General features: G+C 35.4%; 6 protein-coding genes across 6 annotated transcripts; 3 read left to right on the plus strand and 3 right to left on the minus strand.

The window, feature by feature from the left end:
* Nucleotides 1-18596: 18596 nt before the first annotated feature.
* LOC123665168 (BTB/POZ domain-containing protein KCTD9) lies at nt 18597-29633 on the plus strand. Its single transcript, XM_045599510.1, has 6 exons — nt 18597-19253; nt 19635-19834; nt 20614-20749; nt 27108-27182; nt 27461-27579; nt 29430-29633. Exons 1-6 carry the CDS (start codon nt 18686-18688, stop codon nt 29544-29546), a joined length of 1215 nt encoding a protein of 404 aa, XP_045455466.1. The 5' UTR covers nt 18597-18685; the 3' UTR covers nt 29547-29633.
* A 10351-nt stretch (nt 29634-39984) lies between these two features.
* On the plus strand, nt 39985-66889 carry LOC123664985 (methenyltetrahydrofolate synthase domain-containing protein). Its single transcript, XM_045599350.1, has 13 exons — nt 39985-40244; nt 41425-41658; nt 47509-47669; nt 48035-48121; nt 48983-49071; nt 49500-49574; nt 50063-50178; nt 51360-51477; nt 55589-55756; nt 63426-63515; nt 63597-63647; nt 64305-64466; nt 65250-66889. The coding sequence occupies exons 1-13, from the start codon at nt 39985-39987 to the stop codon at nt 65256-65258; spliced, it is 1620 nt and encodes a 539-aa protein (XP_045455306.1). The 3' UTR covers nt 65259-66889.
* Nucleotides 66890-68203: 1314 nt separating this feature from the next.
* On the plus strand, nt 68204-72975 carry LOC123665181. The gene is made up of 4 exons (XM_045599526.1): nt 68204-68330; nt 71836-72009; nt 72386-72541; nt 72757-72975. The coding sequence occupies exons 1-4, from the start codon at nt 68271-68273 to the stop codon at nt 72931-72933; spliced, it is 567 nt and encodes a 188-aa protein (XP_045455482.1). The 5' UTR covers nt 68204-68270; the 3' UTR covers nt 72934-72975.
* Nucleotides 72976-74221: 1246 nt separating this feature from the next.
* Nucleotides 74222-78132, minus strand: LOC123664986. Its single transcript, XM_045599351.1, has 9 exons — nt 78087-78132; nt 77833-78020; nt 76804-77038; nt 75977-76188; nt 75721-75903; nt 75438-75593; nt 74628-74800; nt 74411-74485; nt 74222-74252 (listed from the first exon to the last, which is right to left on the minus strand). Exons 1-9 carry the CDS (start codon nt 78130-78132, stop codon nt 74222-74224), a joined length of 1299 nt encoding a protein of 432 aa, XP_045455307.1.
* Nucleotides 78133-79375: 1243 nt separating this feature from the next.
* On the minus strand, nt 79376-84742 carry LOC123664987. The gene is made up of 10 exons (XM_045599352.1): nt 84739-84742; nt 83303-83421; nt 82866-83017; nt 82668-82750; nt 82181-82398; nt 81307-81474; nt 80727-80894; nt 79973-80145; nt 79733-79810; nt 79376-79538 (listed from the first exon to the last, which is right to left on the minus strand). Exons 1-10 carry the CDS (start codon nt 84740-84742, stop codon nt 79376-79378), a joined length of 1326 nt encoding a protein of 441 aa, XP_045455308.1.
* Nucleotides 84743-85258: 516 nt separating this feature from the next.
* LOC123664989 lies at nt 85259-99116 on the minus strand. Its single transcript, XM_045599353.1, is given in 19 exon segments — nt 85259-85439; nt 85526-85603; nt 85919-86091; nt 86998-87147; nt 87598-87761; nt 88607-88822; nt 89185-89267; nt 89615-89766; nt 90066-90214; nt 91487-91587; nt 92852-92929; nt 93481-93653; nt 94471-94632; nt 95175-95348; nt 95690-95907; nt 96381-96434; nt 97054-97240; nt 97705-97796; nt 99095-99116. Coding segments are annotated over 19 exon segments (2607 nt in total).
* Between the last annotated feature and the right edge of the window lie 8190 nt (nt 99117-107306).

The raw sequence follows: 107306 nt of genomic DNA on the forward strand, positions 1-107306 counted from the left end.
CCCGTGTGTCATCGGCTATCTGTCTGTTATGCCTCAGAATCACTTATTAACTCACAATTAGCGGAAAGCATTAAAGAGGTACTTTTCGCGGTATCGATATTTTCGCGTGTGTTCGTTTTCACTCAGAAAAATCCTATTTATGTATCAAGTACAGTCTTGGAGGAAAGAGACGATACGGTTTTTTTTTTGGAAAATTAAAATATATGAAGATGAAACAACAAGCCATACAATATGTATAATTGTGGGATATGTATATTGGCAATAGTTTGGCTAAGATTAAAATTAAAATTACATTGATCTTGTTTATAAAAGTAGCTCCGGAGTAATAAAAATTAGGTATTCTGACTCGCGTAAATTGAATAAAAGATCGGTTAAACTGAATGTGAAACTCCTCAATCAAATACACACGTCTAGTACTTATTCGAGTTTTATTCCATCTAAATAACGTTATTTTTTTATCTATAGGTAATTCCTAAATTTCTTTTTAACTTCGAAACCGAACTTGGAGAATTATTCTTCTTTAAATAATATTATTATGTATAATTGTGTTTGCTTGCAAAATAATAAAAAAATGGCTTCAAATACGTTGACAAGTAATATATCTTTGTAACCGACTTCCAAAAAAGAGCAGGTTCTCAATTCGACTGTATTTTATTTTCACCATCAATATTATAATTATTGTAAAATAGCCACTAATTTTTAATAATTTAACTCTCTACTACGTCGTAACTCGTAGTTTAGAGAATAAATATTTTATATTTTACTGAAAATTTATCTAAAATAACTGAATTTATTAAATAAAACTAACACAATATTTAACGTATTTTTTTTTAAATAATATACCGAAGATGCGTACAAGGTTCATAATTATTATTAAATGTAATTTTATATCTCAATTTAATTTTCGCCTCCATTCAGAGTCAGAGAGAGATGCGAGTAATTAAAGATGTTTCTCGTGTAACCATATATTTAGAAAGATTAACATAATTGGAGCTAAGCGTATATAATTAACGTGAATATCATTAATTGATTCAGACAAGAAGTCGTAGATAGATAATAGACAGTTTTGAAACACTTAATCTATAATAATAATAATAATAATAATAATAATTCACTTTATTGTACACCAAAAACAGAAATGATACATAGCAAAGAAAGAAAAATATTAACAATATATATAGCCTTATCGCTAAAAAGCGATCTCTTCCAGGCCACCTTAGAGCAAAGGAAATGGTCTAGCGTCAGCATAGGCAGCATTAATCTATATTATAGAACAAAAAGATTTTTATCGTTTAGAAAAGAAATCTATAAATAAAATTGGTGTGTCTGTTTGTAATATTAAAATAACCACTTTTTACTAAATGTATATGGATGTACACACGGTACGTAATATATCAAAATAACATTTTTTTAAATTTTTGTCTGTCTATCTGTACGTCTGTCTGTCTGCTTGTTCCGGCTAATCTCTGAAACAGCTGAACCGATTTTGACAGGACTTTCACTGACAGATAGGTGATGATATATAGAGTAACATAGGCTACTTTTATTTTAGAAATTTATTTATTTAATAACTGCGATTTAGACAATAATTTTTTTGCTAAATTCCACGTGGATGAAGTCGCGTGCACAGCTAGTCTTTCAATATATTTAGTTGTTATTTTGATACTATAAATAAGTAACAAACCTAAGCCAACATTTAACGTTTATTACACCTGAATATACGGATGGGGTTTGGTAACTAATGAAAACGATTATTTGATCTTTTTGAAGTTATTTTTCAATTTTTGTTGAAAAATATTGGCGTTAAATAAAAGAAATCTAGACATTATTATAACACAAAATTTTACAAATATTTCTTCATCCCCTATAATAATATATTGATATTATTGGAGCGCCCGTGGCGTGAAGAGTTGATTTCTGAAAATCGTTACTCAGCGCCTCCTTCGTAAATAATGTTATAATTACAAGTATTACTATGTCAAGTTCCTACTTTCGGATTTATGACGACGAAACCTACTTTTAATAAATATATGGACTATATCTTAAAACTATTTTAAAATAATGTAATGGTATAGTGAAATTCTCACTTTAAATCTTATTATGGCAACAAATTCACAATTACTAAATTAGCAGTAGAACTTTAATTTTATTTTTTACTTTAGGAATATGCATACATTGAATCAAAAGAAATTCAATTTCGTTAAAAAAAGTCTTATGTGTTCCACATTGTCAAATAAACTAATACAATCATTACATACCAAAACATAGACATCAACCTAGTACTAAAATACGCGAGTCTCATTTAGTACCTATAAACATAAATTTATATACGAAATAACCGTCGTAAATATACCACTTCCGAGCGAGATTTTACTTTGACGTATATCTTTCATATTTATTTCGAAAGGGTGAAAATATACCGAGATGACTGTGTGATCATTTGGAGACACTTCTCGTTTATTTTGTGTCGTCATTTCAGCAAAATATCGCATAATCTGGTATTGTATCTTCTGTGGCGCTTGCCTGAGTCAACTCTTATTCATATGTAATTATATGCTGAAGCTGTTTATTGAACCTACGCTTGATAGTCGAGTGATTTATTTTGAGTATTTCTTTATACTTCTATACTACAAAGAGGAAATATTTTATAATAGTAACCACCGTTTAAGAAGTTATACATCTAAACAATGTATGTATGAAGTATGTATGAATGTAAACAGTACCTGGATGACCGAGCTTTGCTTGGTAAAAAATAATGGGACTGGAGAAATCTGGACTCGAACGGGGGATTCACCACCTAAGCTATAATTACCTTGTAGACGGTGGCTAATTTCAACTTCATATTCTAATGATAAAACGATATGATAAAACATGGATAAAACATGGATAACGATATTTTCGAAAAATGAATTCTAGCTAGATCGATTTATCGCCCCTGAAACCGCCCGCATACTAAATTTCATGAAAATCGTTGGAGCCGTTTCCGAGATTAAGATTATATATATATATAAATTGCTCGTTTAAAGGTATTAGATTTATGCGTAAAACGTAAGTAAGTGGAAACAAAAAAGCGAGGGTAATCTAATTCAAAATAAATCTAAATCTATTTGACGACGCTTTGGGGAATTGGATTGGACACAGCAAATGATTAATGTACTAGCGGTCGTGGGTTCTGTAATTCTATTTCTCACACATGACAAATACTTGTATACCCATACGAGTATTTGTCATTCAGATGCAAACTAAACACTCCTATGACGGTTAAAAATCCATTATTTTTCTCTAAAATAAAATGTTGTTTATAATATAACTTACCGTTTCACTATCCTCCATCGGTGACTCCTCATTCGCATTAAAAAATATTTTTACTTACTTTTTTTCTTCTCAATGATATGTAACATGTCTACCATTTACATAGTGAACGATGAATGTACTTCATTATTCTGCATACGTGTGGTTATTATGCATAATGCAAGTTTTTTATAAAATGTTCTATTAAAATTATTAGCTATTACGAGTATCTCTTTCGAAATTAATTTAAAAAAAATTTGAATCTAGTCATTTTATCCAAAGTATCTATTTTAAGAATTTTCATTTTTAATAACTTGTCCAGTCTCATAATTAAATGAAAATTTCTATTTTTTTTATCAATAAACACGCAGACAGATGAAATGATTCGTTAATTACTGATTTCAATAAAAAATATGAATTTAAAAGAGGTTTCCTAAAAAATGCTCGAAAATAATAATAAATTAATAATTAGGAATTAAATATTTATTAAAATTGCCTGGAAAATTAAATATTCAATATTAAAACAACTATAATAAATTTACTGAAATAGTACATACATATCTTTTACAACACGTGATATTGATGAAAATTATGTTACAGGAATAACTCAATTAGGTATTTATTGTCCAAAAATACATAACTTAGATAATTAAAATCCAAAAAAAATACAAGAGAAATTATTTGGATGCATATGCAAAAAAATTGAATAACGAAGAATTTGTTTGTATTATAATTTAATCTAAAATTTAAAAATAGTATTACAAAGCATATGTGACCTGTTTTCTATGCCTGCGTTTCGGCCTTGTATGGAATGTATGAAATGAAAATACATCACGCTTCTGCATTGTGAGTTGGCGAATACATCTTATTGCTTTTTAAATACATTCTACAAGTGTGTTTTCATTGATTAGTAGAAATATTTACACGTTAGTGACCATTTTACAACATCAATACTATCGTAAGGCTATTTCTTTTTTTTTGTTTTCTTTTTTCCACAGAACAAAACGTTACACATTAGGATGAGAAAACTAAAGTCGCCAGTAAGCCTTATGGCTTAAAAGAAAATAAAAAAATTATGAAATATGAGAAAGACCTGTGAATTATATTTATTGAATTTTATTATATAGGTATTTTTTTTACAGTAAGGGCGGAGTTTCTTGCCGACTTTTCTCTGCAGAATCTACACTTTGAGTCGGTGGTAGATTCACTTTTAGGTATAATTAATAAAAATAAATAAAATTTAATTTGTAAAATAACGGTTCAAAAGTGCTTTTGAAGCATACTTGAATAAAAAAAATTGGATTTTATTCTGCTTTTGATATAAAATCAGCGTCGATTTTTGTCGCACATCGTTTATTTTACAGAGTTTGTATTGTTAGAATCCATTGTGTAGAATTTATCGAAAAACGTAGTAAATCTGATATAACGTAGAAAAAAGGACTGCAAGGCCCGTTTCACCAATTTCTGATAAGTTTTGTATCGTAAATCATCTAAAATGTAATATTATCCAACGGATATATCATTGATACTTGGAGTAGCCCATTGGTGCGGTTTGTAGTGGCTCTATTTTCTGCTCCGGCGGTTATGGGTTCGATTTCCACCTGAGTCTGAGTGTAATACGTGTATTTATATATTTATATACGTTATTTATTTATCAGAGGTGGAGGTCAGCATTAAATATATAATATATGTCGGCATTTGCGCTGTCTGGCTTATTCAGTATAATATAATATTTATTTAATTTTGTACCGAATGCTTGTGACATTTGGCTTCATTTAATCCCATGTGATTTTCTTTACACTATTGTGCAAAATTATTCAAATCACTTTGTAATTAGTATGGAATCTTGAATTGTATTAATATTCATGTAAGTCATCCGCATAAAAACTAAATTTGCTATATTTAAAACAAAAAGCTGTATCATCAAAGTACATATCAAATAAAATGGGCCCCAGACAAGTTGTGGAACACCAGATGTTGCCACGAATGTTTGACTCGTTTGACTCAAATCGCCCAAAACTACATTTATTTCTTTATTTTTCTATAATTTTTCGTGATTCTATATATGACTTTTTTACCATAATATGATATTATCATCAACATCTTTATATGTAGGTAATAAACAAATAATTCTTCCCAATTTATTTCTTTAATTATTTTGTTTATCATATCATAATCTGGATTGATATAAACAAATTGCACTATATCGCTAGGTTATACCTAATACTGTTCCAGACTCATCGTCTACTTCGAAATTGATATCCAGTGTTGGATGATATTATTATTACTATATTCATGCATTCAAACTTTATTGCACTATAGTTTGAATTGCAGTTAGAATTAAAAACTTATATTACCTATTACTAGTAATTAATTAAATAAATCAATAGTATATCTATATAAATAAAAATGAATGTTGCTAAGCGCATAACTCGAGAATTTCGGCTTATTTATTTTTTTGTATGTTCCTTAAAGCCCACGAAAGGTATTAATAGAAAAAAAAAATATTTAAAAAATATATGTCGGCACTAGCGCTGTCATACGCAATTAGAAAGGAATTTATAAACAACAGATGCAACGATCACGCCACCTAGCACATTGTTCGATAGCCACCTACCCTCATTCATTATATCACTCGAGTTATTATGAAGAGTATAAAACGAACGGTGCAACCTCGGCTAAAGCAGTCTTGGCTCTGGCTTGGCACGATGCACTTTTTGTATTCTGCTAGTAGCTTAACCTAGACTCTTTTAATAATTAATTTGTGCAAACGAATTAATTGTTACATATTAGGGCGGACAACTCGAGCAGTGAAGGTGAGTGTTGATACGTATCTCAAAGGGGGCTTCCTTAAACCTATACCTAGGTCGCAAGTCCTAGGCTCTGTTCTGAGTTACTTCCTCTGCCACACGATGGACTCGGCACCCGCACGGTGAATCCCGGTGATCGAATGCTAAGAAGTTCGGCCCCCTCCCCGTTAACGTATAACTATCTTTCGTTACCTCATATTGAAATTAACCAGTCTGACCTCCTACTTTCGACATATTTATATAAAAAAATCTATAAAAATCTATTAACTTTTGACAGAATGAAGTCTGTCCAGGTAGCTGATTTAAAATTTAACTACAGCCATGTCCAATTCTGTACATTGTAAACATTTTGAAAATTTTCAGAAGATAGTTAACAATCGCTACGCCTCCGCTCATCTTATATCTGCGTATTTACTTTATGTTATAGGCTATATAAAATTGATGGCAATCATAAATGAAATCGAGAGCACTGATTCGTATCATATTTCCGAAGAATTGTTTGTATTAATTCTCAATCACAGGATCTATTGGCAAGATTTCTAATTTCTTTCTCCTTAGTAAATATTAAAAAAAAACTACGAAATAAGTTAGCAGCTGAAATAGCAATAATATTTCTTTAAGTTCTTCTAATATGTTTATTAGCTGCACTAGCTGCTGCCCGCGACGTCGTCTGCGTGAACGCTATACAGCACCAAAAATATCTACGATTATACCTTTTAAAATCACATTCATTTACCCGTTTCTTCTTTACATTTCATATCTACACAAAAATCTCATAGATGGCGCTGCTTTAAAATTGTCTTGTCTACTTATATTCATATAATTATGTTTATCGGCTTAGTTACATATATTGCGTGATTTATAGTGTATACGTCGTTAGATTACACGTTGTTACAGAATGCGTTGAGGAAATAACGGTTCACTGCTCGTTCCCGGTAGGTGATAGCATAATAATATGTAGCCTATATGTTGACCCGACTTCTCAATAATATTCGTGCCAAATTTGAAGTAAATCCATGCGGTACTTTTTGAGTTTATCCCGGACATACATACAAACAAACAGACAAACAAACAAAAATTCTAAAAACTATATTTTTGGATTTGGTATCGATTGTAGATCACACTCCAAGTAATCTTTTAAAAAAATATTCAATGTACAGTTTTGACTTTCCTACCATTGTATTATATGTATAGATTATAAGTTGATACGAGTTTTTTTCATGATCCCTGCCTTAATTATTGCTGACAAAATGCATATGTAGATTTTCCCATAAAAGTTTATGGAAAAGTGTCCGTTAAAAATTAACTTCAATTTTCAGCCTAATCAGACGCTGAAAAGAGACCGAAAATATACGAACTGAATGAAAAAAAATTTGTCAATTATATAAGCGGATACAATCCATCTAACGGAATATATTAAACCAATATTCCACCATTTCTCACTAAACAATTTCCTTCTAATGCACGTGTCTAAAGTTTTGAAACGAAGCGTCTGCAGATTGCGTAAACTTCTGGTACGTTTATATTAGTTGTGCTGTTGAAAGATCGTTCAAGTTTCTGTCAGCGATGTGCTAAATATCTGCTAAACTTAGAATCTTTGGAAATTGACCATGGATTGATCTTCTTTAGAAATGTAATCTTGAGTTCAGTAAATAAAGTTAGGTTTTTTTTACTATTTCGCATCTCTATTTACTTCTTCGTTAATGAAATTAAGAGAATGATCAAGGTGACTATTTTTGTATTTTTCGTACATTTGTAATTCCATAAGAAAATTTTGTAAATGGATAGATACATTTTTTTATTGAATGATTAGGTTTTTATTTTACTTTAAAGCTAATTCAGTGGTTCAGGTTAGCCGGCGACCCCCCACGGGAGCTCGTGGGGGAGGTCCTTGCCGAGACCTACTCATACGTCTCGGGTAGGAGGGCTCTTGGTGAGAACCCCACGTTGGACGAGATCCTAAAGTTGCGCCAGATGGGGCAAGAAGGGCTAAAGCGCGTCACTACCGAGCGTCATCACCGCGATGCTCGGCGACGACGAGTCTTGGAAGGCGATGGTCTCCTTCTGAGAGACAGTAATGTCCCAGAAGAAGAATAACGAGCGGATGAGAGAGGAGGCCGCCGACGAGGCCTCCGTCCGCAGGCGACGAACGGGGGTGCGTACGAGGCGCTACTTAATGCGCCTCCTATGCCCCTGTGCCGGTGTCGGGCCGGGATGGGAACCCGGTCCTGCTAGACATGGCGTCGTCGGAATTGTTCAGAGGTGAGCCGGACAGTCCCCATGGAGGAGAAGTCTAGCCTTTTCGCCGAGGTCAGCCTGTCGCTGGAGGGATTCTGTTGCCTGCAGATCCGGGACCCTCCAAATAAAGCGGCTGAAGGCTCCCGCAGGGGTTTTGGTCGGTACTTTTTATTTATTTAAGTGATATATCCACAGGCTTATTATGCCCGTGTTTTCGTTATTCCATATATATACATATATATATGTGTGTGTGTGTGTGTATATATATATTTAACATGCATCGGTACTTCACCGCAACTTTAGAATCGTAGAAGCCTTAATAACTAGTCTTAAAATTTCTAAAAGTCGACGCGAGTCCACTGATCAAGACTATTCTACATATTGCTTTTTTATATTTTTATATAGTAATTATTTTTATTATATTTATACTTATTTGCTAACTATATGCTAACTATATGTACACTTATTTTCTAAGTACAATATATGTAAACTTATTTGCTACTTACATTGTACACTTAACCTATGTTATTGTTAGTAGTTAGGTACTTTTTTTGTGTGCTTAGAAATCGTTTTATACATTTAACTTTCTTTTTTTTTAATTTTTATTAATATATTCTATGACTAATCCTATCTTATTAAGTACATACCTAAAGCCTTATCATTATACCGAACCCGTATCCCTTGGTCGGTATTGTACCCCCAAGTGCTGGTGCCGACATACGGTCTAGGAATAGGCATTATATTCCCGGATAGGCACCCGGGCATCCTGGACATCACCCGTAAATGGGCTCTCCTAAGATACCAAAAAAAAACAGTGGTTCAGGTATTAATCAAAACAATTATTACATCACATCAACTCAACTAGGAAAGAATACCAATATTCTACATTTTCATACATTGTCTTTCAAGTACCTTTAAAATAAATTACCAAGCTACCACAATCAAGCAAGCATTACTTGGTCTAATAGTGGTTTATTCTACGGACTACCAAGCATGAGAATTTTTTTTGAGACAAATGTTAACGTCCAAACCATTACGAAAATTATAAAACACGCTTTCGGTTGACGCATCCTAAACGTGAATAGGTAAGTTGTTTACGTCGAAAACTTATGCACTTAAAGTTTGGCACCGTTTTAACATTTGTTTACGTGTTGGAAAGTAAGTTGGATGATAGACTTATAAATCTGTTTTACTTTCATCTTTTATTCAATCTAAGTAGTTATACTTCATTTGTAGCTACACCTATACTCCAACTAGTGTTAGTTAATTTTAATATTTTTTTGTTTAGTTTGTGTTGTTTATAAATTACATCATTAACATTTTTAGCGGCTCAACATTCCCTTGATTTGTTATCCTTGAATATTTTTGCATTTTGATATCGTACTTTGTTTTTATTTAGACGAGTACGTAAACATGTACCAGCGCGTTTCTTTAAAATATTGTTTGATTGGAACTCGGAAACTCGGAACTATGATCTCACTAATATTTTTGAGGTTTAAACATAGCAAAATGAGACAACTTACTTCTTTTTTTTTCTGGATAGCGTCGTAGATTGTTTGGTGTTATATATTACTCCTTTAATTATAAATTTCTGTGCCTTCGTCAAAATCGGATTCGAACACAGCAACACATTATTATTTAAAATATTTACGGACGTAAATAAAACGTCCTATTTTTCAACACTTATATAAAGTTAAATTGCACATAGTCTATTAGTTAGACATGTATGATACCTATTAGTAAAATAATTCATAAGAGCAAAAATAATAAATATGTTTTTACCATAATTATAATATATCACTATAAACCAATTTAGTTATAACTATTTATGATCTTTCAAAGTTTTATCAGCTTAGATAATAAAATATGGAAATGTAGTTTTCATGTCATTGATAATGGCTTGGAGATGTTAAAGCAGATATATTATTGAATCGTAAACGCGCTAATCTGCATTTAGATCGATAAATCACAGATGGCCGCCATAAAATCTGTCGCCTGTGATGTTTTAGTAAACGTTAGTTTACGCCGCTGACATAATTTAAATGGTCTTCTTGTATAGGATATACATTTCCCGTTTGTAAAGTACATGTCCCTTTAAAAAGTAAGTTTAATATCATATCAAAAATCGACCGTTCCAGCGGGGATCGAACCTGCATCTCCGACTGACCGTGCTCTAGCCAATTGAGCTATGGAACGATGTACTCGCTAGATCGAAATTTTTGATATGATGATTTTATATTCGGTCTAAGCGACCGTGGCACCGCGCGCCGTCTATAGTAAAGTTTAAGGACTTTCCTGATTATGTCATTCAACATTTTATCTGAGTTACATTACCTCGTATCGACATCAATAGTACAATAATGAGTGTATTCTTAAGTGCATAAATAAAATATTTATACCTGTTGCTACCGCCCTGCTCGCTACCGATAAAAAAGCTAAGGAAAACGATAGAAAGAATTTTTCAGGATATTAGGAGTGAAACAGCATCTGAAGATGGTCGTAAGAAATATGCAACAGTCAAAAAGAAATCAACGAAGGAAAAGCTGAGAAAGAGGAAATTATAAATTAAGACCATGAAATCTGAAGATGGTTTAATTTCTGATGCTGATAGAAGTGAAGGTGTTGAAATAAAACAAAAAAAGGAAAAGTTACGTTTGAAGGAAATTATTTACTGATCATTACACATCACTCATCACCATTTCAGCCTATCGCAGTCTACTGCTGAACATAGGCCTCCACATGTTTGCGCCAAAATTGGCGTGAACTTATGTGTATTGCCCATAGTCGCCACACTGGGTAGGCGGGTTGGCGACCGCAGGGCTGGCTTTGTCATACTGAAGACGCTACTGCCCATCTTCGGCCTGCAGTTGGATGGTTATCCTGCCATCGGTTGGCTTTATAAGCTCCAAGATGGTAGTGGAACTGTGTTATCCCTTAGTCGCCTCTTACGACACCCACGGAAAGAGAGGGGGTGGCTATATTCTTTACTGCCGATCCACACAGCAGATATTACACCGTATTGTTAAATTAAGTCGCAGGCAACACTATTAGTCCAAAATTCATGATTCATGTCTACCACGGTCTTATACACAGGTCGTGCAACTACAGTAGTGGGATGGGGGTACGTTGGCTAAATGGTTGCACTTTTCTTTTCAATTTACGGCCACCGGTGGCTTGACGATCGATAGGTGTGTTGTACAACGAAGACAAATAACCAATTACAATGAAACGTCACTCAATATGACAAATTACAATGAAGCGTCACTCAACCAGCGTGCGCACTGCGCGCCGTACCACATGACCACATACATCGGTAGCATAGATGTAAAGCGGTATTGACGCGAACGAAAGGTTATGACACTATCGTACTAATCTCTCACCACTGATATTGGGCTTAGTGGCATGACCCGTGTATAAGACCGTGGTAGACATGGATCATGAACTGTTGTTGTTTTAAAATTTATCCCCAATAGGGAAAGGCAAAGGACTATAATCCATACAGCCTAGTCTGAATTTGTAAGTTTCGTTCTGATATATCAAAAGGCCGGAGCCAAGTCTGAAGTAACTTTATTGTTCTTCTGATTCGATGACTGGTAGAGTAAGGCCGAAACCAAGTCTGAAATTTCATATTTTCGTCTACTCTTCTTTGTCTATAAGTGATAGGCGAGGTCGAAACCAAGTCTGTAATAGGCCGAAGCCTGAAATATCAAAATAAAATTTCACATCCGATGAATGAAGGTCCTGATCCTGTTTCAAATATCATTGATAGTATTGCAAATAAATTCAAATATACTAGTATAGTTATCCAAATTAGTCAATAAATCTTGTGTATTGCGCGGGACATTTTTTGGTCCAGAAGTTGATAACAAGTTGGCTATAAATAAGAGGCGTTCCAGATTAAAAGCGGAGCATTCAAAAAATATGTGATCTAAAGACTGTGTAGAGTTGTTGGTGCAATGTGGGCAAACGGGCGATGAGATGATACGCATACGATTCAAATGTGCATTAAATCTGCAATGTCCAAATCTCAAGCGGCATAGTATTGTATAATATTTTCTGCTTCTATGTTGATGCGATTTAGTAAACCAAGGACTTTTTCCAATATCTTGATTTATCTGAGCATACCAAGATCCTTTTCTTAACAAGGTTTGTCGCCAAAGATCACGCCAATCAGATAGGATTTTTGATTTAATAGCAACTAATAGATCAGTGTATGGTACGGCAACATTCTCATCAACAGGGCTGCCGCTGTCACTGTCAACAATTGAACGTGCCAGAAAGTCCACATGTTCATTTCCCCTTACTCCTATATGTGAAGGTGTCCACAATAATTTGATGTTGTAGTTTCTTCTGGATAGTTGATAAAGGAGATGTCTTATTTCTAAAATGATGAAGTTTGTATTAGCACTGAATTGATAATTATCTAAAGCCTTTAGAACGCTCATACTGTCAGTAATGATCAGCCAATATTGATTAGTTTGTTTTTTAATGAATTCTAGGGCAGCAGTAATTGCTAGAGCTTCAGCTGTAAATATTGATATCTCCTTTTTCAATCTGACGCCTTGGCCAAACTTCAGATGAGGTACGTAATAGGCCATGGAAACATTTATATCATTTTTTGATCCATCTGTGTAAACTTGTTTGAACTTATCAGAGTATTGTGCTATGAGGTTGTAAACTTCCTGGCGCTCTTTTAGCTTATGGTCAATAATAATATCGATTTGATTAATAAGACAGTCAAACTCCTTTTCGTAACACATCCAATTGCTAGAACTGTGTATTTTGTGTTGGTTATTTAGATTTAACATGAATGAATATTCGAAGAGAATAAATGGGTTATTAGAAGTTAATGGAGCATTTACAGGATATTTACTATGTAAGTAATTAAGCTTTTTAATTAGAGGATGATTACTAATGGAAAACAGTTTTAGCAAAAAACAGTATTTCAAATATTTAAATCTAAGGTGTAAAGGGGAAATGTTGCACTCGACCTGTAACGAATTAATTGGGGTTGTTTTCATGGCGCCAGTGATAAGTCTCAGGCTGTGATTTTGAATAATATTTAATTTGTTAACCAACTTGTCATTAGCAGAAAAACATAGAAATCCATATTCAAAATGACTGCGTACAAGAGATTTATATAGGGTAAGAAGGATTTTTGGATCAGAACCCCAATATGTTTTTGCAAGAGACTTTAAAATATTAAGAGCCTTAAGAGCTCTATCAACTATGTGGTCTACATATTTGTTCCATGATAAGTTATTCATGAATATAACACCTAAAAATTTAACTTCATTTGTGATAAGAAGAGATATATTATTATAGTTTATTTTAATTCTTTCAGACCCTACTTTATTAAAAACTATGACTTTAGACTTTTCAAAGCTAATGTCCAATGCAAGATAATTAAAATAAGAATTTAATTTAACTAAAGCTTCGTTTAACTTAAGATTTAGGGTAGTTATATTATTACTAGAACAATAGACTACCAAATCATCAGCAAACTGTAAATTGTATATATGAGAGCCTAGAATTAAGTTTAATCTATGTATATAAAGTGTGAAAATCAATGGACTCAAAATGCTACCTTGACATGTACCTTTATGAGAAAGCCTTGGACCAATAAGTCTATTATTATACTTAACAAATACCTTCCTACTGTGCAAAAAATTAAAAATCCATTGTATAACTTTTACAGGTAAACCAATCGCAGCTAATTCCGTGGATAGAATATGATGGTTAACATTATTAAAGGCTCCAACTACATCGAAGAAAACTCCAGCGAGAGCTTGCTTTGATTGTATAGCATTATAAATATCAAGATGTAAGTGAGCAATGCTCTCCCTTGAAGACCTGCCTCTTCTAAAACCAAACTGATTAGAAGGTAAAATATGATTAGACTCTATGAAATGTTCCAATCTTTGTTTTAAAAGTTGTTCAAATATTTTTCCCATGCAAGAAGTCAATGCTATAGGTCTATATGAATCAAAGTTAAACTTGTCCTTGTTGGGTTTTAAGATAGGTACTAAACAATCAACCTTCCAATCCATAGGAATAAGATTATGCTCCCAAAGAAGATTCAGGATATTTAATAAAATTAGTTTAGATTGAGAAGACAGGTGTTTAAGCATTTTATATGAAATGTAGTCAAGGCCAGGTGTAGAGTCTTTTCTGGATGAAATAGCAGAATTTAATTCGACAATGGTAAAAGATTTTATAATAAAATTTTGATTAGGAAGAATATGGCAGAAAGAATTAAGATTAAAGGCTGGCTCTACAGTATCTGGAGTATATTTTTTGAGAAAATCAAAGATCCAAGAATAGTCAGAGTTGTTATGGGAAGGTGGAGAATAGCTTTTGTTAAATTTTCGCATATACGTCCAAATGACTGATATAGGAGTTGATCTGTTAAATTGTTCACAAAGTTTTATCCAACTGTTTCTTCTCTCATTTCTGATAATATATTTTTTGGTGGCTTGTAGTCTTTTAAAATTAATGTAATTAGCCTCAGTGGGATCAGATTTAAAAGTCAAATAAGCGTTTTTGCTATTTAATACGGCTTTGGTGCAATTGAAATTCCACCAAGGAAGAAGTTTTTTTTTTTTATTTAAGTTAGAAGGAGAGCATGAAGATAAAGCTGTATTAACCAAAGAGTGCTTAGAAATAGAAGATGATTTCCACAGTGCTGAGTGTAAAATATCTGTAAATTTTGTGTAGTTATGAAGGGGGTCTTGTGTATCAAGAGAAAATTCAGTGAGCAATAGTTGGACATTTAAATTATAAATGTTCCAATCAACGTTGTTCAGGTTAGGGAAGCAGGGTAGTGAGCTACTATTGGGAATAGGAGTGGCATTGTAATGATTGTTATTAAGTAAAATTTTTGTGATTACAGGAAAGTGGTAGCTGCCTAAGGGATCGTCATGTACTGACCAGTCACACTCTAGAGCCAATGGAGGTGATACTATGGTTAAGTCAAGAGCATTCTGTCTCCATATGTGCGAACCAACAGTGGTCATACTTCCGTCATTAAGTATAACCAAATTATTGTTATTGATAGAGTCTAAAATGTCTTTGCCTCGACAATTAGAAGTAGAACAGCCCCAGGCTGAGTTTAGGCCATTAAAATCTCCTGCTAGGAAGATTGGTTCTGGTAAACTTTTAATTAACCTGTCTAGTTTAGATTTAGAAAAAGCAGGATTGCAATTAGTTGGACTGTAAAAGCTTATGATAGTAAGTTCTTTGTTGCTAGAGTATTTTATACGAACAACAACATTTTGAATGGAGTCATCATAAAAAGTATCAATTTTAGAATAAGAAATAGAGCTATGTATTAATATGGCTACGCCATTGTGGGTGTTTCCTGAATCAAGACGAATTACATTGTAATGACGTATCTTAAATTTTTGACAAGGCTTTAACCAAGTCTCACAAATTAACGCAATGTGAATATTTTTGTCCAAAAGGAAATAATTAAAAATATGTTGATTGTGTAGAATACTCTGAGCATTCCATTGCACAATATTTAAAGTATCCATAAAGTACAAATTATTTATTAGTAACCTTTTTTAATGTATCTTGCAGGACATTTTTAATATTTTGGGAAGAGATAGGTATTTCATTATTTTTGTTTAGTGTTATAAGTTTTACTAAAGCTTCTGTAATAGATTTGAGTATTATTTCGGAATTTAAAAGAGATAAGAACTGATCAGTTTTGTTTAATGATGGAAAGTGAGAGCTGTTTAAAACATCAACAAAGCTTTTTTTCTGAAATTTATCTCTGTTAAGCTGGATTTTTTCTTTTTTAACAGGGCATGCAGGGGATATGGCAATGTGATTGCCAGAGCAGTGACAGCAACTGGCTGCAGTATAAGGAGTCTGACAATCTTTAAAATTGTGACCTTCGCCACAAATGCTGCATCTTTGTGAATTTTTACAGAATTTTGCAATATGACCATATCTTAAACACTTTAGACACTGCTTTACTGGCGGGATGTACTGCCGTACTTCGAACCGCCAGCTGTTGAGGTCCACACTATCTGGTAAATTGGGACAGGAAAAGGTTATAGAAATTGTTTTTGTGGGGATTAATTTTATTTCTCCATTTTCTCTTACACGTCGCATAAATCTACGTATAGATATAATATTTTTCGTGCTAGTTAGAGCTGAATATATTTCTTTATTGGATAATTCTATAGGCACATGAGAAATTACCCCAGTGACCTCTGTAGCGGCAGCCGGAAGGGAAGCTTTAAGTTTGTACCCATCAAGATATTTTTTGTTGCCTAAGACCGCGTTAGCAAAAGCAGGTCTATCAAAGATAACTCCAACTTTACTTTTATTAATGCGTTTTAGTTGTTTCACGCCTTTATTATATTTTTTTATGCTATTAGCGAGTGTCATCATGTCTCTTGTTCCGATTGGCTTGTCAGCCTCTGTACTCTCCAGGAATACAATATAGTCAAAATTACCCCCGTTCTCAGGGTAGTGCCGCACGTAATCGGCTACCCGAAACGGGGCATACCTTTCGGCGTCTGTTAGCTCAACAGATTTTATGGACTCGGAGTCGGAGCTCAACGAGTCGTCCTCAGCGTTACCTTCCTCCTTCTTTTTCCTTTTCTTACTTCTCCCCATCTCTTGATTAATTTATAAGTATTTATTTATAAAAAACTCCAGTGAATGAATTATAAAATTAATAAAATATTTTTGAAAAAAAAAGACCGCCTTTTCACTTCAAAGTTCCCGCGCTTTTTCTGGATCATGAACTTTCACGGTTGACGGTCTGTGATGTGTACGGTGTCTACTGTCTACCAAGCAGGGCTGCCAGATGTACGATTCAAATCGTACTCATACGATTTTTTTGCGTTTTTACTCATGTACGATCGCTAGACCAAGATCGTACACAAAATGTACGATTTTTATATTCCTATTACCTGGAAGCATTTCATAGTTAAAAAAATGTCATCCACCGGCAAGCATGAATTTAGGAGAACTACCCCAACTACCAAGCGCGTGCCTAGATCTTTTACTTGAATAAAGTCTCTTTGAATAATCATATAACAGCTGTATTTGTTTGCTTTCTAACAAAACTAATATATATAATATAGATATTTTCTCTTTTGGTATTATTTGCGACTTGAAAAAAAACACATTTTGAAATAAAAAAAAATTGAAAATTATAAAACACTGGCTCAATTTACTTTAAATTTGTTATGTTTTCCCCATTGCTGTCAGATTGTGAACGAGCATTCAGCGAAGTTTATTTAATCAAAACAAAACTTAGAAACAGTTTATCCAATGATACACGTACCTAAGTGCAAATTATTAGCTAAGCAATCAATTAAGAAGAAACGAAAATTTTACGAAGTTTAACCCAACAAATTCTTTTATTAAAAAATATGACCACAGAAAATTTTGTATGAGTGTAACAAATAGTTTTATTACATTTATTTTCTAAAACTAAACGAATATTGATAAACATTTTTGAATATCATATCAATAATTGACCGCTCCAGCGGGATTCGAACCCGCGTCTCCGACTGACCGTGTCGGCGCTCTTGCCAATTAAGCTATGGAACGATATACCCACTGGATCGAAATTTTTTGATATGATGATTTCTATATTCGGTTTAAGCGAACCGTGGCGCCGTCTATAGTGAGCTCTTTACATAAACCCATAACTATTCAAAGTTTCATATTACACTGAAAATCTTTGACAGGAGACGACACCATGCTATACTAATATCTACGATTTTATTTTTGTGTTACCCTCACATTAGGAATTCTAAACAATTTTGAATATCATATCAAAAATTGACCGCTCCAGCGGGATTCGAAACCGCGTCTCCGACTGACCGTGTCGGCGCTCTAGCCAATTAAGCTATGGAACGATATACCCGCTAGATCGAAATTTTTTGATGTGATGATTTCTATATTCGGTTTAAGCGAACCGTGGCGCCGTCTATAGTGAGCTAAAAAAAGTTTCATATTACAATGAAAATCTTTGACAGGAGACGACACCATGCTATGCACACACATGCATGAATTCCTAATGTGCGGGGGGGGGGTAAAAGTAAAATAAAATCGAATATTGATAATTTATAATAAAAAATTAGTACTTAGTCTTAAAGGGCTGTAGGATCTTTTTATTTCAAAATTTCCTTGGCATACGATTTTTTTTGTAGTTGACGTACGATCACACTTTTTGTGCACCTGGCAGCCCTGCTACCGTGTGTACCAGCTACCAGTCTACTGACTAATTGACATTGACGTTTTCCTTAAATTGTGTTTTTGCGTTATTATAAGTTTCGAAACAAGAACTTATTGATTTAATAATAATATAAACAATTATGAAACGTGCTTATATCTTTAAAAATAAATCAGAAAAAGATGGAAAACTTATGGCCGTGGAAAACACGATTAAAGACTTCAAGAAGGCAATAGCTATACAGTTTCGTTTACCGGAGGAAAACTTGCAGTTATTTGCAGCGAATGGTTGTGAAATAGATGACGTGAGGGTCATAAGGGACGATGAGAAAGTGTATTTATCTTTAGAATGTGAGAAAAAGTTAACGAACTGTGATAAAGTGAATAATTCCATCGAGAGTATGATTGTGGCCGATAACAAAGAGAGAGTTGTTTCTGACTGGATTAAATTAAATGTAGGAGGAAAACACTTCGTAACTTCTCGTTCTACGCTTCTGGCTAAAGAACCGTTGTCAATGCTGGCTAGGATGTTTGCTGACGACAACAATATGTACTTAATGAACCCAAGTGCGAAAGATGAAACTGGAGCTTATTTAATAGACAGAAGCCCGGAGTATTTTGAACCTATATTGAATTATTTAAGACATGGAGAAGTGATATTAGATAAGCATATCAATCCGAAAGGTGTTTTAGAGGAAGCAGTGTTTTATGGTAAGGTAAAAAACAGTCTTATATTTAGGTATTAAAAATGTAAAGCTTTCAGCATTTACAAACGAAAATTTTATGCTTGAAAAGTTTTCCGTACTATTTTAATAAATAATTAGTATGCTTAATACTTTTTTTACATTTAATACTATTGGAAGTACATTTGTGCTTTACACAAGTGTTAAGACAACTTTTAATACATACTTTTTATTTTTAGATACTGCTTGTTAGTGTATGTATTCTAAAGAAAATCTGATACTAAAATAAGCCACAACATATGCCCTCTATAAATCATATATTTATTTATTTGTATTGACTTTAACTTTACATCATAATGTAATATAGTAAATAAAAATGTCTTATGAATTTTTAATCTACAAATTCCAGGTCTCGACTCAATGATACCACAATTGAATCAATTAATCGATGAGCCTTTGAATAGCTCTAGTAATAATCAGTCTCTAACAAGGATGGATGTAATACGACTTGTAATTATGACGCCGACAACATCAGAACTGAGGTTTCAAGGTGTTAACCTAGCTGGTGCTGATTTAAATAGATTGGATCTAAGACATATCAATTTTAAGGTACATATAAATATAATTTTAAAATGACTCTGAATTAAAATGTGAATAGATTTACTTAATTTAAAAAAAAACATGTCTATTTTACACAAAACATTTTTTTGTGAAAATCAAATAATAATTATGCTTCATACTTTTCCACATATCAAAACCATATATTGGAAAAATATAATTCCATAAGTAAAAACTATTTACAAATAAAAATTACTTTGTTTTTTTGTACACATTTAAAATTAAAAAGACTAACATAAAAACTTTTTTTTAAACAACTAGTTTAAAAAAATTAAGTTAAAAACTCTGCCTTACTGACCTTGCTCCTTTGCTGTGATAGTAACACATTAAGGAACATGAGTAATAGGGCTTTTTAATACTACAACGAAATTTTTACTGACTTAATAATTAATTTTAATAACAAATGCCAATATTATTAAATAATAAACTGTTAATAATTTAATATAAAGTTAATAGTTACTTGATCTCACTTGTTAAAATTACAGTAATGATCAGAAATATATTAAAATTTTACGTTTTTTTTATTAATAACAATTTTTTTTTTATTATTAATTAGCAGTTTGATGAAAAAATAATATGTGTTACCTTAATACATCCTCTCTTGTGATATTTCGTTATTTTTGCCAAACCCCCTTCCTCCCTTTCAAGCCTCACATCATTAGTCTATGGTCCCTTATAAGCCCAGTTTATAAGTATGTTTATTTATTATTTTAATAAAATTATTATGATAAAAATAATTTTTAAGTTTACACTTACTCCTTTTGTTACAGTATGCATGTCTCTCAAGATGTAATCTCAGCGGAGCAAACCTCTCACACTGTTGTTTAGAAAGAGCAGACTTATCTCACGCTAATCTAGAGGGTGCACAGTTACTAGGAGTGAAGGCATTATGTGCAAATATGGAAGGTAATATTAGTACAAAAATTTGTAATGGATTCTCATTTTCCTGTTTGTTTTCACACCAAAATACTTTGATAATTTTGGGAAACCAATGTCCCTTGTATTATTTTAAGGTAAATTAATAATAACTTAGTAGCTTCTACTATATCAATTGTATGAAATATTTGACTAACTAAAGCAAGGCAGCCTTTCCCTTTTGGCTTTTACCAAGTTTGGTAAATATAGGCCTCATTTCTCAGAATTGGAAAAAGTGATGACAATTACATCTTTCACCCATAAATTATGTGTAACATAGATATATCTTACAGAAGATTACAGACAAATAACACTGCTCTCGAGTAGTGTTATTTGTCTGTAGTGTTGTTGTGTTTCTATAGTGAGTAAGGTAGCCAGAGATCCCGAGGAGGGTTGATGGTAGGGTCCGCAAAGTGTTTGCGATGTTTCTGGTGTAGCAGGTGTCTTTGGCTATGGTGATGGTGGTATGGTGGCTTACCATCATGTGTGCCGTACGCTTGATTGGCGACCTAGTCATATAAAAAAAATCCAAAGTCAGTGCAAAATTAAGTTTTTTTTTTTTAATTTATGGAGTTTACTCCCTAAGAATCGTGTACGGGTCAACGCACATTGAGCAATATGATTGTTTTGCTAATTAGTAACCTCTTTAATTTAGCTGATTTATTACGAAATTGTTATTTTTCTTATGCAGATTTCTAATGAAATTGATATTTGTTTGCTACGAATGACGTCAAATGACGTCTGTACTTCTGCCTATATATACACAAAATAATCTTAATAAATTTAGTGTTAGATCGACTTTCATTGGGTTTGGTTTCCCTCATAACCTTCCCTCACATGTCATCTCTCACTCAACCATAGACTGTTCCATACAGTTTTTTTGGTATATCGGCTTATCGAGAGCGCATAATAAAATATAGCAGCACATAATAATAAATAAATATTTCTTCGAGTCCTGCCGACTCAAAGAAGAAAGATAATTTTGATATTAAAATCTACAATAACAATAATAACAATACAATTAAAATTTAAGTACATAGATTTAAATAACTTATAATAATAATCATCACTGCACTACACTTTAATTGGTATGTCCAGTCGAACGAATCGCGGTCGCGCGCTCGGGGGAGCAGGGGCCTCCTGGTCTTCGTTCGTATCTGCTGCAACTGGAACTGCGGTCGTGGAGACGTCTTTCACAGCACTGCTCTGTATAATTTTGTTTCTGCGATATCGCATGGTACCGTAGAGACATCCCGCAACAATAATAGACCCTAAGATTATATACAAGACAGAGTACTGATGTATATCGTGTATACTGAGTGATGCGTTTTCCTGCTCCTTGAGGTTAATGATCTGAGACTTCATCCCGCGCCACAAGTCTTCATGATCCTCGGGTGTGAACAGTTGGAAATCCGAAGTATTTATTATGGAATTTAATATTGAATAATCGGCTGGGATCGATATGTTTTCTTGGACCTTAACTTGGCTCATGTAACTATTTTGAGTGAATATAGAGAAGGTGTCACCTTTTATTGTACAACCTTGACCGATTTGTAAAAGGCCATTCCCGGTCAGTGTTGTCAATACAACTCCAGTGTCAATGCAAAATATGCGCACTGTGCATTTCCCACAGCAGGAATAAAGCCACATGTTATTGTTATGTAACTTGACCCAGCGCACGCGACATGGTGCCTCCTTTGTTTTACATATTGTTGTATTGTGTATACTCAAGTTACACATTCCGCTGGTTATTTGTAATTCGTATATCGGCTTATCGAGAGCGCATAATAATTTGTTTGTCTGTATGTGGACACAATTTTCTACATCTGATTCTGTCAAGATGAGTAGTAAGTCCTTTTGTAGATTGAATGCAATGTATGGTGCGATAAATTCTACGTTATAATGCTGCTGAGGAAGGGTTATTACTCTATCCAGTTCAAAATTTTCCTTAATTACCAAAGGAATCTTGATTTCGATTATCAAATAAGAAGAACCAATGTCGCCGTTGACCTTCATTAACTTATAAAGTTCTTTAATCGATCATCATAAATCGTTTTTATCGGCAGGCAAAGTCAGGTCATTCGGTATATGTCGGTATATGATATTTAATTGTTCTTCCAATTATTCAGGCAGCAAAAATGATTGTCTAAATGACCGTTTGCGAGGCTTGTTAAAGAGTTTATAACGCTTTCTTGCAAGTGTCGTAGGTTTGATATAATCATAGCTGAGACTGAGGATGACAAAATGTGTAATTCATTGTTAGCTATCTTCTCAGTTCGATTACTAGCAAAAGAAAGATTCGTTAGACATTTCTGTAGTATTCCGAATTGCTTGTTTAATATTTCTTCATTCCTCTGAAGAATGTTATATTGCGCTTCTATGACACTTGTTTGATTTTTTAATAAGGCTCGTAGAAGTTCCTCGTTTACAGAAAATTTGGTTTTGTTCTTTTCATATTTCTTATTACCCTTTTCATGTTTCTTAGTAGTCTTAGTACTATCCTGTCTATTCAGGACACAGGAGGACACTTGATATTTTTGCGGAGTTTGAGTATTCAGCTGGGTTGATGACCCACTGGACATGTCAGTCAGCGCGTTTGTAGACTGCTTATTAATGTTTATAGCATAGGCGTCATGTAACATTGTGTTATGACTCCTTTTACATAGTTTGCATTTTTTCATTGACGTACATAAATTCTTGTTATGTGTGTACAAGCAATTATGACAAAGGTTAAAATCTTCGATAATTCGATAACGTTCGCCCGGTGTTAATTTGATAAACCTTTCGCATTTGTATAAGGGATGTTTCTTGTCACAAATCGGGCAATTTGACATGTATGTCGCAACGCTTTGATATTCTTTGTTTATTAATTTTCCATACCGATGTTCCTTTTGAAATTGAGGCTTGTAAGTCTTGTTATTAACTGATTTTTGTTGATTATATTTTTTGAATGATGACAACATTTCTCTATCTCTTATGCCGCTTGGTTCTAAAGCGATGAATTTGCTCTCTAAGAAGTCCATTAGCTCCGAGAGTGAAGGTAATTCTCGTGGCATTTTCCGGGCTTCCTTGTAGTCGTTATAGGTGACTGTATCCAGCTTTTTTGTAATAATATGAACTAGTAATGGGTCCCAGGTACTTGTATCGATACCCAGGTTTTTAATAGCGTAGATACATTCCATTGACGTGTCGTAAATACGTCTAATCTCGTACGCTGATTGTTTTTGAGCGGCTGGCTGATTAATAAAGATTTCGATTTGTTTAGTAAATAACAATTGTGGATTGTTATATCTGTGTGTCAACAATTCCCACGCTATGTCGTAGTTGTCCGCTGAGATAGTTAGATGTTGGATGATTCGTTCAGCATCTCCTCGTAATTTGCTCTTTAGGTGTTGCATCTTCTGAGTTTTTGTAATCAAATTGTTATTGTGAATACTTTCTACGTATAAGTCATAAAACGTAGGCCATTGCGTATATTTGCCTGTAAACGTAGGCAAGTCGATCTGTGGTGTCGATTTTTCGTGATGAATGGTCGATGTGAGTTTAAGATTCAACGCCTTTTTGATTGACTTGTACGAATCTTCGTAGGCGTAAAACTCACTATCGTACTGGGTATCCGATCCTTGTAGGATATTATCTATTTGCAAGTGCAAAGCGTCTATTGCGTTCCAGCGCGTTTGTATGTTGCGTAACTCGTCTTCCAGCTCCCATTTGTCTTGGATTTCATCTACTTTCAAGCGATTTATTTGTCGATGAAAAGCTCGGAAGTTTGTTCTTTGCAGTGACATCAATTCTGTTGCCTGACCTCGATCCGACGTTGAGATCTTAGTGGCATTTGAACTTGTTGGCAATGTGAGTCTTGGCTGCAGCTTTGGTGTTGTCGGAATCGCAGGTGATTCCAGTGGTTTGCCAGCTCCTGGTGTCGGTGACACAGAAGTCTCCCTTGCTGGCGAAAATGACGCTACCTTGATGCGTACAGAATCAAAGTACTCTCTTGCCTGTACGTATTGATTTTCTTTAAAATAAGGATCAGTATCGTTATGGTAGAGCGACAACCGTTGGTCGTTACCTTGGAACTCGGCCCATAATTTGTCAAGGACATCGAGTCGCTCGTCCAAGTATTTACGGGTCTTCCGGGATACGGAATCTTTGTTGAAGTTCCTCTCTATCTTTTTTATTGCTTCGACAATTTCTTGTTGTCGTTGCAGGATATTTTCCATATTTATTTTTTAATGCTGACGTTGATGTAAAATTGATAGGACCGTCTTCAGGGGTCCAGGCCAATCTCTCAGTGGATAGTGCGACCTTGATTGCGCCTTCTCAATTTAACTGGTGGAACCCGCTTCTGGGAAGCCAGTCAACCGATTCGCAGTCACACAAATTCCACGTGAGCGTCGTGGCCACTGTATGTGGACTCTCCAAATGTCGATGGAAATCCGTAGAGTTTATAGTCTTGATTGACTGTTTTCTTGAGTGATTTCTCGAAGAAATATTTGTTTTTTTTTTTTTTTTTCTCGAAGGATCAAAACGACTGTATGTATCCTCGAAGTAAGACTGTTGTCTTGTAGCTTGCAGGTTCAGAATGACTGCGTAGCTTGTCAGCAGCAAGGCTGTATTCTCGAAGGACCAAAAAACTGTATGTATCCTCGAAGTAAGACTGTTGTCTTGTAGCTTGCAGGTTCAGAATGACTGCGCAGCTTGTCAGCAGCAAGGCTGTATTCTCGAAGGACCAAAAAACTGTATGTATCCTCGAAGTAAGACTGTTGTCTTGTAGCTTGCAGGTTCAGAATGACTGCGCAGCTTGTCAGCAGCAAGGCTGTATTCTCGAAGGACCAAAAAAACTGTATGATCCTGTCTGTATGATCCTCGAAGAAAGACTGTTGTCTTGAAGAAAGTAATCTCGAAGGACCAATGAACTGTATGATCCTCGAAGAAAGACTGTTGTCAGATTATAGAAAGCTTGTATTTTGCTTGAAGTTGCTGTATTATCTTCCAAACGTCGATGGAAATCCACAGCTTGTCAACAGCAAGGCTGTATTCTCGAAGGACCAAAAAAACTGTATGTATCCTCGAAGTAAGACTGTTGTCTTGTAGCTTGCAGGTTCAGAATGACTGCGCAGCTTGTCAGCAGCAAGGCTGTATTCTCGAAGGACCAAAAAACTGTATGTATCCTCGAAGTAAGACTGTTGTCTTGTAGCTTGCAGGTTCAGAATGACTGCGCAGCTTGTCAGCAGCAAGGCTGTATTCTCGAAGGACCAAAAAACTGTATGTATCCTCGAAGTAAGACTGTTGTCTTCTAGCTTGCAGGTTCAGAATGACTGCGCAGCTTGTCAGCAGCAAGGCTGTATTCTCGAAGGACCAAAAAACTGTATGGAACAGTCTATGGTTGAGTGAGAGATGACATGTGAGGGAAGGTTATGAGGGAAACCAAACCCAATGAAAGTCGATCTAACACTCTATGAATCTTGTCAACAGCAAGGCTGCATTCTCTGTATGAATACTCGAAGGACCAAAAACTGTATGGGACAGTCTATGTATGAGTGAGAGACGACATGTGAGGGAAGGTTATGAGGGAAACCAAACCCAATGAAAGTCGATCTAACACTAAATTTATTAAGATTATTTTGTGTATATATAGGCAGAAGTACAGACGTCATTTGACGTCATTCGTAGCAAACAAATATCAATTTCATTAGAAATCTGCATAAGAAAAATAACAATTTCGTAATAAATCAGCTAAATTAAAGAGGTTACTAATTAGCAAAACAATCATATTGCTCAATGTGCGTTGACCCGTACAAATCGATATTCGATATTTTTATTTTCGTTTAAAAAAAAATAAGGAGTAAAATTTATTGAACAAATGACCTCGCTACGTTTCTCGTAACGTCATTTATCGGAAAGATAAACTACTAAGAAAACGCCCTATTGGGTTCCGATAGACGACGACGTTATCTAATAACGCCATCGATTGATAGATATATGGCGTTATTTGATTCGTTTATTTGCCATTTGATATGCTATTAATCTTTTTATTAGACTAGTAAGCCTTTTTTGTTCTTACTTGGACAGTCAATCTGAAGGAGTAAACTCCAGTCGGGCGTCAGAGCTGACACACATTTTTTTTATTCCCCTAAATTTCCCCCTAATTTTCCCTTAATTTCCTTATTTTTTATTTTTGTATTATTAATTTCTAATTTTTTAATTTATTTATTATATTAAAAGAGGGGGGGGGGATCATACGTACCTACTCTTGCATAGGAATATAGGGGAAGGGTGTTAAAAATGCAAAATTCATCTTAAATTACCTTAATTATTTGGCTAAGTGATTACTATTTAATATTTTCAGGTGCTATTTTAAAAGGTTGTAACATGGAAGATCCAATAGGATCGAGAGCAGTGATGGAAGGGGTTAATTTAAAAGGTTAATTTTTTTTATGTACTAGTCATCTTATGTTGTTTTGCCTGTGTCTACATTTTAGAGCTTACTATGTTGCAATGAGTCAAACCATGTTGTTTTAAATGTTATTTCTGGATTAAGTAAATTTTGTAATATCGAAAATAAATTTTAAAAAATCCAGAAAAGTGTTTTCATTACTATAATATTGTTATGTTTTTATTTATTTTTTTTATTGTATAATAAAAAAATATTTATTAAAAACAAGACATTTTTACATTAATACAGTTTAATGATTTTTGAAGGTGCAAATTTAGATGGAAGCAATATGGCTGGCGTTAATTTACGTGTGGCAACATTAAAAAATGCTAATCTTCAAAACTGTGATCTCAGAGCTGCAGTATTAGCGGGGGCAGATTTAGAGGTAAATTATAAAATAACTCATGTCAAATACAAATAAGTACAGATGAGTGAGAGAGTGTTATTACATAATAATTGTGTTTGCTCGCAAACGAAAAAAAAACCGACTTCAATTACATCGACGAGTAATACAACGTAGATCGACGAAAAAATAGTCAAGCAACTACGCGTTATCAAAGATTACTCAAAAACTAGTTATCAGATCTCGATAAAATTTAAATGTGACCACATGATAAACATCCGCTTTCGATAAAATTAAAAATTATCAAAATCGGTACACCCAGTAAAAAGTTATTGCGGATTTTCGAGAGTTTCTCTCGATTTCTCTGGGATCCCAGCATCAGATCCCGGTTTCCTTATCATGGTACCAAACTAAGGATATCTTTTTTCCAACAAAAAAAGAAATATCAAAATCGGTACATCCAGTAGAAAGTTATGCGGTATAATACAACGTAGGTCGACGAAAAAAGCGTCAAGTAAAAACGCATTATTAGATATAACTCGAAAACTATGTTAGATCTCAAATAAATTTAAATGGGACCAATTGGCACACACCACCTTTCAATTTAAAAAAAAATTGTCGAAATCAGTCCACCCGGTCAAAAGTTCTGATTTAACATAAAAAAAAATACAGTCGAATTGAGAACCTCCTCCTTTCTTGGAAGTCGGTTAAAAATGATGTATATTGTATAAGACAGTTCACTTTCTCCCAATAAATTTCAAAAATTATACATTATTCTGTATGATTGTTAGAAAGACTACTGGGTTACTCGCCAACATGAGTTGAAAAATTAATACAAATATCCATACTTAATATTATAAAGCTGAAAAGTTTTTTTTTTTTGTTTCTTTATACTCGCTAATCTCAGGAACTATTTGTTCGAATTGGAAAATTCTTTTGTGGTTTATAGCTCCATTACCGAAGAACGCTAATTTTATTCCTCAAATTAAATAAATATTCATTTAAATAATATTTCCTTGTTGCTGTGTTCATCTCGAAAACGGCTGCAGTAATTTCAGTCGAATTTTTTCTAAGTTTTTCTAATACTTTTTAAAACATTCTTATAGAAAACTAGCTGACCCCGCAAACGTTGTTTTGCCATATATGTTATTAACCCCCTATAACTTAGGGGTATGAAAATTAGATGTTGACCGATTCTAAGAGCGACCCGATATGCACACAAAATTTCTTAAAAATTGATCTTGCCGCTTCGGAGGAGTATGGTAACTAACATTGTGACATGAGAATTTTATATAAGATTTCCAAATAATTTAAGAATTTCTAGACAAAGTAACGATTCAACGCGTTTGATATTACGCAAGACAAGACAATATCTGGCTGGTAGAAAATATATATAAATCTTGACATCTATTAAATAAATCTACGTTGTGGCTACGGCAGTATAGAATATAGCCACCCACTCTCTTCCCTTGAGTGTCGTAAGAGGCGACTAAGGGATAGCAAAGTTCCATTACGAACTTGGAACAGTAGAAGCCGACGGATGACGGAATAACTATTTATCGGCTGACTTATAAATACACTGAACGAAAATGGACAGCAGCGTCTTCGGTGCCACAAAGCCAGCTCTGTAGTCACCAACCGGCTTGTCCAGCGTGGTGACTAATGGTATTACCCCAATGATTTCGACATAGGCACTACAGCCTTAGTTCCCGGCAGTCCCCCTATTCCCTGCTATCCCCAGTGGGGGCTGGAGGAGGATTACGGAGAAACCGGAATGCTTGGCTCGTACTTGGGCAGGCCTATGTCTGGCAGTGCGATATTCTGAAATGATGATAAAATAAATAATTTATAACCCCTTATGAAAAGTTATTAACTAAACATTTTCTTTTCAGTGTTGTGATCTATCCGGAAGTGATCTACACGAAGCTAATTTGAGAGGAGCGAACTTAAAAGACGCGGCCTTCGAACTTATGCTGACTCCTCTACATATGTCTCAAACTATTCGATAGAGTATTTACTATGTTATTTTTAATGAAATATGTATTTATACTTTGTTCTGTTATTTACTTGAAGTATAAAGTATTATGAGTTGTGTATTTTGGTCAATTTTATTTAATTTCTTTTATTATCTACATAAAGGGCAATGTTACTAAATAAAGAAACTAATCTATTTAGCTAATACTGTCCTGTTCGTGGGGAGTGTCGGGGATAGCATAGGCGCTTTGATGCTTCTGATATTGTACGCATCTATATCGCTATGGAAACCGCTTACTATTTTGGGTCGCTGGTTTGCTACTGTAGTGGTATAAAAAACAAAATAGTACAACACTATCTGTACTCTGTGATGGTACTTTTTTTTTAATAATACATACCTCATTTAAAAATATGTTTAGTCGGTTATGTTCCGCATCGAAGCAAAATTAAAAAATATACAATTATAGACTTTTATTAATGGTGCTTGAACAACCGCTCTGGTGTAGTAGTTCCTGTAGGCGCCTAAAATACGGGTGATGGCGGCTATCTTTGTGTGTCTCCCCACTGTGCTTCTGAGAGCACGTTAAGCTGTGGTCCCCGATTATTATCATAAATGTCTGATAGCAATCGTTACTCATAGTAGGGAATATATCCTCTAACCCGCAGTGGATCAGCGTAGTGAATTCATTATAAGCTCCAACACTTCTCCTACATGGAGAAAGAAGCCTATCCCAACCGTGGGATGTTAAAGGCTGAATTAGAATGCGGGATTCATTAAAAAATAAATAGTTTAGAATAATACTACCTAGTAGATTTTTCGCATAGTAAATAAATATATAAATATTCATTTTAATGTTTTGGTAATAAAATTGTGTATAAATAACGACCATCTTAAATGTTTTATATTCGTACTATTGTTTTTTATTGCTTTTACAGCTTAGCAGGTATTTAATTTAAATAATAATATAGGTAAACTATCAATAAATGTAAGTCACAATGAGTACCTACAAATATTGACATAGGTACATTAAATTGTTTTGTTTTTATTTTCGACAAAACAACACGGCAAATAAATCTTTTATAATTTAAAAATTATTTAACCTCTATTCGTTCATAATTGAAAACATACAATTCGCGTAGAAAGGAACGTTGTTGTTGTACTATGATTATAATGTTTGCATCATTGTGTTATGCGTTACGAGGTTGGTTGCATTTGTTTTTTATTCGCGTTCTATTTTTGTGTGTGACGGACGGTTCTGTCTATTCAAAAGGATTTATTTAGCAAAAAAAAATTTGATGATATTCGTTTAAATTGTAATTTATCATCAAATTTCCTCCCGATTGCGAAACTAATTAAAATGCAGAACGGAGAAGAAACACCGGCGGCTGTGGAAACAGGTGAGTTTATTATTTGTTGTCGTAAATAATACAACAACATCGCAGAATCGCAGTTTTCTATTTTGATTTCTTATATGAAACAATAGTGAAATATTTCGTACGTAATAAAGAAGAAACTTTTTAATTACTACTGTTTGCATGTATTTGTTAATACCCACATTTTTTTTTTTTGGTGAAATCGCGTGCAACATGCAGTCCGAAATTATTGTTGTTTATAGGCTTTAATTACTCGGTATAATCGTATTTTCACTTGGGTTTGTTTCGTGCTTTGATTTACCACTATTTGGGTGGTTTCTTCGCTTGTAATTATTGGTACTGTTTCCAACATAATTGGAGTGTGAAATATGACTCACATTCCTATGCGCTGCCCACCTATTGTAAAAATGTTTCTGATTTATTAACCTGTTGAATGATTGCGGGCTAACTTTTATTTCTTTCACTTACATTAATTATATATCTAAAAGAAATATGATTTACGATACTTAATTAAAGAAATAGTTACGACTACCTCCTTTAGAAAATATAAATATTATAGATTTTTATTGTATTTATCTAATAAGAATCAATATAAATTAATTTAGAATTAAGAATGAAATAAATGTTTATATTTAATTTAATCAAATAATATGGGACCTATTTACAAGTTCTAAGTATTCAGTCCTAGTTTTCAAAAAAACTCTCTGCAATTACCCAGTAAAATGTTTTACAATATTATAAATTTTATTATTTCTAGGTTTAGTTTAATTTAACTACTAAGTGTATTTTAAGTTCCACTAATTTACATGCCTTATTATGTTTCTAGAAAATAATGACAAAATGATATTAAAGTATGTATTTTGAAGGTAGTTAAAAATATTTTTTCAAGAATGCGTGATGGCTATTCATTTTATCCAAAGAAAAAAGCTACTAAATTATTGAAATAATTAATAGTTTATTTTATTAGATACAAGGAAACGTTAGTACAAGTTCAAAGTAAATTAAAAAGGAGAATAAATACTGAAGTAACTGACCAAGTTTTAGAGATGCCTATTTTTCTAAATAAAATTAGTCCAAGTGCTTTTTTTAATGATCATTCCTAGAAATAAAATAGGAAGAGTAAACCATGAGAAAAATATTTTTAAATTTACAACATATTTAAAATTAAAGAACCTAAAAATAATGTTATCAAAATTTAATGTTATTAAATTAGTTATCAAAATTTATTGTTATAAAATTTAATGTAATTAATGTTATCAAAATTTATTTAAAATAATTTATATCTTAAAAGATGGATAGTCACTAAATAAATAAATATCTTAAACATCGCTTTATTTTAGCCTGTAATATCCCAGTGCTGGTGCCTCATTCTCCATGTAGGAGAAGGATCCGAGCTTAATCCACCACGCTCCTCCAATTCGGGTTGGTAGGATATTAAATAAACCCTAGGCATATGTCGGAAACTTAATGCTTGTAAAATCAGTAATACCCGACTGATGTAGTTACATTTTTTTTTGTTACAATATTAATTGACAATCTATTCGAATACTATGAACATTAACTTTAATAGATATGTTTTAAATCAAAATATTGTTTCATTATAATTATAGTATGTAATTACTTTATTAGATAAGAAATTATTAATACATATTATGAACAATTTGTACCAATTGATAATGAAGAGAACGACAAGTCAATATCATTAAACTGTCTAATTATCTTCACATTATAAGTTATAGCAAAATTTTCCTAAAGAGGGAAAAAATGCTTTACACTTTTTAAACATAAACCAAAAAGCTTTCAGCAGTCTTGCATATTGTTTTAATTCATGTTTATAAATGATTTTGGCTATATCTTTAGAAAAAAATATTTAAAATAATAGACTCCAATCAAAATGAAATTATTACTTAATTTTACTTAATTTTCAGTTTGTATAAGCTATAAGACTAATTAATATTAAGTCAAATAATATTAATTTAATTAAGATTAAGTGATAATTTTTAATGCTCACACTAGCATTTAAAAGCTATTATTAATAATGGTGATTATATCTTGAAGTATTTGTCAAAATATGATTTTAATTAATGATAATATGTTGAGATAAGATCTTCTGTGCTAATTTGGCACTGTTGGAAGCCACTAATCGGAATAAATTAATGAGATACGATCTTTATCTAAATTAAATATTACAAATAACAGAATAGTAACTACCACCCGAGTACCATTTTAACTGGTCACTGTAAAAGACATCATTCGCGCTCTCATCAACATAGCAATGATTATTGCTGTTATGCAACATCTTGAGAAATTTCGCAGAATAGACAGCGTGGGCGAAAGCACTGAACCATAAGGAACTTCAGCGTTAACGGGCATGGTTTCAGATCACACTCGACAGCAACATTGATGCTACGCTCTTACTTTCAATGGCGGTTGCCCAGCCAGACCTCTACAGTCGGGTCTATGCTAGCCTGTACCTGTACAACGTTACGAAAAGTGTGATCGGGCAAGGCGAACGGAAATTGAGAGGGAGATATAAGTTAGTGAAGATAGAAAGAGAGGGAGTTACGTTTCGTATATCGTCTCTCGTGTGGTCTAAACACTCCTTTTTTTTATTCTATTCTTAAAATATACCCGTCCAGATATAAAAAATGTAACGAATTAGAAAGCCTGACTCTTAAGTAATGTAACAGGCTAAGATTGGCGTTTATGACGTAACGATTATGCTTCATAGGTGTGTGTGGGATGAACACATACGAAGGTAACAGAGTTCAGTTAATAAATAAAAAAATGTACAATTTTTAAAAGCATACATATATATGAAATATTGATTTCGAATATACATACATTATATATTGTACTTTACGTGTATGGTATGTAAATAGTGTGCATACCAGTTTCGTACAATTACAATACAATTATGTGTTCAAGTGTTTTATTTCACTGGAAATGTGTACGACCTTGTGTTTAGCATGAAGTTAACACGAATGACCCTAATATAAGTTTAACTTTACGTTGAAATTGTTGGTTTTTCAGTACTGACTGGCCTGTTAGCGCAGTGTAGTGACCCTGCTTTCCGCTTCACGGGTTTCGGGTTCGATTTCCGCTTGAGTCTTTGTGTTATATTTATATTTAAATATCTATGCCTATATGTATTATTTCTATGTATATTTATAAATAAATAAAAATATTTAGCTATAACAGTCGGCTGTTACCTATAACAAGCATACCATAGGAACATACGTCCTAGTGTGTATGTCATAAGAAAAAGGAATATATATATACGAGCCCCGATGTAAAATAGTTCGTCTAGTATGGAAAGTAGTGCAAAGCGTAAAATATAGAAAGTAAATATTGGTAAAATAATTACGAACGTTTAATAAAAAGTAAACCACAATTCGAGGAACATTTTAAAGTTTATTTTAAAATAACTGAAATTCTTTCATGACTTTACATAACATAAAAAATTAAAAAAATATTCTAAAAAACATAACGCAAAAGTATTCGTCTACCCTTGTCACTCACGCAAAATAGTTCGTCTACCACTTGGTTGTGTCGCCTTTGCTCTCAATGACAGCTTTAATGCGAAGAGGCATGGTTGCAACCAACGCTGCACACTCCTCAGGCGTAATTGACTCCCAGACAGCGAAGAGTTTAGCTTTTAAGTCGCTCTTCGATCTTGATGGATTTTTACGGAGAACTTTTTTCATTTTTCACCATAGGGTTTCGATTGGCGACAAGTCCGGGCTGTTAGATGGTCATTCGATTGTAGGGATGCTTTTCGCCAGTAGCCACGTCTTTGTTGTCCTTGCAGTATGGCAAGGATGGTTTAAAAACTCCTTAACAAAGTAGGACTTCAAAGTATACATTGCGACCGTTTACTCCAGGGAGGAGGCTGATGAAAAGGTTACTAATTTTATACACATAATATAAATCAAAATTCTGATCTGACTATCTTACTACAACAAAGGTTGCTCTATTATATTTCAAGAATATAAATTACATAATTGCATCCAACACTGAGTTTAACGACGTCCAAATATTACAATATCCTCATTGTTACCGATTTTTGTGAAATGGCTCTTAATGTAAAACAAAAAACGTTATTTCTCCACAATTTCGATTTCATTAAATTAGTAGTATTTCAAGTAGTACTAAAGTTCTAAAATTAGTATATCACTAAACAGACGTAAGTTTTCTATGACCAAGGAACTAAAGATATCTTAAAAAGTAGCATCTTGATGTTTTCATCGTTCTTTATGTAATTCACTGCGACACGTTACGAAGCAAATTGCTATTACATCTGTATACGATAAATATGTTACATACAGAATATTATTTCTGCATTATTGATATGAACTTTTAAACATGTAGGACTAATGCACACGACATTCATTTTTATCAGAATAGGAAGGTGCAATATCTGTCATTAGCACAAGTACTTATTGTTAATTATATGTATAAATAAAGATTTATTTCAATATCGTAAGGAACTAAAGGCGTTTATAAAACTTCATAAAATACGTATTTTTCTGGTATTCGATACAAAAACTTAGACAAATATAATAACAATTTTAATCTTCTAAGATAAAAAAGTAAAATAAAAAGTTACTTATTGCAGCTTTGTTTTCTTTTACAGCGTGTAAGCGAGCTTGTAAGATTGCTATTTTAATGCACCTGCTTTTAGCTTACAAATGGAAAAGGGGCAAAGTTTTTCTTTGTAATTTTTCTTGTCTAGTCGCCTTTGTAATTTCATTGTTAATGCTCTAGTAAATTTATAAATTAAAATTTTACTTAAACATTATTATTACAATTGTTACTAACACACTAATATACTATGGATGTTCACGTCTGAAATAAACGCTTATTAGTATTATTATTATTTCACTGAATGTCATTCCGCCCGCCCAATACATAATAGATACATATATTATAATAACTACTTATATAAATAATATAGTAAATTTACTTATACTTACATATATAAATATAAGCGGGTGGAGGATTACGCCCCGTCCGTCTCGGCTTTCAGGAAGTTCTCGTCATGCGGGACAGTGATGTCCACTAAAAATACCCTCGACCGTGCTCTGTCCATCACCACGATAACAGGCTTGTTCGCCAGTATCGTCCTGTCTGTGGCGATAGGCAGGTCCCAGTAGAGCCGGACTCCGTCGCGTTCGAGTACTGGCACCGGTGAGTATTGGTAGTACGGCATCCTGTGTTCCAGGAGACCGTACATAAGAGCGAGCTCTTGGTGGAGAATCATGGCCACTTGGTTGTGTCTGTGCAAGTACTCAGTATTAGCAAGCGCGGAACAACCCGAAAGCACATGCCTGAGTGACTCACCGGGATGACGACAGGCTCGACAGAAGTCGGGAGTGCCATCCTTCAGGACGTGTTTTCGGTAGTTGTTCGTCTTGACCACCTGATCTTGTATTGCACAGACAAAACCTTCGGTTTCCCCAAAGAGGTCGCCGAATCGCAGCCACTGCACGGAGGCCTTACTGTCAATGTGTGGTGCGTGAAGCGCCTTGTAGAACCGTCCATGCAGTTCCTTCTCCATCCATACGGTCTCCCGGTCAGAGGTGCTCAGTACGACCGGTTTCTGCCAGTTCTCTTTGGCCAAGGCTAGGGGGGTTAGTCCTTTGTCACACATTGAAACGTCACCATGCAAAGCGCTGTCCCGTCTCGTTTCAAAGTAGGCCCTGAGGCTGCATACCTCACGGTTATGCATGGTCTTAGCGCTTAACATAACTCGACCACCACACTTCCGCGGGATGTATAGTCTCATGACCGACGACTTAGGGTGATGCACGCGATGGTACGTCATAGTTGTGCGGACTCTTCTGTCCAGGGCGTCAAGTTCGGTCTGAGTCCATCTGAGTATGCCAAAGGTGTACAAGAGAGTGGGCATGACCCAAGCGTTATAGGCTCGGACCTTGTTGGCTCCAGACAAGTAGCTCCGAAGAACTTTTGTCAGCCGTTCAAAAAAGATTTCACAAACTGCCTTTTTCATGTCCACTTCCTTCACCCCTATGCATTGTGACATCCCCAGATACCAGTAAGATTCAGCTACGGAAAGGGTCTTGAATGATGTTAATTCGAGACTAAGCTGCGCCGATTGAGTCACCTGACCCCTGTCCACATGCACGACCGCACACTTATCCACTCCAAGCTGCATCCTGATGGAACTGCTGAACTCCGTAGTGATTTTCAGCAGTTCCTGCAGGCGTGCAGCGTTAGGTGCCAGCAATTTGAGGTCGTCCATGTAGAGAAGGTGGGAGACTTTAGTACCTCCTCTCCGGAACTGAAAGCCTGTCCCCGAACGCTCCAGCAGGGTGCTTAGAGGGTTCAAGGACAAGCAGAACCATAGTGGACTCAGACAATCACCCTGGAAAATACCCCTCCGTATCCTGATTGGGTCATCCGCACCCGTCAGTCGCTCGCCCTGGAGACATAGGTTCGTGCTCCATTGCCCCATACATACTCCGAGGAAGTCTCGAACTGCCTCGTCAATGTTGTACAGCTCGAGGACCCTCAGGAGCCATGAATGAGGCACCGAGTCGAAAGCCTTTTTGTGTTCGATCCAGGCGGCCGAAAAGTTCCGACGGTTGCGTCTGACAAGCTGGCCCGCCACGGAGTCGATGAGAAGGAGCTCCTTTGTACCGCGACCGCCTCCACGACATCCGTTCTGAGCTGCAGACAAGATTTTAAACTCACCAATATGTCGTGAGTTCACAACGGACACACACACACAGCTCAGAACGGACGTCAGTGTCTTGTAGATGGAGGTCAGACACGTTATGGGGCGGTAGTTAGTGGGATCTGCGGTGTTGGTGGACTTTGGAGCTAAGTGAGTGATCCCGGTAGTGAAAAGGTTCGGGAGTGTCTTCCGATCTATTGCCTCTTGGTATTGTCGAGCCAAGGTCGCATGGCAGACCGAGAGCCCTTTCAGCCAGTAGTGATGCAGACCGTCGGCCCCCGGACTTTTCCAGTTCGGAGCCCGCCGGACCGCACCACTGACGTCCTCCGTAGAGATGGCGATTGGGTTCATCGGTTCGATTTTAGCACATGCGTCCTGAACCGCCGCAATCCAAGGGCCCTCCTGGTGCTCCACCTCCCCTGACCATATGTTGCGCCAGAAGGCGACGAGGTCAACCGTACTCGGTTTTAGGGAAGCAGAGCCCGATATCGGGTTCTCCAGCTTTCTATAGAACCTTTTCTGATCACTCACGAAGAGGCGATTTTGTCGAAAGCGCTCTACTCTCTCAGAGTACCTGCGAATGCGCTTTCCCCATGCCGCGATTCTCTGCTTCAGGCCGTCGATGCGCTCCGTTAGTTTATCGGCTATGTCAGGCTGATCGAGGCTGATGCCTAGCCCGTTGAAGGCCATTCTAACAGAGCGCACAATCCTTGGCCTTGTGTTGCCCGACCTGAAAGCTAGCAGCCTACCAATGAGGGCCCTGGCCAGGTTGATACGGCGTTCTATTCTCCTCTTCCAGGCTGGTACGTCGCTATTCTTATGAGTAGCGCGTCCAGACTCCTGGGTCTTGGCTCCGACAAGGCGGTGCACCGCTAGAGCGGCGCCGAAGAGAATAGAACCCGTATCCTCCAAGCTGAGGCTGCCTTCCAAATAGGGAGGCAACAGTCTGTTGGCTGCCTCAATGGCATTCCGCGTCGCGGCATTGAGGAGGAGGCGAGAGAGTCGCGGTCTCATTTCCAGAGGAGCGCCTCGAGTCTCGGAAATCGCCTCTTGCAAGATCCCTCTCATCTGTTCTACTTTTTGGGCGACTGCTCCCTCAGTGATCACCTCCACAGGCGCTTCGCTACAAACGCCTTCTTGTTGCGTTGACACTTCGTTGCGCACCGTGGACACGGGTTCGACTTCAGGAGCAGCCTCACGTCGAAATCGTTCGAGCTCGGCGGCGTCAAATATGCCCTTTCGTTGGATGTACCGAGCTCGATCTGCCAGGTTCTGTTCCGTAACAGTTAGCGTAGGCTCAAGCAGTAGGAACTCGCGGTTCATTACTGCCCGGTAGCCAGTCCGCCCGGTTTCACGTCCTACAGCCCTATAGTACGCACGCATGACACTCTCGTTCATTTTCGGTGTCCATCTCATGCGACGTACTCCACCAGCGGCGGGCAACGAATGCTGAGTCCCTTGGGACTCTGTCGTCGCCAAGCCAACTGGTGGGAATTATTATTATTGTTATTATTATTATTATTATTTTATGTATTATAGAATGGCTTAAGCAATAAGTTTCAGGTTAGTTATAGAATGTAAGCGATACTGAAATATGTAATTTATCAATACATTGAAATAGAAAGTATAGATATTACTTTAACCCCTAAAAGCCTTTGATAAACAGATGATCTCTGTCTTACAATTAGTAATAAGGGTTATGTTTGGCACCCTTTGCGTCCTTTCAATAACATAGATCTACGAGGGGTGATCCAAAAGTAATGATAATCGGTTACTTCAGGTCCGCATAAAAATCCCAAAAAATATTTTTACGAAGTGAGTATATAGCTTATATACTCACTACGTCAGCCTAAAAAAATCATATAAATAGATCACGATTTCCGGGGGATACATTCATTTGAATACGAACTGTCAAAGAGATAACATCAACATGGAGAAAAACAAAATTAGAGCTGTCATTAAGTACCTCTGTTTGAAAAAAATGTCTTCAAAAGACATACACAGTGACTTAGTAGAAACATTGGGGGGACTCTGCTCCTCCATATTCTACAATTGCACGCTGGGCCAAGGAGTTTAAACTGGGCAGAACATCCACTGAAGATGAACATCGCGAAGGACGCCCATCCACGTCCCTCACTGAAGACAACGTGAAAAAAGTCGAAGATGTTGTGTTGGCAGATCGAAGAGTGACCATCAGGCATGTAGCTGAGGTCACAGGGATCTCATATGGCAGCGTTCAAAGAATCCTTGCGAACGAGTTGCATATGAAAAAGGTCTCTGCGCGTTGGGTACCCAGAATGTTAACCGACGAGCAAAAGAAAAATCGAGTTGACATTTCGAGGGTCAATCTCGAAAAGTTCCAAGCAGATCAAGAAATTTTTTTGTTCCGTTTTGTGACTATGGACGAGACCTGGATCCACCATTTTGATCCTGAAACGAAACAACAATCGATGACTTGGAAGCGAGCCTCCTCACCGACGCCAAAGAAATTCAAAGTTTCAAGTTCGGCGGGAAAGGTTATGGCATCTGTTTTTTGGGACGCTCAAGGCATAATTATGGTGGAATATTTGGAAAAGGGAGCCACTATTACGGGCTCTTACTACGCAGACCAAATAAGGAGATTACGGGAGGCCATTAAGGAAAAAAGACGCGGCAAACTGTGAGCTGGCGTGCTGTTTCACCAAGACAACGCACCGGCTCACAAAGCCGCAGTTGCGATGGCTGCCATTCAAGAAACGGGATTCGAACTGCTCGAACACCCTCCCTATTCGCCAGATCTAGCTCCTAGTGATCTCTAACTCTTTCCTCGGCTCAAGGAACGCCTCCGAGGCAAGAAATTCGAAGACGATAGCGAAGTAATGGCCGCTGTTGAAGCGTTTTGGGAGGGTCAAGAAAAAGAATTTTTTTTCAAAGGGAATCCTTGGTTTAGAAAAAAGATGGACTAAATATATTGATTTGTTAGGAGACTATGTAGAAAAATAAATTATTATTTTAACTTTAATTACCGTGTTTTATTTTAATTATCATTACTTTTGGATCACCCCTCGTATATATGATACAGCTGATCATTTGAACAGAAATAATGTGTATTTCGATGTTACAGATATTTATTTTAATTTTAAACTACCTCCCTATGGAAATTTTTTTTCATAAAACCCTATAAAACATGTACAAATGCAGACCAAATTCTTATAGATCTCATAACTCAGTATAAGAGTTTGGTCTGCATTTGTCCATATTTTATGAGGTTTTATGAGATTTTTTCCACAGGGCTACTGTTTCTTGCCAGCCTACAGTAAAATATGAATTTTGAACCGGTGATAACTTAATTACAAGAACTATAAATATTTGTTTCGACTACTTAAATAAAATGCCCATATACTAAGATTAGTTAGTCGGTCTATATTTTATTGCCGTTACACAATTTGACTAGCCTGTTGCGGCAGTTGTCCCTGCTTTCTATTTCGGTAGTTTTACGTTCGATTACCACCTAGAGTCGGGATGTAATACTTTTTTATATATCTATGATGTCAATTTAAAATAATATCCGACCTTAGGAACTACGACGTGTGTTTGTGTTAAACATATTTATTTATTATTTTATACTTTATTGTACACCACGAATACATTACAAACAAAGCATAAAGATAGTTACAGACAGTGAAGTACAATGGGCGGACTTATGGCTAATTAGCCATTTCTTCCAGACAACCCATACATAGAAAGGAAACTTATTGTCTAAATTGGGTAGGTGGTGTAGATGTATAATAAACTTACATACAAATGTCTACATTCAAATACTTATAATAAAATAAAGAATTATATATTAACATATTTATTTATCTTATTACAGCGCCAAAACTACCAGAGGAGGTTACAAAGCAGTCGTTCCGTCTGAAGATATGGCGGCACTTGGAGACCAATGGCCTGGCTATGTTCCCAAGGCCCGTCTACAACCGTATACCGAACTTCAAGGGCGCGGCCGAGGCTGCCGCGAAACTTGCCGAGTTAGATGTTTTCAAAAACGCCAACACTATCAAGGTCAACCCTGATAAACCCCAAGAACCTGTCAGGTTGGTACAAAATTGTTTTTACATATAGTGCCATGTTCCTATGCTCAGAAAATCCTTCGACTTGCTACTCGTAAATAACAGTTAAATTTCAAACACACGAACATTTCTTAAATTGAACGGTCCGTTAGCAAAACGAATTGTTTTTTGAATACAATACCCTTAAAACAAATATGTCGGTTAGTAGCGAAATGTGGTGAATGAAGATCAATTTTTACCCAATTTTAAGAGAATCTCTTCAAGGTATAACGCTATTAAGATTATTATTTATTAAACTCCATTTTAGTTTTTATTTCTGTTTTCTGTATTCTGTTACTGTCAAATACTGTTGATTTTTATGAACTTCTTGTGCGAAATAAACGTTTTATTATTATTATTATTAAATACGTCTCAAGTAATTTTGTCTATCAGCCGTAATTTTAGAAAGTTATCTTAATATAATCAATGACATTTGCAATTTCATTGTCATTCATTATAGGTAATTAAATCTATTAATCTGTCAAATGCATATTTAAAGCTAGTGATGTATTAACGCTGTAAAACGTGATTTTTATTATGATATTAATTTTAATACTTTGTTCGTAACTCTTATATTATTAGTGTTTATCATTTCGAGTCAATCGCTTTGCAAATTCAATTACATATGCGTATTATAAAAATTGTTTAATACCATACTTTTTATGAAAGAAACAGAATTGATTTAAATAAATCGTGTGTGATTAAAAAAAATCAATACGTACATATTTTAGACTTTTTTTTTCGAGTAAAATGTGCAGAATACTGTATAAATATGTAGAATAAAAGTATAAACCTCGACTCTGTTTTAAATAGTAATTTGAATAAAATTTTCAGCTGTTTCTTAACTGCGTCACAATATATAGTACGATGACCTGTGAAATTATTTTTGTCTCAATATTGTTGATTGTTGTTAAGCTAGTAAAAAGTCTAGTCCTATATACTATGATGAAAAAAATATATTTAAAAATAGATATTTTCGAAGTAGAATTACATACATAGTACATAGCTATATGTACTATAGTTAGATGAACAGATGATAACTAGCATGAATCGTCAATGCTGACGTTCGGAAACTAAAATAAGCTATTTAATTATTTATAAAACTAGAAAAGAGTTTCTTTTAAGAAAAATGATATTGCTTAAGTAGGTATTGTTTGTTAAATTACTAAAAATAATGTTTTAAAAAATAAGTCGAAGCGTACCTACAATTATCTTAGTTAAATATTAAATACAAAAACATATTTTTTATATAAAAATATATGTAGTTCACGATTATTACAAAATAAATATAAAGCTACATAATACTGGTATAGATATGTTAAATGACAATAAATGTATTCAAGAAGAATCGTAGTTGAGAGAGTTTAAAAAAAAAATTAAACAAAGAGGATTACAAAATGGTATTTTATGTACAAAACATTAACATTTTTAGTATGCTATTAATACACGAGATGATGTACATCCTTTTGTGGTTATTGCTCATACTAAGTCATAGCATCATCTTTTACAACCTATAATCTTCCTAAAATAAATTACTTTTCTATCGCAAATAATAATTTTATATTATAATAAATATTAGATTAAATGGTAGATGCTAACAATTAGTACATTTTAATGGCAAATATAAATTTAATATTTAATACTTAAAAATATATGGTATATATATTTCGTATAATATATTATGCGTATTATTTGTATTATCCGTTAATATTATTTTGTATTATCCGTTTATATATATTGTTTATTAATATTGTTGTATGTCGTACTTACTATTTGTACAAATAAAATTATAAATAATAAAATGTTCGGAAGTCTTGAAAAATGTTCCAATCTATTATTTTTTAAAACAGCAGTAGAAATGAAGTAAATCAGTCAGTACAATTTATGTGCAGTTAATGTTACGCGCGGCGATAACTATAATTATAATTACGCAAAACTCAACCCGATATCTTGAGTAATTCATTAAATATTCTGCTTTTTACAATAGGCTCGCTTATATAAGATGTACCCGCTGTTATATGAAAGTTTTGCTTTTCATTTTATAATGAAAGGTAATTAATTACTTGGATATGTATATAAAATTTGTGATAAATTGTACGATAGACGTAGGTGAGAACTTATTAACTTAATAAAAATAAATTTATATTTTTTTTATGTCACTAGGTCGGCAAACAAGCGTACGGCTCACCTGATGGTAAGCGATTACCGTAGCTTATAGACGCCTGCAACACCAGAAGCATCGCAAGCGCGTTGCCGACCCAATCCCCAATCCCCCCAGGAGCTCTGGTCACCTTACTCACCAAAAGGAACACAATACTGCTTGAAAACAGTATTATTTTGCTGTGATCTTCTGGGTCGAGGTACTACCCCAGTCGGGCTACTCCATATTTTGAGCAGGAAATAACTGCTGTGCCCTACCTCAGTTAGATTTATATTTCTGTTGTGGTTGAATGATCACATATTATCTAGGTATAATTATCATAAATGTTTACTTAGACTTACTTCTTTAAGTAGAGCATTTTTACTGAATGAGTTGCTATAAATAAATGCGCTTACCAAACCGCCTGCCCAGCGTGGTTGACTATGGGCAAAACACGTGAGTTCACGCCATTTTAGGTACGAACTTGTGGAGTCTTATGTCCAAAAGTGGATTGTATCAGGCTGAACTGATGATGAGTGATGATAAATAAATGTTTCGTTCTAAATATAATAAAACTAAGAATACAAAGTTTAAAATAGTTACATAAATTTATAATTAACAACTAAATTTATACATGTATTTTGACATAGTAATCAAAGAGATAACCCGAAGACATTGTCCACGACGAATAATTAAATACTAGACTAGACCCTTAGTTTTTTTCACTTTATTTTCCAATTTAACATCGCAACATACAAAATAAATATAATATAACTAGCTGACCCGGCGAACTTCGTATCGCCTAACACAAACTTTATCGTATGGTATTAAAGTTCAAATTGACTTTTAAGTATTATCACAAATCTTTTGTATGGGAGTATAGAAAAGTGTTGTTTTTAGACCTTTTCAGGAAATTTATTTTTTTTTTTTTTTAGAATTTTTCTCTCCGTAAGAACCATCCTCGTACTTCAAGGAACATTTTAAAAAAAGAATTAGCGAAATCGGTCCAACCGTTCTCGAGTTTTGCGCTTAGCAACACATTTTGCGATTCATTTTTATATAATAAAATAATATTTTCCAACTTTTGTGGTCACTAAAAACTATTGCTAAAACATAATATACAAGGTGTTCGACTCCTGTAATCCTTCAAATTGGGGGTTCTGTAGATGTAATAGATCACATTCTGCTTGAAAAAAAATCCCAGTCCAATTTTAAATTTGACTTTGTTAATACACGAGCTACTTTCATAGACTCGTTCCGCGCGATACTTTTCGTGAGCGAGTAAGCACGGCTATAATTTAGAATAAAAAACATGCTCCAAGAAAAATAATTCGTTTCCATAAGCGGTTCTTTAGTTGTATGCAGTTAGTGTTAATATTTCACTTTATCGACTTTATTTTAGGGCTAAGAAAAGTAGTAGGTATTGACGGTTAAATAAAATTTAATAAAGAACGTGATCTATATCACCTACAGAACCCCCATTTGAAGGAACGCATTTGGGAGTCGAACAGCCTCACTCACACAGAATCACTTCAGCCTATCGCAGTGAACAGCCTACATATATTTAACTACTTAACACTTTATTTGACCTGTCTAAAATATGTGCTCAAAGCTAAAATCATTCTAAAACACCTACCCATATTATAAGCGGAAATTTGTTAATGCTACAAAGCAGAATTCGAGTAAATTCAAATAAAAAAACGAAGAGAAAAATAATAAAATAACTAACAAGAAATTAAGTGTATAATATAAACGTGCAATAAATGTAAACTTACAATTTTGTAATTGAATATAAAGTTAGAAAGAAAATTTTGTTAACTTAGCTATTTCAAAATCATTGACAGACTTTATTTATACTTATGTGTATTGCACAAACGTTAGATAGCAAATGTTTGTTTTGGCACGACACTATAGACCTCGAGACTGAAAGAAAACAACGTGAAGATGAATCCTCTTACTTTGTCATAAGATAAATTTAAGTCTCTTGATTATATGATTTGCGAGATAAATAAATATTGCAAATAAATTATAGTTTTCTTGTAATGTGTGGTTTATGATGTAAATGATGTAAAAGAGTACTTTAAATATTCTGAAGTGAAATTTTATAATCTTTCAAATTTAATCTAACCTAGGAATATATATAATATATATATATATATATTATATATATATATATATATATATATATATATATATATATATATATATATATATATATATATATATATATATATATATATATATATTATATATATATATATATATATATATATATATTATATATATATATATATATATATATATATATTTATATATTTAAATTAATCTCACTTAATTTATTTGTACTTTTAATCATAATATAACAATAATTTTGATGACATGTTACTGTAAAACTAAAACTTTTATTTTCAATTTGTACGATTTTATTTTTGTGTTACCCACACATTAGGAAATTCTAAACATTTTTTTAAAACTTTTATTTTCATCAGACTAATTTTTTTTTTTCAAATATCTAAAACTCGAGTGTGTGTAATTCACGCATCACTAATGACGTCCCACACTTATGTAAAATCACTCGCGAAGTAAAGGCAAGGTTGCAATAGCGATAATTAATGCGACTTCATCGTTTCACTTTTAACTTTATTTAGCTAACACTCACCCTTGTGTGCAATCGGGCTTTGTTAATTCTTACGACGTTTGTAGGTAATATAAAAGGTATAACAACTACAATATACAAGATACAACTGAGGTAGGGCACAGCAGGTACAGCAGGAAATATCCTGCACAAAATCTGGAGCAGCCCAACTGGGTACCTTACAGAAGATCACACCTAAGTAATACTGCTGTCAAGTAGTGTTGTATTCCTGTGGTGAGTAATGTGACCGGAACTCCTTGGGGATTGGGGATAGGGTCACCAACTCATATTATAGTATTATGAAAGTTTTATTATTATGAATGTTAGTTCAATCTCAAAATATCGTTTGCCATCTCATGCTTAAAGACTACGATTGCTTTGTAATTAATTTGTTCGTATGTTATTTTTAAATTGTTATAATAATATCCTATTTATCTCCAAAGATAGCACCAATTAGTGCTTCAAAACACAAATAGATAAGTGAGAATGTTTGAGTAACATATTAAATTAACAATTACTGCGATATTATAATATATTTCGTGCCTCAAATTTCTTCAAATTTATGCGGCGCTAAAAATAAAGAAAACGTTAATTATTACTACATTTGAACACATACAAAACGCGTAATTATAATTAATTACGAAATTAAAAATTTTAATTTGTGATAGTGAAACTAATTTTAAAAATTAAAAATTAAAAATTATTTGGGTATGTAACCCACATGATTTATGAACTTGCTCAATCGAAATAAACCTACTGAAAAATTTTTGCTCTAAAAAAGTACAAGTGTTTCTCTAAGTCAATTAAATTATGCATAGATAAAAACTAGACTTAAATAGCATAACGGCCGGTTTCAGCGTTTATAGATATATTTTATCTTGCAAATAAGTTACGAAAAGAGTTTAACAGCAGGTGGTGGACGGAGCCATTGGGACTTGCTACTCCTCAATTAATAAATTAAGTTAATAAAAATATCTCATCTCTGTTTGATACCGTCATCCGTCAAATATCCACAAAATTTATCTTACATTGTACAAAAAAAAAATTAATATATTTCCAGGGTTATTTGCCTAGAAAAGCACAAAACCCTGTACGTGCCAGTGCCACGTCTGCAAAACGGTTTCCTCAACCGATTGGTGTTACCTGATGGAGAGACCAGGTTGGGATCCATAAGGAAGGCTGTCTCTCGTAACGGAATGGAGACTTACGGTCAGCCATTGAGTAAGAATTTAAAATTAATACTTATATATGTATGTCTAATATAATTTACCTATGCACGTTGTTATAATTCATGACAAAAATATGAAAAAAACTTCCGAGTTGATTGGTATAATTGAGTAAAATAAATAAATAAATATGTTAGTATAAAAACGAAGTAGTTCATATATTTCTCTCTTTTTCTCGCATACTTCTTTATAAATTATATTTTAAGCAAGATGAATGCATATCCATCAACAAAAAAAATTGACCTTAAATATATATCTTGTCGAAAGGTAGTATAATATTATTTCCTACTGCACGTAAATCGTTAAAATACCTAATTTATCCATATTTTAATAACATTGAAATGAATATTTCCTTCATAGGTATTGAAGATTCGGTGTCCCTAGACCTCGTCGTCATGGGATCGGTTGCTGTATCGAAGGAAGGATATCGTATCGGTAAAGGAAAAGGTAAATATCTTATTTATTAAAATATATTTTTTTATGTGTTATAATATCGGACAGAATAAAACATTGAAAAACTAAAGGTGAGGAGCAAAACAAACTTCCGGAAAGCTTTCCTTTCTTAGGTTTATTTAAGTTTTTATTTAGTTGCAGTTTAAGCAAATTGTAGTAAAGACGTACAATCGTACGACGTTATTTTATTTTTAAGGTAAAATGTACTATTGTTTGTATTTTTTTAAATGTATTTTGTAATAATTGTAATGGTTATTGGTTGATTTTTCTAAAAAAATACTCATTAAGTTGGATGGATGTGGATAGATAGATGTAGAAAAGATAAATATGCTTAAATTGGGTAAAAAGTATAATAAGGCGAGTCTTAGAAAGTGAAAATATCGAGGGTAGACAAAAATGACGATTGAATTTAACATACTTACCCTTTGATTTTAGTAAAGGTAAGTCATATTGTCAGGTCAAGAAATTAATGGTAATGATAGTCTTTGCTGCTGTGTGGCTACGGCACTAAAGAATTTAGCCACCCCCTCTCTTCCCGTGGGTGTCGTAAGAGGCGACTAAGGGATAACAAGGTTCCACAACCACCTTGGAACTTAAGAAGCCGACCGATGGCGGGATAACCATCCAACTGCTGGCTTTGAAATACACAGGCCGAAGACGGACAGCAGCGTCTTCGGTGCGACAAAGCCAGTACTGCGGTCACCAACCCGCCTGCCCAGCGTGGTGACTATGGGCAAAACACATGAGTTCACGTTATTTTTTGGCGTAAACTTGTAGAGGCCTATGTCCAGCAGTGGACTGTACAGGCTGTAATGAATGAATGAATGAATGATAGTCTTTGTTGTTTTTCAACAGGATATGGCGACTTGGAGTTTGGTCTCATGATGCACATGAAAGCTATTAAGCCGAATACTCTTGTTGCGACTACCGTCCACGACTGTCAGGTAATAAAAACAATTGCAAGGAATATAATTGCATTTTTGGTTTATAAAAATTATAATAAGTGGAAATGATGAAGTTTGTAAATGTAATAAAAATAGAAGTGAGATGATTGATATAGTATAAATATTTTTTTTTTATACAACGTGGTTGGCAAACAAACCTAAAACTCACCTGATGGTAAGCGATTACCGTAATTTGTAGACGCTTGCAATACTAGAAGCAGCGCAAGTGTGTGACCTTACCCTCAATCCCTACCAGGGGCTCTGGTCACCTTACTCACCACAGGAACATAACACTGCTTGAAAGCAGTATTATTTAGCTGTGATCTTCTGTAAGTTCGAGGTACTTCCCCAGTAGGGCTGCTCCAGATTTTGAGGAGGATCCTGCTGTGCCCTACCTCAGTTAATTTAAGTTCCTTGTTTAATTTTAGGTATTCGATACTCTACCCGCTGAGCTGTTCGGGCCCCATGATGTTCCCATAGACCTTATCATCACACCAACACAGGTATATCTTATTATACTAATGACTTAGTACTAAACAACTGAACAATATATAAGCGTGTTAACAATGCGATATGTATACATGTATTTGTTTAATATTAAAACTGTGTAATACAAACCCGTTTGATTTAGACTGATATTAGTGTTTTACGTAAGTATGTAGCTCATAATCGACAAAAGATGGCGGTATGGGTTAAGGACCTCAACATTACTCTTTAAAATTGTCAAAACTGAAGAGATTTTTGAAGATATGTCCCTGGATCTTCAATTTTAGACCAACTCTAGACCTTAATATTGGTCCTTCAAAAAATTTGTAAGATAGTTTTAGCAAAACAGTTTTGGACATTGTTAACGAATACAGAATTTCTTCAAACTTCGCGTTACAAATCCTTTCCCATATATTTCTTTAACATTTCTATGTCATAATTATGTCTAAAAGCAAAAAAGACACTGTATAATTAAGAATTAATAGTTAAATAATGTACATTTCAGGTGATAGAGACTCAACGCATGAGTCAGAGGCCAGTGGGCATCTTATGGCATCTATTATCCAATCGTCGTATTCAGCTAATGCCGGTTCTTGGACAATTGAGGGAGATCGAAATGCTGTAAGTTTTGTATTGTTTGTGAACTTGTAAAGCCCATTTCTATTTATTCGAAACTATTTCTTATAGAGTTCAACTACTGTTGGTCGTAACGGTTAAGTAGTTCAGTAGCTTAGGATTTTGAATTTTTATTATTTTCATGTATTAGAAGTTTTATAAATTTAATGTATAAAGTACCATAACAAAATATGCATTCAATTCGCTGTTTTTTGCGATCAAAGGTATTTGTGTGCATGCTTGTTTGTATAACGTAAAAATAAATACAAGTCTGATTTTTGTAATGAAGTATCTTATCGTGTGATACACGCACTGAGTGGGATGGGAGCGAAATCGAAAAAAGGTTGTTACGACAAGACTTTCGCGACACTTCCTGCTATATTACATTAAAAAATTATAATTAAAAATAAAATTTATACAATTCCTAAATTATCATTTATTATTAATTATGTTCTATCAGTGTTCAATTTATTTATTTATTTATTTATTTGTTGCTTGTAGCTTTGTGCTTTTACATATACCCTTTTACCCTTTACATTCAATCATTAATCAAATTTAATTTTCCAATTTAATTCTGTTAACTTGATATTTTGAAATATAAATTATGACTGTACAGCAAACGTCTACCAGGGCTCCATAGCTCTCGCACCGTTTTTTAGAGTCGCGTTGACCGCATCTAGTTAAGTTTTAGTACTTTTCTAATCGGCACGGCATACAAACGCAATAAATGCAGAGTGCGTTAATTAACGGCGTTCCGCTCAGTGCTATATTAGAACATTCGCTGAAGCGAGAAGCGCGCGAGTAGAGACGCTCACTAGAGCTCATACATTCTAACTGGCAGCGAGCGATTAGCGTGACTCTAAACCACGCACGTGTAGTAAAGCTGAACAGAGAAACAGAAAGTATTAAAAAAACGAGTGTGCTTTAGACCACACAACTGAAGTAAAACTTACAAAACGTAACTCTCTTTCCGTCTTTACAAATTTGTATCTCCCTCACAACTTCCGTTCGCCTCGCCTGATCACACTTTTCGTAACGCTCTCGTTTCGCATTCACCAGCGTCCTCCCCAAGTCAAGCGTGCGTAAAGTTTTACTTCATAACTAGTCTCAGCGAGGAGAGTACGTGTGTGCATGATTACGTATGAACGTGTACGTGCTAGCTAATAATAAATGATGATATATTCCAGCGCCGGTCGAGCGTGCACGCTGAAGGAGGAGGACACGGACGTGGAGGAGCGCGCGGGCGCGGCGCGGCGCCGCACGCGCCGGCGCACGCGCTCGCACAAGAGCCACAGCGAGGGAGAGGTGCGTGTGTGTGTGGGAGTGTATGTGTGGTAGCGTGCACGCTGAAGGAGGAGGACACGGACGTGGAGGAGCGCGCGGGCGCGGCGCGGCGCCGCACGCGCCGGCGCACGCGCTCGCACAAGAGCCACAGCGAGGGAGAGGTGCGCGTGTGTGTGGGAGTGTATGTGTGGTAGCGTGCACGCTGAAGGAGGAGGACACGGACGTGGAGGAGCGCGCGGGCGCGGCGCGGCGCCGCACGCGCCGGCGCACGCGCTCGCACAAGAGCCACAGCGAGGGAGAGGTGCGTGTGTGTGTGGGACTGTATGTGTGGTAGCGTGCACGCTGAAGGAGGAGGACACGGACGTGGAGGAGCGCGCGGGCGCGGCGCGGCGCCGCACGCGCCGGCGCACGCGCTCGCACAAGAGCCACAGCGAGGGAGAGGTGCGTGTGTGTGTGGGACTGTATGTGTGGTAGCGTGCACGCTGAAGGAGGAGGACACGGACGTGGAGGAGCGCGCGGGCGCGGCGCGGCGCCGCACGCGCCGGCGCACGCGCTCGCACAAGAGCCACAGCGAGGGAGAGGTGCGTGTGTGTGTGGGAGTGTATGTGTGGTAGCGTGCACGCTGAAGGAGGAGGACACGGACGTGGAGGAGCGCGCGGGCGCGGCGCGGCGCCGCACGCGCCGGCGCACGCGCTCGCACAAGAGCCACAGCGAGGGAGAGGTGCGTGTGTGTGTGGGACTGTATGTGTGGTAGCGTGCACGCTGAAGGAGGAGGACACGGACGTGGAGGAGCGCGCGGGCGCGGCGCGGCGCCGCACGCGCCGGCGCACGCGCTCGCACAAGAGCCACAGCGAGGGAGAGGTGCGTGTGTGTGTGGGACTGTATGTGTGGTAGCGTGCACGCTGAAGGAGGAGGACACGGACGTGGAGGAGCGCGCGGGCGCGGCGCGGCGCCGCACGCGCCGGCGCACGCGCTCGCACAAGAGCCACAGCGAGGGAGAGGTGCGTGTGTGTGTGGGACTGTATGTGTGGTAGCGTGCACGCTGAAGGAGGAGGACACGGACGTGGAGGAGCGCGCGGGCGCGGCGCGGCGCCGCACGCGCCGGCGCACGCGCTCGCACAAGAGCCACAGCGAGGGAGAGGTGCGTGTGTGTGTGGGAGTGTATGTGTGGTAGCGTGCACGCTGAAGGAGGAGGACACGGACGTGGAGGAGCGCGCGGGCGCGGCGCGGCGCCGCACGCGCCGGCGCACGCGCTCGCACAAGAGCCACAGCGAGGGAGAGGTGCGTGTGTGTGTGGGAGTGTATGTGTGGTAGCGTGCACGCTGAAGGAGGAGGACACGGACGTGGAGGAGCGCGCGGGCGCGGCGCGGCGCCGCACGCGCCGGCGCACGCGCTCGCACAAGAGCCACAGCGAGGGAGAGGTGCGTGTGTGTGTGGGAGTGTATGTGTGGTAGCGTGCACGCTGAAGGAGGAGGACACGGACGTGGAGGAGCGCGCGGGCGCGGCGCGGCGCCGCACGCGCCGGCGCACGCGCTCGCACAAGAGCCACAGCGAGGGAGAGGTGCGTGTGTGTGTGGGACTGTATGTGTGGTAGCGTGCACGCTGAAGGAGGAGGACACGGACGTGGAGGAGCGCGCGGGCGCGGCGCGGCGCCGCACGCGCCGGCGCACGCGCTCGCACAAGAGCCACAGCGAGGGAGAGGTGCGTGTGTGTGTGGGACTGTATGTGTGGTAGCGTGCACGCTGAAGGAGGAGGACACGGACGTGGAGGAGCGCGCGGGCGCGGCGCGGCGCCGCACGCGCCGGCGCACGCGCTCGCACAAGAGCCACAGCGAGGGAGAGGTGCGTGTGTGTGTGGGACTGTATGTGTGGTAGCGTGCACGCTGAAGGAGGAGGACACGGACGTGGAGGAGCGCGCGGGCGCGGCGCGGCGCCGCACGCGCCGGCGCACGCGCTCGCACAAGAGCCACAGCGAGGGAGAGGTGCGTGTGTGTGTGGGACTGTATGTGTGGTAGCGTGCACGCTGAAGGAGGAGGACACGGACGTGGAGGAGCGCGCGGGCGCGGCGCGGCGCCGCACGCGCCGGCGCACGCGCTCGCACAAGAGCCACAGCGAGGGAGAGGTGCGCGTGTGTGTGGGACTGTATGTGTGGTAGCGTGCACGCTGAAGGAGGAGGACACGGACGTGGAGGAGCGCGCGGGCGCGGCGCGGCGCCGCACGCGCCGGCGCACGCGCTCGCACAAGAGCCACAGCGAGGGAGAGGTGCGTGTGTGTGTGGGACTGTATGTGTGGTAGCGTGCACGCTGAAGGAGGAGGACACGGACGTGGAGGAGCGCGCGGGCGCGGCGCGGCGCCGCACGCGCCGGCGCACGCGCTCGCACAAGAGCCACAGCGAGGGAGAGGTGCGTGTGTGTGTGGGACTGTATGTGTGGTAGCGTGCACGCTGAAGGAGGAGGACACGGACGTGGAGGAGCGCGCGGGCGCGGCGCGGCGCCGCACGCGCCGGCGCACGCGCTCGCACAAGAGCCACAGCGAGGGAGAGGTGCGTGTGTGTGTGGGACTGTATGTGTGGTAGCGTGCACGCTGAAGGAGGAGGACACGGACGTGGAGGAGCGCGCGGGCGCGGCGCGGCGCCGCACGCGCCGGCGCACGCGCTCGCACAAGAGCCACAGCGAGGGAGAGGTGCGTGTGTGTGTGGGACTGTATGTGTGGTAGCGTGCACGCTGAAGGAGGAGGACACGGACGTGGAGGAGCGCGCGGGCGCGGCGCGGCGCCGCACGCGCCGGCGCACGCGCTCGCACAAGAGCCACAGCGAGGGAGAGGTGCGTGTGTGTGTGGGACTGTATGTGTGGTAGCGTGCACGCTGAAGGAGGAGGACACGGACGTGGAGGAGCGCGCGGGCGCGGCGCGGCGCCGCACGCGCCGGCGCACGCGCTCGCACAAGAGCCACAGCGAGGGAGAGGTGCGTGTGTGTGTGGGAGTGTATGTGTGGTAGCGTGCACGCTGAAGGAGGAGGACACGGACGTGGAGGAGCGCGCGGGCGCGGCGCGGCGCCGCACGCGCCGGCGCACGCGCTCGCACAAGAGCCACAGCGAGGGAGAGGTGCGTGTGTGTGTGGGACTGTATGTGTGGTAGCGTGCACGCTGAAGGAGGAGGACACGGACGTGGAGGAGCGCGCGGGCGCGGCGCGGCGCCGCACGCGCCGGCGCACGCGCTCGCACAAGAGCCACAGCGAGGGAGAGGTGCGTGTGTGTGTGGGACTGTATGTGTGGTAGCGTGCACGCTGAAGGAGGAGGACACGGACGTGGAGGAGCGCGCGGGCGCGGCGCGGCGCCGCACGCGCCGGCGCACGCGCTCGCACAAGAGCCACAGCGAGGGAGAGGTGCGTGTGTGTGTGGGAGTGTATGTGTGGTAGCGTGCACGCTGAAGGAGGAGGACACGGACGTGGAGGAGCGCGCGGGCGCGGCGCGGCGCCGCACGCGCCGGCGCACGCGCTCGCACAAGAGCCACAGCGAGGGAGAGGTGCGTGTGTGTGTGGGAGTGTATGTGTGGTAGCGTGCACGCTGAAGGAGGAGGACACGGACGTGGAGGAGCGCGCGGGCGCGGCGCGGCGCCGCACGCGCCGGCGCACGCGCTCGCACAAGAGCCACAGCGAGGGAGAGGTGCGCGTGTGTGTGTGTGCGCATATGTATGCGCGTGAGTGCATATGCGTGTGTGTGTACGTGCGTGAGAGCGTGCACGTGCGTGAGAGTGTGCGCGTGCGTACGTACATGCTTGCACATGTGCGTGCGTGTGCGTGTGAATGTTCGGTAGCGTGATCGCTGAAGAAGGGAAACAAAAATTTAAAACTGAAGTGATCTGCTGTAGTGCAATAAATAACCTTTTTTTTCTTATTTCACGTTAAGGTTTCTGATTTGTTTTTTTTTTAAACCTATTAAGCCTGTATTTGATAATGCTGAAAACTAGAAACCTCGCTTCTACAATTGTAATAACGATTCAAAATTGCTAAAATCTTTGAGATCCTCTAGTTTCGTAAATACGAGTAATATTACAATCTGAATTCCTAATTTAACACCGCAAATTATAAGATTAAATAATTATTAATAATATATTTACTTTAACGTGATAAACAGGGTAACACGACAGAAGGTGAAGAAGGTAAACCCAAACCGCGTCGCACGCCTCGCCGCCGTAACAGTAATAAGTCGGTCAGCAAAGATGGAAAAGAAGGAAAGGAGGGTAAAGACGACAAGCCTAGACGTCCTAGGCGCCCGAAACCTGTGATTGACTTCTCTGTGAAAGTAAGTCTTTACGAGTCGTTTACTAAATACAGATGATATAAGTAAAGAATGAATTGCGTAAAAATTTATGCTATCGCCAAATGTATCGAAATGAAATGCGCGCGAGTAATTCGTATACGATTTGCATAAATACTCAATGCACCTTTACATATAGCGTATATAGCACTATAAATTATGTATTATGTCTTAATATAATTTAAAATCACTTAACAATTCGCTAGTGACTATTAACATCGTCGGAACTGCAAAATCGCATTTTTTTGTTTATTTCGTAAAACGTTCCCAAATAACCAAGTCTATCATCAGCTGAAGAGAATTTTTTTATTTTATGCATATATTATTTAGTTGTGGTAATTCTGACAAATCAGTAACTATTAGTCTTAACCCGTTAAAAATGTAACAAATGACTTTTCTCATATTTACACATTAAATACCGGCTAGTAATAATATTAAACATAAATAGCCTGTTCAGCATTACTTTAAAATTTCATGATCCTGTTTAAATAAGTAAAAAGATACGCGCAATTTACACTTTGAATTGCTCTCCTGTAAAGTTGTTGTCTGTTTTTTACATCTGACGTTTTTAATAGTCATAGGCGAATTACTTGTGTAAATGTCACGGATTAGCATCCAAATTAAATTTACTTTTTTGTGATTTAAATATCTTATACTCTTAGTAGGTAATCAGTGTGTGGTTACCTCAAGACATTTTAATTTTAACTTCTAACTTATCAATATTATAGAAATAAATAAATATTAATAATAGAAAATATTAATAGACAAATATTAATAATAACTATATATCGACGTAGGAAAGCATATTTGCTGTAAGTAGACAAAATACCTAAAGTGACTTTTTACTACCATTGGAATCAGAAAAAAAAGCCACATCGAATGACCCGGGTCGTGTGTCTCTACGATGAAAAAAAAATTACATACGCCGTTGAAAACGCCCGTACTTATATTTTTTTTAGCAAGATTAAATGCTGTATGTAGACCAAAATCTAGTCATTTTAGACATTTTGTACTTACAGCAAAAGAAAGACTGCATTTTTTGCTTTACAAATAGTTACTTCTTCCCATTTAAAAACTTAACGCTACTTACAACATTTCTGTGGCGTGTGATTTTTACATTCGTTTACTTACAGCAAGTTTAGGGAACCTACAGTCTTAGTTTTTGTTATTTACAGCAAATCATCACGTATTTGCTTTAAAAGCTCACATCACATAATGCATTTTAAAAACCTGTGATTTTTTAGAAATTTGATATAATGCATTTTGATAAATCATTTATCAATTTAATTTACTGTTACGCCATTGAAAAAATGATAGTACTTTGAAGTTGTGTCGGTGGTACCGCATCGCTACCGGCTCCGCCCGCACCCTTCGTTCCTTGTACGACATTCTGTTATTGTCTCATCATAAGCGTGGCATTTGATTTGAAACGTCGTGTGTGCTGAGTATCCGTAATAAGTGGCGTGATTCAGATTGAACCTGAGTATTATATCACGAAAACGTGTCGATAATTATTTACGTATTGTATCTTAATCGAATCTATCTGATACAAGCAAAGTATTCCACATTTAACAGCTTGTAAAGCCTACTTTTCAGTTGAGAATGATGGTAAGCAAATCAAAACCCAATGTCTCTATTCTATCCCAGAATTAGGTGCAGATGTTGAGAGCAATATGGAACAGCCTCAAAGTAAATCACCAGCTACTGAGAAGAGAGCTATGATCGAAAACAACGTAAAATTGATGGACCCTGAAAGTCTACTCTCCGGTCTTAGAACATGTGCAGCAGTGGGGAGCTACGTGCAAACGCAAATTCAAGGTCCATCTCCAGTTGCTACTCAAAGTAACGTGCTACAGTTTCGGCGTCCATCTGTAGTACCTTCAACGAGTTTTGCGATTGAGAGCGACGTAGTGCAGGTATCATCTTCAAGCTATTCTCTGATTCCTGGCATAAGTACTGCTACAAATGGCGTTGTGCAGATGCAATTTATTCCTGAAAACAGTTCTACATTTGAGAGCAATATAGTGCCAATAGGATCTCCAAGTCTATCAATGTTCCCTAGAACGAGTGACAGTAACCTGGTACAGATACAGTTCCGAAGTAGTTTACCGTCCCCTGAAACAAACAAAATACAGATAACAGAGGACAGAGGTACCAGAAGGATAAATCCTAAAAGATGCAAGAAAAAACTAAATTTCGATAAATGTTATCTTGATTATGTGGACGATGTGGATACGCTATTATTAAATGAAGCATTTGCATCAGATGACTCAACAGATTGGAGTGAAGAGGAAGAGTCATCTGACGAGATGGAAGATGGAGATCAACACACTAAAACTGCAAAAAGAAATAAGAACAAGCAAGGCAAACATAAAGACAAAATAAAAACAAAGACAAATCATAGGCACATAAATATAGAAAAAAATAAAACAAAAGCGTTGATTAAAAAAGAAAATGAAGAAGAAAAGGAAAAAGGGAAACAATATTTAACTAGAAAAGGAAAATCTATTGAGGAAAAAAATGAAACCAAACCCATGTACTGGCAAAAAATGTAGAAATAACTGTGAAAACATAACCGAAGAACGGCGTATAAATTTATTTTACTATTTTTGGAATCTTAAGTGTACGCAAAGGCGCAAAGATTGGATTGCTCAATGCTTTCATAAAAAAAGTGTAAAGAACCACACGCCACAAAATAGAGGAGTATCACATATGAATATTTTATTAATGAAGGAGAAGGAAGGAGAAAGGTCTGCCAACAATTTCTTATCGCGACTCTCGATGTGACGCAGAGATTTATTTTGTATACAATGCAAAATTCAACAGACAATTTTTCCAAACTTGACGAAAGAGGTAAAAACGGTGGTCATAATAAAACATCACCGGAAGTCATCGCCAAAGCCAAGCCTTTTGTTATGTCTCTGCCATTATTGCCTTCTCATTATTGTCGCAAAGATTCCACACGACTGTACCTGCCAGAAAATTTCAAAAATATTACTAATTTGTACAACATTTACAAAGAGCACTGCAGCGGTGAAAATGTAAAACCTATGTCTTTTAAAGTTTTTTCAAAATGGTTTCGTAGTACTTTCAATATTGGCTTCCATATCCCAAAAAAGGATAAATGTATTCAGTGTTTGGCCACAAAAACCTTCGAGGTGAAAACTGAAGAGGAAATGAACAAGTTAAACGAGCACATAAAAGAGAAAGAAGAATCATACAAACGATTTTTATGTCATCAGGATCTTAACAAGACAGACAAAAGTGTTATCTGTGCCAGCTTTGACATGCAGAAAGTGCATAATACTCCACACGGTGACAATATGGCCCTTTATTATAGCCGAAAAATATCAGTGTATAATTTCACAATTTATGAAAGTAGCACACGCAGCTAGGGCTCTGTAATATATGGAATGAAACAGATGCCCATCGTGGAGCAAATGAGATTTCGACATGTGTATACATATAAATTATATAATGGAAGTTGATTCTCAAGTCAAAGTTAAGACCTTATTATTGTATTCCGATTCCTGTTACGGACAAAACAAAAATAAGACCGTTCTATGTTTCGCTTTGCATTATCTAGGTGTGTTAATTTTGAAGTTATTCAGATGAACTACTTTATCCCTGGCCATACATATATGCCTGTAGATAGCATGCATTCTGTGGTAGAACGAGCAGTAAAGAAAACAATAGTATGGGCTCCATCTCAATGCCTACTATTGTAGAAATAGCCAGGAAGAACCCCTTTCCTTACAAAGTAACCACACTTGAAGGAACAAATTTTATGGGATTTGAAGAAATAACAAATAATACTTTTAAGAAAAACCAAAGAATCAATATTTCAAAGATACGTGTGGTTACATTTAAAAGGTGTAAACCAAATGTGATGTATGTAAAAAACTCAATGTTGCCACAAACTGAAACAATTGAAGTGCAATTGAGCAGCCTCAATAGTGCAATGCCGAAATCAAATTTATATTTGACTAAGTTACCAATATCCCAACAAAAATATAATGACTTAAAAAAATTAGTAGAGAAAAAAGTGACTCCAAATATTTACGCCAAAGAATATTTAGGTTTTAAGTACAGTTGTAAAACAAATGACTGTTTACCTGAAACCGATGAAGATGACTGAAAAAAAAAATGTGAATGATTCGCGATAGCATAATTTTAATATCAATGGTTTATTTACTTTTCCTAAAATATGCTTTTGATTGAACACAATTTCTTCATGTTAAGTTTCAATTATAATTGTATTTTGTTATATCTTTCGTTCTATAAAATGAGGCAAATTGGCACTAAGTTTCTGTTTTTTACTTTTAAATAAACATTCTTTGATTGGATACAATGTTTTTATTTACATCTTGCATTCCTAACTAGTTTTAGGGCCTTACCTTTTTATATTGAATATTTTATTTTTTTACGTTTTATCTCTTATATATAAGAGAAAAATACTTTTTTAATTTATCGTATTTTTGAAACGAAGTTCCTGCAGTATAATTAGAGTTTCAAATTTTGTTTCAACAATTCAAAAGACCACATTTTTTTTACAAATGGTAAACGACATTTTTTTTCAACCAAACATTACATTACCGACTGACTCACTGCATTTCTAGATCTAATCATACTTATAAATTTAATCTTACATTTTGAATTGCAGTACCCAAATAAATAAATTTACTACATACAGCATATTTACCGCCTGTAAATTAATAATATTTCCATCTACGCGTACATTTCTCTTCCTTAGTTACAGCTCTTTAAAGGTAGGTGATTTAAAAAACTGTTTGCTGTAACTAGCCAAACATGTACTTATAGTAACTTTGGATAAAAATTTTACATTGCAAATAGTGTCTGGCAGCTAAATAAACCTATGTTTCAAAAATGGTAGCAATATCATGGATAGGTCTGACACTATTAATTTTTTTCCGAAATCAATAAAGTTTCTTGGCTCTGGTGAACAATTGCAATATGTCTACTTACAGCAAATATGTTTTCCTACGTCGATATAAATAACTATATAAAAAAATCCCTTACTAACAGTAACATAGGTTAAGTGTATATTGTAAGTAGAACGTGTACATATATGAGGGGTTTAGTATCAAAAACAGCAAAGTCCATTTTTTTAGGGTAGCCACATTTTTATACATATACTAACTTCATATCTTTTCCTACTAATTCGTTCTTACCAATCAAAGCAACATCAGCTTTGTGCAATAGAAATTAGAGGTCAAAGAATGAAGAATGCAACAAAAACAGCAATGTCCTAATGCGGTTAAATCAAAAACAGCATTGTCCATTCGGCCAATGAGAGGCCGGCGTGTTATGCCTAAACAGTATGGCGGGTGCAAACGCAGAGAGTAATACGGTGTGACTTTTGTACCCAATAAAACAACTTTTAGAAATAGTAAATAATTGTATTTTGTTGGTAGACTATTCAATTGTTAATTATGGATAACTCACCAATAGTTGTCGATAATAACAAATCTAGAAAACGAATCAGAGATCCCACAAAATGGAAAAGAAATTTGGAGAAATTTGAGCAGTTAGTTTAGTTTCATTTACTAATTTTGATCCTTTAACTCTGGGAAATATTAATATACCTAAAATTATTGTTTATATATATTTTATTTTTAAATAAATCTAGATATTTTATAATATTTATGTCGATGTATGTAATTATATGTAAGAAGTAGTACAATGTTGCTTTGCAGCCGAATTGGGCTTGCACGACCGGGGTGGTACTTCTCGCTCACATAATACCGGCGTAAAGTGACAGCTATGCTGTCGCGTTTCGTACGGTTTGTGAATTTCCGGTGACCTATTAGAAGAGGAGGAGTGAAGGTAGGCAACGTATTTACATAACCTCTGGTTGTGTTGATGTTTATGGGCGTCGATAGTCACCAAAAGGCTTCGACTGCTCGCTTGCCCTCCTATACCAAAAAAAAATTATCTATTTATAATTTTAGTATGGTAGTAGTATTTTTTAGCTATCGTCATAACCAATATTATAAATACGAAAGTGTGTTTGTTTTTATTCAGTTACGCCTAAAGAAAATTATATATTCACAGCGCCACGGTTCGCTTAAACCGAAAATAAAAATCATCATATCAAAAATTTTGATCTAGCGGGTACATCGTTCCATAGTTAAATTGGCTAGAGCGCCGACAAGGTCTGTCGGAGACGCGGGTTTGATCCCCGCTGGAGCGGTCAATTTTTGATATGATATTCAATTGACACAGGATTTTATAGAAGTGTTTGCAAAAAAGGTAAAAAAGCGGCTGATATTACTCCTCTGAATATACCCAATATAGGACGTATAAAAACAGTAAAAATCAAAGACTTGAATAAGCTGTTGACACCGCATTTTGGTGATGCATGGAGAGAATTACCCACATTGTCCTATTATGATAAGCTCATACCTCAAAATATAGATAGCGGAAGATGCGAACTACATGAAGAAGAAGACGAAGAAGCATCTTGTCAAGAAAATTTTGATCTACCTGATGTTCGAATTTGATTAAATAATCGCAATACAGATATTTCCTTTCTAGATCCTTTATTACTTATTTCCAAAGAAAATCGTTTGACGTTCTATTGTTTTTTTTTTTTTTATAAAATTTAAATTGATAAATTAGTAAAAGTTTTTGTTTAACAATAAATTACATCATACTTAATATTTTTATTTATATCAATTTGAACATGCCAATTGCCCCTTCATATTCATGTAATTTATAGATACTTATGTAATTTTTTTAAAAAATTCGTTAAGTATCAAACTATCTATAGAAGTTGCACTATACTAAAATAGTATAATCAATATCAGCAATGTCCATCAAAGTTTGATTCAAAACCTGCATTGTCCTCAGATTAGTTTCAAAAAACGCAAAGTCCATTGGTTTTTAGTGTTTTATTTATATTTAGGACAATAAATACGTTGTTTTATAATAATTATGACTTGTATTTTATTGTTTGGTTTATTATTTAATAAATTTGTAAAGTCTACTTTATGATGAAGGGAGGAAAACGTTTATTTCATTTTATTTAAAATCATTAACATTGGACTTAGCTGTTTTTGAAACTATACCCCTCATATAAATAAGTGTAGATATGATAACTAGCAAATAAGTGTAAATATAGACATAGATAAGAAAAATAATAATATGTTCATCAAATTGTAATTGTAAGGAGAAAAAAAAACCTAGTTTTACGAGGCAGTCAGTCACAGGACTGTCGAGTTGTAGTTGTAATAAAAATCGCCTGTGGTATTATAATAATGCATGCTTGCTTAACAAAAGGCATTGGCATTTTGAGCCCGTGGATGTAAATTTTTAAATAATAAAAAAAATCAGTGTGTGGTCACGTCAAGGCATTTTAATTTTAACTTATAACTTATAGTAAATCGTAAGGTAAAAAGGTAATATTGTGGTCATGCTAGAACCATTAGAAGTTTTAATAAAATAAGTGCAAAGCACCAGCGGGTTATGTCAGACTCCTACTGACTAAAAAACTCCCACGTGTGAGCAGTCGTTCGCCTGGGTGCGGCGAGATGAGGTCGCGCTAGCATTCGCCTCCTCGCCCCGGGCAGAAGAATATCCTGTGCTAGTTTATGTTGATGTCATGTACTATATACCTGATTTATTTTTCCAGATATCAAATATCGGTCCCAACACTCGAGTACGCGATTTAAAACAAGCGCTATCTGAACGAGGCGTCAAACCTCAGGTTATGGTTTGGAAGGTAAGCTATATAGTATTCCAACGTTTTATTTTAATGATTATGTTAGTTTGTTAAGTAGATTTAATGTCAATTTGTTTGCAGGGCTTCCGTGGTTTCTGCTACTTACATTTCTTCAAGCCCGGTCCACAAAAGGTATTATTTTTTTTAACGTTACTAATTATATAAAAAATAATTACCTGTTGTATAAAATGATCCTTTGGAGCTTGATAAGTTTGAGTCATTTTCAATATATATGTATATAAACGATGCTTATGTAGACAAAGAAAAATATGTTTCCTTAATATTTTATTTGATTTTTATTGTTTGTTCTTATAGCCGCTCTAGTTTACAAGTACAATCTCATGATCATCATTTAACGTTGATATTTAATATAATAGTACCGTTAGCCTTTGAAATAATAACCTTATAACTTGAAAGTTCTCAGAATACTATTAACACTGATCTATACATTAAAATCCAATTAAGTATATTTTAAAACAAATTTAATTCCTAACATAAGGTAAGTAGTAAAGATATTACAACCTCCAGAACGAAGGTGACAACGTCCCAGCGGCGAGTACTGTTTGAAATAAATTTAATTGTCAAAATAAGCTAACTAGAGTTCTAAAACCAAGTTTTTCGAGTTTCATCGTGATTCATTAGGTTTTTTTAAATACCCTAAGTTTCGGATACTTTACAGTAACCGAGGTCAAGGGAGGAACGATCCGATAGAATGATTAATATACAATGAGTAAAATTCGCGTAAACAATGGAAAACGACATGTAACTGGAGTTGCTACAAACCCCCAGGGCGAAGGTGACAACGTACCAGTAGCCAACATGGAGAGCGTATTAGCAGCTCTGTCGCAGATGTCGGTGGGGGGGTCGGGGGGCGCGGACGAGCCGCGCGACGACAAGCCGCGCCTGCTGTGCGTGGAGCCCGCGCCGCCGCGCAGCGCCGCGCCCGCCGAGGTGAGGGACACGAGTGCTTTAGATACACCACAGAGGTTACTTACCGTAGGACGGAAGAAAGGAAACGAGTGCTTTAGATACACCACAGAGGTTACAATACCGTAGCCTGGAGACAGACGCCTGCTACACCATAAGCATCGCGAGCGCGTCCGACCAAACCCCACCCACCCTTTTTTTTTTTATACTTTATTGTACATCACAAATACAACAAACAAAGCATAAAGATAGTTACAGACAGTGAAGTACAATGGGCGGACTTATGGCTAATTAGCCATTTCTTCCAGACAACCCATAACATTTTCCCTTAGAAGCTCTGGTCACCTTAACACAAGAACACAAAACTGCTTGAAAACGGTATTATTTAGTTGTGATCATCTGTAAGATTGAGGTATCTCAGTTCATTAAATTTCATAGAAGAGAGGCGACGATTTCTCAGAGCTTCAAAACACACTAAAACATAAATTTTAACACAAGAGACAATTTTAGTTCTAACTAACAATAATTGTCACAAACCACTACACATACATTTCAATATAACACTTTGTTATATTTATTTGTACACCAAAAAAGAGATAATACATAGCAAATTGATTTTAACAATGTATCATAAGGTACAAAAGGTGGCTTTATCGCTGAAAAGCGATCTCTTCACGGCAACCTAGGGGCAGAGTAGATGAGACATTTTTATTTTTTCAATATATTTGTGTATTTCAATTTTAACTATATCTACGACTGCGTGCTTATGTTATAAAAACGTTAAAAAAAAATCAATTTATTTTTCAGGTACATTAATTCGTGAGAGCCGAAGCGATCGACACGGAGTCCCAACATAATAATAATTTCTAATCACGCATAAGAACGTTGCTCGCTTTATTTGCACACGATAGGGGGCTCTGTCGCATTCCGATACTAATTGTTTTAGCTTTAAGGTTGATTTTTGTTCGTGTCGTGCCAAGCTGCGGGTTTTCGTGTAGCTAGAAGCGATGAATTTCTACTTTAGGACCAAGTAACACTTTGGGAGCCATACTTTTACTTATTTTTATTGCAAAATAATATGTTTTCACTTCAATATTATGAATTTCGAAATGAAGTTGTAATGTTTTTGAAGTCTAATAAAAGTACAGCGATCGATGCTATTGATCATTCGTGATTGTCAACATAGAAATGTCACTTTTTGACAAATGTCAGTTATTCTTCGCTTCGTTTATTTTCTCGTTTTTTTCTCATTCGCGTGGCACGACACTGTTCGGAGAGAGAGTGAGCTACATATATTTACAAGTTATAAATTATATCTCTATGAATGTTTTAGTTGTTTCTCTAGTCTTAATATTAGATTAATATATAATTATAATAACTATGTTTACGACTCCTCGTTTTCAATGCAAATACTTTAAGCATTCTTCCGTAATTGTAAAAGATGCTATATTTTAGTATAGAGGAGTAGTTTCATTGATGGTTTTATTATGAAAAATACTTGAGGGTGCTTTCGTAAACGGAAATCCGAACGAAATTTTATTAAATTAGTTTGAAATGGATTTGATTAGTTTTAAGAGATATTTATTTTGAAAGTTTTCTCTACGTTCGGATTTCAGTTTTCATTCTTGTATATTTGTGCCAACTTATAATAGCAATATTTTTTAATAGAGTTAGAAAAAGATTTCTCTCGTTAGTGATGTGAATTAATTCGTACATATCGATGTGGGAAGTTGGTATAAATATTTTTTTAAACTAAACTTTACTTTTCTCAGTATTAGGCAACGAGTCATTTTAGTCTCGGAGAGTAATATATACTTCATAATATATTTAAATTATTTATGGCGAAGGTACTTCGCTAATCCTATGGTATCTTAGTGAAAAAAAAAAACATGTATTTTATATATAGAACTGTGGGATCTGTATTGATGTATTTTTCGAAATTTTTCGTTACTAAAATGAGTACATACTAGCTTCGTATACGAAAAAAAAAAATCTATTTTTCTCATTTAGTGCGTAAAAGGTATATTTTTGTGCGTTTTTGTCGTTATTATTTGCAATACTAAATATGTTTTCATAGAAAATATTATTAGTTGTAATTTAAGAGGTATTTTAGAGGGATCTGATTGGTAGGTTAGAAGCTCGACAAGAACGTACACAATGCACTATAAAATTTTCAAATTATGTTATTACTGCAAGCATAATAGTTTTTTGCCTACGTTGTTAACACTGCTGTGTACTTTTTTTATTTGTATTCCTATAACGTTGAGTAGCGCGCATGATGTTTTTTTTTTTGTTTTGTATTTTTTTTTAAATAAATTTATTTAACACTTGTTTTTTTTTCTTTCCTATATATAGTGAAGTTAATTAAACTTGATACTTGAAACTGAATGTTGTGATGTAATACCGATTAGAATTGAAAGTCAAATTATATTCTATTTTTCTAGTGATTCGGTGTTTTATTGATGTCTGATTCATTTTTTACGTTTACACACTTCCACTCATAATACGGGTAGCTGGTTGATTTAGGCTCTAAACTCATATTTGGTACAGTTCAATTAAGGATTCAATGAAGTGTAAAAAGTTAAACATTGATAGGGTGTTAGACTCCTAACTGCGTTCCTTCAAATGGGTGTATATGTTCAATGGATTCTCAGGCTGTATTAGATCATGTTCCACGTGAAAAAAATTCCTAGACCTCTTTTTATTTGTCTTAATATACGAGCTACTCTGGCAACATACTTAGGCATACCGTCCAATGCTATTTTTTAGCCCTTAAAAACGTCGATATAAGTGATATTTTAATAGTAATTGCGACATTCTACTATACTCTGTACATTCGTTTATTTTTTCTTATTGACAGTTCAAGAAAGTTTATTAGTGACTCTCTCACACGTTACCTATTTGACTTGAAATAATAATCGATTTTATTCAAGAAGAATTTTCAATCGATAAATGAAAATTTTTTAGTTTAAAAATATTAATCATTCGTTTATTAGTTATTTTGTTAGTTACTTATTAAAATAATTTTACTTGTTTCATTTGTATACCCTAACTGGGTATCGTAGCTAGTTTGTTAAATAAATAAGTAGGTGGGAAGTATGTGATTTTCCAAGTATATTTGCTCATAGCTCTTCATTTAAACTTGATTTAGACTTTATTAACCACGCGTTTTAAAGTTAAATTTCAACAACTCGTGCATAGTTACATTTTAAGGCAAAATTTCGTATTCTATCGTGATATTAACATCGACATCCCCTTCAAACGTCATATCAAAATATTTTTCATGTAGCCATACAAATTCACGCCGCAATACGCCATTTTCGGCGTGAACTTGTGGATGCCTTTGTCCAGCCGTGGACTGTGATAGACTGAAATGATGAAATAAATAAAAAAATCATGAAATAAAACGATTACCTACTTATTTCGACTAAACGTTTGACAGTTCACAAAACAGCGCAACAACTGTTGGATCATCTAGTATTCAGTATTAGTAATAAAATACCTGGTTCTGTTAGCATCATTTTACTCAACAGTAAATAAAACAGTTGCATCCGGAAGTCTACAAATAACCGTAACAAATAGTTTTCATTTTCTCATTAACGAACCTTAGATAATGACTCAAATGTTAGTCGTTGCGTGACAAACCTCTATATATTATATTTCATTAATATTTAATATGATGTACTCGTAATATTAGTTGATATTTATCATTATCATTATAATGATATTGGCTTCAATCAGATGAAACACGCTATATTTAGAATGTTATAAAAGAATGTTATATAAGGTGTGACTGCTGATTGTACTGTCCTATTTCGTATTTTGAAGATGTTGCTTTTAGAAATTGTATACTTAATAGCCGTTTATAAATATGTTATTGCTGATGGGGTAAGTTCGGTTAAGTATTTTTCTAATACATATTTCATCTTATTGTTATTTGAGTGGTAGGGCACAGCAGGTAATATGTAGGTCGAAGCACAAAGCGGCTCTACGTAGAGTCAACCCCCCGATCTCATTTTTTGGACCGGGAGAGGATAGAGGAGACAAAGCCCGTTACGGAGAACCCACGCACGGGATCCTGCGATCAGCGGTTCCCGAAATATCGAATTTCTTTATTTTAAAGAAGTAGTTCGTGTCTTAGGTGCCGTCTAAGAACGAAATTAGAAGATAAGATATCTCGGGAACCGCTGGTCGTAGCGAGGCGCGGTTTTCACCGTTGACGGGCTCGCAGGAAGAGCTATAACGCTGACTGTGGGTGGTGACTCTACATAGAGTCCTTGACGAAAAGGTAGAGTTTTCTCTACATTTTCATAATTTAAGTTTAGTATTAAGTTATATAGGAACCGGGGCATATTTGCCTGCCTCCTTGATCGGGGAGCGACTTTTTACGAGCCGTTCCCGTAAACATTTTAACTTTTAACAAAAATATTTGTTTTGCCCTATATTGACCATTTGTATATATATAGAATATAGATTTTATAATAATTTATTTTTATTCTTTTTATTTTACGTATTGTGACGCGCCTCCGATATGTTCGGTCTGCGCTCACCCCCCCAAAGTAAGGCCAGAACGGCTCAGTCTACGAAACCGGTGAAGATAACTAGGAGGTCGACGGACGGGGCAGCCCCGAGGCTCCCGCTACGGACTGGCCCTATCAAAGGGCCTACACCTATATACAGCAAGGACAAAGCTGAGGCGATGGGGACTCCGGAGTCGCCGCAAATGGGTGTACTGTGCGATCCCCACCGATTGTCTCAGCGATCCGTTGAAGAAACTGGAAAGTCAACGAGGATCAAGGCAGCCGATGAGTTGGTCCGCAAGTGTGCGATGGCGACAACAGGCTCCAAAAACCTGAAACGTGAATACAAGGAGATGATTTGCGAAGCCGTAGATGGACTTTATAAGATGCTTGAGGCGAGTGAGGACGAGCTTGAAGTGATAAACGCGATGAAGGTGAGGGTACTCAACCCCAGCAGGGAGCACTCGCAGCACTCGCTGCGCGGGCCTTCGCCGACGGCATCGGCTGCCGAAACCATGCCAAAAGTGGCACTCGATTCCACGCTGAGTCTAAAACTAGACGAACATACCCGCCTCCTGATCGAGAACGGAAAACGTCTCCAAGACCTACAGGACAGACTGACCAAACAGCAGGAAGCGGTGGTCGAACAGAGAACCTACGCGAGTGTTGCGGCGGCCGGATCTCCGCCGAGGAGACCGGTTGCCTCACACTCGCTGGTGATCTCGTCAGCAAACGAGCAATTGACGGGTGAGGAAGTCCTTACCCAGCTAAGGGAGACAATGGAGGCCAAAGAGGGGTGGGTTAAGGTCGAGAAAGTGCAGAAGGCCAAGGATAGAAAAATAGTGATGGCCTTCAGCACGAAAGAAGAGAGAAACAAAGCGCGAATGAGAGTGGAAGAAAAAGGTAAGGGTCTCCTGGTCGAGGAGGTAAGTAACAGGGACCCGCTTCTGGTTCTGAGGGGCGTCTCGTCAGTTAACACTGACGAGGACGTATTGAAGGCCCTGAGGAACCAGAATCCGGAACTATTTTGTGGCCTCGACCAGGAGACCGGTAGGGCTAGGGTCCGCTACAGGCGACGGGCTCGGAATCCGCACGCGGCCCACGTGGTTCTGGAGACCTCGCCCGCCCTCTGGGATAGGATTACCCGTAAAGGGTATGTCCATATCGACCTCCAGAGGGTGAGGGCTGAGGACCAGTCCCCGTTGGTGCAGTGCTCCCGATGCCTGGGCTACGGGCACAGCAGGAAGTTTTGTGTGGAGTCGGTTGACGTGTGCAGCCACTGCGGCGGCCCGCACCTGAAGATGGAGTGCTCGGACTGGGCGCAGGCCGTCCCGCCCTCCTGCAGAAACTGCCGAAGAGCAAAGCTGGACAAGCTAGATCACAACGCCTTTAGCAGCGACTGCCCCGTCAGGAGCAAGTGGGACGAACTGGCGCGGTCAACGATCGCGTACTCGTGAAGGTGCGATGGCCGGTTCAGTGGCGTATCAGCAGGAAGTCTCCACCCCCTGGCAAAATATGCGCGAGATACTCTGTGGGGGTCTTGGATCCGGAGGAAACTTGTGTGTTTGTTGCGGGACAAGACTCCAGCAGAGCAAGAGGGGAGTGCACGTACGGCGACTCCTGCGCAGGTTTTCGGCATTGGGTTACAGTGCATAATTGATAGACAAAGGGTCTCAGACGGAGGATGATTTGTATCCTTGCAATATTATTTGAGGTCGCAAGTGGAACAATGGTCCCTGATTCAGAATGCAGGCAAATATGCTATTTTTATATGATTAGCATATAAGATAATAGCATAGCATAAGGATAGGATAAGTTTAGGGCAAGGATATAAAATTAAGAATAGACTGTAAAATAAGTAAAGTTCAAGAGTAAAGTTGAAGTAGTTAATAAGTGTAATGAAAGACATGTACTAATAACATAGCGATAGACTAAGATATGTAAAATTACTATATAATAATATAAGACTAAGATCCCATAATACTAGATTAAGACCCTTTAGTTTATTAAGAATGAACAAAAATTTGTGTTGCAAAAATAGAATATAAGAAAATTGTAATAATGATAATAGATATCATTAAGACTATTTAATAGTAATAATTAGAAATTAAGAAATAATCAACATTGTAAAACAAAGAATGTTAAAACCCAAGAGTGGCAATTATTTACCCATGTGAAATATAATAAATAGGTAAAGTAAGGTAATCATAGCAGGAAATTAGGACTTAAAAGTAGAGGGAACCCACCCTATGTGCGAAAGATGATGAATGCTAGAAAGATAAAGTATGCGGAATGAAAGTGCGAGAAGAATAAATGCGAGAACTGGTATGGAAGAGAAACTAGTAAATACAGGCTCCGACACTCATATCGGAGGATTAGAATAAAAAAAATAAAAAAAAAAAATATGTAGGTCAAAATTTGGAGCAGCCCGAATGGGGAAGTCACAGTTACATTCAAATTTACAGAAGATCATAGCTTAATGTACTCTCCAGTAGTGCTGTGCTCCTGTGGTGAGTAAGGTAGCCAGAGCACCGGGGAATGGTAAGGGAGTTAGGTTTGGTAACCCAGTTGCAATACTCCTTGTGTTAGCGTCCATATATACGGTATACATTTCAGTATCGTAAGTAATACTGACAAGAAGAAAGTCAACACTAAGATTGTTCAATACAAAAGCTACACAAGTAGTAAGTGTACTCTTTACTGCACACCAAAAACCTGTATAAGTACAGAGTAAAACTGTTTTCGTACTGGGTTTTTGGTGTGCAAGTAGTACAAGAACAGTTTTACTCTGTACTTGTACAGATTTTGGTGTGCACTTCCTGGTATGCCTTACTTCATAAATTATATGAAAAAATATTTATATTTTTGCACAGATTACAGATGACGGTTACATTCTGAATTTTGATTCACCAATTTACGTTTGCTCAGATGAAGACAGCCAAAAATTCATAGACACTTCCCGGGTGGAAGTGAAACGGCACAACGAAACGACGACCTATATGACTGGATCCATAGAATTCCACAAAGGAATTCAAACTGCTACTATGGTATTTTGTAATTAATCACGTTACTAAGAATTATTGACTTTATCCCCTATAGGTAGGCATTAATTTGGGCTTAAAGCATTCTAAGGAAAAAATATACAAAGAAAAACAAGAAACATATCAATACATTAAATAGAGACCAATCGTGTACACCAGCAAATGTGCCAATAGGAATCAACTCCGTAACCTAAGTTTTTATTGTAGATGGTAATTAATCGAGCAGATATAGCTCGTTTTAATCAATTGATATATTTGATGGGTAGATTCGTTCCGGAAGTATTTATACCTACCTAGCACTCAAAATACTCATAGGTAGATAAAAAAGAACAGAAAATTTATTTATTTTTTTTAAAAGTTACCAAAACCAGATGATTTTCAGTTGGAAGTGGTAATAGAAAAGGACATCGGCGGTAGCTTTGAAATGTTTGCATCTCATGAAATATGTGATTTATGTAAAGAAATACAAGATATGGAGAGCCCTTACGCTGAATATTTAAAATGCTTCGGATTTCCTGAGAAATGCCCATTTCCACCGGTAAGTAAATGTAACGATATTTTGCATTGTAGGATTTATTATACGACAATACTGCATCATCTATTTTATTATTTATTACCACTTACTGCTATTAGCGCTGTCTTAAATTTTGTATTTCTTAATTGTATAATCGAAATCAAAACATTTAATTGTGCCAAATACCTTTCGTTTCGTAGATGAAAAAGTACACATATACTTATTTTTTTAATCTTCAGAATACTTTCGCCATTCAAGATTTTGTACCATACACAAAGGATTTGCCGATCAACAGCGCGACCGCTGGCCGTTACCAGGTTACGATGAACATTTATAATAACCCGGAAAGTAACTGCTTAAATGAGAAAATATTCATAGCATGTCTTAAGCTCGATTTTATCATTGAACCTTTGTAAAAATTATTATTGTTATGTGATGATTAATATGTTTGGCTAAAATTAAGAGACTTTTTATTTTGCCTGTTTCCTACCTTTCTCCTTACCACCACGTAACTTTTATATTTTAATATGTCTGGTTAAAAATTAAATATAAGAAAAATGAGATGACACAAGATATCATTCAAACACCATTATTTTTTAAATAAACTACGAAATTAAATATTTTATCACTAAACTAGCTGTGCCGCACGGTTTCACCGGCATTAATGTGAGGAAAAAACAGTCTGTAGCATTCCTTGGTAAATAGACATACCTAAAAATAATTTTTTATTTGGAACCTGTACCTGTAGGTACTTGTGTACCTGTAGTACTAAACAAAAAAATCAAACTTTTCAGCTTTATAATATCTTAGTTGTAAAAGTCGTATTTAATAGAAAAATATTCAAAAACACGTGATTTTCTCGCGTAGATCCCGATTTCGCGGGAATTTCAGGATATAAAGTACCCTATGTCCACAATATTGTCTATCTTTTAATGAACGTACCATAAAAATCAGTTTAGCCGTTCAGTAGATTAGCTCAGATAAACAGAAGGACAGACAAAAATTTTAAAATCATTTGTTTGTGATTTAGTATCGTATAAATAACTAAATGCACCTGATAAAACACAGTTATTTTGAAATCACAGATAGACACTTGAATTTTATTCATGTGTTGGAAATTTGTACTTAGGAACTTGGACTGTGCCCAATTCTACCTAGTGATAAATTTTGAGTCCACTAAAATGATTTAGGTAGTTTAGTTCAATGTTACCTTAAATAAAACTATTAATCGAGATAAAATATCATTTATTGTCCCCTCATTCTATTCATCATCTGGGTCATTGACGTTTTCATCACGACTTGATTCGTAAAACACTTCGTCGCGTGCACGAAGGCTATGTTTCTTGGAATCACCTTTATTATTCTTACTGTGATCGTTAGCATATCTTTTGCTTCTTGTCTTTTTGACTCGAGAAGTTTCATCATTTTTTTGTATAATATGACCAGTTATAATTGTATCTTCTTTATTGCCACTTTCAGAGCTTTCTGTATGTTTCTCTGCTTTCTCTCTATAATAGATATAACAATTAATATTTTTATTAAGCTTATGTACGTTAAAAGTAGAGAAAACGACATTTTAGATTTATTTTATTACTTCTCTCTTAGTATATCTTTATGTTCATCGTCCCTAAAAAATTATTAGTAGGTAGGTAATTTTTCGTGTACTTATAATAAATTTAATACCAAAAATGCTAATTTTGAATTTTACCTGTCATCTGCTTTATCATCATCATCACTGCAAATAAAATAAATAAGACAAATCTATTTTAAAATATGTACATTTATATTTTAGATATGAGATACATATTGACAAACACTTGAATTATTTTCTTAGTATCTCTAAAGTAATGCATAACAATAACTAAGTAAATAAACAAAAAAGAACAATATTACTCGTCTTCCTTGTTCCACTCGACAGACCATTCTTCGTGAGTTATTCCGGTACGGAAAACTCTTCTACAGCTTTCTCTGTTAAAAAAATATATGTATAAAAATTAAAATAATACACACAGTATTAAACACCAATTGTTAGTCAAAGCTTAAGCTCATGCTATTCTTTAAAATATAAAAAAAAATTCAGTGATTTATGTAAATATTCAGTGATACTCACTCAACTTCCTTGTTAATTGCACAAGATATAAATTGTCGGTTCTTGAAGACGCTGGTGTAGAGGAAGGGTCCGTGGCAACTGTGACTCTTCGGGTCGATCTTACATGCGGATATGACTCCAACCACACGTTCTTTACCCTGGTACTTTACTATGAGAGGACCACCGTGATCGTTCTAAAAATTGTACCATTAATGTTAAAAGGTTCTTAAATTAACCATCCAAAAAGTCATGCTATGAAAAATTGGTTACTAATGCCATGTGAGAATATTGAATGTGGTTTGTTAAAATTTTCTATAGCAGATTTTAAGAAATTAATATCAGAAAACCCAATCCCTTTGCATTTACTGAAATACCCTGTCTTACATCCAGCAGAGTAGTGTAATAGACTGGTGATATTGAACACACGAGGCTTAAACAAATGTCTAGAAAGAAAGGTATTTCATTTTAGAAAACCTGGCTCTTAATTAAGATAAATTTAGTTCTTATTTCAAATTGAAAAATATCTTACTTTCTGAAATAACTAGGTTGGCAATAAGCGTACATCTAACCTGATGTTAAGCGATTGCCGTAGCTTATAGACGTCAGCAACTCCAGGACCATCACAAGTCCAGAAGGAGATTTGGCCATCATTGCCAGGATTGATTCACCACAAGAACACTACACTAATTAAGAGCAGCATTATTTCGCTGTGATTTTGTGTAAGGTCGAGGAACTTCCCCAGTCGATCTGCTCCAGACGTTGAGCGAGATGTATCCTGCTGTATCCTAAGTCAATATAAAATCCGTAACCAAACAAACCAAAATAGGTTACCTCACAGAAACCTCCTTGCTTAGTCGATCGTCGTGCAGTATAATCTTCAGGGTCACGGAGATGTCGTCCTAAATCAACATGTACAAGAGAATGATCTTGGTCATTTTCTTGTTCTAATTGACGTCTTTCCACGTCCGTGCAGTTCGCATATCGTTTCTATTAAATATAATAATCTATTAAATTAATTACTTAATTGTGGATGATAAGGTTTGTTTAACTAAATGGCATTTACATACCTACATACATATTATACATGAAATAAATTCAAAGAAAAAATTCTTACGTCGCAAATTTCGCTGAGGCGTTTCATAACATCTTTAGTGCATATCATGTACTGTGTTATGATATTTCTGAATTTTTGAGCCCATTTTTTGGCGCACTGTTCGTTGTCCATTATGCAAACTTTTGCCTCTTGTAAAACCTTAGCATTCTGTGGTATGTGTAAATTTTGGCGACGATAAACTCCCTGATGACAATCGTGAAAGTTATTTAAATTTAAGAAAAAAATTACAATATCTAAGTTAAGTCACTTTTTTTACCTCTCTAAAATTATTACCGCTTCCCCATCCAGTTATAAAGCCTTTGGTTCCTGCCTTTTCTAGATCCCTACTAACATTGTTGTAGCAAATAAGATCAGTTGCGAATTCGCATCCTTTCTCAGTCACTCCTAGTTTGAAAGGTTTGTCTACTTTCACGATGGCTATATCATTTGAGGACCACTTAATACTGTCTTGAAAATCAAATTTGTAATCTATAACGTAAAAGTAAAGTAAGTTATTATATCAAACGCTACACGGTTACTGCGATATACAAAAAAAAATCATTACAGCCTATACAGTCCACTGCTGGACATAGGCCTCCACAAGTTTACGTCAAAAATAACGTGAACTCATGTGTTTTGCCCATAGTCACCACGCTGGGCAGGCGGGTTGGTGACCGCAGTACTGGCTTTGTCGCACCAAAGACGCTGCTGCCCGTCTTCGGCCTGTGTATTTCAAAGCCAGCAGTTGGATGGCTATCCCGCCATCGGTCGGCTTCTTAAGTTCCAAGATGGTTGTGGAACCTTGTTATCCCTTAGTCGCCTCTTACGACACCCACGGGAAGAGAGGGGGTGGCTAAATTCTTTAGTGCCGTAGCCACACAGCACGAGCACAAAAAAAAATGACTATGCTTTAGACCACACGACTGAAGTAAAACTTCTTTAGCTCTAACTTATATCTCCCTCTCAACTTCCATTCGCCTCGCCCGTCACGCTCTTCGTAACGCTCTCATCACGCCTTCACCAGTTTACTCCTCAAGTCAAGCGTACATAAAGAAGTTTTACTTCAAAAAATTGTTTTAGTTTTTACTTTATAGCGATACTTACTCTTAGGAATACATTTCCAAACAACTTTTCGTCTGTGCTTACAAACACAGTCATCGGTTTTGTAGTCAAAACTATCCACATATTTTGTTGTACCGGACACAATGTAGAATTTATCTGCATCTTCCACACAAGCTGCAGATGTCAGGACGTAGTATTGATTAAGTATGACTCCGCCGCAGAGCCAACCGCGATATTTGTGAGCTTTGGCTGATTCTTTAGTAAGTTGGAGGTACACCTGATTTAAGTGAAATATTAAGGGAAAATGTAGGAACCTACTACAAGATTGTTTTGCAGAAAGAATTTTGTTTTTTAAACATTAAAATTTTTTATAACCTGACAACAGTTGACTCTGCTCTAATGTAAAACAAAATACGAAAATTTCACTAAAGCCCACTAGTCTTGAGTTTTACTTACGAGATGAATGTTTGGCCATATACCTCAGTCGAAACTGAGACAGAGCGTAAAGTCGTCGTCGACTGTCGAGTGTCGATTGTTCCCGTAATATCATAAACTTCTGACTATGATCGTATTATTAGGTAGCTTACCGATAGCTGACATGTAGTGGATCAATATGGTGGTTTCTCTCTTTTCTCCTTCGGTCTATCTCTTTTACAAAAGAGGTTTATCCAAAGCTCATGGACTATTTCAATCACTTTATTGGTAAAAATCGTTTATGTCTTACTCTATATATTATTTGTTTTCGTTCACCAAATGAAGTTCAACGATGTAATTTGTATGTAATTTATATGTTGATGTAATTTTTGATTAGCCTGTTGGTGCAGCTTGTAGTGCCCTTTTTTCTGCCCCGTGGGTTGTGGGTTCGATCCCCGTCTGAGATTTCGTGTACTATTTCTATTTATTTATTTATATACGTGTTATTTCTATGTGTATTTATCCAAATAAATATTTAGCTATATCAGTTGGCAGTTACCTATAACATGAACATTAAATTGCATACCATGCATTGTAACAGACAACCGTATGTGTATGTAATAAAAAAATCCTTTAATCTACGAACATCATACTTACCATATAAGGCCTCTTGCCTATTCCTACTGTTTTGCTATACAGTATTCTTCGCGTATCAACAACAGACTGGTTTTCATACTCCCAACCCTCATCTGCGATTTCATTCTCCCCTTCGAGGGTTGTATTACTATTTACTGGTTTAGGAGAAGTTTGTCCTAATTGACTTGTGTGATTTGAAGATGCAATACCTGGATAAAAATAAAAACATTTACTTGAAATAAAACGTATCCGCTTTATATTTTATTATATTTTACCTAAGACTAATAAAACAGTAGCAAGGAAAAGCGTAGTGGTCTTCATTTTCGAGAAACCAATATCAAAATAATATTATTATTTCATTGAAAATTAATTGATCAATGTATTTTCGTTTTGCTTAATTGCATTTAATAAATTAACATCCGCTTATAAATTAAAATGAAACAGACTTTTATGATTAAAATTTTAATTGTTGTTGCCGTCATCTGTCGTTGTGGAACACAGGCTTCTTGCTTGAATATACAATATTTAGCCATGGCTTTAAAATCATCGAATCACACTCCGTGGGTAGTCAGAAATCAAAAACATTCAAGTTTTCAGTACCTATCAAAGTATACGACCACCAACTATAATCATAACATTTAAGTCCTTATAAAATACAAAAACCCAATATGGGTTATAACAAAAATGTACGTAACAATTTTTGTTTAATTTGTAAAATTCATAACCATTATAAGATTTTACTGCATCGGGTCTTTCATGTTTTATCACAGAATAGCTGTGCCCGCGACTTCGTCCGCGTGGAATTTAACAAAAAAGTTATTGTTCAGTTCGCAGAGTTAAAAAATAAAATAAAAAATCTAAAATCAAAGTAGCCTAAGTTACTCCATATTACATCAGCTGGCAGATAACCAGTGAAAGTCTCGTCAAAATCGATCCAGCCGTTTCAGAGCCAGCCAACATTAGCCAGAACAACAGACAGACAGTCAAAAATTGTAAAAAATGTTATTTGGTATATGTAATGTGTATACATCCATATGCATTTAGTAAAAAGAGGTTATTTTAATATTACAAATCCAATTTTATTTATTAGTATAGATGAAATAATTGCGAGATATCGAGCAGAATTTAATACAGAGTTTCCTTATAAATTAGTTACGCCACGGCTGCAGTCTTTGCTATTAAGACTATTATTAAGAGAGGAATCTTAGTATTGTATGAAATAATACTCTATAGCTGAAAAACTCAGGTTGTGTTACTTCTACCCTTTCAACTCAAATTGTTTTAGTAAACAGTACCTACATTATGCAATAGCATGTGAAGGCAATTTTTATTTAGTAAGACGATGAAGAAACTTAGATAATACTCATATTATTCCACTAGTAGTATTTATTAATCTTAAAGGTATTGCTGATTTTAGTTGATAAAATAAAATAAATCTCTCTTGATAGTATTCTTAAAATTTTCATATAATTAGTACCTTATGTATTTGGTGTATAACTGTATATGGTTGCTATTATGAAGGTCAAAACAAACTTATTGTACAAGATATTTATTCAATGAATGGTTACACAGATTTTACAGTATCACTAACATTTGATATCGTTTTAGCTTGTTTTTCAGCTCGTTGAATAAAACCACTTTCCGAATAGACTTTGTCTCTGTCAATATCTTCATTCGCTCTTTGAACCACTTGCGCAGGTTTTGTATCTATTTCATTTTTAGCTGGACTGGAAACAAAATAAAAGTGATTAATAGATAATTATAATTATGTCTGGTATAAATGACAACTCTATTAATTCGGTTGGTGGAAAAAGCAAAGAACTTAATAATGAACCTTTCAAAAATCATTTTAATCTAAAAGATCACTAAAGGTGCGCTTTTTGTTACTTATTACAATAATATGTTTGAAAATTCGTATTACCCATCGGGATGATTCTTCCAAGATAAAACTTTTTCGACATGGGTGATTCCAGATCTAAATTGGCGTCTACACTTAGGCCTGGAATTTTAAAAAAAAGCGTTATTTTAAGCGTTATTATTAAAAAAATGGTAGTGACAATATTGAATAAGAAAATCAATATTTTATTCAAAATATTTCTATTGACAAAATTAAAACAAACAAATTACTAAAAAGTTACATGTTAACTAAAATGTCACTTACTCCACATCCTTATAAATAGCGCAAGAGATAAACTGTCGATTCTTATAAATACTGGTATAGAGGAATGGTCCGTAACATTTGTTGGTGCGCTCCTTGACAAGACAGGCAGAAATTATTCCAATTACGATGGAATTTACACCAGTGCCATATACGAGTGGGCCACCGTGATCATTCTGAAATAACGTCTTTTCTATACAAAAATGGCTAAAATTTCCTTTAAAAAAATTTACATCGAATTACAAAAGACTACATTTTAATGAATTTTGATATGTAGAGAAATAGATACGAGTATATCTATAGAGCATTAGATTAAATAGCCAAAGTAGAGAGCAAATCTAAATAAAAATTAAAATTAAAATTAAAAACCAGCTTAAAACTTTTTGATTGTAGCTAGCTAAATAAAAAAGATCAGTTACTCCAATATTTGACGATTGTCGTAGCAATATTGTAAAGCAAATTATCATCACGCAATGTATCATAGCGCAGACTAATAATATAAAGCTGAAGAGTTTGTTTGTTTGTTTCCTTGATCGCGCTAATCTCAGGAACTACTGGTCCGATTTTCTTAAATTCTTTCAATGTTAGATAGCCCATTTATCGAAGAAGGCTATAGGCTATATAATATTTTAGTACATCTTTTTTCCTTAATTAACGTGAGCGAAAACGCAGGGCACATCTAGTATAATTATAAAATATCATGAATGAAAAACGAAACTTATTTTGAGTTATTTGTCGAAGTAATAGAATAACATACTTCACAAAATCCTCCATCAGCCTGAGTACTATACCGTCTAGACTCGTTGTGGTAGGCTGAATGCATTACTAGATTAGTGGGTACTTTTTCAGTTTTAGTTACTTTGATATCTCTTCTCCCGTCATCTTCATCTGAGTAACTGATGTCTTGACAGTCAACATATTTCTCCTGAAATTCAATGTGGAGTTTTCACTTATAAAAAGTAAATTCTATAGATTTTCGAACCTCAAATTGATTTTATTTTGTCATAGCCATCATTAATTAGTACATCCAGATGCATCAAATTAAATAAATCCAAATAAGATTCAGCTTCAAACATCATACAAAGACTTAGTTACGAATCTGAATTTCGAATTAAGAGTAAATGAAGATGAAATTAGACCTTCTTCATTAATAATAAAAATTGGAATAAATATCTTATGTCACTTCCAACAATATTTTAAAATTTTGCAATAAATATAAAAAATACCAAACTATTGTTTGAAAAATACAAGTTAATTTAAAATTTATGTTGAATTTATTATACCAAATAGCATGTTATGAATAACAAATAATAAATATTAAGAAGTTTTAAACATACGTTACAAATTTCAGACATGGTCTGTCCTATATCTTTAGTGCATATCATGTAGTTATCAATAATATTATGATATCTCGAGCCCCAGCGACGCTTGCATCTGTTTTTGGGAATAATTTCTACGTGTGCTTCTAGAAGATTCTGCTGATTGTCTTTTCGTCGGCTCACCCACTGTGAAAATTGTTGCAGGAATATATTTTGCAAAATGATGAAAATAATGAGAAAAATGTATAATTATTTAGAAATTGCTTGGAATACAGAAGCTAATGAAATTTTTGAATATATCCGCAACGGCAGTACGCAATATCCACAATATTAATAATTAATTATTTGAAATTGAGTTATATTCATTCAGATAAAAGGTTTTTGATGCAGATAAAACAACAACAACTACAAATACATTTGCTGCAGACAAGAAAACAAAATTGACGACAATGTTAAAAAGTTATAGGTATGTTATGAAACGCTCTACGCCAGGATTTGCTGACCGGAGTTTGCTCCGAAAAATTCCCATGATTCGAATCGTTAGCCGGAGCTTGTTGCGAAAGTTTCGCACCTGGGCACCATGTGAAAACGATCCAACACGAAGAATGCAACACAACCCGAAGCCCCGACTGAACGATGCTTCTTTAATTTTAAGTCACTCTTGTTTCTAACATCGAACAATTGTCACGTCAAATTAATTATAATTTAGTAATAATAAATTTAATTTTAAATTAAACTTTGCTTTTTTTTTGCAACCTTCGGTCGCTTTTATAATTGATATCAAAAAAGAATTAAAGAATTTAAAAAAATGTTTTGATGACACTACTTTTTCATCTTTAACATGTAGATCAGGACAGCTATTTAACGGTAAGAAACATTAAAAATTACTAACGTCGTTGTATCTAGAGGTGGTTCCCCAGCCAGCTATACTAACGACAGTACCAGGGTTCTCTAAAGTTTGACTTTGATTGTTATAGCAAATTGGTTTTGGTATGAAATCACATCCTCGTATACGACGATTGAAGTCGAAGCCATCTTCTATCTTAACAACAGCTATGTCGTTGTTCATCCATCTAATGTTATCATTTTCGTGACCATCAAATACGTAATCTAAAAATTTGGTGTTTTATTTCTGTTAAAAATCTGACAGTGTCACGTCTATTTCGTTTTTTATACTACAACGTAACGGTGCCAAATAAGCAGTTATCAGAGCTTATGGATGCCTGCTTTACCAGAAGCAAGTTAAATAATGTTTATAATTTTTTTAACCTCATGGTTATTTACATATGACTTTATAATATTAAATTTATGGTAAAACAGCTAACCTATATTTTTATATAACAAATTAATCATATATGCAGAAATGTTATTTTACGTACTTTTAGGAACACACTTCCATATGGCTTTCTTTGCACCGTTTTTAATACAAGGATTGTTATATCTGTCATCTTCATCAGAATATCTACAAAGAAAGTTTATTTACTCAATTTTCAATTGTTTAACTTATAATCAATATGACAACTTGATACCTAATTATAAAGTCATAGTAATTAAAATATATTTAAGTTTAGACATACTTATAGGTTCCAGAAACGACATAGAAATGTTCAGCATCTTCGATACACGCTGCCGAAGTTAATATGTACTCTTCATGGATAATCACTCCACCGCACAACCATGAACGGTAGTTAGGAGTTTTTTTGTTACTACGCGGAAGTTTTAGGTATACCTATATAAATGAAAGAGGATGAATATTTTGTGTTAGCAGTAAATAAATTCGATAATTGGTTACCTATTCCTAAAAATTTTATAGATTTAAGGACTCCCATCAGCAGTTCCAATTAAGTATCTTTTATATATATATAAAAGATTTATTAGAGAGAAATTAAGTATCTTTTATATATATATAAAAGATACTTAATCACATACATTTTAATTTTATCAGATCTATGCAGATTTATTATAGCAGTTTTTAAGTTTACTATATTTTACGTCTCATTAAGATTTCTCATACCATGTAAGCCCTGCCGTCTCTAACTTCTTCGCCGTTTATAATTCTTCGAGTTTCATTTAGAATTTTGTCCACTACTGGTGGTATATGAGTTGCAACTTCAATAGCCTTGACATCTGTAACTATTACGATCGAATTTGAAGTTTTTAGTCATATTAGTTTGTGGATTATAATAAGCATGAACCGAAAAATAAACAAATACTATGTTTTGATATAACAGGTACAGATAGATTGATTAAATATAACTTACGAATTAATAATAAAATAGGTAGAGTAATAAAGCATATTATAGTCTTCATGATCTTTGGAGCTTTTAACAAAAGGAAACAATATCTTGTTTTCAATTTCACGCCTTGCATTCATATTTTATTGTTTTCAGGTGCATTAATTTTCCCTACAGTAATTTTAATGAAAAATGGCAGTAAGTTAACTTTATAACTCTCATAAGATAGTTAATAATAAATTAATCTCAATTTTGTATCGTTATTTCATTAAAGCATTTAGAATCAATTAATCAGCAACCATCACTAGCACTGGTTGTGGATGCCTCAAACACCTCAACTTTTATTTAATATAACGCTCTTTTTAAATGCTTGACCCAGTTTAGATAAGACATTTTGTATACTGTGTACTGTGTGGCTACGGTACTAAAGAATATAGCCACCCCCTCTCTTCCCGTGGGTGTCGTAAGAGGCGACTAAGGGATAACACAGTTCCGCTACCACCTTGGAACTTAAAAAGCCGACCGGAGGCGGGATAGCCATCCAGGTACTGGCTTTGAAATACACAGGTCGAAGACGGGCAGCAGCGTCTTCGGTGCGACAAAGCCAGTACTGCGGTCACCAACCCGCCTGCCCAACGTGGTGACTATGGGCAAAACACATGAGTTCACGTTATTTTTGGCGTAAACTTGTGGAGACCAGCAGTGGACTGTATAGGCTGTAATGATGATGATGATGATGATGATTTTGTATACATCTATGTAAGTATCATATCCTCGTACTTTCAAAGTACTCAGGTCCACAGTTCAGGTACCAGGGTGCAGGTCTTTACTTATGTATTGCGTATTTCACCAAATTAATTTGAAAGTAAATATGGGATAATGTGCATCTAAAATTCAACCTTGTGGAACCCTCGTCTAAGACACATAGGAATTTAATTTATTAAAAAAACAATGGTAATTCTTTTTACTTAAGTAGGTATAGATAGTAAAAACGATTTTATTAACTTCACAATATTTGTGTTTAAAATCTTAAGACAGCCGTAAGTGCCTTAATCTTAAAGATTATCAAAACTATATAATAACTACTTTCAAGTAATGTTGTTTTCCTTTGTTAAATGAGGTAGCTAGAGCTCCTAGTTGAAGGCCATATCCATAGGCTATGGATAACTTCTTGCCATTAGACAGACGTGTGATACGGATGTGATATATAAAATACGCATACTGGTATAAATACAAAAATAAATGTTAACAGTGGCAAAGATAAGATCAGTGATACTAAGATAACATGAAATAAATAGTTTTTATCTATACAAATAAATAAAATTGGAGTGTCTGTTTGTAATATTAAAATGACCGCTTTTTACTTAATGCATATGGATGTATATATAGTACATATACCAAAATAACATTTTTTACAATTTTTGTCTGTCTGTCTATCTGTTTGTTCCAGCTAATCTCTGTAACGGCTGGACCGACTTTGACGAAACTTTCATTAGCAGATAGCTGATGTAATAAGGAGTAGCTTGGGCTACTTTAATTTTAGATTTTTTTTTCAAATTCCACGTGGTGATGAAGTCGCGAGCACAGCTAGTTGTTAATAATTTAGTACATCTAGTAAACATATCTAATCATTAAATCAGTTAATTGCTATTTTTTGATTCAGTTTCAATAAAATAAATTTATAATTAATGTATAGAAAAAGTAAAAAATAAATAAATATTATTACTTTATTAATGTTATTTATTTGTTGTAACATTTAAACTTCCTAATATCATTTCTGCATGATCATAGAATGTTCTTAAAGTCGGTCCTCTTAGCTTCTTTACTACATTGAAAAATGATTTCGTAGTTGGTAAAGTAATATTTCTAACTTTTTCTTCTATTCTTCTCATTTTGGCTACTTCATTTTTTGCGGGTCTTAAAATAAAAAAGGGATTAAGATTGACTATTTGAATAAAATAATTAAAGAAATATAAAAAAAAAATGGTAAAAAAAGCTTTTACCCATCCGGATGATCTACCCAACTCAAATCTTCTTCTCTGAACGAATCACTGGCTCTAAACAATTTCGTGCAATCGTTCCTGAAAGTAGAATATTTGAACAAAATTACGTTAGCAAATAAAACAACTTATTCATTATTTTCATACGTAACGGTTTCAGATTTTCTTCAGCATCAAATCATTTTGAGTAGAGGTATAAAGTAAAAAAATTTAAAATCCATCATGATTGCCTCAATTTAACATTTACGGCTTTTGTAACAAGTCATAAAAATAATAATATTTAGTCGTCGTATGAAAAAATAAATAAATCGATTCGATGGTTATTTGATAGGAATATTTTATCAATTAAAATCAAACATACATCTTTTTATAATGTTAGTAAAGAGAACATCATACATGACGTCCTTATAAATGGCGCAATCAATGAGGACTCGGTTCTTGTAAATACTGGTGTAGAGGAACGGCCCGTAGCACTTGTTAGTACGCTCCTTGACGAGGCAGGCTGATATGATTCCGATTACTATAGCATTCGGCCCTTGCCCGTAGATTAGTGGACCGCCGTGATCATTCTACAAATATATTTATTTAATTTAACAACAATTATTGTCATAGATGTTATTAGAACTTATGACAAATCTAGATTAATCAATAACACGATCATATTTAGTAAGTACATTTCTTCTTACCATCTTATTCACCACTTAAATAAATTGTAACCTCACAATAATTATATCGAGGTGGTGATGACTTGTCGACAAAGAATTTCCTATATTCACAAGTTTTTTAAAATCACGTTTATTTCATTTTTTACAAGAGGAAGTCTTATAGCTATGTAGTTATATCTTAGAACCACAAACTTAAACACCACACCACCACACATTAAACATTAAAGACAAGCTTGCTAACTAAATTTTTTTTTTAGTTTTGTATCTAAAATACACACTTCTCACACACTTCATCCTATTATTATTATTTATTTATTATTTATTTATTATTTATTTATTTATTTATTTATTGCAGTTCACTACTGGACGTAGGCCTCCACAAGGTCGCGCCAAAAATAGCGTGAACTCATGTGTTTTGCCCATAGTCACCACGCTGGGCAGGCGGGTTGGTGACCGCAGGGCTGGCTTTGTCGCACCGAAGACGCTGCTGCCCGTCGCGTTGGCCTGTATATTTCAAAGCCAGCTGTTATCCCGCCATCGGTCGGCTTTTTAAGTTCCATTGTGGTAGTGGAACTGTGTTATCCATGTTATCCTGTGTATTCCATTATGTCATGGGGAGCAAAGCAAAGCAGCAAGCAATCTATCTAAAATAAGTATTAGGGAATTCTCTTAATATGTATGTCAATAGCTTTATGCCCCGATAAAACAATAGTATGATACTGTTATATGTAAATTAATAAATACAGTTACATTAGTAAACTATGTTAGTAAGCTACTTTTATTCTTAATTTCAAATTCAAACTGACTAACCTCACAGAAGCCTCCACTACCAGAGTGCTGTCTCCTTCCAGTTTCGTTGTGATATGCTGAATGTAATATTAGTTTCTTAGGATCAAACACACGGCGTGTTTCTTCATCTTCACCAGAATACATTATGTCCGTACACTCAACGTATTTATCCTAAAGCAATTTCTATTTATGTACTTTTTCATTAGCTTTGGTATATTGTTTTCGTAAGTTAAGCGTAATGACATTGACATTGTTTCCATTTAAATTAACCTAAACTTAAGTTTTGAAGTATCAGTAGCATTTCGCCTATATGGGAGAAGGCATTTTATACATACATAGTTTGGATCAACTGCAAACTGTCATGCTGATTAGCGGACATGTGACATTATATGTATACATAGCAATATTAGGTGATTATAGCAACCGATTCATCGACTTTCAAAATAAATGCAATTTTCGTTGCTACTACTCTCAGATAATAAATTTTTACAAAAAATGTTTCTAACTGACATTTGAAAATAACACGTGGAATCCAATGTCACTTTCTTAAACTAGCATATGCATTAGAACTTAGTTGTAAATAAAGAAAAGAGGTAAACAAAAGATGACAGCAGCTCATACGTTGCAAGCTTCACTCAACTCCGGCGCGCTGTCTTTTGAACAGATCATGTAGTTATCTATTATGTTGTGGTAACGAGGGCCCCAGCGTTGTTTGCAATGTTTTTTTGAAATTAACTCGACGGTGCTTTCCAAAAGTTCCTGAGTTTCGTATTCATTTTGTCGTCGATTTACCCACTGAAAAATTATTTAAAACCTGATTAATTGCGAGCCAGACCGCTAGAAAGAGAACCATACGAAGGATTTCCTACTACTGTAAGGTTTGGTAATGGTTATTGTTAAAAGAAGTAAAAAAGAAAACACTTTACCCCGGTAATGTTAGCTTTATTTTATTTTTATATGTTCATATAGCGACCATATTAGCATTTATTACGTGAAAATGTTAACCATCTGTCTAATTAGATTTCAAAGGTTCCAATATCTAAAGAAATATATCACTATCAGAAGGAACTAACTTTAACTGAGGTAGGGTACAGCATGAATTATCCTGCTGAAAAGTTTCAATCAGTTTTGTGTTCCTATGGCGAGTGAGTTGACCAAAGCTCCTGGGGAATTGTGGGTAGGGTCAGCAACGCGCTTGCAATACTTCTGGTGTTGCAGGCGTCTATAGTCTACGGAAATCGCTTACCATCAGGTGAACTGTACGTTTGTTTGCCGGCATAATTGTATGAAAAAAAATGAAATTTTCCAGATTATTTTTTATAATTTTCTACTACTTATGGTAGTTTATTACATTATTCTGTGTAACATTAATAGCTTAGTTTATTCTTATATATGTTAATTTATATTCTTACTAGCTGACAGGCTAGCTGACGGACAGACTTCGTTCTGTCAAAAGTTAATAGTAAAAATGTTTTTTTAACTTTTTTTAAGTGTTAAAACCTCCCGTGGGCCTTAAGGAACATACAAAAAAATCAGCTCAATTGGTCGAGCCATTCTCGAGCTATGCGCTTAGCAACATTCATTTTTATATATATTTATTAGTAAAATATGTTATATTAAAACCATACATCATTATACTTATCAGTGCTTCCCCATCCAGCAACAACCGCCATATTTCCGGGTTCTTCATATCGACTGCTTTGATTGTTATAACAAATTGGCTTCGGAATAAAATCACATCCTCTGATACGTCTCGTGAAATCAAATTCATCTTCCACTTTAACGATAGCTATATCGTTGTTCATCCACCTAATGTTGTCGTTCTCGTGGCCATCGAATACGTAATCTACGAGTTTTGTAGCGTTTTTTTCATTTGTATTAAGAAATAAATAAAATAAATAAACGGCTCACACTCAACAGCTCCCACTAAGATTTACTCCTTTGTCGGGTAAACAAATAATACACAATCACAAACGCCCAGACCACGGCAAACATCTGAATGGCCATACAAATGTATGTCATAAGATGGGATTGAAGCCGCAACTACCATAAGTCGGCGCTGTAGCCATTGCGCTAACGCGTCGTTGTCGTCTCAAACAACCTTTTAATGATATTTCGTTAACTAAATTGCTTCTTGTTTATATATTAGTACATAGAATAATTTAATTCGTGTTATGTCAAAAGCAAATTAATTATCGATTTACTTACTCCTCGGAATACATTTCCAGACAGCCTTTTTTGCGCCATTTTTGATACATATATTGTTATGGCGATTATCATCTGGGTTATATCTGTAATAAAATGATTTAATAACAAATTTGCTTGGGTGTTTTTGTTTGAGCTACACCTTAGTATCCGTTTGATGTTCGGTACTCTTGACCGAATGAGTCGAATATGTAAGTAAGACCATCTAAAAGACTGACTATTTTATATATCGTTGAAAATTGATCGTAATAAAGATAATGACCTATTTTTCGTTAAAAGTTATGAAATTTTGGCTCTTGATATCATTACTTATTTTTTTTTTTAAATACTAAGTCAATAGTTTCATAGATAAGCAAATGCAAATAATCTCTATACAACACAACACATTTCCAAAACTATGACACGCAAAATTTTTGAGAAGGATAAGTTTTACCTAAACGTTCCGGATACGACGTAGAAATGCTTAGCGTCTTCAATACAAGCAGCTGATGTCAGTATATATTCCTCATGGACTATCACACCTCCGCAGAGCCAGCGACGATAGTTCTTATATTTTGGATTGTTTGACGGAAGCTTTAAATAAACCTTAAATATATTTTAGAATAACAGTAACTGTTTTTTTTTTTATCAAAATTATTTAATCAAATTTTTATCTAATTTTAGGCTGCTGTTTAACTGTTTAATTATAATCGTAAATCTACTGCTGTGTACTATATCGTAATTATTAAAATACTAATAACTTTTATTACTACTAACTAATAAAATAACTTTTATTTTTCTATGTGTTTTTGGTTAGACCATTTCAATGATTTGAAGAATTTTTTTGTGAAAAGTTATACTTATGCAATTATACAAATTATATACTTTTACAATTTAAAAAATACCATATATGGTCTATTGCTCCGTGATTCTTCTCCATTTAAAATTCTTCTGGATCCATTCAAAACTTCTTTGATATGACTTATATTTGTCTTTTGAAGAATTTTTTGAATACTTGGTGTTATTGTAGTAGTTACGTTGATTGATTTTACAACTAGATTAATGAAGAAATGAGACCAATATTATTGACATAGGACTCCATTTTTTGCTTATAAATTATACTACATTTTTCGATATACACACATATAAATAATACATATATAAATAAATATATATATTACACCCAGACTCGAACCCACAACGGGTGGGAATCGAACCCACAACCCCCGGAGCAGAAAACACACAAACTGCGCCAACGGGCTAGTCAAATAGTATATAATTATCTAAAATTAACATACCTACAAATAAGCATAAAAGTAAATAACACGATTGTTTATAGTCATTATATAAGTACATTTTGATGTATAGAGGCAACGTATATTGTGCGAGTATACATTGGTTTTATGATGTCATGGTACATTGCAGCATTGATTACTTTTAAGAAGTAAAAACTATTTTAGATACAAGAAAAAAGGAATGTATAAACATTCTGGTAGTAAATTAAACAAAGTCAACGGTAGGGTTTGGTTGATTGATTATACTTATTGATTCAATACGCAAAGTCCTATAGTTGGGTTATGGGAAGTCATTTGACTTCTTCTCTGTATGGTAAAGAGACATTTGTGCTTTTTTATACAAAGCTACTTATACTGTTATCAGTATATTTTAATGAAACGTTTCTTGTACACTGTTTGGAATACACAATTTTTTCACTATTGTTCTTTTACTCCAAAACCTAAAAACCAAGCTTAAACATTCTAGGGGTATGACAGACAAGTACTAGGTAGAATTGGATTCATTTAAAAGTTGTTCATCGTCTTTTGTTTCTCCTAAATGGATAAAGAGGCCTATACGCAGCAGTGGGAGTTTGAGGCTGAATGCATTTATTGTATGTAGATAACACAAAAAGTATAAAATCACAAGGCTTTTTTGGATATCTAACGATAAAAATTTGTCAATACATATCATAGTTAGGTACATTACACTTTTGTTTCAATTTGTCAATTTGTGTTATTCTTCTCTTGGGTAGCGGACCTTGTATTATATATACAAATTCATCACATGCATACAAATAAATAAAATTGGATTGTCTGTTTGTTATATTAAAATAACAGCTTTTACTAAATGCATATGGTATACACGGTACATATACGGAAATAAGATCTTTTTACAAATTTTGTCTTTCTGTCTGTCTGTTTGTTCCGGCTAATCTTTGATAAGGCTAACCCGATTTTGATGGGGCTTTCACCGGTAGATAGCTGATGTAATAATGAGTAATTCAAGCTACTTTTATGTTAGAAATTTATTTATTTTATAAATTTGCGACCTGAACAATAACTTTTTGTTAAATTCCACGTGGATGAAGTTGAAGGCACAGCCAGTTTATAATAAATACGACAATGCTGGTGTAGTGGCGCGTTTAGTCGCCTAAAATACCGACGGTTTACGAGTTCGATTGGGGTTCACGATGGATGTTTGTTTTTGTACAAATAATTGTTACTATTTCGATGTCTGTCATTGTGAGTCTCCCAAACGTGCCTCGGAGAGCACATTAGGCCGTCGGCCCCGGTTTTTATCATAAATACATAATAGCGATCGTTACTCATAGAACATATCCGTCCACCCGCAATGGAGCAGGTGGATTAAGCTTCAATCCTTCTCTTACATGGAGAAAGAGGCTTATCCCCAGCTGTGGGATATTACAGGCTGAATCGTGATCGATAATAAAAACTGACTTTATATAATACTTTTAAATAAATTTTTACTATAATACAGAACAAAAATACATGTTACTATAAATGCGTATTTTTAAGCAATGTTGTTTTTCTCTACACCTAATGGTTAGCCGTAACCGTAGCCTATAGACGCGTGCAACACCAGAAGTATCGCAAGTACGTTGCAGACGTCTGCTCTGGCTAACTTACTCACAAGAGGGAAACAACACTACAGTGCTGTTTAGTTGTGATTTTTAGTAATATTGAGGTGTTTTTCCAGTCAGACTGCTTCAAATATTGTGCAAGATAGAACCCTATTAGTTTAAGCCACCTTACTTACCGCAGGAGCACAACATTGCTTGAAAGCAGTATTATTTAGCTGTCATCTTTTGTAAGGTCGAGGTACTCCCCCAGTCGGACTGCTCCAGATTTTGAGCAGGATATTTCCTACTGTGCCCTAGCTCAAAAAAATGTTATGGTAATCTTTACTATAAAATCTCTTTGTAATAACTTATCTGACGTAAAGATATGTGGTAGAATGGCGAAAATAAAAAGTGTTTTCTACTTATAATTTTAATTTATTTGTGTTGCCTTTTTTAACTTTCTGACAGTTATAGCTTTTGGTCTAGATTTTATTCTGTTGTCTTTCGTTGGCGATCTTGTATTTCTTGAGCTATAAAAAAAAGAATATTTTAAATTGCAATTATAATATAAACTATTAATATATTTTTCTTAATATTATGCTATAATTTTTTTTACATAATCTGTGTTACCATTTAGAGATATAGGAAAAGTGTTTTAAAGGAGACAAAATTTATAGGTACACTATTTTTTCTCAATATCATGTACCGAGCGATGAATAAAAAAAATAGCAGAAGAAAACAGTTAGAATGACGCAGTAAATGGAAAATTTATCAGTAAGCAAAAACACAATTTTCTTGTGTTTAATAAGGATATACCCAAAACTAAAATTTTACCTGTCACGGTCACTCCAATCAAGAGTCGTTTCAATCAACTTCGTGTTGGTCGAGTTTAAATATCTTCTACAAGTTGTGCTACAATTATTACAATATTCATTAACCTATAATAATACATACATTTCTTAACATAAAAAATATACTAAAATCCTGAATATTTAATGATAGAACTAGGTCGGCTAAGTGAATTTCGTAGCTTATAGACGCCTGCAAAACCTGAAGCATCGCAAGCGCGTTGCCGACCCTATCCCCAAGCCCTCCGAGGAACTCTTCTGGTCACCTTACTCACCAACAGGAACACAGCACTTCTTGACAGCAGTATTATTTTAACTGATCTTCTGTAAGGTCGAGGTAAACACCAGTCGGGTTACTCCAGATTTTGAGCAGAAGATTTCCTGCTGTTGCCTACCTTAGTCGTAATAATCAGTTGTTTTATCATACTCAACTTAAAATTTTGTATTCGGTCACTAATCTGACAGTATCCTATTTTTTAATCACACAAACGAAATATAATGTTCATACATATGCGAATATCTACGTTCTAACATTTAACAACTTTTTTTTTAATATTTAACTTTGAATTATCCTCATTTTTAATTAACAATATTAAAAAGTTAAAACTCCAATACCTCATTTCCTTATCAATAGCACAGCTAATAACATGCCGGTTCTTCCACACACTGGTATAGAGGAAGGGTCCATAGCATTTCAAAGTAAAATTTGCTGTCATGCAAGCAGATATCACACCAATAACGGTCGAACTTCTTCCATGACCAACGACAAGAGGTCCGCCATGATCGTTCTTAAATTAAGAAATCATTTAAGATTTGTGAACTTACAAATTAGAATGGAACATCATAAAATAGAAGAGGTAGCACTTTTTAATTTTTTATACTATAAAGGTGGCAAAAATGCGTATGGTCCACTTGATAGTATGCCGATACCGTAGCATATGGAAGCCTATACACCAGAAGCATAACAAGCGAGCATCAGTGATGATGATGATGAGTGATTACAAGGGCGTAGCCAACCCTAACCTCCTACCCTTGCACAGAGCTCTGGCAACCTTACTCACTACAGGATACTGACACTGTATGATAACAGTGTAATTTAGTTGTGATGTTTTGTAATAACATTAATAAAAATACATGAGTTCACGCCATTTTTGGCGCAAACTCGTGGAGGCCTATGACCTGCAGTGGACTGTGAGGCGTGTGAGTGAGTTTTTTAATTTGAGGTACTTCCTCAGTCCGACTGCTGAAAATTTTGAGCAAGATAGATCCTGCTGTACGTAGATCAATAAAACAAAATTATCATTAAATTGAAGATAACACTTTTACGTTTTTAATTACAGACTTAAAGACATACGACAAAAAGCAAACCCTTATTTAAATTACTTCAACTTTCATATACAGTGATACTCTCCTCATAACTCTCCACATAAATATAATGAAATTTGGATGATCAAAAAAAACTCTTTAATAGATTTCTAATTTGGTACAATTGGAGACCTTATTCCTAAACAGACTGGTATGGGCTGAATATTTAAAAAAATCTGCGTTAGGAATATGAAAGTAATGTATAAAATAAAAATAAACCCTGTTAAATGAAAAAACAACCTCACAAAATCCACCAGATACTATTTTTGATCTTCTCGCTTGGTTAAAGTGACTCGCTCCGTGCACTTGTAATGATTCTGGTTCCAAAATGTATCGTCTTGTTTTAGTTTGATCTTCAGTTTCATCAGAGTACACTAGTTCTTTGCAATCGATTTGTTGTTCCTTTAATTTACAAATTCAAACATGATTATTGTATCTAGATAATATTAACTTAAATTCAACTGCTGGTTTTGAAAAACACAGGCCGAAGACGCGCGCCTTCGGTGCGATAAAGCCAGTCCTGCGGTCACCAACCCGCCTGCCCACCGTGGTGATTATGGGCAAAATACATGATTTCTCGCCGTAACGTCTGACGCAAACTTGTGGAGGCCTAGGTCCAGCAGTGGATTGCGATAGGCTGAAGTGAGATAATAGTGCTTCAAATTGTACGAGCCGATGTTTTGCTCGGTAAAATATTTTTGGCTTATATCTGGAGTTAAATGTGTTCAAAGGTATCAGTAATGATTTATCATAAGGTAAAGGTTTTACTTTTTTTATCTTACAGACTTAGTAATAATAATTTTTTCCACGCCACTACCACAACGAACAAGTAAAAACAAGACCGTTGTAATCGCTTCATCTTCTTCACATAATGTTTAGAAACACTAGATACGATTAACAAATTAACAACTAGACTCCTGTAAAATATTCTTTTCTACACTTACCCTACATAAAGCGCTCATAGCGTCTGTGTCAACACCATCCTTCGCACACACCATGCTCTGATCTATGATGTGGTGGTACCGTTCCGCCCAACTTTTCTTGCAATTCGTTTTGGATATCAGTACTACATCAGTTTCCAATAATTCAGGCGAGTTTACATTTGATCGAAATATTATCTATAAAAATCATGGTATTAGTAACTACCGACTAGTAACTCAGGCACTTATTCTACTTCCATGTCTTTTGATTTGCGTTTTTGTTTTACAATTTATTATATCTTAATATAAAAATAAACTGCCTAATAAAGTCAAATTAATGTCGACTCGACATTCTATGTCATATTATATACAATTCCATACTATCCTAGGTATTTTTTGATCCACTTAATTACAAGAGTTCCGTATAGATAATTTAAAAATATAGATTTATCAAATTGAGGTACGTAATGTTAACAAAAAATGTCTTTTGTTTATACGTGATAATCAAAACTGTCAAAAAAGTTTAATTAAATTCTTACATCACTAAATCTGTCAACAGACCCCCAACCAGCGATAGAAGCGATTGTACCGGGAGCTTCTAAGTCTTGAGACTGATTGTTATAAGCTATTAATTTAGGTGTAAAGTCACATCCACGTATACGTTTGTTAAAATTAAAATCATCTTCAACTTTTACTACTGCTATATCGTTTGTCATCCAACGTATATTGTCGAACTCTGTACCATCGAATACGTAATCTGCAAGAAATATTAAACGCTGTGTGGTTACGGAATTTAAGAATATAGCCACCCTCTCTCTTCCCGTGGATATCGTAAGAGGCGACTAAGGGATAACACAGTTCCACTACTACCTTGGAAGTTAAAAAACCGACCGATGGCGGGATAACCATCCAAATGCTGGCTTTGAAATACACAGACCGAAGACGGGCAGCAGCGTCTTCGGTGCGACAAAGCCAGCCCTGCGGTCACCAACTCGCTTGCCCAGCGTGGTGACTATGGGCAAAACACACGCCATTTTTGGCGTGAACTTGTGGAGGCCTATGTCCAGTAGTGGACTGCGAAAGTCTGCTATGATGATCATGATGTGATGAAGAAATATTAAAACTATATACCAATTATAATTTTTTAATGACCAATGATTCCCATTCATATGAATTCCTTATTATTTTTAGGTAATAAAAGAAAAAAAATTGTATTAATTAGACGCTTACCTTTTGGAACGCACTTCCAGATTGCTTTTTTTGCTCCATTTTTAATGCAATCATCTTCTTTCCCTGGTGGTAGCCATCTTTAAAATAAAAATATCAGTTACAAAAATACAGTTATCTGTAGCATACTTTATTGTTTTGCTTTATTGATAGGTACGTCACGTCAGTGCTTTCACGAAGAACTGTAATTTTTATTTTTATTATAATTTACTAGCTTTAATAATAATAATAAATTATTTATTTGACCTAATACTTTACAATTTTATAATCCGCCAAACTGCGTGACGTTTTATTTTGTGAAATGTCCAATGTGTAAAATTTATATAATCGTAAAATTTTCTGAAATTTTACAATTCGCGACGAAGTTTCCTAATTTTTAATATCGTAAGTACCGTCTACAAAGTATAAGGTAACTTTAAAAACAAATTAGGTATCTGAATTAGTCCAGCCCCTACTCAAGCTTTGAGCTTAGGAACAAATTTTATAAATTACTGTTATCTAACAGACGGTTCTAATGTGAATTGGCTGACATAAAGTTCCAAAATATCTTCAGCAAACAGTTCTCAATCATTATAGTCTCTTAATATTTTACGGTTGAGCACAAGACGAATATGTGGATGATTAAGCTCTTGAAGGTTCAGTGGTGCTAGTTACTTAAGTCATTAATCACTAGTACTTACGTTCTGTAACTATTAAATTAATTAGGTATACTTATGTGTTCCCGACACGACCACAAAGTGTTTGATATCTTCAATACAAGCTGCCGATGTCAGTATGTATTGCGAGTGTATGATCACTCCTCCACAGAGCCAGTTTGATTCTTTTAGCTTCGGATCTGCAGTTGCTGCGGGTCGTAGATAAACCTTGGAGAAATTCGTGTAGATTTCAAATAAACATAAAAAATACCCCAAGGTATACTAAAACTTTAATTGTAATATATAATAATTACAATTATTTTATTTTATTTCTGCGTAAATTCAAGACATAGAAATGGACATTGAGAAGAGACGGGAAAGAAACACTTGATGATTATTCTTGCAAAAGATCTGTAAGTTTTTGTTTATGAATGACGTGTTTTCAAATGAGAAATTTCATATTTTTGTAAAATAAAAGCACATAAGTTGTCATCCGATGCATCCACGCCAAGTAATAGTTAGGGATTTTAACGCTTAACTAAAAAAACTGCAAGCTGCCCAATCTGAGTTATTTTGATTAGAGTCCGGAATCTTTTTTTTTGTCTTAAACTTATTGAAAACTAAATAAAAAGTTAAAGACTGGTTTAAAAAAATGTAAAAAATAGTATTATGTACTTTAGATGGTATCGTACCATGTACGGTCTCGTGTCTAACGCCTGCTGACCTCGTAGTATTCTTCGTGTTTGATTGATTAGTTTAATATTTTCTATATTCTCAAGACATACTGCAAAACCATTGAAAACACATTTATTACATACACATTCAGATAAATAAAATTATGGTACGAAGTTCGCCAAATCAGCGAGTGTTTTATAACTTTTAAATTATTGTTTGTTCGCATGCGAAAAAAAACGAAATAATTTTACATCGACTAAGATAATAGAATATTATTGGGGATAATTCAAAATGTACTGGTCCGATCTCGCTCAAATTCAAATGGAATTCTGGAAACAAGAATTCTTACGAATAAAAAAAGAATCATTATACCCAGTAAAAAGTTATCAGGTAGCCCAAAAATAAAAATATATAGTCGAATTTGATATCCTTAATTTTTTTTGAAGTCGGGTAAAAAAATATGAAATTATGTCTGCCTTACCTTTTTTAATTATAAAAATAATAATAAATTTAAAAATAATGTTCATGTTTTATTTTCATCTGAAACAAAGTGTTTGTAAAAATCATTTCAAGCTTGGTTTAGTTTTATTACATCACTTTGAAATTATTTTAACAGACTTTACGCAATAAGTGTTTAGTTTTTCCTTGTTTTATGGTCTCGTATTGAAACTATATGTAACTATGTATGTAAGCTTGTGAATATCAAGCTAGGCAATCGCTTTTTAACCGACTTCCAAAAAAGGAGGAGGTTCTCAATTCGATTGTATTTTTTTTTTATGTATGTTACATCAGAACTTTTGACCGGTTAGACCGACTTCGACAAATTTTGTTTTAATCGAAAGGTGGTGTGTGCCAATTGGTCCCATTTAAATTTATTTGAGATCTAACGACTACTTTTCGAGTTATATCTAATAATGCGTTTTTACTTGACGCTTTTTTCGTAAGGAAACCAGGATCTGATGATGGGATCCCAGAGAAATCGAGGGAAACTCTCGAAAATCCGTAATAACTTTTTACTGGGTGTACCGATTTTGATAATTTTTAATTTAATCGAAAGCTGATGTTTATCATGTGGTAACAAATAAATTTCATCGAGATCTGATAACTACTTTTTGAGTAATCTTTGATAACGCGTAGTTGCTTGACTATTTTTTCGTCGATCTACGTTGTATTACTTGTCGATGTAATTGAAGTCGGTTTTTTTTTTCGTTTGCGAGCAAACACAATTATCATACTATATAGAGAAGAGAGACTGTTAATGGTCTGCCACTTAGCTCCTACTATCTTAATATTTATACTTAGTTTCTCTTTATTATTTAAGAAATGAAACCTTTATTATTGACACACTGATAGAACAAAGTGGCGAACTTTGTCTAAATTATGAGACATATAGGTACATATAATTACTCGGTAAAAATCTTTCAGTCATTTTTTTTCAACTACCTACGTCGTATAACTTGTCGAGGTAAATCGAAGTCTTTTTTTCTCTCGTGTGTATAGATTTAACAAATGTAGATTTTTTATTATTTTAATTTTACAAATCGTATCTTGACAAAAACGAACATCATAAAAACATCAACAAATAAAATTGGAGTGTCTGTTTGTAATATCAAAATAACTGCTTTTTACTAAATGCATATGGATGTATACACGGTACAAATATCAAAATATATTTTTTTACAATTTTTATCTGCCTGTCTGTTTGTCTGTTTGTTCCGGCTAATCTCTGAAACGGAGGACCGATTTTGACGGGACTTTTGTTGGCAGATAGCTGATCTAATAAGGAGTAACTTAGGCTTTTATTTTCGAAAATTTAGTTTCTAGCTCTGAGAAATGAACAATAACTTTTTTTGAATTCCACGCGGATGAAGTCGTGGGCACAGCTAGCTAGAAAAAAATTTGGAACACAAAAAATGGTTTAGTAGTTTTGCGCGCACATTCTGGCGATTAATTTTTATTTCTACAATAGATTGAAGTCCACTTCGATGTTATTTTAGGTTATATCATATTAATGAAATGTTTTTGCTAAGCTTTTTCTTTTCATCGTGTTCATAGAGGTAGTAAAAAAATTTAAGACATTAGACAAAATAAGTGGTTTTGTTTTATGCTGTAAATGTTATCTCTCATGTCATCTCATTTGTAAACAACAGCTCCGTGCTTTTCGATAATTTTTTTTTATTAATTAATTATAATATTAATTTTTTTATCACTGTTTTCTTCAAATAGGTAACTGACGAAAAAATTGTAAAATAAAACAATATTTATAATCTGTCAAAACCAATAAATATTAAATAAAAAAAAGCATTTTTTTGATAAAAATTAAATAAAATAGCGACTTACTAACTACCATCTGATGAACTTACTACAAATAATGAATACTTGACATTAATGCTTTGATTAATGCTTTGTAACTAGATGGCGCTTAATAGCAACGACGACGACGACGACAAGAACACTTGAACCAACTACTCGTTAATAGATGTCGCTATACGTTACTGTAATACTAATATTATTTTATTCGAACAACAGATAAACAGCTGATTTCATCATTTTTCATCACCAAATACCGACTCAATTACATGAACAAATTTAGTACTTGAATTGCACGGTGTCAATTAGATTTAAAACGGCGACCGTCGGTATATATTAAAGCAACATCAGACAGCATTAGTAATCAGCACTAAGCAGACCACAATTTTATTTACCTATAGACAGTAGGTTACTTATGTGTGTATATAGTTGCTATAATTTTTTTAGAAATTTTTTCACGACCAGTATGCGTTAGAAGTCGATGCCCAAAAGTTAAAAGTTAGACAAAAATTTCTGATAAAATGCACTGATGATCTTACCTATATATTATATAATTTATTGTGTGACCTATATAATAATTATTGAGTGTGAAGCGTTTATTTATTTATTTTATTAATAAATAAATAATCAATAAAAAAATTAATATATAGACTAGAAGGCACTAGACGTCTTCCGCGATTTCAATTGCAGTTTAATAAATTAGTTAACTTTATTGTTTATCAACTTACAATTATTTTCGCAATAAACGAGCCTTCAAATGCATAATATTTCAACAGATATTATCTGTTTAGTCTAACGCATTTAAGAATTCAAGCAAATGACATTATCATTTTTATTATAATGATGATGGCATTGAAAATGGAAGTGTTTTTTGGGTTGCACGTGCCAGTAATGCAGCAGACGCATCTGTACACTTGCTGATACTTACTTTAAAATATTGTTTCTTTAGGATTCCGTCCCCACAAAGCATCAACGTGACTATTATAAATATATTTAGATATAAAATTTCACTGTAGCTATATAGTATTCACTGTCTGCTTATTTCCTTAGTTTGTTCATTAATACTTTTAACATGGCGTTTTGCAGAATAGGAGCAATTATAATACTTTGTTCTTTAATTTTTAACCTATATCTAAACAAGAAGGGGGGGGGGGGGGTTCTTAATTCGATCGTATTTTTTTTAATTTATATTAATTTCAGAACTTTTTACTTATTGTACAGTTTTTGATGATTCTTATTATTTTAATCAAAAGCTGGTGTTTGTCTTGTGGTCCCATTAAAAATCCACAGAGATATGATAAGTACTTTTTGAGTAATCTTTGATAACGCGTATTACTTGTCGATATAATTGAAGTCGGTTTTTTTCGTTTGCCTGCAAACACAATTATACCATAAATAAGTAGGTAAACGAGATTTTTCAGCAATTTCTGTTCGATCTTAAAACGTTTCTATTGTTAAAATATTGTAAGTAACCATTCAATTGCGTCTTAACTTACGTTTGTCCAATATTATTGACACGCATATGAATTAGAAATTTATAAAACTTTTGCAACATGACTGCTGTAAATATAAATTTTATAAGACTTTATTGCAACCAATGCAACTAAGTTAAGAAAGTTATTATTTACTGCTATGACTTATTTAGTAATGAACAATAACAACTAGTCATAATAAATATCACAAAAATGAACATGGATCTAAAAAGATAATTGTCTACTTTTTACAGTTGGTCGTAAATTATTAAGGATTTAGTCAACGCAAACGAACCGAATAAATATACATATAGTAAAATTTAAATGTTAATGTGCCATTCGTAGAGTTCTTTGAGAGTGTGTCGATTCATTATAACTGGTCACGTAAGATCGAGACTGAAATGAGATTCAAATGGACTGTTACGGATCAAACGCATTTACTACTTCATAGAGGCATTTGAAGGTTGTTTTTATTACCGGATTTATTGTAAATCCTACTTTCAAAGTTTAGAGCTCATCACATCATCATCACTTCAGCCTATCGCAGTCCACTGCTGGACATAGGCCTCCCCAAGTCCCCAGCCTACACCGGCAATCTTACGTAGATCGTCGGTCCAACGGGCCGGAGGACGTCCCACACTGCGTTTGCCAAGACGCGGTCTCCACTCTAGGACCCGTCTACTCAACGGCCATAGGTCCCGCGACACAGATGACCAGCCCACTGCCACTTCAACTTGCTAATTCTGTGGGCTATGTCGGTTACTTTCGTTCTCTCGCGGATAGTCTCATTTCTAATCCTTGAGCGACCCTAAACTTGTGGACAAGTCCCTTCGTCAGTGTCCACGTCTCGGCTGCGTATATTAACACAGGCAGGACGCATTGTTCGAAGACTTTTGTCTTCAAGCATTGCGGAATCTTCGAAGTAAAGACTCGACAGTTTCTCTGTTCTCGACAGTTCGAAAATTTTTTATTACCATTTAAATGATTTACCTACTGTTATTTGTTTTATATTTTGAAGTAAAGATCTACTTAAAATTACTTTTTTCTTTTATATTACCGTATGCAAATCTAATTATAATAACTGGTGTTAACTAGTATGTCAGTACCTAATGCGTTAATGGTATTTTATGGATCTTTTTAAAGTGCGTTTAAACAATTATATACTTCTCTATTACTTATCTTAATATATAAATTAAGCGTCACGTTGTTTGTCCGCGAAGGACTCCTAAACTTCTTAACCGATTTTAATCAAATTGAACACCGTGTGTAGTTTGATCCAACTTGAAAGATAGGCTATATTTTAATTATTATGTTTAAGAAATAAAAATAAGAAGATTCGAAGTTCGCCAGGTTAGCTAGTATAGTACTTAGAAGGTAAATGCTTTCCAATTCTAGTTTCATAAGAAAGTTTATTTGTAGGGGAGCGAGGGGCTTATTGTAACATTTTTCATGAAAACTAATATATCTTGAAATCTATTGATTATATTGCTACTAAATAAAGATGGATGGATACTGTAACTCTTCCTCTACCCAATAAAGTAAAAATAATACCATAACTATTAGTCATTATTTTACAATCAATTATTTTCTAGAAGAAGTGCGGTGTTACAACTTACCTCGTGCTTGGGGCAAGGTGTAACATCTACCGGGGCAAGTAGTAACGACAAAAAAAAAACGACACTAATACCTGTAATCATTTATTCTTTGTTTATTTTTAACAAAATTGACACCTTTTTTAAGTAGGTATTATGTAATTCTTATCAAAAATCAACTTAAATAGACTTTTAAGTAATCAATGCCTAAAAATTAAATAATTAACTGTTTTATGTACTTAAACACTACTTATAATCATCATTGCACTTTTATATCACAGTAACTAATTAAATTATTTATATCTAAGGTATGCTTCGTAATTATCTCTTTTTAATATCTATCTAACAAAGTATTGTATTTATACAAAAATCAACATTTGGTAGGTTTTATTATAATTAAATTCAGTCTTCATCTGAGCAACAATTAATACAAATAAAAGAAATAGTGTCTCCTGTAACACATCCTACATGTGCCCACATCTTACAAATGATACACTCTACCCAATCTTCTTTATTTGAATCTGTGTAAGCTTCACCACATACCAGACAATATGTATCTATAAAGAGAGACGTGACATAATCCGAAAGTCTGACTAGCTTTCCGAATACTGCATTTTTTTTCTAAAACTTCAGCTGCCGCTAACTAAACACACTAACACACACTTCTTGGCTTTGTGTTGCCCGCTCTGACTTTCTTTTATACACCCTCATTCTAGAAGAATACAACTTGGGGCATATTGTAACACGTTACATCAAGCCTGGAATTTTGTTACAACTAGCCCCGGGTTTTTGTTACAACTAACCCCATGGTATGATTTTTAACATTTATCAACATAACTATTTAAACAATTTAGCAACCTTAAAAACTGTTACACATTATTAAAGATAGATAAATTTGTATGTAAATAAAATATAGAAAATCTGAAATTAGTCGATATTAATAATGCAAACCAAAATTTTACGACAGTATAATTTCATATTACCTGGCAAAAATGATGCGCGTGCACAATTTCGCGCACTGCGCCGACTGGCGGGACACTGGCTATGGCAACATGATGCAGCGCAGTTTATAGGTTAAATCGAGTCAAGGAAATGCGTTGATAAAGTTTAAGATCCTAGTGAAAAGAGCCTGTTACTACTTAGCCCTGTTACAACAAGCCCCTCGCTCCCCTACTTATTATAGGTTTTGTTTCTGGTCTGGCTACTTTACTTTGTACTTCCTCTTTGCCTCGGAAGGTAATTATAAATAATAAATAAATAAACGCTTCACACTCAACGGCCCCCAGTAGGATTTTCTCCTGTGTCTGATGTCCGGAAACACATACAATACACAAGCTCAAACGCCCAGACCACGACAAACATCTATATGGCCAATACAAGTATCTGTCGTGAGCGGGGATCGAACCCGCGACTACCAGCGCAACAGTGAGTACTGTGAGGGCTACGACAACGCGTCGTCAGTTAAACCCATAATATTTCAGTTCAGGTTAAACGCTTACTTTCCTTCGAAACAATTCGACTGTAGGTTACAAAACTCGTCTGTTTTCAAATTAAAGTATCGTTTTACATTTATGTTCATAAAAATAACATATTATGACGTACTATCCATAATTAATAAATAATAAATAAATAAATATCTACACAATACACACATGGTCGTCTGTTCCTAAAGTAAGCAACCCAATGCTTGTGTTATAGATAACTGCCGACTGGTATAGCTATATTTTTTTTTCGATAAACGTACTTATAAATAATACATGTATAAATATATAGATAAATGTTTATGTTACACCCAGACTCGGGGTGGGAATCGAACCTACAACCCTCGGAGCAGAAAGCAGTGTCACCACAGTCTACGCCAACGGGCTAGTCGAAATTAATTCATAACATAATCATCCATCATCATAGAGCATAAGCTACATATGTTACACTTAAAATTCATTCGAAAAAAACATAATCAATGACTAGAAATAGGTAAGTTATGAACGTATGAATTTAATAATGTAACCTGTTTATACCTGTTTGACAAGAGATTACCAATAAGTGGACGATATCATATTTTTTATCAAACCTGTTTTAAGAGGTTCTTTTTATTCTTCAATATAAGGTATAGTATATCTTTTGAACACGATAATTAAATCATTGTAATATAACAATTTTAATGAAATAATGCTAAATATATTAGTTCCAATACCTGCTCGACTAGAAATTTGAATGTGCGACCAATAGGGTTCTCTTTATGCTGCCATGTTGGGCTTGATATGGGAATGTCACGCAAAGGCCTATATTGTTTTGGTTGGGAAATTTAGTGTAACACCAATTGGGTTCTCTTTGGCCTGAACCCTTGGACTCTGCGTGGAATTTGATTCGTGAAACAAACAAAGCCCTGAAAATGAATTCATGAAACATGGTTGTTAAATTTGTATCTCGACGCTTAATTTTCCAACATTTAATCAGATTATACATGTACAGAAAATTTCAATTTACTTTGGATAAGAAAACTACACGTGATTTTGGGTACGCGGGGAGGGGGTAGTTTAAAATCTCACCACATATCACCAAGGGGAGATAGGAGGATAAAAAGTTGTTGTTGAGGTTCCACTTCGGCAGTTCGGCTACTTTCATTAATAGCCATTTCTGCATGTATGTCCTTTCCTTATTATTCGATCGATTATATAGAATCACGATTTAAATCAAGTACTTCTATAAATATAAATCATTAAAACTTCAATGACTATAGCTGAAGTATTTTTTTTTTCAATTGGACTCTATTAAGTACTGGAAATCGGGAAAATATAATTGTTTTACGTTGAGGTTTTGTGAATACAATTGATTTTTACGTTACGTTCAACTCTTATCAGAGCCCAATTGGTAAATACTGCTTATATATATATATATATATATATATATATATATATATATATATATAAATTATTTTTATATAGGGATTCCCCACAGCGGTCCCACTCAGTGCCATGTAGAATATACCAATCTAACGTTAGTCCGTTTATATAGGGGTTTCTAGTGTAGATTCTGGAGTAGGCTCTCGTATGGATTTCACACTGAAGAAATCCCTCTTATCACTCAACGAGGACCAGATGTATATATATTGGGCAATCCCGTAGTCATTTCTAGTCGGATGTCGGTTTGGGTTTCCACTTCATATGATAATTAAAATTAAATCCTTATTTTATTAACGTTTTACATTTGTAACGTTTTTGTAATACCTACTTATTACTATACAAGTATTTTTGACAAGATATTACATATTACTTTATTAAAAATGTCTATTTCTAAATTAACTTAATGCCTGCGCTGCAGATAACAGCCTATTCGACTTATCTCTAGATACGTATAGGTATACCAAGTAGGTATCTGGATCACTGCATACTACGCCAGTGGACTAGTAAATATCCTTGTATACCTACTAAGAAATGTACTTAATACTAATTTAATATTATGTTATGTTAACGTCGTTAATGTGATAAAAACTCAAATCAATATCATATCACGTAGGTTGATATAAAAGACAGATTGAGAAATCTCACTCAATAAATAAGTGTAGGTATAAACACAAGCAAAAAAATTTACACTCTAGACGTGATCCCCAGTTGAATGATTTTTTTTGTTGGGTCCGAAATAACACAAAATATATGCACAAAAGCCCAACAATATTTACCACAGCCTGTCGTATCGTTAAACACATCGCCTGAAAATTGTATTACAGACTATTTTATTTCATTAGTATTTTAAAGTAAAATTAAATTATCATGTATATTATAATAGTAGAGAACGAATGTGACGATACTTTACTTTTACAGACAATAACATTCAGTGCTTACTGTAACAACATTTGATGGTTGTAACAAAACATATACGGCTATGTTCTTTCTTAACCAAGGATATGGCTCCTGTGTAAAAGGTGCTAATGTTCGTTTGTGATGGTGACAATTTATTACCTATAAGAAAAAATACGGTAATTATGGCTTTTGAAACGATAATTATATTTTCTCAAATTAATAGTTATGATTGACAGCTGAGATATAAAATTATTTTATTACCTACAGGTATACCTACATGTCTGAAATATCTTTTTTAAAATAGCTTCATCATCATCATCGTGATCATTTCAGCCTATCGCAGTCCACTGCTGGACATAGGCCTCCACAAGTTCGCGCTAAACAATGGCGCGAACTCATGTGTGTTGCTCCATAGTCACCACGCTGGGCAGGCGGGTTGGTGACC

The sequence above is a fragment of the Melitaea cinxia genome, chromosome 23, assembly GCF_905220565.1.
Source record: "Melitaea cinxia chromosome 23, ilMelCinx1.1, whole genome shotgun sequence".
In the NCBI taxonomy this organism is placed as follows: Eukaryota; Metazoa; Arthropoda; class Insecta; order Lepidoptera; family Nymphalidae; genus Melitaea; species Melitaea cinxia.

What these genes read in the sequence shown, in the direction of transcription:
- LOC123665181 (XM_045599526.1), top strand. Translation starts at nt 68,271, where the DNA reads ATGTTGCTTTTAGAAATTGTATACTTAATAGCCGTTTATAAATATGTT. An exon ending in AATATGTTATTGCTGATGGG is followed by an intron (nt 68,331 to 71,835) that starts GTAAGTTCGGTT and finishes ATTTTTGCACAG; the next exon opens with ATTACAGATGACGGTTACAT. An exon ending in GAATTCAAACTGCTACTATG is followed by an intron (nt 72,010 to 72,385) that starts GTATTTTGTAAT and finishes GATGATTTTCAG; the next exon opens with TTGGAAGTGGTAATAGAAAA.
- LOC123664986 (XM_045599351.1), bottom strand. Translation starts at nt 78,132, where the DNA reads ATGAAGACCACTACGCTTTTCCTTGCTACTGTTTTATTAGTCTTAG. An exon ending in TTGGAAATGTATTCCTAAGA is followed by an intron (nt 76,189 to 76,803) that starts GTAAGTATCGCT and finishes TTTACGTTATAG; the next exon opens with ATTACAAATTTGATTTTCAA. An exon ending in GCCTCAGCGAAATTTGCGAC is followed by an intron (nt 75,594 to 75,720) that starts GTAAGAATTTTT and finishes TATATTTAATAG; the next exon opens with AAACGATATGCGAACTGCAC.
- LOC123664987 (XM_045599352.1), bottom strand. An exon ending in GTCGTTTCTGGAACCTATAA is followed by an intron (nt 82,751 to 82,865) that starts GTATGTCTAAAC and finishes CTTTCTTTGTAG; the next exon opens with ATATTCTGATGAAGATGACA. An exon ending in CCATGTCTGAAATTTGTAAC is followed by an intron (nt 80,895 to 81,306) that starts GTATGTTTAAAA and finishes ATTGAATTTCAG; the next exon opens with GAGAAATATGTTGACTGTCA.
- LOC123665168 (XM_045599510.1), top strand. Translation starts at nt 18,686, where the DNA reads ATGAAACGTGCTTATATCTTTAAAAATAAATCAGAAAAAGATGGAAAA. An exon ending in GGAAGGGGTTAATTTAAAAG is followed by an intron (nt 27,183 to 27,460) that starts GTTAATTTTTTT and finishes TGATTTTTGAAG; the next exon opens with GTGCAAATTTAGATGGAAGC. An exon ending in TAGCGGGGGCAGATTTAGAG is followed by an intron (nt 27,580 to 29,429) that starts GTAAATTATAAA and finishes TTTTCTTTTCAG; the next exon opens with TGTTGTGATCTATCCGGAAG.
- LOC123664985 (XM_045599350.1), top strand. Translation starts at nt 39,985, where the DNA reads ATGGACGAGACCTGGATCCACCATTTTGATCCTGAAACGAAACAACAA. An exon ending in TTGAGGGAGATCGAAATGCT is followed by an intron (nt 50,179 to 51,359) that starts GTAAGTTTTGTA and finishes GATATATTCCAG; the next exon opens with CGCCGGTCGAGCGTGCACGC. An exon ending in TGATTGACTTCTCTGTGAAA is followed by an intron (nt 55,757 to 63,425) that starts GTAAGTCTTTAC and finishes TTATTTTTCCAG; the next exon opens with ATATCAAATATCGGTCCCAA.